Source organism: Gavia stellata, chromosome 20, assembly GCF_030936135.1.
Source record: "Gavia stellata isolate bGavSte3 chromosome 20, bGavSte3.hap2, whole genome shotgun sequence".
In the NCBI taxonomy this organism is placed as follows: domain Eukaryota; kingdom Metazoa; phylum Chordata; class Aves; order Gaviiformes; family Gaviidae; genus Gavia; species Gavia stellata.
In genome coordinates, this window is record NC_082613.1 from 8,613,543 (window position 1) to 8,735,438 (window position 121,896).

General features: G+C 42.9%; 2 protein-coding genes across 2 annotated transcripts; both read left to right on the plus strand.

Moving 5' to 3' along the window:
• The first annotated feature begins 33,787 nt into the window (after window positions 1-33,787).
• Window positions 33,788-47,088, plus strand: SALL4 (spalt like transcription factor 4). The gene is made up of 4 exons (XM_059827251.1): window positions 33,788-33,857; window positions 42,069-44,603; window positions 45,261-45,568; window positions 46,666-47,088. Exons 1-4 carry the CDS (start codon window positions 33,788-33,790, stop codon window positions 47,086-47,088), a joined length of 3,336 nt encoding a protein of 1,111 aa, XP_059683234.1.
• Window positions 47,089-60,953: 13,865 nt separating this feature from the next.
• On the plus strand, window positions 60,954-120,903 carry ATP9A (ATPase phospholipid transporting 9A (putative)). Its single transcript, XM_059827115.1, has 28 exons — window positions 60,954-61,021; window positions 72,182-72,326; window positions 72,661-72,774; window positions 76,274-76,382; window positions 83,250-83,308; window positions 83,919-83,970; window positions 84,546-84,640; window positions 85,662-85,742; window positions 87,096-87,171; window positions 90,343-90,419; window positions 91,023-91,183; window positions 91,935-92,077; window positions 92,864-92,976; window positions 95,744-95,956; window positions 101,319-101,480; window positions 107,496-107,588; window positions 108,430-108,513; window positions 109,383-109,553; window positions 111,444-111,542; window positions 111,817-111,906; window positions 112,031-112,175; window positions 112,681-112,745; window positions 113,528-113,683; window positions 115,083-115,147; window positions 115,974-116,082; window positions 117,372-117,429; window positions 119,367-119,570; window positions 120,705-120,903. Exons 1-28 carry the CDS (start codon window positions 60,954-60,956, stop codon window positions 120,839-120,841), a joined length of 3,144 nt encoding a protein of 1,047 aa, XP_059683098.1. The 3' UTR covers window positions 120,842-120,903.
• The last annotated feature ends 993 nt before the right edge of the window (window positions 120,904-121,896 follow it).

Below are 121,896 nucleotides of genomic sequence, written 5' to 3' on the forward strand. Positions count from 1 at the left end.
CAGAACTGTTTACACTCTGTGTTCCCCTTAAAAGCAGCAATGTCATGCCTGCGCTGCATGCTCATTCCAATCTCCAGCACTAGAGAATAGGAAGATGACTCAAGGAAAATTCCCCATTCATTCCCGGGATTGAACAAATAGCACCAAATTCCAAGCGGACACTAATCAATTTACAAAACTCTGGGGTTTTTTTCTTTTTTCCAAGCAGCGCTCATGCTTAATATCTGGAGGCAGTGGTCCCTTTGTCAGCACTAGGCGCATTAGCCTGGTCCACACAGATCTGGAAAGTGTAAAGGAACTCAAATTCACTGACATATGGGACAAGAGGGTTATTCAGCACAGTGGGGAAAAAAATGAAACAAAGAGTTTCACAAGCTTCTGCAGCAGAGAGGGATGTGTGGTTCTTGGCATTGTTTTCGCTTTGCAAATGGGCAGCAGCCAGTAAATGTCAGAGGTGTTTGTTAGTGACTGAGGGTGCTGAAGAGACAATCAAATATTTGTGACAAAGGCAAAGACCTTGGGTGTTATCGTTGACACCCAGACGTCTCAAGAAAAGAGCAAATATTGTATTCATTGTATTGTCTCTTACTGTAAATGACAAAATGACATCTTTTACCAGACACATGTGTATTGATCGGCTTCAACCCTTACTAACTTAAGTACTGTAAAGGGATGAGGGATAGGTTTGTCTGTTTGACAGTAATTAAGTGATACTCTCACGGTCTGAACAAAGAGATGACCCAATGAGGCCTCACACTAGTGCGATTTTTCCTATTTTGAGAGAGCTATAATCACTTCTACTATTAATAAAAACAAGGAAGGCATTAAAATAGTGCAAGATTAAAAACTCTCTTTAAGAAGTCAGGTTTTATTTGGGACATATTATCTTTTAATAAAAGCAAACAGTATTCTCTATTGTGATATTTCCATTGCATGACTTGGTATATAAATCTCAGCATGAATCAGGTGTACAATGAACATCCCATACAGTCACCCAACACCTGGAATGACATTCATGACATTCAAGGGGAGGGAAAAGTCATTAAAATGGTTAATTAAAGCACCTGGGCAGCTTGATATAGTGACTGGCCAAAAAAAACCCCACAACCCAACCACCAAATGGCTCCAAATGCTGTTGTGCCTCTGATAAGAAACTCTCTGCTACGATCCATCATTCCAGGATACCCGCATGTCACCCCAAAGATGCTGAGTGGGCGCCAGTTAAAAAGAGCAGAAGAAACCCAAAGCTGCTACAAAAGCGGATTTGCAGCCAGCTCCAAGCCCCCTCATCTGAACAGGAGGTGGCTCATGGCCTGATTTTGGTGTGTGGCTCTGCACTCACTGGGACAATTATATAGGGAGGATGATGGGAACAGTCTCGGTGAGTGGAAGCCCTGTGGGGTGCATCACCGCACCCCGACCCGGCAGTGGGGAGACCCTTCCCTTCCTTTGGTCCTTCGAGGGTGGTAGAAACCTCCAAGGGGGGATGGAGGGAACAATCGCTGATTTGGGGTACCACCAAATTAAGGCACAAATAGGCCCAGGCAGTGAGGATTCAGGCCATAGTTACATTCGGCTTTTCATCTGGTTTCAAAGGGCACACCATGTGCTTTATTTGAATGTAGATGTATAATTCCAAAGCTATTTTTCACTAAATATTCAAATATATGTGATTTGATTGCCTTCCTTTTATTAGTACATGAAATAGTCACTTATGTTCTACTGTAACAGAATAAAGTGTCAAAAAATAAGCAACTTGGTCTACTAAAAATGCCAGCACAGGTTCTACTTTTCAGCCCTATCCCTAGGAAGCATGATAAAGTATCAGATCCTGCAGTGATTTTTCCAGATCAAATTTCCATCGATTCTAGCCTGCGCCTGATCTCTGATTTTTTCAGGCACAATCATATTTTTCTGCTTGAGTTTGATTTTTGAAATCCCCTGAAACGTCAGGGTCTGACTCTGACCTTGCATCCTGAAATGAGTAGAGCAACTTTAAGACTTACTCCTTCTTCCATTAATAGCAATATAACCGCTGCATAATTTTGTCTTCCATCGGGGAAATATTGCCTTGCTGTTTTGTTCAAGCCTGAGTCCTTTGTCTGAAATGTAATCATCAGCAATTACCCATGTGCAGAGCATTTTGTCACAGTTACTTACTGCTCACAAGCCAGCCATACATAGTAAACAGTCAGATGTGGGGCCAGCCTCTCGCTGGTGTAAGCGACTGTGAGAAGTGTGACAATAAAGCGACGCAAATCCACAACAGCTGGATTCTTGGCTCCTCACTTGGCTTCTGATGATTTAAAAATGTTCTTTCCTTCTGTAATTTTATTTGCGTAAAAACACAACACAATAATTTGACGACTGCTCACCCTCACGCTGTGCATAGAAGCAAAACAGCTTAATACTGAACTGAGCAATCAATTTATATTTTTTTTCTGAAATCACACATCTTTTTCTTTCTTTCCTATGCTGTGACTTACAAAAGTGATTTACAGTGCAGCTGGGTTACGTGGTAAAATGAGTAATGCGTAGCTGTTAAAAGAAAAGGATTATTCTTCTGTTAACTCAGGGAACAAAGCTTCCCAATAAATGTTGTATTCTGCTATGCACTGAGTGCTTTTGTCCAGTTCATAGCACAAATCGTACTGTTCCCCAGTGCTCATCCACAGCAGTATTCTTTAATGCTTAACTCAATGACCTCACAAAAATAATTGGTGTGAAGCAAATTTACTTAGCCCTCCGCCTTTATTTGCAGACTGAATGGCTCAGAGAATTGTGCATATTGTTTATGGAAATGAAGAGGGAGAGAAGAAAACAGAACGTTACTCTCCAGATAAAGATGGGCCCATGCACAGAAGAAACACAGGGGCTTAGCATGGTGTCCCTGCCTGCATTATAGACACCTAATGAAAGATGCTGATCGACCAATACAACTGCAAATCAGTTCACTGACTGTGAAAATCCATTCCAGCTGCTGCGCTTTAAAACAGTTAGCATTTTTTGCATTATTCTTAAGTTAAAATTTCAGGTTGAACTGTGAGCTTTGACTAATAATCATCCCCCAGATGTGAACAGTGATGATTTATGAGCAGATTTCTGTTGATTTACACGTGAAAGAACAAGGCCGATTCTCATTGCTCTGTATAAATCCGTATAAAAAGCCCTATTCGAAACTCTGGGGGTTTGCAGCATAAAGTGGGTTCCAAGCCCAGGTGGTCGCTTCCAACTCTGCCTTCGCCCTGTGCTGCGAGCGCGGGTACAGGCAGCAGCCCCACGTCTGGCAGCGCCTTTCCCACCGGGAGCCTTGGGAGGAAGGCAGAGCGGGGGGTGGGAAGGGTGCTGATCAAAACACTGGTTATTTGTGCGCCTATATATTTGTATGTATATATATGTAAATCTTCCCCATGGAAAAAAAAAAAACAAACCACAATCCCGGAGTTTAAAACCCGGTGATAGACATAACAGAATAGTTTTGCTTGATGTGCATGTGATATGACCATACCACAAAAGCAGCTTACCAAACAGCTTGCAGAGATTAGCTAACAAGAACTAAGCTATTCTTTTCAGAAGGTGTTATTAGCATATTTTTCATCAATACTATACTTAACAGCTACTACATAGCAGGAAGTAGTATTTAACCTCTTGTTACAATGTAACGAGATTACTTTGTATGGTTATGTTACATTCCATTCATAAAGGCCCTCCTGTGTCCAGTTAATTAGATTCACTGTTTGGCAGCATTAGCTGGAAGAAAATGCAACAAAATGTATTTGGAATATTGAAAATTTAAGCTTGGTTTGGTTTGTCTTTCTTTAAGGCTGTATTGAGAGCTATGTAAAACTTGATGCTGAGAGAGAAATGGCATTCGTTAGAATATTCTGCTAGGTTCTGATGAACATGGGGGTTTAACCACTTAAATCCCCAAAATTTAAAGGGAAGCTAATTCTCAGTTATGTTATCTGAAATAGATGAACATCACCTGATTTTTGAGGCAAAACCAGGTGAAACTATTTTTCCTTGATCTGGCTATAAAACTCTGAGCTAGAGGGGACTGTCTTGCTAGAAGACTTTTGCTTTTCAGTGAATTCTGGCTTGGTTTGGAAAAGGACAGGAGCATTTTGAAGAAATTGATCTGAGTTTAGAGTTTGGGCTAAAACTATAAAGCAGGTGAGTTATATGGGATGTTGTATTTCTGTTTTGAACAACTTCCATGTTCCTAATAATTTGCCTTTTTTTTTTTTCCTAAAGACTTTCTGGGTTGCAAGATGGGTGCTAGGAGTGGTGTTTGTTATTTGAAAGATCTGATGTTAATTAACAAAAATTAATATGAAAGAAAAATAAACTTGCAACAGCTGCATCTAATTTGGCAGAGTTACAGCAGCATCTCCCTCTTGTAGAAGCTGTTCTGTGCTTGTAGAAAAAAAATCTTGAAAAATAGCTAAACGAGCCTGCTTTTCCATCTTCTGTAAAAACGTGGGTTTACCTCTGTGTAAAAGAAAAGGGAGGAAAAAAGAAACTAATGAAATTCAGCAATCTAGCTTAACAATGCTACTATTTTGCTGTTTGGCTGTACAAGGAGTATGCCTGGCTGTAGTATTACAGGCAGCAGTTTCTGCGCAGCAGCACAAAAGACACATCAGATCTCTCTATCTTTTTTCTTTTTTCTTTTTTTTGCCTTCCACCCACCTTCCTAAGACTCATCAGCACAGCCCTTACCCTCTGTATTTTTTTTTAAGCCAAAGAAAAATCTACAAGTGAACAGGGAAAATGTGTTTTCATGCCCAAGATTAAAATTAAAAAACAAATTAGGAAAAAATTGTGCTGGGATTTTTTTTTTTTCCTGCGTGAAAACCTGAAAAATGGATTTAAATGTTATTGAACTGCCTTTTAAAAATATTCTGGAAGTGCTAACATGCCATCATGAATTTTACAGGGTGCCTAGTTAGGTGGGGGAGTTAGATGGGCTAAAATCCTGAGGACAGCCAGAGAACAAAGTGTTTTAGGAGCACGTCGATGTGGATTAAATCCGCAAGCGAAATCATACCCTCAAAAAGGAGGGGGATGAGTGGCGATCTGGCTGCACCCCCGAGCCCTTCCTTGCTTTTCCAGGCCGCGGGCTGGTGTTGGTGGGGAGGCGTTATCCAGCTCCCTGCTGAGAGCTCCTCCCAGGCAGCCCCCACCCGAGGGGACAGCCCCCTCCTGTGCACGCTCCTCATCCTTTCCAGTGCGAAGGCAGCTTTCCCTGGCATCGGTAGCAATTTTCTGGGCTGCCGGAGGGATGCCTTAGAGCTGTGAGAGGGATCGCGTGGCCGGCTGAGCTGCAGCACCCCTCCAGCCTGCCCCGCCGGGGGACCCCCCTCAGCCAGCGCGGCCAAATGAGCCTCCCGCTTTTGTGCTTCACACGCTGCTACTGCTGGCAAATGTCTTAAAGCAAATCAGCTTCCATCCCAGCTTCCCAGCCAGGCCTCTTCTGCCCTCCTTCCCCGGGCCAGGGGTGCAAAGGGAGCACCCGGGAAGGCCACCCCCAGCGCGGCGGGTGCGCTGAGCCCTCCAGGATTTCACGCTCCAGACCTGGCACAGACAAGCAGTGCAGCAAACCTCAGCTTTGCCACTGCTGCTTCTTCAGATAAATTCGTTAAAACATCTTGTTTGTGTGTTTCCAGGCTGCAAAGTTAATTTAAAGGGACACTGTCAAGGTTAGCGAGCTCAGAATTGGATTTGACTGGCTGTGTGTGTTTCCTAATAACTGTTTGAAAAGTCTGTATAGTTCTACATTTTATTTTATTTTCTCAAGACAAAGATATTTCTCCAGGGAAAATATATCAAAGCTGCAGGTCTGACTTGATGGGCAACCCTGCTAAATCTGCCCGGTGTTCATACATAATAGAGGAAAAGCAAATTAGAACGAAAGCAAGCTTCCTTTTCAAGCTTTCCAATGCAATGAGTTTATTTAATAAAAAAAAAAGCTGAACCAAGAGGAGGATTTTATAAATGGTGTACAAGTCTTTAAGCAAAACTCTTTGAAATTTAAAAACCAAGCAAACATAGCAAGTATTTGTCAGTGGATTAGGCGGCACTTACTGACTCCTACAGTGGTTCCCACACTTTCCAGAGTCACACTTACATAGTCTCTCCTCACATCTGCTCCAGCCCCTCCAGATATAACTGACAAATCCTGACATCCAGAATTTTCCACTGTAATTACTGTGCGCTGGATTTACAGGTTATTGATTGAATAATTGATAAGATGCATAACTTCCTGTATCTATTTGCAGAATCTTCCTTTTCCCTCCGTACTGTGACCTCGCTCAATGAAACAGAACATGGTGAAGCTTTCGGGTTCTCTGCTTCTAGTTTTTTTTCAGGAATGAAATGAGGACACCTGCCTGTGTTTCAAGGGCAGCTAAGCCTTTTACTTGCTTATGTTCTTAAATTGCAGAGAGAAATTATGTAAATATGAGCCCTGAAACTTGCTCCTAATTTCAACAGGACTGCGCTTTTTTTTTTTGGCAACTATTCTCAGGAAAGCGAAGGAAGCTGTAACACAGGCACTCAGAAATCTTCACAACACTAGGGTCACCACCAACAGATGAATGAATAACTGAGGCATCCACCGAGGCGTTTGGAGTCCTTGGCATCTGAACATCAAACTTACATGGTCCCTCTGCAAGTGCAATAGAACTGGTCACCTTATCATACGGATGAGAGACTAGCTATTTATTTTAAGATGCTGTGGAGTATGGATATCACTAACAAATTAAATGCCTTGCAGTACTTCATATAAACCTCATAGCGCTCAAAAGAGAAATTCCCAAGTTTCAGCGTATTTCTCATGACTTTGCATACAACCTGTGACTCTTAAAAATATCACTTGCATTGCTCCTGCTGGTCAGGATGGCAAGCATGTTTTAGACAGTGTTTATCAGGATCAGACCCACAGTATTTTCTCTTACATTGAGATAAAATATTTTACCTCCACAGATACAAAGCAGTAGTGCAGAACTGTTAGAAACACTGTGAATTTAGTTGAAAAGTTCCATTTCAACTAATATGTTCTTTTTCCACTTTCGAGGATAACCAAACCAGATTTGATTGTAGTTTTTCCCCTCTCTTTTTGGTACGTTTTTGAGGTTTTTCCTCATTCCCCCTTCCACCGCCACAATAGGGAAATGAGAGAAAAAAAAATTAAAAAAAACCCAACACTTTTTTTTCTTTAAAGAAGAATTACTATTCAAATAACTTCTGAAAAGCAGCTTCCAGTTGACTTTCTTCACTTTGCTTTTGAGATCTCGCACATTTACTCATTGACTTAGAATTACAGCCAAATCCCCCGGACTTAGTCCCGCAAACCAAAGGAAGCGGAGCGCCCAGCTGAATTTTCTGCACGTGTCTTACAGCCGCCCCCGGCCGTCTGTCTGCGACTGCACTGCCTGAGGAGCCGGGCTCGCCCCGCAGCACCCGCCGCGCCGCTTCTCCCCGGGTGCGGGTGCAGTGAGCGGGGCTGCGGCCGCGGCCCCGCACCGGCGGCGGGAGCTGTCCAGCAAGGGCCGAGGCGCGGGCGGCTTCTCCGCCGGTGGGAAGGGCCAGGGATGCCCCGAAAGCCAGCAAGATGCTGCTTTGCTGCTTTGTACCATGTGAAAATCGGGGACTGTTTGTTTTCACCTCCTGTAAATGTTCTAGAGTGGCATCAGCCTCCCAAAGCAGGGAGCTGTGTAAGGGGAGCGATGCGTGGTGAGTCACCCTCCGCTTTATGAGCGTAAACACGCACGCAGACACGTACATTTACAGCCTCGGTGTTTGTGCTGCAGCCCATGATACCCTTGCCTCAGCTGCAGAGTGGGTGCCTCTCGCACCTTAAATCGTTCCTGAAAAGGAAGGGTTCACCTGCACAGGCCACCACGGGAAATAGGTTCTGTTTATCTTTCTGTCAAACTCTGTAATTATATCACACGTCTTTAAAGGCTCCGCTGCCTCACACATGTTAAATGACTAGCTGAAGAAACTATATCAATCTCTTTCTGCAGGCTTTTCTCAAGCATCTTCCCCACCCCACCCCCCCTCGAAGCTGTCCCAGGTTTTAGGACCGTTTCCATCTCACCTCCCCCTGGGAAGCCATTAAGTTGAAGACCAAAACGCAACACATCTGTGCCACTCATTGTGTAAAAAGATAAGGGATAACTATATATGAGGGATCAATTATTTGGCTGTATTTCAGCAAAGTACTGCGTCATGCACCAAAATTTAAATGTACACGTTCTCTTGGGATTACTTATATGCTTAAAGTTGGGCACACACGTAAGCAGTTCGTTGAATCAGGGCCTAAAATGGCATGCTATTGCTCAGTATAAATTACACTTTAAAGCTCATTCTAGAGCACCACGGTAAAATAAATCTTTATCTTCGCTACTTAGTACTAATGAAAAACAATATTATCGGTACTTTCCCTATAGCAATTCACTTAAAGAGAAATGTTGTACAATTACAGAGAATGGCTAACCATGCTTCTTGATCAACCTGATAATTAATAGGACTAGAGAAAAAGCCCTGTATTTCTGAGTGCTGATCAGGCAGCAAAGGCACTCCAAACATCTGAAGAAAAAACAGTTTGTTAATTGCTGTCTAGACAGTTTATTGCTGCAATAAGATCAAAACACAGAATACTGAGGTTTGTGGTATGAATCATGCAGACTAAACAATTGTTTTATTGCATTTACAGAGCACTTGATTTATAACGTAGTCAGCTTGGTAATAAAATTCCTCCATTGTATATCTTGAATAATTTCACCTCTTTTCACATCTCTCTGTTTTAATTCTATATCAAGATGTTTTAAAAATGTCGGGATGGAGGGGGGATTACTGTCATGTGTATATAAAGTTACTTATCTCGGGTCTCTGTTGTACCGTCACTAAACATACAGCATTCAGCTGAGCCTTGATCAGCTGATGGTATTGTGGATACGCTGAAGAGCAGATTTATTGGGCTGCAGCCTCAGTGAGTGCACTGGAGGAAAAGTAAGGTTGTCCCGTTGCAAGAGATTTCATTCCACTTCACATTCAGCCAAAAGGGATCAATCAGGCAAGTGACTTTTTTTTTTTAACTTTATTACTCTACAAAGCATTTTTTTTACTGAGAAGGAAGATACATCTGTCCGCTTCTGTGGGTTTCTCTGAGGTTTAAGAGGAGTTTTTCTGGAAACCAAGAAACTTTTGGGATGATGGAAATTCCTCATGTCTTTGTTGAGCACTGAGCTGGGCTAGGGCAATAGTTGCATGAAATCTGAGGCTGTGCAAAGTGCTGAATTTCCCAGGGAGCATAAAGTGATGTTGCCTGTGTCTTTCTATAAGACAGCTTTGTATGATTTTCATTTCCTAGTTTCAACCAATTATGATCATGCCAATATCCATGAAGAGCAAAGAAATAATAGATCAGATTGTAGTTCTGGAGCAAAATCAAACCAGAGACCTAAAGCTTGAGAATCCTAATTTCACAAATTACAGACTGCAATCCTGGTACTGTTCAATACAGTGGAAGTGTTGTCATTGACTTCATTGGGTCACTGTTGCACCTACAAATTTAGTGAACTGTTTCTTGATAAATCTGACAGTGCTGGTGTAAAGCAGGATGATATTTCTTACTTTATAAATACCTGTTTACATAAGATTTTGAAGTAAAAGTTGTTTGGGTAAGTCTAGATAAGTATCTTTGACTCAATATTGGGGAAAAAATATCCTTCTGCAGAGTAATCCCCCGATTAAGAAGATCTATGCTGTCTCATCATAATATCTTAACGTGAATACCATCACTGTAGTCATATTTCAAGTTAAGCTCTTTAAAAGGGCAGGCCTACCAGGCCTGACTGGTAAAATATGTCCAAAGTGGAGGTATCTTTGCATATAGCCACACTTGGCTTCACCAGTAAAAGTCAGTATCCCCGATGGTCAAATGAAATTATTCTCAAAATAGCACTAGGTCTGTATCAAGACTGTTCCACCCACAAAGCTGCAGGATAGAGTCTTCATTATCTCCTGGTACAAACTGCACTCCAGAGAAATGACAGAAAATACTCAGATGCAAATTTTTACTCCTGCTGCCCACCTTCATGGTGTGTGGAAATCAGTCCTGGCTTTCTAAAATCTCTGAGTATTACATTGCCTGGCTGCTTTGAAATTCTTCTTGCAGCTCTGCAGGAAGACCACAGTGGCTCCATCTCAAGCTGCAGCTGGACCTCCAGCTTCCACCTAGGGCAGAACTAACCTTCCTGAATGGCCACAGCACATGAAGAGCAGAATTTGCAGAGGACAGATGATCCCCAAGAAGTGCAGAGGCAGGAGCGCATTGCAGAGGAAGAGCACTGAAGGAAGGAGCCAACGTGAGCAAAGGTAGGACTCTGGATACCAACCTGAACGGTGTCTGTATTGTGACTGATCCTACGGGCTTTGCGTTTCTGGAAAGCAGGACTCTCTCCAATGAGGAGCCTGTTGAAGGCTGGAGCTTCAGCTGATGCACTTTCAAAAGAGACATACAGGTTCTTGGAGACCCAGACAAACTCAGACACAGGGAAGAAGGGAAAGACATTCAGGTAGATACTATGTTCCCCAGAATACCACCTTCACAGTCCTTTATTCTTTCTTCTCTAAATGACAGAGAAACAAATACAAGCAGAGAACAAGAAAGTGCCTTTTTAAACAGCTGGCTTATTTAAAAAATAAGTAGCGATAGTCTTAGACAAAAGCAAATACTAAAAGCCACCATGACAGGGCAGGGCAAGACAGGCAAACGGGCTTCTAGCAGCATAAATCAATGCTTTGTGAACAGAGAGATGCTGAAAAGAATACCTGAGATGTAAACAGAATTCAGCAATCTTGCAAGCAATCTGGGAACTGATCATTTAGACTTAGAGATTCTCATGAATAAAATTGTAAAGTAAATCTATAACATTGATTTCAATAATGCAGAACTATAGTTTTCCAGTTTTGAGAGTCCAGATAAATTATTTGGTTACTTTCTATCAAAAGAGAGACTCTGTTGCTGCCTGAGAGGATTTGGCATTAAATTAGCTGGTGGAAGCTAAGGAAATATTTCTAGAAAGAGTGCCTTGTTTCCTTGTGGTAGCATACTGGTCCACACCACTAAAGTGATATAACTACCAGAGCTTTTTGATACCAATTCAGGCAGTTTTCTCCTCTGGATCTCTAATGCTTCACGTGTAACACGATGTCAGTCACCAGCACATTAAGCAAAATTTGTGGTACCATTGCTGCATGTGTTACCCAAGACAGTCTAGAGTCGATCCCCGAGTGCAGAGGACCTACCAGACAGGTCTTACCCACCCCACTATGAATGGGCAAAATGCACTGACAAGAATCAAGGTATTCTTATGAAGAACTTGAAGAGAAAATGATGGGAATTTGTTTTGCCCACTTTTCAGTCTGATTTTGGTTTACTGATCCCAATGGCCTGGAGTGTGTTATTCTGGAGAACAACTTCCCCCACCTGCTCACAGTGTGAATGAACCCAGACAGGAGGGCGGCACAGATGATGTGTCCTCTGGTCCAAAACTGTCCTCAGGACAAAAGAGTAGAGAAATTTATGGTGAGGAAAGGCAGAGTGAGAGAAGGATTATGTCTAGGGAAAGGCACCAAAATGTTGCAGATACTGTGAGCAACAAATGTAGGTGCTGAAAGGCGTTATGGACCAAAGACCCAGGGAGTTCTAGCACGACAGCCAGTGTGTGACAGCCGGCGCTCCTCTGGCAAAGCACCTTCTCTCCCATCCATGCAACAAAAGCTGTTACAAGCACACGTACTCGGGGGCAGTCAGCCCTTCATGCTTTCTTTTACACGGCTTTAAATGCTGTTAGAAGTATTTCTGTCATTTATTGCTACTCAATAAAGTTTTATCTTGTGAAAGTCATGATTTATTTACTCCATCTCGCAGAACAGACATATGCGCTCTCCCACACCAGCACCCCTTTACCAGATTCATAAAATGTGTTAACAATTCATTTAAAATTCATATACAAGCCAAGTACAGTTCCTTCACAAAGCTGCACCAAGTAATATAAAGCAGCACGTGCCCTGACATATGGCACACTGTCAACGTATGCTCTTAAGGTCTCCCTCAGCTGTAAGTACTTCAGTGTGCTTTTGTAGTTGCTCTTGTGTCCAGCCATCAAACAGCATCTTTCCATTTTCCAGCTACTGCTGAGCTTTTGCTAATTTTCCCTCTCAACTGCCAGGAAAACACAGATTGTGAGAATAGTTGGTTTAGAGAGGGACTGGTTGAGAGTTTATCTCCAGCCTTTCAGTTTATCAACTGCCTGTTTAAAAGGCAGCTTTCACCTGGTCAGACAAAATGCGGCTTTTTGCTGGTCTCTGCATGAGTTACACGAGCAAAAAGGTAAGGTGAGAATGAAAATAAGGGTTTCTATCCCAGTGTGCCCCTCTGGGAAAATGATCTTTGCCTGTAGCTCTTCCAACAGTCCTCATTCTGAAAGGTGCAATCATCATGTGGCCTTAGTGACCTTTTACTAATGGCTGTGAAATATCCCTGGTTATTCCCTTCCCCAGTATATTCAGTTTTACTGCAGCGTACCTGCTCACAGCACAGATATTTTCATTTTCCAGCAGCAAAGGACCCTGCCTCTGAACCTGACCCAGGAACATCTTGCCTCCAGGCTCCTCGCAGCAAGACACTCCACTTTCAACCTTGTGCAGGCAAAGACAACTATGGGAACACAACCTCAGACTTCGTTATTCTCTGGTATCTCACAATATTTGTATAATTTCCAACCAAATGAGATGTGAGGCATCTGTGATATCTCTGCAACATGCTTTTTCCCTTTTATTCCTATTTTAATGGTGCTGTGCACTGGGAAAGACAGCCTGATGTTTGTGAATTCCAGAGAGAAAACTGTTGGCAATTTTGTGCTGACCTAAACAGTAACGATACGATTTTGGGGTGTGGGCAGGACCCAAGTGTGTGCTTCAGGCCCTAACTGTCCTTCAGAAGAGCACCCAGCTGGGTGGCTCTGCTCCGTGTGAAGTTCAGAAGAGTCCTTGCTGCATTCCTCACAACGTTGCTACACACATTTGTGCAATATTTGGCTTATTTGTGCAACATAATTAATGAAACATGTCTCATTGGCACCAGCGTCCCTAGGGACCCTAAAGCAAATGGGAGCCTTTGAAGCCTTAAAGGGTCTTAAAAGCAGAAAATATTTACCACAAGTTTATTAAACCAAGCTTTACTGGTAATAAATTAGCAGCCTGTAGACATGCCCTTTTCTTGAGGAGCTGACATTAATCTTTTAGAAAAATACAGTAATGATTTACAGTATTTGTAGCACCTTTCAATCTTTCCATTCACACGCTGCCGATGCACTTTGCTGCCAAAACCCCTAGGTTTGGCTAGGTGTCCCTTCCTAAGGCAGGTCCTCTGCAGAAAACAGCGCTGGGTCGAGGGACTCCTGTCCGTATGCAATTCTCGGACAGTTCATGAAAGACATCAAGCCTTATATAGCACTTATAGGCATGCGTGAGCAAAACCCCACACATAACCCCATCCCGTACCCACTGATCCATGACGCTGGAAGTATTTTAAAGACATTGACCCAGAGTCTCAGTAATTGAGCTGGGGGTGGCTGATGTGTCCGTTCTGTCCCTACATCTGCAGTTTAGGTTATGGATCTTACCGTGCTGTTTCAAAACCACAAAACACTGGGGCAGGGGGGGCGGGGGGGGCAGGGGCAGTGTTTACGGATTTGCACGTCCTTTACACTGCACCATTGTATGGTAAATTATATTGGAGCCTCTCCTGAGCTAATTAACAAAAGCCCATTGTTTGAGGGTGTTATATATCCCACGTGTTTAGCCTGGGAGTTGTACTTGTATCATGAAAGTGTTAGCGAGTTCGCATGAGAACTGCTTTCTGGTATTTCTGTTTGGATTTTTAATGACATTTGTGCAGGTGCACAACTTAAAAATGGGCTCTTTTCTCACTGTACAGCATTGTCCCAAAATTCAGCTGGAGCAACAGCCATTCCCAGCAATGCTTGATTTTTAGCAGCGATCTCAAAAATTTTTGTCACAACAACTAGTATTACTCAGTTTTATTTATTAAGGGTGTGTTTGAGTATCTTTCCATTAAATAGGGTATATGAGTGGGAGACAGCTTGTGCAGTTCAGTGAGGGCTAAATCAAGTCCAAGGCAATTGCACTTGAGGATGTGTGCAGATATTAATATGTTCATCTTTTCAGTGTAAATGCTGTCTTAAGTTAATAAATGATTAAGTTTTATTACAGGACCTAGCCTTATGTGCCAGGCAGTACATCCCTCACTGTGTTTGACATAACCTGCTAACTAACTACTCAACAGGTCCAAAACCTGTGGAGTGAACTGTGGCATCTGTGACCATCGCTTCATGGCAGAAAGGGCTTGGTGACAGAAGGGGCTTAGAGTATTCTTGCCCCATTACACCTTTCCCAGTTCCCATTCCAAGCTGGCTCTCTATCCTTTGGGGGTTTTTGTGTGTCTTTTTAAGCTGGATCAGTTCCCTGAACTGGATGACAGACTGATTTCACAACTAGATGGGCCAGCACAGGAAGAACTGTGGTGCACAGAAGAAGCAACGTGGAGGGAGTCCTGGATTATTGGAAATTACGATTGCCTCAAAACTCGCCGTAACATGAATCCACAGATAAGGTCAGTCACAGCCTGCAACGTGCAGCTGATGACTGACCCCATGGGAGAACAGCTTCCCAGCAGCATTGTGCAAGGGGCTGATACTCTGTCTTCCTAAATCCTGGAGGGCTGAAGCTTATTTGTACAACAAACAAGGGCCGGTTGGAGTTTACCATGCAGAATTGTTCCTCCCTAATATAATTCAGCTGTGTATGTATTTCATTGCAAAGAAAATATAGCTATGACTTCTACCAGGTTTCTTCATCAGTGGCCATTACATCGGTGCTAAATGTTCATTTGACTTATATGTGTTAAAAGAAGTGCATTGGGCAGGATTCTGAGTAAATGCAAATCAGAGGTGAATCATCTAAAATATTTGGAGCTACAAGCATAAGCAGGATTCGAGGCAAGCCACTTGTCCTAGTTTCTGTCACACAAACACTAACCCTTTATAAATCATTAATTTCCAGACTGTTTATTATCCGGGGGAAGTAACAAAACAGTAGTATCACATAACACATCCTAAGAATGCCTTGTTCATTTTAAGAGCAAATAAAACTAAATAGCACCAAGTTGTTAGTGATGCAGCCTACAAGACCAAGCAGAAACACAAAAAGGGGACCTTAATCAGGCCGAGGCCACAAAATAAACAGGGGAACGGGTAGAAAAAGAAAAAAAAAAAAAAGAGGTTGGAGAAGAGCGACTTCACATAGGCTATCTTCACATAGATATTCTTTGTTTACTACCACGTGGAAATTGTCTCCGCTCATTACATGGTGGGGCTTTCACCGCAGACGCCGCAGCAGTGCTATTAGAGTGCCAATGGTTTCCACAGCTGCTGCTGCTGTTACCCTTAGCCGCTTTTCTCACAGGAATAATTTAACACCTATCCACAGGCAGAGAACAGAGCAGAGCCACCGTTTCAAAAAATTAATTACTCCATCGAGAAAGCAAACTTTTTGTTGTTTTGTTAGCACGGCCCCTCCTCTAATGTGTTTGTCATATGTTGCCCAGAAGCTGCTTGTGATGAGGTAACAGCATTAATTCCCATCGGAAGATGAGGCAGAGAAAGAGTAAGAGCAATGCTTATCTTTGCTACAACTTCACTGAGGTTCACCTTTCCGTGCAGCACCGGCTCCAGGGGCGCAGAGCAGACCCTGCCGTGGGGAGAGGATGCTACAACCCACGGACGCTGCCAAGGCACAACAGTTCTGTCATGCACCTCGTTCCAAAGTATCACGACAGAGTTACAAGTAGGAAGATGAGAGTTAGATAAAATAGGTGGAAATTTATTTTGTAAACTTTCAATGGACAGTGCTGACAGCTGAGAAATGCACAGTTATTTATTCCTTGCAGGTTTGCTAATACAGCAATGCCAGAAACCGGACTGCTTCCGTACTGTCAAACCTCACCAGCACAAAACGTATTGGCTTTTTGTCAATTTAGCTTAAATGACTTCCCACATTCCCTAGTAAAAAGTCCTTTTCTGGCCAATATTACTGAGTTTACATTGAGCTGGCTTTTTTGCTGGCCTTATTTGTCGGTAAAGTACTGTACTTCTGAAAGTGATGTTAGCAAAACCGTAATCCAGGCCTCACGCATTATTTTGGACCAGATGTTATTTATTTTAATTTCTTAAGGTTCCAAAATACTATATATTTACAGTTGCCTTTAAAGTTCTTGTTAGTTACAAAATATTAGAAACATAGTTTCATCTATAAAATGCATAATTAAATTAATCTTTACCATACTGTTTTACATCACACAGGAAACATTTTAGTCTGATGAATACCATGGACATATAATTAGTACTTTATACTATAAACTAGATTATAACCTACACTGTCCACCCTGGCTCCAAAAATCCTCGCAGATTTTAATTTAATTGCTGCACTTTATCTGGATGAAAGCATTTGAATTCAATTATTATTATTCAGTGTGGATTTGTGCCTTTATATAGGTTAGATGTGGTAGTAGTTTTAAAACAGAAGTTTAGTGGAAGTCTTAAATTAGCCATTTGCATCTATATTTAGGCATCTACCAGATTTTAAATGCTGAACATCTGATTTTTCTAGCTGAGGTTTGCTTGCATTAGGGTTTAGTAGGAATCAAGACTGGAAGATAAAAGTAAAGGGAAACTAATTTCGGGGTATTTCTGAATTTCAGTGGGAATTGGGCACCTGACCTGCTCAGACTCTTTTGAAAGCCCTCCTACTTGCCTATCTGTACCTTTCAATGCCTAAATACCTTCCAAAACCTGGCAGGACACTTTGGATAGATGTTTAACAGTAAACCCAATAAAATCTCCTTGCTCTCTTTGATTTCTTCTTTCCACCGCCTGAGAAACTTTTAGTTATTTTTGGCATCAAGACATCCCTTGAGGTAGATCTGCCCTTTTTAATTTTAGCTGAAGATAAGTTAGACGTGGTTGCAATTTAAAGACATTTTAAAAATGGGATCCTGGAATTAGCCATGCACTTCTATATTTAGGCATCTCCCAGATTTAAACACCGAACGCCTGGTCGGAGGGATTGATCATCTGCGGTTCCTCACTCCAGCCGAGGGCTCCGCCGGGCGCGCAGCCTCCGCAGGGGCTGCTGCAGGAAGCAAAGCAGGCCATTTATTCTCCTATTACAGGCCATTCCTGTGTTTATACCATCTTGTTTAGCTTACGCCTAATGCACATCCTAAGACGTACCTCTAATACACATCCTAAGACATGTTTATGAAAATTCTTTATAAGCAAAATATTTTACTTCCATTGAGTAAGTTCAGATACAGAACAGCCTCAGCGCTACAGGCCGGTTCAACTGCACTCTTGCTCTCTCCCTGTGCATCTTTTATTTAAAAATTCGGCCTTCAGCCCACCCACATTACCACAGCAAGACCCAATAATTGTAACATATGGATTCTCGGCCAATCTTGTGCTGTTCTTGCTAATGTGTTTGCAAGCAATAATTATTCTTCAGAAGATTAAATACTACTTAGAGCTGCAGAAGGTAAGTTGTTAGCTGGAGAACCAGCAACTGGGGTTTGGGCTTATTTTGGGGTTTAATTCTTTAAATGCTTCTTCAGAGCAGATACTGCATCCCTTTATGAAGCACATATTCCCAAGGTGTGATCCTCCACTGTCTGCTAATTGGGAAATCGTTACATCAAATGGGCTCGAATCAATGGCATCATTGAACTGGCTAAGCATCAAAACCATGCCTTGATCTTAAAAAGATCTTGAACGTTTGCAGAACCCACTGACTCCGTTTGTGGGTGCTCAGCACTTCTGAAAATCAGGCAAGAAGCTTTTAAAGATTAAACAATAGCCCGACTCCAGCAGGAAGTAAAATCATTTAAAATTTGAAGACAGACACATAAAAAGGGGACATGACATTCAATAGATATTTTATTATATTAGACAGCAAATTCATAGGAAATGCTTTTTCAGTGAAGTGATTTACTGCACTGTGGGACTCATGGCCACTGAGGCAAGGATTTTAAAAGTTTTGTGCACAGACTGGATGACAGAACTATCTTTGTTTAACTGTTACTGCTAATGGCATTTCTGCAAGGATTGTTTAACCTCAGGCTTCAGGGTCTAATCTATACTCTGATTTTCGGGTCAAGATGACACCTAATGTGATAGCTGATTATCCTGCACAATCTTTTACACCATCTTCCCTGAGTATCAAATGATATCCAGCGTCAAAAGTGGTTATTGAATGAGACAGGTACCTTCCCATTCCCCTGGTTTAGTCCCACATAATGATTTCCGTTGTCCTAAAATCAAATTTTGGTGTTCGGACACTGCAGGAGAAGTACTGTGCAAATGCCCTGCAGAGGGATTCTGTCTCTAGAAGACAGAGATGATGAACCCTACAGGCACAGCAATAACCAGCCAGTTAGACAAAAGTTTTCTTCCCTGGATGCTGTGATTTGTCCCCAGAGTCTTACTCCATACGGGCCCGATCCCACACGCCCTAATCTCAGATTCATCAGGATTCAGGTGGGTGCCACTTGCCATACCGCTGAACTCAGCCTTCTCCTCCATTATTTATGCTTATTCTTTCATGGAGGGGAAAAAAAAAAAAAAAAAGTGAAAATATTTTACATGCTTTTTAAACTCATAAATATAATGAATCAAAGGCTATTTGGCAAATCTGTTTTATGGCTAGAGGCCCACCGTGGATCTGCCCACTTAGTTAAACTCAATCTTGCTGAGGCATCTTTCTACCTCCAAAGAATCTGTCACTTGGAGCCAATCGATCACGGTGACATCCCGTCCTTCCCCAGCACTAGAATGCGTGTTTCTTTTTATTTGCCCATTCCTTCACTTCCTGCCATCTATCTCCCTCGAGATTTCTTTTCCTTATTTTTAATACCTTTTCCAAGTTTTATCTCCACAATCTATTTACCCGCTGTAATCATCAGACTAAAACCAGAAAGAGACTGAAGCTCATATTCCCATCAGGCTGAAAGCTGATTTCCCGTGCCTGTTTTATTCACATATCGTTGATAGTATCTGGAAAACTGAATATACACTGAGTTTGGATGAAGAGATTTCTCGTAAGAGTGAGATAAACAGGGCTTTATGCCTCACAGGTATTTAGACGGGGAAAAAAAACCCACAAAAATGCAGATATTCACTTCAATTACCCTGAAAGCTCGGGAATTATGTTGAAGTTATCTGAGATTTTTATATCTATATAAAAATATAGATATACACACACACTGGATATATATAAATACTGGAGAGAGAGCTATATACTGGAAATATGTATATATACTGGACATAAATATATATACTGGAAATGTTCTCTTTACTTTTGTGGGGGTTGTGACCTTAGGGTGAACCCCACAGAGACCCCACATTTTCAAGCTTTTCTTTATTGTCACATGTTTTAAGATTACTTTACAGATCTGCAGAAGAAAGGCTTCTCTTACTACCCTTTGTTTCTCTAGGAACTTCAGTTCTAAATGAAACATCAAATATCGTGGGAGTTAGTAACCCGAAACCAAAGAGTTTGTATCAAGAAGCTGTTTGATATGAACATTGAGTGCTCTGAATAGTAGTCATTCATTTTCAGAAGTGCCATCAGCTGGCCATGTAATAGTAGGGTCCCAATATTATGTAAGTTTGCATAAATATCTCCTCAACAGGCACTAGTGACTTAAAACTTTTTTTCTCTTTTGCATATGCATGCATGGAAGTTCCATAATATTTCACGGATAACACATAATTACATGTAAGGCTTCATTAAATAAAATCTGGTTTTGTTGAATAAATGTTGAAAGTAGGGGGTAAGGTAGAAGAGAAGCTGTGGGGCACCAGGGACCAGAGCCTCAGCTGTTACCCATTACACCGCTGCTGTCGGAGCCCATTTATACCCACCCAGAGCTCCTGGCTGTGCCTGAGGAACAAGCCAAAGGCTTGGAGGATGCACATGGGAGAAGATGCTGTTCTCTGGCTATGGAGTAATGGCACAAAGGAAGAGCTGGACCTCCCGCTCCTTCAGGATTTATGAAGACTAAACAGGTGAATTTATGGATGACTTTGTCCTTCCCCTCTTGTGTTACAGTAGTGTGCTTTGGCTAGACTGTGCTCTAGTGAGCTGGTTAAATCAGCACCTTCAGGATTTTTCACTGGTGCAAATTTAATGTGGAGCTGTGGCAGGAATCGGAGGGGAGGCTGCAACACCCCCCTGGGACAAGCAAACCCAGTGTTTGTGCTGTGGTGTTATCAAGCCTTTCCTTGTTTCAAGAAATTTCAAGTCCTTCTTAAGTCTTATCTACATAAAGCCTTATTTTGGAGTCGCTGCTCCTGTTTAACTCTCTGTAGATACCTAAATATTTGAAAAAGTTGCTAAAACTTGGGGAACACCTCTGCAAAGAGGGGGAGCAGGGTAATCTAAGAAGAAAAAAGTTATGCCCCTACTATGCAACTCCATGACTTGAAGTAAATCCAGTCTAGCCCAGAAAACTGTATCCTGGGTTACTCATTCAGAGTATTTCTTCCAAGAGGCTGTTTGTTTGTGTATGGCTGCCCCAGGCTATTGCAGCAGAATTCCTTGTGCTGAAGCAACTCCATTCATACAGACAGGGCCTGAAATAACGCACAGTGAGGAAACACGCAGCTCATCAGTATCAGCCAGTAGCTGCAAATGTAAACCATAGCTGATCTGAGTTCAGCTCTCTTTACATACCACCTTATTAGTGGAACTTAAAATACAGAGAAGCAAAGCTGGAGGGTGAAATTCCCACTGTTTATATTTACCCCATGCATCCAACAGACCTCCCCCTTTTCTGGAAGAGTTACAGAATGCATTAATTGAGCTTCAGGGTGGCTGATAATTACATAATTGCAGACTAATTTCCCCTTTCCATTGGTGAAGTTCCATTGGTGGCAAAAAAACCTGCGCAGCCTTCTCAAAAGCAGAAATGCTCCTGCATACGTGAGACCTGATCCTGCTCTGTCCAGGGCTATGTTGGTGAGAACCTAATACAAGGGCGAGAACTGGGTGGTGCAGGTATTGTGGATGGCAGGAGGCTGCAGCCCGTGGCTGGCATGGTCCAGCCCCACGTGCCTCCCCTCCTTGCTGGATGGACCCACAAGCATTTTTTGTGGCTGTGGTCTGAGGAAATGATCCAGCTGAGTTAGCAACTTTTTTTTACTGGGTTATTTTTCAGCCAGTGCAGCATAAAAAGAACAAAAGAGAAGTGGAAGCACAGGCTGGTTTAGCCACGATGATGTTTAGTGCTGATACTCAAATGTCATTGAACTAAACTGGGAGGCTTTGGCTCTGTGAACATGAAAACCCTGTCTCAAGACTTGGTGCCACCATCCTTCCTCTTCCCATCCCTAGCTGGAACCAGGGATGGCAGCAAGTAGGTATTTTGGCTCATCCCAAACTGTAACTTCACCCGGAGAGAAAACACCAGGTCTCCTGATTGTAAACCACTTCAGCTTTGTCATCTTCTGTGTTTAAACAGTTCTGAGCATACTGACTGCCCAAAATAAATAGCAGGGGTGAACGAGGGTGATGGACCGCTCCCTGATTATTGTAGGTGGTGCTACCTTTTCTGAGCACTGCATTAGCATTCAAAATTCAAGCCTTGATTTTTACCATTACTCACACTGAGTTCAGACAGCCGCTCTCTTACAAAGCCTGTCGGGGAGCACTGGCATTCAGTATTTTGTATAAAGTGGATGAGGATGTGCCACCTTGGCACCGAGTTCTTCTTTCATTATGTTATAAGGAGGTAATGCCCGACATGATGACGCATGATCAGGTCTTTCAACCCGCAGGCAATAACTTTATACCTTCTATGACATGGCTGTAGGGATGATAAACATATGTGCATTTCTTAAGATTACTTCAGGTGGTCTCTGAAGGCCCAAGTTCTTCCTAATCTTTTGCTTTTCCCGAAATAATAAAAAAGATTTCTCAGCCATCTTAAAACCTATCGGGAGGCCTGTAGCTTCAGACTCAAATTGCAACTTGAAAAGGTTTATAGGAAAGCAGTCTGCAAATTTACTTAGTGTATGAAAAATTATTTTCTAAAAAACATAAAAGATGTTTTATTTCACCTACTTCTCTGTATTGATTTCCATGGCATCATCATCTTCCTTCTCTTGTTCTTTTTTTAATGCACTTCTACTTATTCTGAACACACAAAACCCTGTTTCTTTTACAAAACAGAACAAAGAAGTTTTCCTTCCCAATCAGTAATTTCGTTTTCTTTTGTAATTGTAAAAAGAAACTCCTGAAAAATCAATATATTGTTGCCAAGTCATACACAATCGGGAATGGAGCAAGCTTAGTAAATAAAGGAAATTGCAGTTTTTTCCTCTCTTTGGTCACCCTTTAGTACGCTCAAGGTGACTGCCAATCTCTCTGGTGCCTCTGGTTTGCTCCCCCACCCCATCTATCCTCCCCGAAAATTTAAAAGTTAATCTCGGAGATGAAAAGAGAAGTTTGAAAAGAATTGTTCTTGGAGTCAAAATGCCTGATGTCCTAAATTACAGCAACCCCCACCCCGAAGTGATTGGCTCCTTAAAGTAATCTGACCCCTCTCAATTAACTAGCACAGAGATAAAGATTGCTCATGCTAAAGTTGTCACATAACACCAGGCTTAGAAATTGGAAAATCTCAAGTGAAAGAAAAGATACCTGTTTGGCTGTATCAATAGTTTCAACATATATCAATATTTGGATATGGTTTACTCTCTTGATGTGCAAAACTGAGTGAATTTATGCACCTAACCTAACAAAAAGGGCTTCTTGCTGAATAACCACTTTAATTAAAACGTATAAGAGACCATTTACTAGCTGAAGCTTTGAGAGAGCTAGGATCTGCGTTCCTTTTTTCAAGGCACAACTGTCATCTGCAAAATATACACACGGAGTTTTGAAGCTCAGATATGAGCTGCTTGCAAATCCAAGGGGGCAGAAAAAGATGTTTTACCGACTTGATTTGCACCTGCAATTAAAGAGACACACAGGCTAGGCTAATTTACACTGAAACTTAATTGCAAGCATAAATCTTGTGTATACAAATGATATATAAATAAAACGTCTCCTAGGTATCCATGATCTGTTACACAAAGGAGCCAAGAGTCCCATATCTCCTTTTTTTTTTCCATGGTTATAGGTCTTTAATGCATTTGTCTTCTTCCCTGAAAATACCTAACTGTGGGATGTCAAAAAAATAAATCAGGATCCAATTTGTCCTGGAGTACCTTTAAACAGAGATGCTGTTAACAATTAATCAGCAAAAAGAGTGTGGGGAAACACAAGCATGAGCATTACAATTTATTAACTGTAATTCCAGCTGGTTTGAGTGTCCTGCAAAGGTGCTTTGCTGCTCTTGCATTTTTGTGGAGGGAGCCAGGATTGAGTGTTATAAGGAATGAGACAAGGGATTATAGATTTGCTAAGGCCATTTTAATCTTCTAAACAGTATTTCATGTGTGGAAGGCACTTCGAGACTCCAGGGGTGAGCAGTATACAACTGGACCCGCTTTCTTGACATGAGTGGCAAGTTTTAGATGAAGCCTAAAGGAGAAGCTAAAAGAGAGACCATCCAAAAATAAAAAAAAGCAACACAAGTTGGGTGTTTCTCCTGAAAATACCTCTCACATATAAACTTGAATGTTTAGGGGCTTTTGAGGTGCCTGGATAAGATCAAATGAGGCTAAGATGTAGAAGGCTCAAGAGACCTTGAGTCATTTCATGCCTGGACCAGAAATGGAGCACCCTCTCAATAATGTTGCTATCTTTATGGAGGCTTATACTGAAAATAGGACTAGATGTTTTGAGGGTTGAATTTTAATTTCATTTTGTCACATGGCTGATCAGTTAAGAGGCTGCTACAGTTGTTTTGTTTCTCTTCCACAAAATGGAATGATTTTTCCTACTTGAGTTATGAGCCTGCTGTTATTCTGATAAGCCTGTTCATGGTGTGACCTACTTAACCAGAGCTCTGGTGGCTGGAGGCTCACAGTAGTGCAAAGACTAAAGGCCACAAACAGGAAAAGATATCATATGAAAAAAAAAGTTTTCAGGGTTTTGTCCTTTACATGCTGCAAGGTGTCAAGCACTGAACCAGCACCAAGACCATTGTTCAACCGACTGCTCTTTTCAAATGGAAATGTCTGCAAAAGCCGTGTCAGCAAAAGGAATTCTTTGCTTAAACTGTGGCTCCTAGCTTATATCCTACAATAAAACCTGGGGTCTGTTAGTCCATACTTAGGACTTTTTACTAGGTTTTAAAGCTCCTTTCAGCACAGTTTTAGCTTAATCTGGCTGTATCGCTAACACGGGCAAGATTATGAAGCTGCAAGGTTATGTTGCCTTTGACTTGCGGATGTATGTCAAAAGTCTGGTTTATAGTTTCCACCAGTGCAATTGTCTTTTAAAAAATATCTTTCTGCAGAAGGCGCTGGAGCAACACAGGACTAGCTACGTCCACACAGGAAACAGGATCAAGGATTTCCAAAGGTCTGTTGATTTTTCAGCTTTCATGCTCTGAAGATGTATTTCCTTTGAAGTGTCTCAAATAGGGTAGTATCCAATTATATTTGTAATCCCAATCTAATTCAATCAGGGACTCCAATTATAGCTGATCTGTCTCTTAATCTAGTTAAAGTCTGTAGAGTAGACTGCACCTTAGCTAACATAACTAAATTAAAATCCAAGCTGTTGAACACTTGTAATCAGGGATAACCAAGTTACAGCCAGAACTAGCTGAAAAGTGGGAGGTTTGCAAGGGAAATGAGCTGATCTTCATCTCGTGTACAAACCCTGCATCAGTTCTCATCGCAGCTAGCTCTCTGCCAAGCTTCTAATTAAGGGGCCTTAAAAAGTACTTTTGGGCTGAGCCAAATACAACAATTATTTTAGCATTATCTAGTTGTTTTCTTCCTCTCGAATGTTTCATCCCTGCTCCCCCAGCAGTGAGCTCAGCAGCACTAATGCAGTGCCACTCGCAGAAGTGCATCACCTTGCAACTCTTTGGAGCACGTGCCCTAGCAGCTGCTTGGCATCTTACCTGCTTATTGTGCAGCCATGGCACATCTGGAGCAACGGGCAGATGCCCAGGCCTCACACAAATCCACCCTCACCTGCACACCTCCAAGAAAAAGCCTCATTCGAAGAGCCTCGTGCTCTTGAGCGGATAGTGCGCATAGGGGGACAGCAGGTAGATGACCTGACATATGTCAGTCGTACATTTACACTACTACAGGGAATAATCAGACAATGTTAAGGGTCTTGCAGGTATAAAAGCAGACAGATTTTAAAAGAGCTGTCAGGGGAACTTTACAGACAGCAATAGCTCTGCTGCATCATAGTGACTTTAGAAAACGCATCACTCTAGTTAACTACTCAATGTTAAAACCAGCCGGTCCTAAAACAGTTTGAACAGCCAGCGTGGATGGGGTTACAATGAACAACTGAGCTTCATAGGCAGGAATACTTTAGTGTTCTGTTTTTTTGTTTTGGTGGTTTGGGGTTTTTTTAATTTATACCAGAACTTGCTGGCTGAAGTGACCTTGGCCAACAGAACAGCAAAGATGTCCTATTGTGTTTAATCATACTTGGGGACAGCTATTAAATTTAATTAGTTCTGTCCCAACTGCCAGTTGCTCAGTTTCAATGTATTTACCCACCAATTCCAGGCTCCTTCAGTTGTAAAGGCTGTACTTAAGCTGCCTTGATGAAGACTAAAGTCTGTTTCAACCGTTTTGGGAAACAATGTATGAACTAACACCCAACAATCATTTCCTTTGTTTGAAGAGAAAATTGAGTAGCAATACCATCTTTTGCTGAAAGTCGTGTCTGACAGCAGGGACACCTTGCAGAAAATGTCAGTCTACCCCAGTTTGGCCTGAACTTTCTGGTCTGACTTAAGACTTGTTTAGAAAGGCATATGCATTCTCTTAAATACAGTAATATAGCTACATGGCTATACAGCACCCAGACTGAATAAACACTCTGGGATTTATAGCATTATACCTGTAGTTTGAATTTTTGGTGATGAATCTTCCTGTGTAAAGAAATTCAAATGTAATTTTTTAGTTGTCTTATCTAAGTAGAGATACTGAATAATATCAAAAGTGTAGCCTTAACTTCGGTGGACTCATTCTGCTGTGGCACTTCAGCATCTGTATGAAAAGCCAGACAAAATCATTCATTTAAAAGAATGCTATTGGAGATTCCGTCAAAACTGGAGAGATGCATTTAAGTTGATTTCTTGAAATAATGATATTTACGGTAGACAGAACATACTACCATCTTCGAGTCTTGGTCAAGAATTGATCTGAAGGAAAGTTGAAACTAGGAGAAGGAAGGGATGACTTTCTTCCATACTTTACTCTCAGTACAAGATCCATAAATTGTGAAAATACGATACCACTCACAGTAAATTGTTTGGATGTTCAAGAGCAATCATACTATTATATCCCCTCCATTTCTCCCCTCATTCCTGGCATAAAGAGTAGAGTACTAAGCTTCATCATTTTAGATATTTAATTCATCGTTCTGCAACTAAGCTAACACTTCACAAAAAAAAATTGCAATTCATAGATTTTTGTCTTTTTTTTTCTTTCAGGCTGTCATTGGGATAATTTTGTGTTGACTTCAATCTATTCATGGTTTTAAGTGTTAATGTTTTGGTTTGTTTTTTTCCTATTGCCTTCCAACCATAACAGATGAAGACAGGAGGCTTGGGGATTTTTCAGTTGTTAATTTCTGTTATTTTTTTAACTAAAAGCTGAGCTATCAAAGACCAGATGGCACCTCCAAAACCTGCTAAAGCTCAGAATCTCCACTAACAATTGGTTGCCAGTCCTTCATTAGGTATGGCATGAACCAAATTCACCCAGACGGAAACTAGGCAAATTTAGGACTGGGATATAACTGATAAAAGTAATTGGAAAAACTGCTGTAGCAAAAGAAATTGAATTAGGTCTACAATGTAAAAAAAAAAAAATCTTACTAATCATAGTCATAAAAGCAGAAAATGAGAGCTAATTTTACTAAGTAAAAGACCTCTGCTAAGTGGTATTTTGACATCTGAAAATAATTCTGTTTCGATCTTGGTGCTTCACTGACATGAACAAGCAAATTCATAATTCCCTCTCTGAGCTGTTTCAAGCTGTCTCCGCGCAGGCGATGGCAGAGCGCTTGGGCGCAGCTAGCAGATTTTCTTTGCAACCACTGGGAACACGGACCCGGGAAGAGACTTTTTGCAACCAAGCTCAGCCCTTTGCTAGGACAGGCAACGTGTTCCACGTGCCTTTCATGAGCTGCTTTTTTAGGATAACATAACGGCACAATGTATTGACAAATTGATTATGAAGCAATACTACACGCAATTCAATCATGGTTATCTGAGGTGACAAGGATACAGGGGGAGGTTGTCCTAATTTCTTACCGACTAAGTTGTAGTTAGTATTGACATCCAATTAAATATTTCACTGTCATGTTCAGATATGGTTTGGGATTCACTGAAAAAATTATACCTCGTAATCAAAACCCATTAGCCTAGTCCCCAATTATGAAGGGGATTTACCATAGGCAAATGGCAGCCCTGATGCACTGGAGGCCGGGGCTGCCGGCTCACAGCAGTTACTCCGAGACCCTAAACCACTGCTGGCCCTACATCCCCCCTGTAAAAAGCGATAATAATTAGACATCTCCAAAGGCTCCATTACAGCTTAGTGCTAAAAAAAGGTTTGTGTACCTTGTCTGGAAGGAAACGATCTCACAGGATTCCTGTGACTATCTGTGATGTATCATTGGGTCATGAAATTCAGTGAAGACAGCAACGCAATGACAAGTTACACTTACCTCTGATCTTACGTTTATTCAGAAGCAAGTAAGTGTTTGAAGATGAGCAAATATCGCAGAGTAAGGGGAATGCTATTCACTTAACACAGAGTTAATCCATTCCTTAAAATACTTGGTTTGTATTCTTGGGCAAAGCTGGATCTCTCACTCTCCAGATTGCATCTGCCATCTAATACACGATATTACACGAGGACACTTTTCACGCTGTGAGAAATAGAGCTGATAATGTTTACTCTTGCCTAGATGAAATGCTTGGGCATTTTAACAAACATCCAGAGATTTGTTTGTTTACCTGCCTAGCCCACATGCCTCTCATTCCTCCTGGCTGGGGAGCCAGTTGGTGGTTCCTTCAAAAAGTTACAATTCCTATGTTATCCCTTCCCTTGCCTGGGAGAGCTAAGGTTTGAAATTAAGTTGCTTCCTGCATCTTTGGTAAACTGCATTTCAGCTCTAACAGCCTAGAACCCACAGGAACCAGCAGTCCATTAGTTGCATTGGGAATGCCATTATGGAGGTGGTATTTCTATAGTGTTTATAAAATCTTAGAATTGGCAGCGTTGTCAGTACAAGAGACCGTGTTTACAAGAGGGAGGGGAGCTATGATTTTTTTACTTGTTACACCCCCATGTTGTTTCTTTCTCCTTCGCCCTCCCATTCTGTAATGGAGGTGTGAAGAGCTTGCTACCTCAGAGCTCCTCCTCCCCTCTTCAATCTCATCCTCAGCGTCTAAATATTATTCCTAAAACATAATAATGCAAAATAGTGTAATCTCTTCACAGTAATCCCAGCTAACAGAGCTGGAGTGAACAGTGGGCATGGGGCAATCAGATGACTAAGCAGTCACAGCCACGAAAGCAGGAGGGCTTGCTCCTATCAGAAAGTGTCAAAACAATATAAACGGCTGCTCAAACTTAACAACTAGTTATTAATTAATAACAGTTCTGTGGTGCTGTTACATGGACACTGTGTTTATTTAGTGATGGGAGGAAAATATGAAGCTCTATTAATACTTCTGTTGCAGCTCTTCACTACTGTTTTACTTAATATTTTGGCTCTTGAGGACTGAGCGTCCAAGTGAATTCAGTGCCTAAATCCCTTCAGGACGTTCAAAAGCATTAGCTTCAAAGATTTTAGCACAGTGATAAAGAAACTGGAAGCAAATTCCGGAGTCTCTACATTTAACTTAAAGCTTATTCATGAACAGGTGTGCCACTTAATTATGTTGGCCTCTAAATACATATAAAGTAGGGCCATTGCTCTGGTGAGGGTAGTTGTATTTGTATTAACAATTCCCCCACGGAAGGTACGTAAGCTATACTGTGGCTATATTAACTGCAGCTGTACTAAAAGCATCCCCAGGTCAAGAAGGACATTGTTCCCTGAGTAGTGGGCTAAGGAAGCCTCTTTCTAAAGGTTTGTGCTCCATCATTCTCCCACTCCTCTGTGTTTTCCTTGCTCAGTCCAATATCCGTAGCTGGTGTGGGTGGCTGGTGCCAGCATGTGCATGCAGATCTGGAGCAACAATTTGGCTGATGGGCCAGCAGTGCATATGTGCTGTCTGGCTTGCCGGCTGCCATGTGGGTGAGGTTTGAACCACGATTCTTTCATATGAGGACATTAATTTGGATCTTCCTTCCCCATCCAGATGCAGATTGTCTCACAGCTTGCAAGAACTCATGTCTTTGAAACTGCTACTGTACTACCAGTTTTGACTGAAGTGAGCAGCAGGTTCAAAAGTCATTTGGAAGATGGATGGACGGACCATGGAAAAACATAACCTTTATTATCTTATAAAGTAGGAAAAAATACGACAATTACCATAGTTATAATGGTATAAAAAACTGTTTAAAGAGAGTGTCTCCTGGTTCTGGATTCAGTTAGTCTAGTCTGGAGGAGTCATAAGTACTTACCAACATGCAATTTAACATACTTAACCACTTCTGAATTTGAATGTCTAGGTCTGTACATTCAATCTTGATTAACTGGCCCAACAATGAACGTTAATTACCCTGATTTACATTGCCTACAGAGCTATGGTCAACTTCATATCAGCAAACTTGAGGCTTCCTAAACATGTTCCAACAGGGTAACATTCAAGTCGTCTCCCATGTAGCGGAGATAAGCCCTGAGAGCCTACACTGAGAGATCTGTCTCGCAACGAGCCGCAGTAAGGAACAGGGGGAAGAATACAGGAGGAAAGTGAACTGGTGTGCCTCAAAGTATATTAAGACTTTTTTTTTTCCTCCTCTTCAAGCTATAAAGATGTAGGTAATACATAGGTGCAACTTAGGAAAAGGCATTTTTATTTACATTTAAATTCTGAATTTAGAAAAAACAGATGAACTGAGTTTTTAATTTGTGCATTCTTCCCAACAATAAACTGAGCTGATCAGAGTAGAACAGTACAGGATTTAAGACTGTTACAGAACATCAATGTTCTTTACCTTGGTGGGAGTTAGTAAGTACGCATATGGAGATATATATATACACGCATATACAAGCGTGTGTGTATATATATATTTCCCAAAAAACATACTTATCAGATTTTCCATAGTCCTAATCATTTTGCAGTGACATTCCTGAAGACAGGAATTTCCCGGGCTGGGCAGAGCTGTGGTTCCTGCCGCTGGCAACAGTTTCTTGTGGCAATGAGTTCCACGTGCTCCTAAGGCACAGCGTTGGAAAAGCCGCCTTTTATCAGCGTGGAGGGTGGGGCTGGGCTGCTGTTGGAAGTACGCCTATCAAGAATGATGCCTCAGCTCTGTTGGTGGTAGAAGATTGTTCCTCTGGACTTTTCTTAAAAAAATAAATAAATGTCAAGCCAGAAAAGGAAGCCTGCTATTTTTCAAATCCAGAAGCTGTAATCATGCTAATCCATATGATCGTGCTAAAGCCAAGCAACATGCCTTTTGCATATGATGTAATCATTCAGCATAGTCTATTTATAATCACCACTGGCTGGGAACACCTTCCCAGAAAAATATTATCAGGAGAGCTTTTCCTTGGTCACATTTCTCCCCTTCCTCCCTCTATTTTCAGTCAGTTTTGCTCTTTTTCCTACTTGTGCTGTCTTCCCAGCCTTAAATACAGCAATGTCCCTTGCTTTTTATTTTTCATTTTAAACTCACACTTTCCATCTCTTCTATTCTTACAGTGTGTTAGAGCCATACTGAGTGAAATCCCAGTCCTCTGAAATCAATACCAAAACTTCCATTGATTTCATATAATATATTCTTTTAAATTCAGTACAAATGCTCCACATGAGTCGTCTATTTTAAATATGGATCTACTGTACCGGGCTGTCTGTCTCTCAGCTTGATACATAAAAGAGTGTGTTTAATAAATTCGCTGGTGTGGGTTGGTAGCATTATGTGTAATAAATGAAAATCTGTTGGTTATACAGAGCATATCAAGTGTAAAAGGAGAAAATTCATCAATGTAAATATCTATCTGTGGATCAATTGGTATCAATCTTGTCTAACAGTCTATTTCCTCAGGACACTTTGGAAACAAAGAGCATTTCAAACTGCTGGTTAAACAAACAAATACATAGAAGCTCTTTGGGCAACAAGGGGGTGGAGTAATCGCCAGATAAAAATGGTCAGCGTGATTTTAAATACCAGTTAATCTCTTCTATTTCATGTTAGCAAATACAGAGTTTCTCTTGATGTAACATGTCCGTTAAAGTGCATCATGTATAGGGGTTTGTAAAACCATTATTTGCTTGCAGAGGAAAGGGCAAGGAAAGTGGCCTGAAAAACAAAATTCGTCCCCGACCTCCACATTCAATAATTGTCCAAGGAGGAGGGTGGTACCTTCTGCTCTGCAAGATTTTTTCTAAGGCTTGTATTATCCTTAGCTAAATAAAACCTCTTACGAGACACTATAAAAACAAAAGCCCAAGAGGATATATAACTAATTAGATCATGATGCGCTGTTTACCTTGGTCTACAAATGTTAAGATCTTTTCATGGCTGTCCCATGTGAACTACAGCTCCCCCCTTCTCAAGCATCACAAAAAAAGAGAATCCTCAGCAGTATCACAGACACTTGGCATGACGGTATGCACAGGCACAAACTTTAGAATATAATAAATGTTGTACAAACCCCAGGGGTTTCACAAGGTAAAAATACCAGTGAAGTAACTGGCAAAATGAGGCTGTGGTGTTGTGTAATGTTCTGTGGCAACTGTGTGGCCTCATTAGGTACCACCGCTTCCTCCCTCCACCTTCCTGCTGTCTGGTTAGATTTGGGTTTTCCACTCTACATCACTCCCCTGAACCCCGCATAGTCTTGGATGGGTATTTATCCTCGCAACAGCTTTGCAGCTAGGGAAATGTCACCCGCAGTTCACAAGTGGGAAACTGAGGCACGGACCCTGGTAAATTGTTTGCTGATGAATGCAACGGCAAGTGCGTATTGAGTCCGGCTTTGACTGAACCTAGATCTTCTGAACCCTCACCAGTGCCCTGCTCCTCCAAATCAACAAAGTCATCTCCTCACCAGATCAATCTCTCTCTCCAATGTCTTCCAGCAACCCGTTTCCTTTTTCACAGACAGACCTGGGAGGAGAGGTGTTCTACATCAAAACAAAAAGAAACCATGTCTCCCACAAAGATTTTGCAATCCACATCTCCCCATATTCGAGGATCCTCACATTTTTGCTTATGCCAGGTCCAGCTGGCTTCAGTGGGGATGGGAGGGGTAGAGGTGACCCTGCCCTGTAACACCCGGGGGCTTCACAGCCGAGTGAAGCCCAGCCTCAGCGGAGCTGGGTCCCCGCTCCCCCCGTCTGCCACCGCATGCCGGGGCCACCCGGCCGGGGCTCGGGGGGGCGGGGGGGATTCAAACGCCGTGCGTTTGCACGTGGAAGCCGACAGCCGAAGAGGGGGGTAAAAATGAAAATGATTCCACCACGGACTTAGTACGGGCAAACACTTTCAAAGTGGTGGTTTTTCACTTGCTCCAAAGTTTTTCACATGAACCTTTTACACGTCTAACGTTTTTATTTGCTGTTAAAAGCACTGTTGGCTCAATTTTGTCAGCTTCCCAGAAAGTGAGACTTAAAAGAAGTCTTTAAACAAACGAACCAACGCCAAGCGTAATTACGCGCCGTCTGGATCCGCTTTTAAAGCCCCTTAACTTGCCCACAACACCGGGAGACCCCGGGCTCGTCCGTTCGGACAATCAGTGCTCTTTCCTTTTCCACCTTATCTAACGACAAAGGGGAGAATTAGCGTTGTCCCGGGCTTCTGCTTGCTTTAGGGAGGGGGAAAAAAAAAAAAAAAAGAAGAAGAAAAAAAGTCTTGAAAGCACAATATAAAAAGCGCAGGTGAGATAACAAAGGTATTGTCCCTCGGCAGCCTGGAAAGTCGGGCTGCCGGCTTGTTTGTTTACTCTCAGAGCTGGATCCTGCCCCCCCCGCGGCCCGGGGAGCGCTGCCCGGGGGCGGCCCCGGCCCCCGGCGGGGCGCACGCCTTTGTCGCCCGCACGGGCGGGCCGGGCCGGGCCGGGACTACATCGCCCAGCGTGCCCCGCTGCGCCCTGATCAATGGACCTTATTTGAATAATCTGTGAGCCCTTGGACTCAGGCCAATCAGCTGTCAGGGACCCATGATAAATCGCAATGCATTATTGATAATCATAATTACTCTGACATGCGCATTCCGCCCAATGGGGGTAATTTCCCAACTCTAGGAATTTGTTGTGAAGAGGAAAATAATTGCTACTATTTTGCTCCCGATGCTGGTGCACCATGTCGCGACGGAAGCAGGCGAAGCCCCAGCACATCAACTCCGAGGAGCAGCCCCCAGATGCTGCAAGTGGTAAGCGCAAAGGAGGGCGCGGAGCCGCCGCGGGTCCCAACTTTCCTGATGCGCGGAGGAGGCGGCCGGGGCGGCGCGGGGCGCTTGGGGGGCTTCTTCCACCCGCGTGCTTCACCCCCCGCGCCTTTCCCCCCACGGGCGCTGCCGGGAGCCCGACCCCCAGCTCTCCGCAGGCTTTTTGGGGCATTTAAATCCCCGCGCCCCTGCGGAGCCCCAGCGCGGTGTTGTTCCGCGGGGGCTGAGCGGGGCACCGGTCCCTCGGTGTTCCCCGGGGCGAGGGTGGGGGCTCGGCTTTGGGCTGCTCCGCGGCGCAGCCCTGCGCGGAGCGCGGTGCTGCCCGAGGGGTCCCTCGCCCTGCCCGGCTGGCGGCCCCCCAAATGCCCCGCGCACCTCCGCCCCGCTCCCGCGGAGCCTGCGCCGGCCCCCGCGTGGGGGGCGCGGGGCTGCGCCGGCCCTGCTGCCGTTGCGCTCGGGGTGTAGCCTCATGGGAGGTGAACCCCAAAGCCTCCCTGAGGCGGAGGGGATGGGGGGGGGGTCAGATGGGGGGGGAAGAGGACGGAATTGCGAACAATCTTCTCAGGGGTAGGAAGTTGCTCGAGTTCGTTTTCCCCGATGTATTTACCACTTTCTCGGTAGTTACGAGGATTTCTGTGGGCCTTTATTTAAAAAAAAAAAAAAAGCGTTCGGACTATTTTTGTTGGAGATCCCAATCGCCCTGGACCTTTTGTAGCTTGACCTCCAGCCATCTTTGATTTCCGACTTCCTAAAATAACTCCGGTGAGCTAATGCGGGGTGTGCGTGAGCGCTTTGTATTTGGGCGGTGTGGGGGATTTCGCTACCGCAAATCGCTGTCCCTCCTTTTAGGGGAGCTCGCAGCCCTTTGCCTTGCTAAGGGGAGAGGAGAGTAGGAATTTGCGCTCAAATTGGCCCCGAGCTCCCGGTGGGGGTGGGCGTGCAGGGGAAGGGGTGGAGGGGGCACTCGCTTGCCGGTGTGCCCCGCGGGAGCGGGGAAGGCTCCGGAGCGTGCCCGGCTGTCCTCGACGGAGCAGCATCTTCCCGCAGGGGCTGCCCGCAGCCGGGCTGCGGGGGGGGGGGGGGGCTGGCGGCTCCCTGGGCTCCGGCACGGGCTCTCCCCCCGCTATTAACGCCCGTGGGGCCGCGGAGCCCGTCCTGCTCCGAAGCGAGAGCGAAGCGGGGAGGGCACGTCCCGGGTGGGGAAGGGAGGGAGGCCGGCAGTGGGCCGACCTGGGCTGTGTTCGGTAGGAGTTGCAGTGGTCGTTGTGCCCGAACACTTCTGTATGTCCCCCAAGAACTTTCTTTGGGTTCTCTGCCTTCCTAAGGGACGGGTTGGGGGGGGTCCATCCTTAGAACTGATCGATACCCATGCACGGTACAGGAGCTGCCTATTCCCAGCCCGCAGGAGGTTCGGGCTCTTAATTTTTTCCTCCTCCCCCCTCTCTTCTTTGAGTCGAAATGTGCAATTGTTGGGTCCGGTTAATGGTGACTTAAGAAACAGCAAGCTGGCCAGAAGGCAATAAATCCCATGTTTAATGCATGACTGTTTTCCTTTGTGCATATGGTTAGGTTGGGGGATGGAGGTGATGTTTCCACATGTAAATCTCTGCCCACTGCTGGAAAGCCACCTCCGGGGCTGCGCTGAAACAAAAGGGTTAATAACTCCTGATGCGGCCTGCTTGGGGCGGGGGAGGTGTGCAGGGAGGGGAGGATCGCTACACACCGTGCTCTCCGGGGCAATGGCCAGCTGCTTTTTTGTTGTTGTTGTTGGGGCTCCCCCCCCTTTAACAACAAAACCCTGGATGGAAATCCCTCCGGGAGCCGGGCAGCGGTGGCGCAGGCCGGGGGGACCCGGCGAGGCTCTCGCCCCGCCGGGGGGGCTTCTCCGGCCGCCTCGCATGGGGCCGTCTTTTGTGGGTCGTGGGGCTCCGGCGGGGCCGGCGGTGGCCGGAGCGGGCGGGGGGAGCGGGGGGGCCGGTGCTGCCGTGCGCCGCCCCGCGGCCGCGCTCCGCCGGGACCCTCCGCGGCGGCCCGGGGGCAACGGCGGGGTCCGCCCGGAGGCGGCGGCCGGTGCAGGTCCCCGCGCTGAAGCCGCGTCCTGCGTGACCTCCGTTCCTGCTTTCGGAAAGAAAAATGGGGGCTGCGATGCCTCTTCCCGCCCGCGAACCTCCAAAATAGTCTTGATATTCCCCGCTCCAGGTGTGCGCGGACATAGCAAGTGATGGAGCTGCATAACAAAGTCGAAATACCGCAGGGGTTTGTCTGGGACATTACCGAGTATATACATAATCGTAATAATAAAATCCAGCCCTTATCTCCTCTTTCGCAAGTGTTCCTTTTTTTGCAAAGCGATTTGGGACCTACCTCTGTGAACAATGCAGCGTGTTAAGAAACGGTTCTGCTAACCTGGGGATCAATTAACAGGTCAAAAAATCAGCAGGTGGTCACTGGAGAATACTGCTACATACTGAAAATTAGCATTTTCACAAAGGGCTTGAAAATGCCCATTGTGCTGGGTTGCTGCCATTAAAAATCTGATCCATTCTTCAAAATACAGTATCAAACTGCAACTTTTTCTCAGGGTCAAATTGGAGTTTTCCTTTTTTTAAATCGCCGGTTCGTGCTTTGAGCTCTGCTCAAGTGGGGGGGGGGGGGGTGGTGGTGTTTAACGACGAAAGCCAAGTGTTGTGGTGGTTTTCTTTTATTTACTTTTTATTGTAGGCTGCCCGAAGCTCCCGTCGGGGGGAAGGCTGGCCTGGGCGGCCGGGAGCGGCGGGGCGGGCCAGCGTCCCCCGGCCGGCGTGTGGCAGCGGTGTGAAGGGTGAGGGGGCCTGGGAGGCGGGGGGGGCGGAGGGGGGGGCAACGCCCGGCTTGTTTTTCCTTTTACGTAAGTGAAACATTATATTGGTTGTAGTGATGAAGCCCTTTTGCTGGGCTCGGCGGCATGTGACGTTTTGACAGAGCTGCTGCTCTAACCTTTGCCTCCTCCTGCTTGCTGTGGGTGGTAAGTTGATGTCAGGCTTACAATTAGGACTCTCATGCAATTGACCTTGGCAGCGGGGTTTGTGCCGTTTAGCTCGGTCTTAAACACTGTACTAGTGTTAAGTGCGGTCCGGGGCCGCCGCCTTCGCAGCTGCGGGAGGAGCGGCCGCCGCGGAGGCAGTGCCGCCGAGCAGGTAGGGCCGAGGGCGGGCGGCGGCTGCTGTGGGGAAAGCTCCGCTTGTTTCTCGGCAGTTCCTGAAGCAGGTTCGGGAATCGCCCGGTAAAAAAAGTCGTTATAATGGGTAGCGTCCGGGTTGCTCTTTAGCCCAGGTGGATGCTGGGGGGGGGCGCTGAGCCCCGCCGCGCTCCCCGGGGGGGCCCCGCCGGGCAGCACCGCCCGGGCCGGGCAGAGCCGCGGGGCCGGGGCGGGCAGCGCGGGGCGTGAGTGCCCTCCACCGACCGGCCCCGCGCTCGCCGGTGCCGAGCGGCGCCGGGACGTGCCCGCGCCGCGGGCTTGGGCTGCGCGCCGCGCAGGTAGCGCGCAGACGTTCTGTAGAGGGGGGGCTGTCACGGCGTCCTCGGGCGCGGGGGGCTCGGAAGCCCGTGGGAAGGGCCTCGGGAGGCCGGTGGTGCGGGGAGCGGGGCCTGCTGCTTGCGCCCTGCCCTCCGTCTGAAGCCGGTGCCTCTGCTCTTAACTTCCCCTGCCCGGCTTAACGCTTCTTTCGCTCCTCAGAAGCGTTCGTGCACAATGCTTCTGTCCTCGGCCGGGTATTTCCATTTACTGGGTGGATAATCAAAAGGGTGCATCAGCAGGTAGATAATAAAAAAAATGAAAGCCTTGAGAGAGAAGCCTGAAAGCACGTGAAACCCTGATTGTTAGTTAGGTGTAGCACGTTTCTGGCTTCTTGGGTAGAAAAATGCTGCTGATAAACTCAGGGCAGAAAACATCAAGGCCTGTGGAATATTTCTGTAAGTAATCAGTCGTGTACTTCGCTTACTCAAGGAAGTGATTTTGTCATAGTTAAAACGCTTTAAATAGTGTTTTATAATGGGAGAAGAAGGGAAATTTTGGGCAGTTTAAAGTTCTTGGAAGTCCTAGCTTTTCAGCTGGGAACAGGGGAAAAAAAAATAGGGAAGCACAATGCCTGAGAGCAGCAGGGAGCTGATGGCAGAGGTTTTCACATCTAGGGCTGGAGTGGACACTTGCTAATCCTTCATGAGTTAATTTTAACCGTGGAAGTGCATGGCTATGTTAATGTTGAAGAAGTTGATCAAATGTAGTCTGTGGAAAAAGCAAGCTCACCAAAGGTGTTAATTTCTTGGAAAAAAAGAGTGGGGGGAAAGCTTGAGCTCTGACCATTTCCTCCCAGTTCAAATGGAATATAATTTTATCACAGTTGGAAAAAAAAAAAAAATAAACATGTTAAACAGGTCACTGATTGCTCAGATGAGTGGTAGACCAGCAGCACCCTTTCTGAAATCACATCAAACCAGACAAGATTTATTTCACTCCTCTCTACTAGTTGCCTCAAAAGAAAAATTAATTCGAGCTGTGTGGATTTTATCAGCCTTCCTTGTCGATGACCGCCTTGGCCTACACAATAGTGGATTTTTTTCCATCCATTTGCCAGTGATTCAATCTAACCCCCCTGCTGGGTTTACTGCATTCTTCTAACTTATTGGATAACTAGATGCTGAGAGATAACATTCCTGAAATTCGGGGGTGGGGAGATAAAAAAAACAGTAGAAGTCCTATCCCTGGGAAGCCTTTGGAGGGGGTTAAGTGAAGTGCACAAGCAATTGTTGTGGCAGGGCTCGCTGCTCCCCGGTAAGTCCTCGTACAGTACGGGGACAGAGCTGGCCGCGCAGGGATGCTTCTGTGCAGAGAAACCCCACGATTTCAGACCGTTAAGTTCATGGCAATGATAACTGCTGGGGGGAGGGCAGGGCAGGGCCGCACGGGGCTTTGGGGAAATGAGGTGCTCTGATTGCAGGTGCTTGGTGCTCCTTCGAGGCTGGGGAGAGGATGTAGCTAGAAATCAAGATGAAGAGTTTCACAGAAGCTGTTGGGTTTTTTTAAAGAAACAGTAAATTGCTCCTTTGTTATTCCAGCTACTACGCAGTAACGAAGCGTGGTGCTTCTACTGACTGTACCTTAAAAAAACCCCTTTTTTGAGATAGGGGAAGCTATTATACTCACTTTTGCTAAGCTGGAAGAGAAAATAAGGCATAACTCTTCCCTACTTGTCATGCAGCAAGTCGGTACAAGCTGGGAGTTGAATTTATTTGGAGTCCTGAGCTAGTGCCTTACTGTCAGGTGGGGAACTAGATACTCAACTGTGTGATGGGGGTGAGAGCGGGCAGGGGCAGGGCTGCTAACCTGCCAGCTGCCGCCCAACGCAGGTGCCTTCCGTTCACTGGAGTTTCTTCCTCTGAGGTGGCAGCTGGTGCTTAGGACCAGAAAAGTTACCCCTGGAGCTCCTCGGAATTGTGAAAATTAGCAGCATAGGCTGTGCTGGAGTTTGGAAAAGGAGACTGAATGTAGCGTGGCCTTACCAATGGAAAAAAAATGGAAGGAACTATCAATGGAAGGGAGATAAATGATCAGATGCTTTGAAGCAGTTGAAGTTTGAGGACTTGTCTAGACATAGTTATCCTGGAATATCTCCTTGAGGGTGAGCAACAGTCTTTCAAGCTGACTTGAAACATGTTGCATGGCCACTGCAGAGGTACAAACTGCAGCATGAAATGCATGTGCTCATGGAGGAGAGACTGTGGAAGGAAGAGCTTTGTGCTCTCTAAAGTAAAACCTAAGGTTATTTTGCAACACGGGGAAACTGTATAGTTGAGCCTGGGAGATTGGACTGTTACAGCCCTAAATGCTAAAAGATTTGGAAAAGAGGTTTTGATGTTTTAGCCTAATCTGTGAAATACCTGTTGGATGGATGGAAATACTTAGGAAAGTAGTCAAGTAAAGATCTCTGGAGTCAGTGCACAGAGTAGTTATGGAAGCTTCTTGTCTTTTTTTAACACTAGTGCTTTCTTTCCCATTATATCTGCTCAGACTCTTACAAAGATGAGTTTAAAAACATCCATTCTTGACCTCAGTTGACCCTATTTATTGACCACGTTCTGAATCATGTACTTCTTGTACTTGTCTGCAGACTGGATTTCTCTGTATATTTTTCCATAGAGTTAAATCAACTTTAGAGGCATCAATTTAATGATAATTGGGGTGGGAAATGTATGCTGAAACTATGCTTTTACTGTTGTTTCCTTCACTTGTAGAAGTTAGGCTTGAAGGAAGGGGGGAAAAATGTATTTAATTCTCCCTGTTTAGATACGAGGGATCCAAACAGTTTTGATCATAGCTGTGCTGAGAACACCTTTCCTCCCTGTTCAAGGACTTGTAACTCTGAAGTGTATGTGATTAACAGAATTGCATACATATAGATTTGGATTTATTGCTCTGCAGACCATAGCATAACAGGCCTCTGATGTTTGCATTTTTCAATTGAGCAAGTTGTTTGGTTGGGGTTTTTTTTAAGAAAAATTTCACATGCACTTTCCATCACTCAACATTAAACAGTTATAGTCTGATTTGTTGAATATACATATAGTGCCCTTGTTAACCTAACAAATGTGAAGGTTTGCAATATCCTCCTTTTCAGAGCTTTTACACTACCCTGAAACAGTAAGTCAACGTGCTTGAGTTGTTGCTTGGACATGCTTCCCCTCCACCCTGCCATGTACAGGATATACACATGTATCAGATGTGTGGTTCAGTTACACCTTTAAAATGAAAGCCGCAAATAGCTCCTATGCTTGCAGAGTCTTCGGTTCCCCTTGTGAAACAGCGTGGGCTAGTAACGTGGAACCAGAGCCGAGCCCCAAGATGAATTACTGGAGATGCAAGACCTGAATAGAAGAGATCTCGTCATACAAATTCCGAATTGTGGTTGAGGTCTGCAGCGTGCCCCGCTGGGTGCATGGGATGCAAAATACTTGGTTACTGCACCCTTGGCACCCATCAAAACTGGGCCAATTAATGTGAATTACAGGACTTTTCACCTGCTGGGGGCTGTGATACATCTGCAGTCCTTACTGCTTCCCCCTCAGGTCTATGAGCCTCAAGTTTTACCCCCAGAACACTCCTGCCTCCCATCCCCTGAATGCTTGCCCGCCTTGAGCTGGGTGTGAGTTTGTTGTTTGAAGGATGGCTTGACTGAGCAAAAACATCCTGTTTTGGTTTAGAATTTCTCTTAACCTCTCTTCCCGTTCTGATATTTCCCTGAATGATAATTTTTTTTGTCAGCATGCAAATTATGCTCAGTCTAATCTGTGCGGCACTGGTGGAAGAAGGGCAGGAGTGGACTTGCAGACCAGCTTTGCTTTCATTCCCCCTCCCTAAAAGCGGGTGAGTTGCAGATGCAGCTAAACAGGGTGTCCTGAGCGGGTCTGGAACAACTTCGTGTGTTTTGCAAGCAAGGCTTGTTGCTTCACTGTCTTAATAATCATCAGCATCAACGTAGGCTCAAGCTTATGTGTGGGGTTCTGTAAGTTAACCATCTTTTCTTTACTACTGTGGCTTTTTAGAGGTTTTTCACATGAGTGTGCTTTTGAAGTATTTAAGAGCGAATATTGGACCTACTTTTGCTTTTGTCAGCCTTCTTCGGTAGTAATTACTTCAATAATGGCGGAGTGAAAGTCGTTTAATGGATCAGTGTACAATTAAGAACTGCTCTGAAGTTCCCATGTTAACAATCTTTTATGAATTTCTGAGAGACGGTTAACAAAGAATTACAAATGCAAAATAAGCTTATGTGATGTTTTGCTCAGTGTTCCGATGCTTTCTCTGTCTTCCTTGGGTCGAGTTTCTTTTAAGCTGTTCACAGGTGCTTGCTGCTGTGCTGCACTCTTGCCTTTTTATCTGTATAAAGGGATTTGCGATAAATCTCTTTCCATTGAGCCTTATGAGATTCCTTTTATATTATTGTTTTTATTGAAAACAGAACTGAGATGCAGATTTCTTTGGGGCTGCAAATGAATTAGCAGCAAACCAAACCAAAGAGCAGGACTTAAGATCGATCTGCAAACTTGTTTCCAGTGTCTTGTATCTTTAACTTGCAATTCAGGTGAAGTCAGTGATATTAAGAATAGGAAATACTCAGTCTTAATCCAGCTATTAATAATGTGACTTTCTTTTATTTTAAGGGAGTCCACAAGACGTCCCAGGTGACGGAGATGGTGAAATGAGTTCCAAAAGGTGCCGCACAGAGGAAACTAAAGTCTGTGAGAAATGCTGTGCAGAATTCTTTGATCTTTCTGAATTCCTTGAGCATAAGAAAAATTGCACTAAAAATCCACCTGTTCTAATAATGAATGACAGTGAGGGAACAGTACCCTCTGAAAGCTTCTCTGAAGCTTCTCTAGGGAGCTTTCCAAGTGACCGAATGGATAGCAGGACACGCAAGGACATTCAGGCAAAGGGCTGCACTGGTTCGATGGAAAAGAGAGAAGGAAAAATGGATGCTGAATCGGTAGGAGGAATGTACCTTAAAATAGAACCCCCCGTCACGCCTGTGGCTCCTGGGCTAAGCTATCTACCAAAATCCAAAGTACCAAACACTAATGTGACTTTGCAGACGATACGTGGCACTAAAGTGGCTGTGAACCAGCGGACCTCCGATGCCATCTCTTCTTCAGCAGCCAGTTTTAATGCTATCCCCATGATCCTGGAGCAGCTCGTGTGTTTGCAGCAGCAGCAACTCCAGCAAATTCAGTTGACGGAGCAAATTCGCATTCAGATTGCCATGATGGCTCCCCATGCCCTGCATCCTTCTATAGCAGCTGCTACTGATCCACTAAAAGCTCTGGGCGCACACATGTCTCAGCAGCTCTCGGCTGCTGTTGCTTTAATCGGACAAAAAGCTGGAAGCCAGAGCCTATCACTGGAATCCTTGAAGCAAGGAAAACTACCTCATTCTAACACTGGTGTTGCGGCCGCCAGCTCGCTGGCTGCTGGGCTCTCCTCCTCCTTCCCCTTGAAGCCAGAGGCAAGCAGAAGCCTCCCCGGCTCCATTTCTCGGTTCCCGAATCCTTTGCTACCTCAGTCCTCCAACTCCGTCATCTTCCAAAATCCGCTTTCGGCCGTTTCTTCTGTAATAGATTCCTCAAAGAAGGGGAAGGGAAAACCTCCCAACATTAGCGTGTCTGAAAGCAAACCGAATGCAGAAGAGCCGTTCTTCAAACACAAGTGTAAATTCTGCGGCAAGGTCTTTGGCAATGACAGTGCCCTGCAGATTCACCTCCGTTCCCACACCGGTGAAAGACCCTACAAGTGTAACATTTGTGGTAACCGCTTTACAACCAAAGGAAACCTTAAAGTGCATTTTCAGCGTCACAAAGACAAATACCCCCACATAAAGATGAATCCTTACCCGGTTCCTGAGCACCTGGACAATGTTCCCACTAGCACTGGAATCCCGTACGGGATGTCTGTGCCACTGGATGAGTCTAACCTAATTGTGGATAGCAAACCTCTGCTAACAACTCTGCCTACCTCTGCGGCCACCAGCGCACCTCAGACCGTCTCCAACCTAGCAGGCGTTAAGGAGTCTCTGCCTGGTACGTTCACAAGTGACCTGCAGTCAAGGCCTTCTCCAGAAAGTGAGGGTGGCTCTTCCTCATCAGGGGCGGTCGGTCATGAATCGGGAACAGAGCAGAGCTTGAGTTCACCACAAGCTACCTGCAGCGTGAGCATCTTCCATGTAAGTGGGTCAAACGAGCAAGGCTCAGAAACGTCAAAGCTTCAGCAACTGGTTGAAAATATTGACAAATCCACTGCTGACCCCAATGAATGCCTGATCTGTCACAGAGTGCTGAGCTGCCAGAGTTCACTCAAAATGCATTATCGTACTCACACTGGAGAGAGGCCATTCAAGTGTAAAATCTGTGGCCGTGCCTTCTCCACTAAAGGGAACCTTAAAACTCATTATGGTGTCCACCGGGCCAGTACTCCTTTGAAGATGCAACATTCGTGTCCTATTTGCCAGAAGAAGTTTACAAATGCAGTTGTGTTGCAGCAGCACATCCGCATGCATATGGGGGGACAAATACCCAATACACCAATGCCGGAAAACACCTGTGACAGTCCTGATGTGGATCCTACTGTGACTGAGAAGAACGGAGACATCAGTCGCCCAGATGAGACCGTGGAAAGCATAGAGATGGAAGAGGACCTGGACTCTCAGGATGACCCGAGGAGTTCTTCAAAACCTCCTACTCCTTACGATGCACAATCAGAATCACCAGCCACGACAGCCACCTTCTCTGGTATTGCAGCACTGGAGAATCAAATGAAGATCGTCAATTCTGCTTTGAACTTGCAGCGGCAAAGCAGCTTGAAGTCTAGTGACAATGGCTCAGCAGAAAGTGATGGCATGACAAATGATTCATCTTCTGTGGCAGGAGATCCAGATTATCAGAACGGCCGGAGTCCTGCTGCCTCCGAGTCTGCATCGCTCCAGGCTCTGTCCCCAGCCAACAGCCAAGCTGAGAGCGTAAGGTCAAAGTCACCTAGCTTCAACAGTCAAGAAGATGCAGGCACGGGAAATAAATCAGAGGGTCCTGAGAACGCTTCTGCAGAAATGGAAGGGGTCGTCGGTGCTTTGGATTTAACTTACGGCAATATTGGTCGAAAGGTCATTAAAGAAGAACCTGGGTTACACTTTGCAAATGGAGAATATGGTGAGTAATATGAAATGCTAGCAATAACTTGGGGTGGGGTAGTAGGACTGGAGGAAACGCATCTCTAAAAGGACCAACAGGAGCCAAAACCTCTTCAGCTTTCCCCTCTTCCTTCTCCTCTATTAGGATAAGGGCGTATGCCCTGTAAAGTTTTCCTGACCCAGTCGCACTCAAAATTGAACAAAATTCAAAGACTTAAGTGCTGTCATCTCCTGCAAGGGGTAGCATAGAGGTCCTTAAAATAGAGGCTGTGCACTTACTATCTTTCATGGGCTTACCTGATACCTCCCTATAGCTCTCTAAAGATACACAGTTGTGTTTCATGGAAAAGTGCTTAACCCAAGAAGGTGACGTTAAAAGTCTGGAGTTTTTGTGGGGTTCTCAAGCTCTTTAGCATTGAGGCTAATGTTGATCCAAATTTGGCCTGAAAGTGAGGCTTTCTAACTCCTAAGCTCACCAAGAAAAACAGGGAACTGATTTCTTTCAGAGCATCCTAGCAAGTGTAAAAACAGCCCTACCGTGTGTCTTTGGAGGGCTTTGCAGGCATGCTTTTCGGGGACGTGCTGCTCCAAAGGCAGGGCCTCTGGTGTCTTAGTCAGATTTACGCTTGGAAGCAGAAGAAGGTTGGGATAAACGTGATCTTTGCTTTCTTTGCAGGTCGAAGTAGTATTCCAGCGGCTTTTGTTAGAGCCCCACCAGCCCTCATAAAAATGGAGATGCCCAGCGAGCGTCCCATTAGCACTAGCCATTTCATTGGCCCACCAGCTCTCTCCCCTGGTGTTGCCCCTCTCCTCGTGCCACGACCGAAATTCTGCCGTCCCGCCAAACAGCACATCTGCACTACATGTGGGAAGAACTTCTCCTCGGCCAGCGCCCTTCAGATTCATGAACGGACCCATACTGGTGAAAAGCCATTTGCCTGCACCATCTGTGGGAGAGCTTTTACAACAAAAGGAAACCTGAAGGTAAGTAGTCTCCTACATTGTGATCTCCTTTGTCGGGGAAAGTCATACCGGAGAGGGAAAGACTATTGCTAATATTTGTGCTGCCTTTATGGACAACTTTGATTTTCTTTTAATTCCTCAAATGGTTATCTTTGACTTTTTTTCTCTCCTTCCTGAGTTTCTTCACACAGCTTGCTAAACAGTGTGCTGAGATCACCCGCAGAAGTCTTTGCTACTGTTCTCGCTCTCCTTTCTGGATAGTAGGGAAGGCTTAGCCCTTACTAAGCAGATTGCTTTATGTTCATTTGTATTGGATGTGTCAAGACATAAACATTTCATAGACTGAGTGCTACAAAATGATGCTTACAGAATACGTGCATTACACGGCACTGCTTGAAACATCATGCAGGATGAGGAGGGATGAAACGGAGAGGATAATCCTGAGATGGCACAAAATACTTGGGGATTGTATCAGCACTTGTTGAAGAAGTGCTGCAAGTCTGTCCTTACTGTCAGGTTTTAATCCATTTGCCCTGTAAGGGACTCGCAGCTCCCTCACTGGCACAGAGGCTTCTTGCTTCCCATGAGAACCTCTTTGAGCTCTTCAGTCCTCTTGCATAAATGCTGATGGGGAGGGAAAATACTCTGCAGTTTGTGAACAGTCACTTGTTGGAAGCACTAGCAGTATGTTTGTGGTGTGGATGATTTTAGCTTAGGTGTAACCTCTCTTCCAAATTCCTCGGTGAGGTTTTTTTGCATTAACTAGTATTTTTTTCAATGTAGTCTGTTCACAGCAAATAATGTGGCTTTTATTTTTTGGGGGGGAGAGGGGCATCTTTGCCAACACCTCTTACAGTAAGTCTGAAAACACAGTCCTACAAGCGCTTCGGCAGTAAACTCTAGAGAGCCATGGTGATGTCAGGCAGTAGAATGTCTATCTTAAGCGTTCCAGGAAGAGAACAAAGACAAGAGCTAGCCAGCTTAAAAACTTACCTGAATGCAAATGGAGCATATGTGACTTCTTTTGAGCAACTTGGCTGTAAGCAAAGTAGGACTAGGGTATGCCATAAAAGAACTGCAGTATTAACGATTCTCTTTGCTTTTTTCCCCTCTGGAAGGTCCATGTAGGAACTCACATGTGGAATAATTCTGCCAGGCGGGGAAGAAGGCTTTCGATTGATAACCCCATGGCCCTGCTGGGGAATGATCCCAAGAAGGTATCTGAAATGTTTCCAAAGGATATAATGCCTCCTTCAGTGAGCATTGACCCCACAGTATGGAATCAGTATGCAGCGGTACTCAGCAATGGCATAGCAATGAAGACTAACGAGATCTCAGTGATCCAGAGCGGTGGCTTACCTACCCTTCCAGTCACCATTGGGGGTGGTTCGGCAATAAATACTGCTACGGTCTCCAAAATAGATGGGACCCAGTCTGGGACTGGTTCTGATACAGAGAAGGCAGGCGGTGCTGCTGCAGACAATGTGCCAAAACACCAGTTCCCTCACTTCATGGAGGAGAACAAAATTGCTGTTAGTTAAAAACTCTAGTGAATTTGACGTACAGAAAGAACAAATATATATACACAAACATATATTTTTAAGAGATTCCACTTCAGCCTCCTATTTTCCTATTGACGTGCAAATGATTTTATGGTTGTCTTTGTAAGAGTTGCCCAGAGTACAATCATGATATTGCTTTGCAAATAGTAAATAATAAAGAATAGGATTTCCTTCTATTTGGAAAGATGCGGGTCTTGCAAAGTAGTTCTTACGTGTGACTTTAATGTGTACAGCCTTACAGAAGTTTCTACAACTTGAAATTCCAAAGGTTAGAATATTCACCTCTTTGTTTAGAGTGAAATACTTGGGGGTTTTGAATAGAGTGGAAACAACCTACTGTTGATGGAAAAGCTTCTATTTACTGATGAGAAATGAAAACTATTAATGCGGGTAAATATTCTAGAATGTCTGCCACCCTCTTAGAAATAGTTTTTCTGTTTGGATTTTTGGCTCTGTGTTGTTTCTGAATGTACTTCTTACTATAATGGCTATAAAAACTACAAAAAAAATTTTTTTTTAAATTCCTTTTTTGCCTCAGAAGCTCTATGAAGAGAAAGTTGCTGTTTTTCTTTAATCACTGCTCCTAAGGAATTAATTCTCTGTATTGTTGACTGCTGCTTATTTAATACTACTACTAGGACAGTCATTCAAGTATAGTGCCAAAACTCCTACTTCCAAAGATGTGCAGTTTTTCCTAGATGTTTTATTTCAATACCGAGAACCCCAAACAAGCATGGGTGGGTATGTATATACTTTTTTTTTTCCTCTCTTGAAAGGGAAGACTTGCCTTGGGAAGTCAGGTCTAAAAGCTCTGCAAGGAATCTCAGGTGACTGTTGCAATTAGGCATGGGAACTGGTTTCCTTAGCAAGAGACTCTTTTATTTTTATTTTTTTTTTTCATTTGGGTAATTTAGAAGATCAATCTGTGTAAACCTGTATTTAAATATGAAGTATTCATGCTTAGGTTAAATGTTTTGTGGGTTTTTGGATGGCATTCCTACTCTGGTCATTAAGTTTCTTGGTGGTCTGTGAACTTGCATTCTACCAAAATGGTAATTAATGATCCATGTGTATTGTATGAAGGTTGCTGGGATAGTCATCTGGATTCTAAGTTATCTACCTCATTTTTTCCTTTTGTAGTTGTAGTGTCTATTTTTCTATTAATGACCACTGTATTGAACTGAGATTCAAGCAGATGCTTCCATGCACTATCTGAAACCAAAACCTGATGTATTAGTGGAAGCACCTGAAGACTTACTGGACTGACCTTTCACTATTCCTCTAACGTCTGCTGGAACTGTATGTGTAATGGGATCTAAGCCAGACTGGAAAGTGAGCATTTGGTATGGAAGGACTGAACGATGGAAAGAAGTCTAGTAGTTGACTGCAGGAAATCTTCAAGTCCGGTCTCCGTTGTGAAAGGCCCCAAAATGCAGATTACCAAAAGTTTGTGTAATGTTGTTGCACCTGATTCTTGCTTATGATCTCTGTATGCCGAGTTGTGCCTTTCCTGCTGGACTTGTAAGTAAGAACATACCAGTACCTGTTTACACTGTAAAATGGATATTGTTACGTAGACCATGCAAAAGGCATCCCAATTGTCAAGTTTCTGCATTGTGAATGTATGACTTTTAAGAACTCTGTAGTTTTGAGTATCTACTGATGCGTTTCTGTTGACATTTTGAGAATAAATTTTGGGATGACTTTTTCACACTTAGTGCTTAAATTTTTCTAGCAAAGCATTTGTCTCCTGAAGAGCAAGTTCAGTAGGCAGCATGCTGTCTCACTCCAGTGACTTTTTAAATCCATCATCTAGGGTTATGCTTTAGTTCATTACTTAAAACAACAGAAACTAGGTAGCAGTGGAGGAGTCTCTAGATCAGTTTCTTGGGAAGAGTTGGGGTTTGATACGGGGATTGGTACTTGCCAGGGATGTTGATTCCCACACTAAAATGAATGACAGTAATATATGCAGTAATTCCTGTACTGTGATCACCCTAGAAAGGGAAGGGAATACTAAATTATAAAATTGCCAGTGCCTGAAGATGCTGGCTGCATAGATAAATGATAAGTAACTTCCCCTAAAGAGCAAAGGAAAACAGAGTTCTGAAAACAGCCCTGATAGAATGGAAAAGCATCGTGATTCTGATACTCACAACCTAAACTAGCAAGTGTATTTTGTGCTTGGGAGGTAACAGTGGAGGAAGATGGTGCAGAACCAGTGTAGCCCAGTGTAGCCTTAAGGTGCACACTCCCAACATTTGGTGCTGCCCGATCATGGTGCCCCTTGCACAACAAGGCTCGTACCTGGGAGTGGGGAAAAAAGGCAGAAAGGAAACACTTGCTCTCTAGGCTCTACTACAAGCTCCGGAGGAATGAAAAAAATCAGTGGGGAGGGCAGGACCAGGTGTGAGGTAGTCCAGGAAGGTGGACAAAATAAAGATAGGAGCAGAAGGAAAGGTAACAGCACATGGTGGATGTGCGGGAAGGTAGAAAGCAAACACCACTTAACTAGTCTACACAGAGCACGCAGTTGTTTAAAAGCAGCACTGTAGTTCCAGGAGGCAAAATATTTGGTGCAAGAGAAGACATGACCCTTCTCTGCTCAGGGAAACCAAAGGATTATAATCTGAAACACAATGGATGAGGAGCATAGCAAGAGGTCTTTCGGTGGTGATAAGTGAAAATAAACTGCACTTATGCTAGCGTGAGTACTGTTCTCAACCAGTGAGCTTATAACCTGCTTTGAGAGCAGTGTTGCTCTGGGTGCCTGGATGGATGGCCTTGCTGCCAGAGCTGCTGCTCTGTCCCTTCAAACTTTGGGCTGGATTTCTGGCTGGTTCCTGACACTGGTGGTGCTGGGCACCCCACGCAGGACGTGCTGCCTGTGCAGGACTAACTGCAGCAGCACTAGGAGCAATGTGTGAAAGATGAGGTGTTGCTTTTACAGGAGAGGTGGATCACATCTAAAGACCTGCCCAAACTGGGAAATCTGCTCTCCAGCATGGGCCGACTGTGGGTATTGTGAAAAAGTGGCCTGGCTTCAAAAGACCCTCTGATAACAATCGTGCTCTTCACTGAGAGCTTGATACCGAGTGGTATCATGATGCCATGAAAATACGTCAGCAGCAGGAGGAAATGAGCAGTTTTGCTAGCAGGAAGCCAACCAAACCTGCTGTCCTGGGGCTTTGCATCTTGGTAGTATCTGTTGATGTCTTCTCATCCAAAAGGCTCCTGAGGTTTGGGGTCTCTTTCTCTCTTAACTGTAGACTCAGCCTGTCCCATGAGGGCTGAGCTCACATTACAGCTTTACCTCAAAAGGAGCCAAGCTGTGGGGCTCTTGACTGCGTTTTCATGACCATCTATAAGAATGTAATTATGTATTTAGACCTCTGCCGCCTTTAACTGTATTGGTCAACAGGTTGGAAATTAAGGGGACATGAGGAGAGAGGAGGAGTTTATTAAAGCATGAGCTCTGGTCTAGAAATAAAATGTCAGGAACCTGCCGGGAAACCAGAACAAGGGGTTTTGACAAATAGTTGTACGATATCCTGCAGCACAGGGTTGCTCAGGGGAATCAGGTAGATGCAGCTAGGGCCTGCCTTGGCCGGGCAGACAGCAGTGAAAATGAAAAGATGTGACTTGGCACAGAATCACTGCAAGGCTTTACTCTCCAGGCCACGGTGTCAAGCTCTCGCCATGCCCAAAGCTGTATCTCACAGCTCAGTGGCAAGGCAGCTCCAGGCTGGAGCGTAGCAGCGTCCCTAGCTAAGCCGCTGTCGGCAAGTCATGGATCTCATCACACAACTTGAAGAATGGGTAGGACCTATCTGACCACTTTCCCCACAGCAGAAAGCAGGCTGTGCCGTAGGGGTATTTCTGCTGGAGGTAGCTGGTGGGAGAGACTGTGTTTCCAAAGCACGTGGGACTGGGAATTAGCTGCTCTCCCGAGTACAAGAGCTGAACCACCACCTTCTGAAACTCGGTGTGGTGGAACTCACTGCACTGGCAAGTGTCTACAGTTTACAGTAATGTTGCATCTTAACAATTAAAAAAGACAGCTGCTTCTCTTCTCCCCTATGCTGATGTAAATTAGGAACAAGCTTACCAAAGCTAATATAGCTACATCGGTGTGAGAGCAGAAGTGAGCATGGTATGTGCGCTGTCTCTGCTCATTAGCCTCTCTTCTTGCCTAAAGGACTCTCCTGTTCCTATTTGTTATTGCTTACTTTGCTCATCGCATAGAGGATTTGCCCAGGCTGTTGCTTTTGTGTAAGCAGCATATTTACCTGCATGAGCTAAGGTAAAGGCTGGCTTACTTAAAATGTTAAATTTGAAGTTAAAAGTGGCCTTGCTTTGAAAAAAAAAATAAAAAAGTGCTTTAGGTTTACCTTAATGTATTAGCTCTATTCCTCTAAAGAAACATTTCTCTTGACCTACCCTTTCTGTTCAAAACTTTCCCAAAGGTCAATGGGAACTTTGAGGAGTGAGTTTGTCTGAAAATCGTGTAGACACTCAGCTCTCTGGGCTGAGCTCAGTGAGGCTGACTGCCTTTCCAGCAGCTGGCAGCAAGGGGGTGGGAGCCTTCCCAGGGCTGCTGGTAAATACAACCTGGAGCAAAGTGTAAATGACCATTGAGCTTGGATCTGCAGAGGGGAAAGGGCCTGGCTGAGGTGCTTGAGCTGATGGGATGGCAGAGAGACGCTGAAACAAAGGAAAGGGGATGAGTATTGCATTAATTTTTTATTTTTCCTGTTGAAAGCCATTGTGCTTACTGCAGGGTTTGCAGTACATTCTCAATCAGGAAAGATGATGGCTTCTGTTCACAAAATAACAGCTTAGGCAGAAAGCCTTCTTGGGATCTGTGTGATCCCACGAGGTTACTGCTATGGTGCTGAGGCTTCGTGGGTCTCTGTGGTGTGTGCTCAGATGAGAGGGCTCTTCTCTCGTGCAATTCCCATAGCCTCCCTGCTCACGCTCACCGGTGAGTGCTCTACATTAGTGTTGTGTGGGTGAGCACTGGACTCGAGTGTGTTTGACTTCAGTTCACGTTCATCACTGACCTAGAAAAGCGCCTGTCATTGCACAGCCACAGTAGGACAGGAAACATAACTCAGAAGCAGAGAAAAGAATCGGCAGTTATGCACTCCTGCCTATTATATTATCTATTTCATTATCATACCTTCTATTTTCTGCACTTTGAGTTAATTGCTTATAAAGGGCAGTGTTTTTTGTGACATTCTGATTGCTGTTAATAGCACTGATACTCGAAGCTGTCTGATTTATTGGAAAGCATGGTTTTTAATGCCTATGATAACTGAATCATGTGCTGGACATTCCAGCCAATCTAAAGCAGCATCACTCCCCTTTCAAACTTCTTTATTAGCCTCTCTGGTTGTCACATCTTGCAGTCCAAAGATTAACTTCTCTGATTCAATTACTTCATGCAGAAAATGTCTTGATTTAGAATGAGAACAGGAGGATCTCATCATGTGCCTTATTTGCCAATACTTGGTTTAGGCAAAATCCAGACATTACTAAAGGTTTGTGTAAAAGTGTCTCTAAAGAAAACTAAAAAAACAAATCAAGTAAAATTCACAGTACCTAGCGCTACTTTAGATACCCATTTTTTTTAGTCAAACATAGAATCTAACTATATGGAGGAAAAGCAGAGGTACTGTCCATAATGTCAACACAACGCCTACAACTACAAGAGCAAAAGCGAAGAACAGGGTGAAATGTAAAGACCACAACCTTGAGCAGCAATGGGCATCGGTGCAGGGTCAGGAATACAAACCCACTCTTGCAGTGTTTGAGTGTCTTTAACAGTGGAGTGCAGTCACAGTTTCTGTAGGCTTGGAAGCATGAAAGCCATCTCTGCTGAAAATCTGCTGTCAAACTGATGGTCGCTAAGGGAGTGCCGGAGCGGGAGGGAAAGCTGAAGAAGCTGAAGCCTGTCTGCCTGTGGGGAGGTGTTCCCCCGCTCCTCTCAGGTGCCAGGGGCTGGCTTTGGTGGGTAGATGCTGCACCTGAGCACTCATGGTAGGTCAGGACCCCTCTGTGGCCCTTCTCAGCCTGGTTAAGCAGGACACATTGAACCACACGAACAAAGCTTTTTTTAAAAACAGTTTGATAATTGTGTAGAGATGTTCCTATGCTTTTGCTTACATAAGTTTAGGGGCAAATATGATTCAAAGTGTAAGTAAGATACTATTTTTTAATAAAAATTATCTTGTCTAGACATCGATCAGCTCATGTAAGTTTTCAAAAAAAAAAAAAAAAAAAAAGAAATCCAACAAAAACCCAAACAAAAAAAGCCCAAAACAAACTGAGCTGACCAAAACTCAAAGCATCTGGTTTATGAAACCATGAGAATGTGAGGGCCAGATGTACAAAACGTGGTATGTTGTGAACAGAAAGGTGATGCAGGAGGAATATATGGAGTAAATAACCACCTGATAAATAATCTGTATTCTTAGTGTAGTAATACAGAATCTGTCCTGAAACCTTTTATTGTATTATCTTCTGAGATCCTCAATGGCTTGCAGTCCTATGTACATGATGGCAGAGGATGCTTTTAAATCAAGTTAACTGAATTGGCTTAACAGCCCTTTATGGTCCTGTAGATCCACTTTGCGAAGTTTGTTTTAGAAAGATTTGTCTCCATGCAGTCTATATGTTCAAACCAAACATTTTTTTTTTTTTTTTTTTTTTAACACACTGGTTGTTTCTGTGAAACCAGTTTGATTACTTAGGTCCTTAAAGTTCAGCACATGTTCAGGTGATTTGCTGATTTGGGGTACCTAAACCTCTGTATGTATTAAAAGTACTCCACCCCTCCCAGCTCATGATGTCCAGATGTGGAAAAAATCAAATTTCCTCATTATCTGTTCTGTTCCCCCATCAATTATTTCAGTCTTAACTGACAAAACAACCACTTTATGTAGGTTTTTTTTTTTTTTGGTAAAATTTGCAAATATAAAATGCGCAAAAAATACCAATTCATTCTCAGTTTATAGCTTTAAATTTTTTATCACACCCACAAGATGTGTAACACAGAAACAAAAATCAGTATGGTGAGAATTTACAAAACAGTTACAGCTGATAGCAAAATAATTTCAAGAGCTCGCAAAATAAAAATGTGAGTTTATTTTTCTAGAAAGCTGCACCTTTTTCTTTCTTCATTTGTTGTGTTTGACAGCTGTTCTAGATGAATGACAGCTTGACTATTATTGTTTTGAAAATTAGGGACTGAAGGGTTATTTTCTTCTTGATCCGCAACATATAATTGTGCAAGGAAGAAAAAGATCCTATACAAATACTGCACTTCCTCAGATCAACATGAGAAGTATCTGCTCTGAAACTTCATTATGAGAATGCCAAATGTTCTCTCGATAACAGAGCCTATGGCAGTACGAGCTTTATTGTAGTTTCCCTCAGCAAGTGTTGATGGATTTATGGAGGGCTTCATTAAATATAGGCTTAAAGGATATCCGCTATCGCCCACTTGTCAAAAGAAAAAATAATATCAAAGCCATCCGTGCAGATCAGAGATGCAGGTGTTAACAGTGCATTATAATCTGGTAGTGTTTAACTTGCCAATTAATCGCAGTAGTCTTGTCTGAGTTCAGACGTTTAAAAGATAAATTTAAAAGATGAATGCATCTTGTGTAGGCTTAGGGCACATGTACAATGATACCGTATTGCTAATGATTCTTGCTTCAGCAACCCAGTTCACGTTTGCATTTCTCTTACTAAAATGCTCCTTCCTAGCAATGACTCTGTGCGTGTGGCCGCTAAACCCCGGGAATTGGAAGCTTTTGAATGTTTGCTCTTATTTTGAGGGACTGGATGTCATAGTCCGAGCCTATTTCAGTACTGCGTTGAGAAAGAGTGATGTTTCACCGCACCAAACCCACCTCTTTCCTTGTCATTTGTGGGAGTGAGTCAGTAGCATGGGGAAATAACACAGCGTACGAGGCTGCCTGCTGCACAGTTACTGCATGACGGCAAGTTTTCAAGCCCTTAGCAACCAAATCCCTACTCCTGCATGCTCGTCTTCCTCACAAATGGTGCAGCTGCAAACACAGCTCTGAAACAAAGCTCAAAATACCATGTGCAATGGGCTACATTTTCAGACAAAGAAGGTGCACCCTGGTATTTGTAAAACATGCACTTACGAAATAAGATAATAACAGGTACAAAGAATAATGTCACAACTTGAATTGCCTGTGGAATCATAAACATTTTGTGCAACCAGTTATACCTCTGTAGTCTGAGCCATCTCCTTAGATGTCAGAATTACCTAGAATTTGATACTCATGTTTAGGGGAAAAAATAAATAAAAAAAGTAAGCTAAAGCAAACGTAGTTCCAAAATTGAATTAATCTTCCAGCATATAAAAAGCCAAACAGAGTATTATTATTATGACCTTCTACAGTGTTCATCAGGCAAAAACACTGGAGTCCTATGCATAAAAAATTCATTTATTTAGTAGCAGAACTGAAATGGAAGAAAATTTATAGCATATTGTGCTAAATAGGTAATGATTACAATTTGCAAGTGCATTGTCAAAACCACCATCCATTGTTTGAGTGGGAAACTGGCCCTAGGACTTGCTCCTTGGAGGAACAGAGACACACCCTCAAAATACAGTTTATTTACATGTTCTTTAATCAGTGGAGCTTAAAGACCTGGGTGCATTTGAGGATCGGTGAAACACATTGGAAGGCATCACCTGTGGGTGAGAAGCTGGTGTCACAGGCAGAGAGGAGGAGGCAAAGCCGTGGGGACGAGGGGGTGGCAGTGCTCTGTAACACAGAGGTGCAATGGAGAAGTTGGGGAGAAAGGCAAAAAAGGCAGGAAGGCTCGCTTCCAAAACATGGAACCACTACAGTAAAGGCTCATGGACATAGAAATTTCTGGTGTGATTTAGGCACACCCTGCCAGCCAGTCGTGTCCATAGGCTGTGCTTTGCCAGATTGAACTTTCACTTGTCTTTGCACACTTGAATGGCAGACCACAAGAGACTCAGGATTATTCAGTGCATAAAGCATAATCCTACTTGCAAAACAAGTGTGCTTACACTGCCTGCTCTGGGAAAAGATATTAAATCATGCCAGTCAACAACCTGGTAGTTTTGTACAACCCTTTGCATTAAGAATGGGGGCTCAACCCTGGACTTGCCAATAAACACTTTCTGGTTTTGAAATGGGATCTATAATGTGCAGTGATGAAAATACTGACAGCATCTGATAAACTCTCCCTACAGGACAGCCTCAGGGGAGGCCAAGTGGTCCAGAATTGGTTCTATGACAAATCATTGCGGGGGGGGGGGGGGGGGGGGCCTGGAGATAAAACACTCTTTACAGTTGTGTTAATTTAATCATCTGGGCAAAAAAAGTCCTGGGGAAAAAACATAGATAATGATTTAAAATTATGAAAAATAAATTGTCTCCTTTTAATTAGCGGTTGTATGGTATGAATTCTGCAGCTTGTAGGACTCCTTTGTAAGCCTCAAGTTCTGTGCTTACAAAAATTGAGCATCAGAACAAGCCACTGGCATCAGAAAAACCAAAACAGGTTTTACTTCACTTGATTTAACAAATCTAACTTCACAGTCTGAGGCTGGAGGTTTTCCTTTGGGCATTCCTTCTCAACAGGCAAATGAAAATCAAAGTCTTGGAAATCAGAGGAGCACATACCTGCTGTGAACGGTGAGATCGCATGTAAAATCTTTATAGCAAAGCTAATGCTATGCAAGATGTATGTCAAGGAGTGGGTTTAGCTCACTGGGCTACAGCCTAGTCTAGATCTTTAATAGTGATTTTCTAACTAAAAATCAAAAGGATTACAATACAAGGCAGAAAATCAGAGTGCCCGTAAGGGAGGCTTTGAAAGTTTGTTTGAATCCTGGGATGCTGCAGGAGTAAGTCTGCAGGCTGCAGTATTGCTGCCGCTTGATTCCTATCACCATTTGCCAAATTCATTATCCCTGATTATGCAGATACACGTAAACCTGGCTGTGCATCCCTTTGCTCCTCTTTCAGGATTACTGGAATTGAGAGTCACTGTACGACAGTCAATTGTTTCTCCTCCCATGTTCTTGGATGGCGGAATTGGGTAATGTGCAGAAATGAGATGAAGGAAGTTTAGCGGCTCCATATAAAGGAGGGATGTCATTCATTTCTGTCTGAAACACAAAGATACCAAGGGCCAAAATGTGGTTCTTAAAAGAACATTAGCTGTGTTAAAATTCAGTGCCACTTCCACCTCAAAGCAAATAACAGTGACATTTTATAAGTTTTATTTTAGTTACAGGTAGAGCCTCGAGCCTGGAGGCTAGGATTATCATTTCAGCCAGTTACAGCATTAAGGCTGGTGGTTTTGTGGCAATGGTGTTATAACTTGTGACAGTTTTGGTCAAGTACAACATCCTGTTCAGGTTCTTCAGTTGCTCCTTTTATTAAATTATCATTTGAAGTGAATTCTATCATCATATCTTTTTCTCTCATTTAAAAAAACTTATTTCTGCAGTTGAATATGAGAAAAAATGGAGAAAATATGTTTCATGAGCTGAAATATTTGTGGGAGGAGGAGGGATTTCTATTTCTACTTCAATTGTCCCCATGAGTGGGTAAGAACAGTAGATTGAGAAGTAAGAAATTAAAACATGGTATTGCTATATTGAAATACAGTCTAAAAGTCAATTCTACAAACTTCACAAAGGTGAAGTAGTAAGACTGTCCTAGTTAGCATGGCATTGAAAATATTTGCCTAAACAGTACTGGTGCCTGAAACTGGTGTAACTATTAATTATGTTGCTGAAATGTCCTCATTACAAAATGTCAGGATGACTCTGCTTCAACTGTAAAGAAAAAAATTAAATGACAATTGCAGTTTTTGTGCTGATGTAATCCATAGTGTAACCTGAGCTAGAATGCAGTGAGGGCAGGGAAGAAAAGAGAGCTACCCAGAAACTCTGATGCAACTCGCTCTTCTTTCTTTGCTCTTCTTTGCTCTTTTTTTTTCACATACATTCTTTGTTTTTCTTTTTTTAATAGTCTTCATTTTTCACTGGGAAAGTACTGACTGTTATTTAAGATCACCTTGAGCTCATTTGAAGATATTTGCAAATATCTCTTATCTAAAAAAAACAGACGGTGAATTTGGCACATGCTACTTTTCACTATGTTAAAACAGTGATTTTGAACTTCCACTTGGGCTTACCCACTCATTCTCTGCTCTTGGACATTGCGATTGTGGTCTTTTAGCTCTGCAGAAACATGAGCAGCTTAGATTGACTGTGCAGGCAGACGAGGTCTGGCAGCCTGGCGATTGCAGGCAGCTGTAGGGAGTAGCTACAACAACTAAATGAGCCACACATTGTAAGTGGTCTAAATACAGCTGCATGTGTAAGTAGGCACAGTGAATCTTTGCTTAGTGAACATTTCCAAGCAGGTTATTTGTTAAATGAAGGATTTTGCAGACTATTTGCAAAGGGATGAGAAATAAGCCGGCCGTGCACTAGAAAGAGGTTCAGATTTTGTGGTGACCGGGACTGTAGTGTAAGATGCTGAGATGGATGTGTAGATCTGAGTATTTCATATGATCCTTATCTGCACTGGGCATTTCCTCCATCTGTATAGGTGCACGGGTGTAAATCTTGGTGGTTTCAAACAGGAAGAAGCTAAGCTGACACGAATGACAGCCTACAGCGGGTTTGCTGCCCTCCCTGGTGTGGCTACGCAGGTGGCAGGACCAAACCTAGATGGGCAATGCCCGTGGCGGCTGGAGCACTCTTACCAAAGCAGTAACCTTGTCAGCTGGATACTATCAGCACGTGTGGGCACCTGTCTGCAACAGCCACGGGCGCAGCTTAGTGCTCGGTGCAGGCAAGGCTTCAGTTACAGAAAATGTCTAACACCCACATTATGATTCCCCTCGAGGAGAATCCAGCTGACAAGCTCCTGGTCCAAGCCCGTGCCCTCCCAAGGCTGTGGCACTCTCGCTGGTGCTGCTTGGCTGTTCGCGGGCTGTGCTCAGCATCCAGCCCCTAATGGGATTTGATTGGAATAAATAAATAAAGGAACTCCCCCAGACAGATGGGTTTTGTAAAACCAGTCTCTTTGCAGAGCTGATGTAGAGCACAGCCACACAGAGAGGAAAGTGTTACAGGGGACCAGCAAAGCGGGAGGAAGTGATTTGTAAGGGGTGGGGGCTGGATCCCCACCGACCAGCTGTGACACTGTGACACCAGCCCATCGCCTAACTAGTTACACAGTCTGAAGCAATTTTTTCTTTGTTACTATTACTGACATTTTCTCAATCGCTTGTTGGTTTTTTCCACTGGCTTTAACCAAGCTCCCACCAGGCTATTAGCAGTTTCTGGTGGCTGACCAGATACCTTTAACCCTGTTAGACTTCTCTATTTGTGTTTTTCTCAATGTAATTTAACATTCCACATTTTAAGAAGGATGTGTTATATGAGTATTCGTCTTGACAATTTTTTTCATGATAATATCACTAGGAGAGTGTACTTCATTTGAATAGGACCATTGCAGTACCAGTTTTTAATCCTCCTTATGAAATATATCTTTGCCACTGGGAATTTTGTTTTTTATGTTTGAATAAGGAATAAAGTCAACAGCATGAAAGGTACATGGGCTGGAGGTGAGCAGGGTGTGTGGTTCTTAAAGGATTCCCTTGCTTTCTTGTTTATGGCAAAGAAGAACATGGAGATGGCAGGAAGAAAATGTGGTGGAGATAGAAGAGTTGGAGCGAAGCAAGACAAGTGGATGGAGAAGACAGAATAGGTGTCAAAGACACACTGGGCAGAGTTTAGCTGGGACAGGAATATGAAGCAACTGGTGGGAAAGACTAAGGTGGCATCCAGGAACACTGACAAAATACAAAGTTTATCATCAGGCCAAGCACGTATCTCAGCTTCTGTAGCCTAGTGCTTTATTGGAATCTGATTTGTATACTTAAGTTTAATGAAGATTTAGTCACCGTGATTGCGAAGAAAAGCTTGAAGTCATAAACAGAACAAAAATGCTGGAGTAATTTGTGCAGAGAAAATCTGAATCAGCATCCAGAAAGCAGCAATGCCAGGAGTAGGTGAAGATCACCAAGCAAGAAGGGTGCGAGCAGCAGCGCTGTAAAGCACAGCCCTGTAACATGGGTGGTGGGATGGTATAAAGAAGGGGAGATATAACTGGCATCTCTGCACTGGCTGCAAAAGGCTGAGGACACACGGGATGTGGTGTGGGCCTTTTGCCTGAGGTGAAACACAGGGTGCCACGGGTGTGGAGGCAGTGGCTGTACAAGGCCAACGGTGCCGCTATGGCAGTGCGAAGCCCCCAAGAGTGACCTGGGTGGGAAATGGAGACGGTGTGCCTGGGGCACCGAGGGGAAGGGGCAGGCGGGAGTGCGGGGAGGGCAGCGGGCGCTGGCGGCCCGGCAGGACTCGGCCCGGCGCCCCGGGTGCGGGGTTAAAGGCAGAGCAGGTGCCGGCCGGGCGGGGGGCAAACGGCAGGGCAGGGCAGGGCAGGGCAGGGCTGGGCTGCCCTGCCCTGCCCTGCCCGCGGTGGGCCGGGCGCTCCGGCGCAGGCAGGCAGGCAGGCGGAGCGGAGCGGAGCGGAGAGGTGCGCACCGGGGCAGGAGGCGAGCAGCGGACCGGGCCGGGAGGGCGGAGCGCGGCGGGGCGGGCGCGGCACCTGCGTGCTGCGAGCCCGGCGGCGCCGAGCCCGGCCCCCTCGGCGGCGCCGCCAGACGGCGGCGGGCCGGGCCGAGGCGCTGCTGGGAAGCGCATCCCGCCCCGCTCCGCCCCGGCAGCCGCGGCCATGACCGACAACATCCCGCTGCAGCCGGTCCGGCAGAAGAAGCGGATGGACAGCAAGCACCGCAGCGGGTGAGCTGCTCCGCGGGGCGGCAGCTCCCGCGGGCCGCCGCCCCGCTCTTCGCCCGGCCGCCGCCTGTGTTGCGGGAGAGGGGCGGGCAGCGCGACCCCCAGTCCCCTCGCCTCGGGGCGGCGGCGGGGACCCCGCTCGGGGGTCCTTGAGGGATGCCCGGGGCAGGCGGGGCGCGGAAACGCAGCGGAGGGCAGGCGGGAGCGGCGTCGCCCTGCGCTGCGCGGCCGCGGTCCGAGCCCGAGAGGAGGAGGAGGAGGAGGAGGAGGAGGAGGGAGGGGGAGGCAGGCCGGCAGGCGCTGACAGGTTGTTCCTGACGCCATTGCCGTGGCACGCCCGGGCGGAGGGCAGGATCCTGCCGGGCGGTGCTGCGCTGCGGCCGGGGGCGCCGGGGCTGGGGCGAGCGGGGCCAGCCCGTCAGCCGCCGGTTGGCAGCCCCTTGCGGGGGGAGAAATCAGCCCGGCCGGCCCTTATCCTCATCGCCTTCTCCATTAGAGCCCTCCAGACAAAGCGGTGCCTGGGCAGCAGCGAGCGCGGCTGATGGACGCCGAGCCCGGCCCGGAGAAGTGGGGCAGCAAACGCCCGCGGGCGCGGCTGGAATGGCCCGGGCTGGCCCGGGCGAGAGGCGGTGGTTTCACCGGCTGCCTGCCACCAGCCCTGCTGTCGCTCCTGTTTGCCATCCCCGCTGTTGCGCTTGGCGCCGGGCTGGAGAATTACAGGCTGGTGCTTGGGCGAGCGCTCGGCCTCTGCTGAGGAATAGCGTTGGCCCAGAAATGGTGTTTGTAGATCTGTAACAAAGGTCTCTGTCGAAACGCAGAAGGCTCTGTTTAACTGTATCAGTTAAAGCAATACAATATCCTTGGTGTGGGACGTTGCGACATCCTGAGTGTGGGATGTGTTCCTAAAAGAGATGTATGTATATATTTATCCTGATATTCCCATGCAGGAAGTTAAATAAGAAAAATGATCCTTTAATACTGTTCTGGTAGGAAATTGCACCACTATCCAGACAGGTTGGTTTGTACACAGTGGGGTGCACAGGGTATCCAAGTTACCTGGCTGTCAGTTATTGCAGTGCTTCTTTTGTCCCTGGATAATTAATTTTTTAAAATGTGGTGAGTGATACTAGCAAAATAAACCAAAATATCAAAGGAAATCCCGACTGTTAGAATAAGGGGAAATTGATACTTTTCCCCTCGTTTGTTATGTTTTTGGTTGATAGTTTTGATTCAGAGTCCTCTAACTGAAATTGTTCTACATAACTTATTCATTATTAGAATTATTCCTTACTATCAACATTGTTTCTAACATCTGTGCCAGTTGATACTGAGCTGGGAGGTGTGTGTGATGCAGCAAGTAATTCCCCAGTGCCTGTGTCACATGCATCACCGGGCAAGTTCCACAAGGTGCAGTCACTATGGCAGTAAATTTGGTGATGTGATTGAAAGGGATCAGGGAGAGGTGGAGGCCTGAGAAATTTCTCAAAGCTTCTTGAATGATTTCTTTTCCTAAAGTTCTCTAATCTCCACCAAGAGCCTCTTGGGTATTACGATGTGGTTAGTAGCGTCTAACAGAAATTGCCCTCATCTAACCTAAACTGTGGTTCGTTGGTTGTGGACTTTACCTGATTAGCAGTCACAGAGATGATGTTTCCTGTGTTAGCAAGAAATTTTGGCAGCAAGAAGTTGTGAAGGAAGATTGCTTAGGATTTTTCTCAATAGCATTCTGAATAACTTGGATTTGGGGTTTCTATTTTGAGCGGTAACTCTGGGGATGGGACTTATCAGTGAAACAAGAGTTCCTAATACACGATAAGTAGCCTGTGATATGTTAGTAATTTGATCAAATGATAGTGTGGATAACACTGAAGTCCAGCAAATCCAAAACAGCATTATAAACCAAAGGAGAAATCAGTCAGCAAGTCAGGGAGGGTCCCTGGTGTCACGTCCAGAATGGAGTCCCGGGAATCCTAAGCCATAATCAAGACCTTGTTTCTTCTGTTCCCTCTGAGAAAAAACCAAACAAAAGCACTTCCAAGTCATCTTCCTTGATACATATGAAAACCCAGACTGCACCTCAGCATAGCCCTGACTGCGATTTCTACTGTGGGAGTTTCCCCCCACCAGTGGGGGCAAGTTCTCCAACACAGGTTTTTGTCAGTGTGGTCTTCTGGAGTGGGGAACTGATTTCTGTTCACGTACTGAATGCCTTCATAGAAATCTTCATGTATGTTAACAAAAAAGTAAGAAATGCCTAATTCTCATGTAGGCAGCGAAGGGCAGGTGTCATCCAAGCAAGGCTTTCATTCCAGCCTCAGCCTCTAGCATACTTTGAAGAGAAGCGAGGGAGGAACTCGCACAGTAGCCTTGCAGAGATGAATGATGGTACAGACAGCTGAGCTCTGTGTTGAAGAGAAACCATGTGCTTAATAAACCCGTAGGAGAAGTGGTTATCTGTTCCTGAGTGTAACTTTAATGTGGATCTTCCTTGCTGCAATCAAAGGCTAAGCTCTGAATTCTGCAGCTGTATGCCTTGAATTCAGCCATATTCTTCCAAATGCTTTGCAGCACTCTGAAAACCATGATGAGATACGTGCCAATTAGGAGGGAAGGATAGCATTAGCTGCAGCCGGACTGTTGGTGGGATGGCAAGTGAGTCTGAGCTTCCCAGGGGCTGAGCTCTGCCGGGAAGGGAGCTGCAAGTTCCGGAAGCACCCCAGATGCTCCATTCAGTGCATGACACAAGTTTTTCCCTAAATAGCTTATGGTCTCAGTCCACAATCCTGCAAGGCATTTTTTTGAAACTGGCAAACTGCTGTGTTCATGCTGCCTCTGCAGTGTAGAAAGGCCTTGATCCAGAAATGTGGGGAATGAGGCGGGCAAGGAGGAGTTTTACAGTAACGTTTCATGCGGCCATTCCATTGTACGTGTGTGTGTACTCTTCAGCTCCATTTAAAATGGCAAATTCCATTTCAAAGTCAACAGAGAGAGATGGGAGTTCCTGCCCTCCGTCTGCCTGCGTGTGGGTGTGCCTTGGCGCGTGCAGAACTGGGCTGGTTTCCCACAGACGAGCTGTTTCGCACCGCGGCACTTGGCGGATGGGCAGGGGTGGGCTGCAGCAATAGTGGTGCTCCTGGCCCCTTCCTGAGCCACCCCAGCTGTGCCATCGCATGGTCTGAAACAGGGGAATGTTTGATCATGTGGAGGTGCATAAAAACACTAGGTTGTTGTGCGTGGCTCTGGTTTTTTTTTTTATTGATGGAAAATTCTTTATACGCTTTTAAAATAATGAAATGTGGAAGGTTGGTTTGTATATTAAAGGTGCAAAGGACTTAACAGCACAACCTGTGAGAAACGTAGAAACATCCTCTGAGAAATGTGCTTGTGTAGAAGTGATTAAATATGTTGATCAACACTAATCTGACAAATACTACCCCAGTATTAGACAAATGTGACACTTTTTTTCCATTAGGTTTGTTTTACATGAAGAATGCTTTACATGAAAAAGCATTTTTCTTTTGCTCTCTCAAGTACTTCTTCATCAAACATGCTGCATTTATAAATAAAAACTGCTTCTTGGTAATGGCTGTTCATCTGGCATCTGTCAGTCTGTCATATTACTGCTTCTTACATCATCACTAGGAATGCATTTTTGTAAACAAATATCATCTCAAGTGAAGTACACGGTAGACCTTTGTTCTCTTCACCACCTCCCCATTCATGTAGATGCCTGTGCAGATTAAGGGTCACGTCACTTACAGGACTCAAAGTTTCAGATACAGTTCACATTGAAAGAGATGCTTTTGAGTGGTTGTGATTTTATTTGGGGATTTGTGAGTTTGTTTTATATTATTATTTTTGCCAAGTTATGATTTAAACCATGAATAACACAGTCCTATATAAGCTTTCCCATATAAGCTGTTTTCACATATTTTTCATGTTCTTTCTGTAAGATAATTTTTACAAGTTCATGGTTGTACAGTGACTTGCTAGTTTACTTTAGAGGCTATTGCAATACTGTTCTTCAATGCTTCAGTTGCAAAACAGAGAAGGAGAAATGTTTAGGAATATGTATGCCTAAACTTTTATAGAAAACTGCACACATTTCTGTAACTTTGTGATTCCCATTCCTGGAAAGTGCATGCTAATTTTATCAGCATCTCCAGGCAGCAATGTAAACTTTCAGCTGTTTTTCTAGACAGTCTTTCTTTCCCTTTCAAGGACGTAGTCTTCTGATTTCCTGATGGAAAGTATTTTATTACTCCTAATAATGCCAATAGTTCTCTCCTGCTAGAAACAGCCAACTTCCTCCAGTGACACTGACCTTGCCCTGAGCGGAAAACTTTGGAGTAATGTGATGGCCTGAGCAGCCCCTTCCCTCATCATCCAGGTCTTTAAGCTTGATACCCAAAAATAGGGATGGTATCGAAAGAAAGAGTAGATCACAGAACTATGCAATGCCTATAAAGTTCTTTCAGGGAGGAACAAGTAAGTTAACTGGAAAAAGCTGATAGCCCCAGTCAAAAGGACTTTTTATTTAACGAACACCAGGATAATGTGAAAACACGTTTGTGTACTTATTTGTGTGTGCTCAGAACACTTTGTTGCTGGTATCCAACTGAATGGAATTGTCAGAATGTTTTTTTCGAGGTTAAGATTATTCAGTTTCTAGAGGAGAAAGGGAAAAGGAGACTATCTGAAATGTTCCTTGTTAGGTTCACCACCCATCTTTTTCCCTTTTCTTTCCCTTTTGCTCTCAGTATGAGTTACGGGCATCCCAAGTCGGGTATTTAGCGGCGCAGCCATCTCTCCTCGCAGTAGAAGTTCTTAGCAGCTTTGGGGGCTTTTGCTTTAGCTCCTGTGAGCGCGCAGGACCTGTGCGGTGCTGCCAAGCGCCGGGCTCTCACTGGTGTCGTGCTGTGTGTTGTGCCAACGCAACTTGGTGCAGTAATAAAAGCAGCTGGGGAGATCAGTGTTTACTCACATTGCAACATCGGCACATGTGAGACAGAAAGGGTTGAGGTAGTGAAACCGTCCTGTCTGCATGTGACCCTGGGTAGGTTAATGAAACCTGCCATTAGTCTCTTAAAACACAGTCTGCCATTGCAGCCGCTCCTGTTCGTGTAAAGTGCTTTGTAAGGATCACAGATGTCATATAGAGGATTTTAAAGCAGAACTAATGAGCTTAGTAATGTATTCTGCCCTAATGAAGTTTAAGACATCATTGAAAAGTTTAAAAAAGGATAAAAATTATGGCAATGAAATACCTTTGAGGGGGGTGATAAACACCTGCCTGTAAGAATGAGCACATAGTTCTGTGCTTGGGAAATGTCTGTGTTCTTACCAAAAGCTCCTTTTCTAACTTATTTCAACAAGACACGGGCTGGCACTTGCACAATTAGTGTACAGAGATAACTGTCGCTGCGTAACATTTGTGCTATCCTGGGGTTTGGATTGTGGGCTTCTGCTCTGTGCCCGCCCGGCAAAGCACAGGCAGGTGCTGGGTGGTTTGTGGGGCAAGAGGAAAAAACAAGGTCACAGAATAGGTCAGAGTTAAATGCTAGCACTGCTAGGTGCCTTCATAACCAAAACTCTTTGGGGATCTTTGAATGTATATGAGATAAAGATCAGCATTTGCTGATTTTTCAGGATTTTCAGCCACAGGTGTGGGTGCGTGAGTTCCTTGCCTCAGCACTGCCCGATCTGGAGGAGGCTTCCAGACAATGACGTAATGGGATTTCAGAGCGCTGATAAACCTCCCCAGTTAAAGTGTTGCAATGTGTGACTCTGCTATCGCTGGTTGTAGTATTGTGTTCATTGGTTGGACTGGGTTGGTTTGTTTTTTGTTTGTTTTTTTTTTTTTACAAATTCCTTTATGTTGCATAAAACCCTTGTGCTAAAAGGCTATGTAGGAGACTTCTTAGTAGAAATGCTGTATATTCTTTACTTGAGCATTGATACTACCGATAATCGCCTTCAAAAACTTGCTAGGCAGGAAGTTTTTCTTTTGTTTGTCTAATTAGGTTTTCAGTTTGCTTTTGCTGTAACTCAGGGGGTTGCAAAAACTGTGGCTCTAGCCAGGCAGGAATTTCACAAAACTGTTATTTTTACACAGCATAGTCTGCTCTTTCTTGCTTATACTTGGAACTGCATTATTTTTAGATTGATTCTCAAACCTTGTAATAACACAGCATTTGTAAATTAAAATTCTTACAACGACAGGTATCTTTGTGGTGGGAACACTACGAGAGGTCATGGCTTTGATTGCAGAACGTATGCTAAATTTTGGGTAATTTCACTTTTGTGCAATTCCCTTCCACTTCCCTGCCTTTGTAGGTGCTGTCACTATTAGGGGCTGCTGTCTCATTTAGAACCACACAAGTGTAAGCAATTTTGCAGTGCTAGGTGTTAGCATTCACAGACTAGTGAATTCATAGTAATTTGGAAAAGAAAAGACTAAAACCAATATAGTTGCATGTAAACAGTTGAGCAGAGCACGCTTTTCTTAAGGTAAAATGTTCTGATTAGTTTGTGGGGTTCATTTGCCATTTTCTTATACATTAATGAAGAAAAAATGTTGATAAGTCATTGAACTTACCAAAATGTCTTGAAGTCTGCTTTGGCGATTTAGGTATTGGTTTGAAGATCTGCCCAGATATCTGGAAAGTTCTTTGGAGCATATTGGTGAATTTTACTTTGTAAAAAAGAATAAAAATCCCAGCACAAGTAAAAAATATATTATATTATAGTCCTACCCTCTCTGAGCCTTATCCTATTGTAAATATTGTGTTATAGGTGCATAGGTATTTTTTGCTGTTGAGTACAATGCCTGTAAGAGGCCCAACCTAAAAAAATAAACAAAGGTAACTGGTTTCAGATGTCTGATTACAAGGATCGACTGACTCTCTCTGTAGCTGGGAAGCATGCTGTGATGAAATGGTGTGTGTGGACACCAGGTTTGTTCCCTTGGGCAAAGCCTTTTATTTGGAGCCTTATCATAGAGGTCATTCTGAATTCACAGTTATTAAAACATGGAATCAAGGCTAATCTTGTGTGGGTTTCTCCATTGCGAAAGGAGGAAAACCACTTTTTTCTTTATTTCCTTTTTTTTTTTTGTTATCATAGAGCATATCTATTTTCTGTTGCGATCCAAATACCACCACTTTCACTATTTTCCGTTAAAATATATTTGGGATACAAGTGACTATTTGTCTTAGGTCTTCATCTGCAAACACAAAAGAAAACTGCAATTAAAAGGTATCAAGCTAATAAAATATACTTCTGAAGTAGAGTTTATGAATTTGAGTGTCTGACACCAACTTTATGGTTTGTCTCAATGTTGGTAACTGCCTTTCAGATGTAGGTATTATGCGCAACCGTGTGGGGAAGAAAGATAGTTTTTCTTAACAAGAAAAAAATGGTTTGTAGATTTGACAAAAATTGATAGTTTCAGGGGCAAATGTAACTTTTTGAAGTGGGTTACATTTAGGGTATTTATGTTAATTATGGTTTTATGGTACCGCCTAGGGAATAGTCAAAGGTGGAAGTCCATTGTCTTAGAAATGTTGCAAACGCAGAATAACAGGCAATGTCCCAATCTAAAGGTAAACAGAGATGGCAGTAGTGGTGCTGCAAGTCTGTAGGAAGTCCGATGCCTCTTGTATATGCTTGAACAGTAAAGCATCTCCAATTATTTTATTCCAGTAATTTGCTCTAGGTGTGCATTGCTATCAGGGTTTTGAACTATTCGCATCACCCACTGTGTTTCTTTCTGTCAGATTTTCCTGCATTCTCCTCACTTTCTCTTCTTCAGCAAATGAACAGTTTGCAAGTCCAAGTTGCCAACTGCAGAGGCTTTGATAAGGCTGATATCTACATGGTCAGTGATAAACCTGTGTGGGTGAAAGCAGTGGGATTGTTATTGAAATTGGGGGACCTTACAAGTACTCTGGGTCTGGAATGGAGAGTTTGACTTGCATGGAGCTGGTAAGAGACTATTTGGCACCATCCAAAACTTGTGATTTCATGTTCCTTCAGTACCGATGCGTGGGTGCTATGTAGTGCTCTGCTAGCTTGTCAGCGTTTCAGTCTGAAAGCTGCTTTGAGTGAGAAAACCTTCTCTCCTGCGTTTGGGTGGCACCTGTACGCTTACGGCTTTGGTTGTTCTTGAGCACAGACTAGAGAAAAATCCTCCTTTTCTGGGCTCATCTGCCACTCTTCATGAAATATAATGATGTCAAAGTAATTTGATTATGCAAAAATCCTTTTGTCTAGTTTTAAGAGAAAATTATCTCACAAGTCAGCCTTGTGAAGTTAATGTCTGTGCCTGCTCATGGAGCACTGAATCACATGGTGACACCTTTTCTTCACTTCTGGAAGCAAAGTTGATTTTTATTCCTCTTATCTACCCAAGGAACTGACTTAACTGATAACACTTCTTTCTGTTTATTTATATCCAGCAGGGCATAAAACAAAAAAAAAAAAGGTATCTTTGTAGGAAACCACCTTCTGTGTGGTGAGTTGTAATCTCTGTTCATCGTACTGCATATATCTTCTGTCAAGAAAGTGACTTCAAGAGCCTAATGCTTTGTGTACTTCCTTAAATAGTTATTTCTCTCGGTTAGGTGTGTATTTAACTGAACTTTTGTGGCGGAATGCTGTGATTCAAGAAGAGATCTCAGCAGTGTTTTCTGGAAAGATGTTTGTAAGGGCTCTGAAGCTTTTGGTTATCAATCCGGCTGATACTGGCTTTCCCAACTGTCAATGAAATTCAATAGGTCTGTTTTTAAAGGTACAAGGGGGATTGGGAAGAGATTGGCTTTCAGTAAGAAGCAGTGACAACAAAAAAATAACCCTTTGGGGGTTTGGGAGGGTACAATGCTGCAATTTTGAACAGAGAGGCTTTTTCAGGGTACAAGAGGGATCGCTGGCAAGTCCTTGCATCTCCCACGAAGTAACTGACTCTCTGATTCATTGCCTCAAGTAAGGATTTCTTACATTGAGCAGTACACAGTTTTATTCGCTAAAATTCTTGTGAGAGCTGAGTTTTTGCTGGCCTCGGCAGCCAGGGTGAGGCCCCGCGAGCCGGCGGTGGGTGGGCCGGGGCGGCCTGGGGGCCGCGGCAGGCAGGCTCCGGCCTGTGGAAAGAAAGTGGCAGTTCTCTGGTGTTACTATTGCTTAATGAATTACGTGTTAATCCTCCGTCTTTTTCTAGAGAATAAGTGTTTCCTGTCACCTCATCCCAAGGTCTCTTAGTTGAGAAAAGCAGCATCTAGCCTGAGGTTTGTAGGCAGCGGAGTGGTTTCCAAAACGGGGAATACAGTTTTGTTATGTATGACACCCAGCTGTGTGCCGGAGGAGATTGTAACTTGGATGATTTCAAACGTAGGCACCACGTGCCATCGCTGGGATTTATGTATTGACTCTGGGGAGTCCAGAGCTCCCTGAGAGCAGCGGGGAGAGGTCGGGGCGCTGAGGGGCTGCTGAGGGGACCCTGGGTGAGGTGGTGTGTACTGGTGGTTCGTAGAGGCGCTCAGAGGGCCCGCTTGGCTCAGATCTCATAGCCTGGATTTTAAGTATCTCCTCCAGGGAGAAGAGGGAACCCTTTAGTAACCGTATCAGTGTTAGCGAAGTTGATGTGGCTTTCCTGAATTCCCATGTAAATTTTAGCAAAGGCCAGAAATGATGTTAAATAAATGGCTTTAATATAAGCCTGAGTTGAAAAAGTAAAAAAATCAGCATGCCAGTGCGTTCGTATTTTATTTATTTTGAACAACTTTTGGAAAACTGGCATTGCAAGATATAAAATGTAATTGTTGTGCTGGGTAATTAAAACGTGGCAATATTTAATGGAACGAGAACAGATACTGCTGACAAAGTAGACAAAAATGCAGGAAAAAAAAATTAGATCAGAGGTTATATTGGACTGGCGTGATTGAAAATAGGATGAAACCCTGCAGCCGTTCCTCTGGCAGCTCGGATTTGTGGCACTGGGTCCAGGCGTTGGTCCGGGCTGCCTGAACTTGCAGCCTCCACCATGGTGCTGCAGTGGGACTGTGACCTGAAGAGCTGAAAATACAAATTACTACAGCTAAACTAATAAACTGAGACTGTATAGCTGGATCTACAGTGCATGTTCTCAGTCGATGAGACTATTCATTAGTAGTTAACATACAATTTGCCATTAACATAAATAGAGCTAATGATTGTAATGTTGTATAAAAATAAAATCAGTAATCATTTAGTATCTACTTTCAGCTTCCTCTTAAGGTTTTATTTTTAGAGGATTATACGTTATTATTCCTTGGCAAGACTGTTTTAAAGTGCAAAAATTCAAATATGCAAATATTAAACCCTTCTGTTAAAAAGGTATAAATTTCTATGAAGCAGGGGTTGCAAGGAAGGAGGAGAATCTCTGTCTGTCTCCATCTCTTCCATAGGACATATAAGATCACTTTACATATATGCACTCCTGTTTATATGTTCAGTTCGTAAATGGGAAAGCCCCCTTTTGTAGGAAGAAGTTTCCATACACCAACAAGGAAACAGAAGCAATAATATAAGGTATCTGTTACTATTTTATTCATGGGAGCTTTCTGGCATAAAACCTGCAATCCAGGACCGATGCCAGGGGACCTTTCTGCCTGTACCCCACACCTCCTTCCTTCCTGAAGCCCTTGCATTCACAGGAGGCGGAAGCTCTCCCAGCAGCTGGCACTGACTCAGTGTAGTGATGAGCTTGGTCCACGCTTCTCCTTGCATCGGTTTCTTGAAAGCAAAATGAGGAGCCTCCCCACCCCTTATTGCTGCAGGCACACTTCTAGCACTGCCGCAGGCCTGCCCAGCTTTGAACGCATGGTTGTGTGATGTTTCAGTAACAGCTCCAACACCATACGAGATGTTTGCTCACAGCTTGGCGGCCTGCAAGGCAGGTCTGCAGTGGCTGTAGCAGGTGGGGTGTCTGTATTTGGTAGAAGATCAAGCACTGAGTTTTAAGATGCTCATAATACAGTGGATAATTGACAGATGAGAGGTGGTGAGTGACAGATGAAGAAGTGATGCTCAGCTGCTCTGCCTGGCTGGCAGAGAGGGTCTGGGGTGTGCATGTGAGTCGTAGAAACATGTTAAAAATTAACCATTAATTAATTAATATTCCTTTTGTAGGTGTTGTGAGTGCTTAAGATGCTGTGGGAGGAGAGACCCAAGGCCTCGTACTGTTTGGCTTGGCCATCCAGAGAAGAGAGACCAGAGATACCCTCGCAATGTGATCAACAATCAGAAATACAACTTTTTTACATTTCTCCCTGGGGTAAGTGTGAAGAAAGACACTTTTCATCATCCCACCCCAATGCTTTCCCCCATTTCAGTGGTTTTACAGTAGACAGGTGCAGAACCTGGAGCTGGAGGAAGTAATTAATATTTGGGTTGTGTTTGGTGGGCCTCCTGCAAAGGCTGCCTTAGGGCAGCAGCAAACCGGGCACGGATTTGTCCGCAGTGTCCAGGACTACTTTATGACTGCCCTAAGGTAGCATTTAGACATTAGAGGAGCATGCAAAAATGTTTCTGGTGGTTAGATCAATATGCATAACTTCTGAACTCTGTTAATCTCCTCCATCTTCTTTTTTTCTTTTTTTTTTTTTTAGGTGTTGTTTAACCAGTTCAAATACTTTTTCAACCTTTATTTCTTGCTTTTGGCCTGCTCTCAATTTGTCGTTGAAATGAGGCTTGGAGCACTTTACACGTACTGGGTTCCTCTGGTAGGTCGTTTAAAGCTTATTTATTCAAGACAGTTTCAGTGTTTGACAAAATTCCTTGTGCTGCCTTTTCTCTAGGATGTAAATTTGCACCTTAAATCATTTTGTTAGCTTACTTCTTCAGGCCTGCTTCATACATGTTGTAGAGTAGATGCCTGTTCTGGCCTTAAGCTTTATTTTGTAGAAGTTTGACAGGGATGTGAGAGGACTCTGCCCCCAACTTGTTCATCATAACAGACACAGAGCTCTCACCACTGGCTGCAGTGACTTCAAGGGCAACGGGGCTTTGTGAATAACATGAGAAAACGAATGGAGACCGGAGCAAATACATTTCTCTAGCAATGTGTGTGTTGTTCACAGCTGCATCTGAACGTAGGGTGTGCTCATGGAGAGTCCACATGGGGTGTTGCGCCCTCCCGGGGTCATCATGCAAGGGCCAGCACTTGTGGGAGCCCAGGCCAGCCTGGCAACTGCAGTGAAGGACCGAAGGGCACCTTTCAAAAGTGACCTTAATGAGCAGCCATATGCGCAATGACGGCAAATTATGCTCCCCTGCCAAACAGTTTGACCTGTGGCCTTGGGATAGGTCAACAGGCTGCTTCATAGTTTAACCACATTGTAAAAAACAAACGAAAAAATAGAGAGACACCCCTCAACAAATCTCCCATATATAAAAATAGATACATAGAGACGTATTCACACACACTCATTCACACTCACTCAAGGTGCAGATGCTCTTTCCTTCCTGTAAATTATTTGCCCTTTTCTTTTCATAGCCATATGTTTCACCTGTGATCAAAGGAAATCGATAATAATCAGTTTTGAAGCAGAAACTCCAGTGCTGTCAAAGGACAGAAAGAGGAATAGTTGCATAGGATGGGCTTCTTAAATCTCTAAAATGCACTGCATGAGCCAGTTACAACTGCTTAAATGCTTAAATATAGGTACCTATCTATTTTTTTCTTTTATCCCAGGAAAACTATTATTTATCTTTCTGTTTGAATAACTTCTCTGCTGCATTTCAGCTCATAGTATAGTAGAATAATTTTGGTTCAGAAGGACATCTGGTCCAGCTGCTCAAAGCAGGACTGTCTTTAAACTTAGGTTGGTTTAACTCATCTCCCTGAGTTTTGAAAATCTCCAAGGATAGAAATCCTTTTTACTTTAAAGAAATGACACAAAACCAACTGAAAATTGATTAAAAAAGCACAGGGCTTTTTCTAAGACACTACTTGTGCACTGATTTGAGAAATGGTAGTGGTAAAAATTTGTGGCTCTATTGAGGGAGCTGTGGGGCCAAGGGAATTTTTCCTGCCTTTTAGACTTTCAGTACAGTGAAATCCCTGGTGAAAGCCAGAAAGAAGTGAAGGGGGCAGTTTTGGGACATTGCTGCTAACATTCTGGTTGTATTAAAACCTGGATCTCACTGAATTCTCTCTTGAGGGTGTGCTGTATTGCATTTGCTGTATGAATCTAATGCTAGTTTTGAAAGATCCTGTCCTATAAATAAAGTATACATGCACACAGAGGATCTCTCTTTCTGGGTATTGTATAGGCAGTTGTGACTTGTCTGTGCCAGGTGAGCAATTAGAATTTGGCATATGAACTGCCAGAAAGCAGGATAAGAAAGGTCTTTGTTCGTTAGTGGCTGCTAATACGAGTGTTGGGGATGGAATGACACATGAGATGACGCAGTGAGTCGGCACATGTGGGAATATTTTGGGGCAATTATTTGAAGACTCTTCAAACAGCTGAAACTTAAGTTGAAAATAACTGATGCTTTTTGATTTATTTTGGAAAGCAGATAGGAATTTCTAGCTAAATGCACAAATGCCATTTTTAAATAGAAATGTTCATTCTTTTCTTGATTTGTTGGTTATGGGAATGAGAGATCTTCCATGGTGGTGCAAAACAGACAGTGGTGGTTCTGAACCCTGGGGGGTGAAACGCTTCTCTGAAAATACTGTATTAATGGCTTCTTACTTTCAATATTTGTAAATACAGGGTTGAATACAGGCATTTTTTAAAAAAAGTAAATGCCCATTCTTGGGTCTCTTCATGTGTCTGCATTTTTAAATACTGCAGAAACATACTACAAGGCATTTCAAGACTGATATAATCTAGATCATGCATTTAGACGCACATGTATGTACTAGAATTAGGGACTATTTAGTTTTACTGTAGGATTGTGAGAGCTGGCAGGTGAAGCGTACCTCAGTATTTTAATAATTAAAGAAACTGCTCTCCTTCTAGCTTAGTAGCTCTTAGATCATTCTTCATCATTTTTCTTTCTTTAAAAAGAAAAAAGGTGAGAATTTGAATTGTTACTGTGTTGGGTAGTGTTAGCAATGCTCCACAGCAAGACTTTCCCGAGGTGGTTGTAGAGTTCAGGTTCACAAGTTCTTTGTGTCCAGCTTAACTCCTACACACAGTTTTTGGAGGTGTGTGCATAGCCGTTCTTTCTAAGAATAAAGTTACTTAAAGTTGGAAATTGCAACCCATTGACAACATCTCCTGTTTGGGTAGGTGGGTATTTACAGATATTTTAATGTGTTTTTTATGTAACCCTCAGTTTCTGACATCACCCTGCCCCCTTCTTAAAATAAAAAAGTTTCTTATTGACAGAGATAATGAGTACGTGGTTGCAATTTTCAAGAATACAGGTTGTAAAATTAATTTTTCTTTTGCAACGAATGAGGAGTGTTTTAACTGTTTAGTGACTCTGAGCTGAATAACAAAAAATGACTTTGTGGTACTAGCCCCATAAAGAATTGTTTTGCATTAATTTAGTTGGTTTTTATATATTAAAAGATGTGATGTGGGTATTTTCCTCATGACAAGAGGAAATTAAATGACTACTCATATCCAGAAAAGTAGGACTGAAACCCTAATCAGACAAATGTGTAATTATGCTATGAGTAGTTCACATTAATGTTTAGAGTGCTTATTTGTGTAGGCTGAGTGTGTATACATACACATAAATACACACGCATTATGTAAGTATATATATCTGTATATATAAAAAAGGGGTTATATAAATTTCTATATAGATTTCTATATAAATAAATCTCCCAGATTAGGTGAGCTAACTTTTATGGCTCTGTGATGGAGGGAGTACTGAGATTTGAGGGATCCTGTCTTACACTGGACTTCTGTGTAACCCCTCTCAGTCTTGGTTACTCACCTGTGAGGTGAGATGAAATATGTTATTTACACTCTTCAGATAAACTTTACAAAGATTTGTTTATGAGGGACTGGCAGAGCATCATGGTAAAGCTGAGAAACAACCATATTTTTTTAAGCAACAAGTCTGTTGTCAGTTTGCTATTGGGAGTTCTGCACAGCAGTGCATAGTGTCACCATAATGATTTAGTGAGAGAAGATAGAATAAGGAAATGCAGATTGTTGGCACTGGTACTGATAAATATTGCTCTTATTAGAGGCAGATGTGATTTTTCCTGACCTCTTCATCCATTCTGTTTTCCCCCCGTGCTCCTTTTAGGGATTTGTGCTTGCTGTTACCGTCATCCGAGAGGCCGCGGAGGAGATCAGATGTTACATGCGTGACAAGGAAGTGAACTCGCAGATCTACAGCAAGCTCACAGCGAGAGGTCGGCTCGGCGGCTCCAGCGCGCCCGCTGCATCCTGGCACGGCTGCAGCAGCGCCGGGGGTTGCAACTCAATCAAACGCTGCTGACAGTTGGAGAAGCAGAGTTCAAGGAATGGGGAGGGGGTTATGGGTTCGCAGGCACGTGGCTTCGTGGCCACGCCGCCGCTCCTGCCGCTGCAGAGGCCTCAGGGGTCCGGGTGGCTTCTCGTGGATGGCTCCTCGCCAGGCTGCGGTGGATGCTGGGCTTTGCTGAGGGTTTCCTAGGGAGATGCACAGCTAATGCAAGGGGGGTGTGTGTTAGTTGCTTCAGATAACTTCAGAGTGTCATCTTGGCAACTCGAGGCATGGGCAGCGGGCAGCCAGTGTGTTCACATGCGCAGGAGCCTGCTTGGTGGGCTGGGAGTTTGCTGCAGCCAGCACCAGGCAGGGGTGAACTTCCAAGCAGCGGATGTGATATTTTTAAACCCTGCTTGCTCCTAGCTCCAGTGTAGACCAAAACTTCTTTCCCAATTATTGTCCCTTCTTGGTGGATTGGAGTCGCCAAAGAAAATGAACCTGGATCTGAATGCTCTAGGTTGTGGAGCTGGATGTTTACAGAAGGGAAATGTGTTTTCCTTCCTGCAGAGCTGTGATGTCAGAGAAGCACTCTGTAATGTTGCATGCATGAAGGGAGGGAGAGGCAAATGCAGCAAACAGCACAGTAGGAAGAAAACAAGAATGGAGCTATGGTAGATATGATGTATTGTTTGGGGTTTTTTGTTTGGTTGGTTTTCTTCCAATTTTGGTAATAGTGCATCTGTCTTCCCCTTGCATGTGTGTTTTGCTTTTTCACCCTGCCAGTAAGAGAGGCGGATGTAAGAAGGAAAGCTAAGGTAGCTATAAGCTATCAATTCATATTCTTTAATGGAAACAAATGCGTGCTTAAAAAAGGGAGGAGGATCCACATAGGCAGATAATTTGCAAAAGTACTTCACTAGAAGAATTAAACCTAGGTCTGTGAAATTTTCGGGAGGTGGTTATGCAGAGGTAGATTCAACTAATGAGGGTGAAGGTAGGCTGTGTTCTAGTGTCTAGGACTGGGCACCCTTTCAGCACAGGTACTGCAAATCATAGTTAAGTACAAGTACTCTGTACTACCTTGTGAGTACATGTGTTAAATTTAAGGTGACTTGCTTGACATACTGACATGTTCCATCACTTATTGAACATGCAATACTGATTCAGTTTCATAGTTTTTTCTGGGTTGTACCAGACAGGTACGTGTATCATGCAAGTCCTTTGCTAAAGGAGACTGTGTGATATGTTATCACATCTTTCGTGTGTTTCTGTTAGCAACGACTGATGTAGTTCCTCAATATTGGCAATATCTTCTCTTATATATTTTTGTATACATCATCTTTAGCATGTTCCTCCAACTGTGAGGAGTTTGGAAAGCTTGTTTGTAAGTGAGCCCAGGCTGCAGCTCAGCTGTGTCTGATCCCTGGCTCTGGCTATTGTTTATAGCTGTGCCATACCTAACAAAGACATTTAAATTCTCGTTTGAAAAATTGAATGCTGCCTCACTATGGAGTTACTCCTAATACCATGACAATGATGGTGAGGCCAGGGTTTTGTTTTTAGAAAGGGAATGAACTGAATTTAAGCATCTTCTTTTTTTCATTTCCAGTTTCTTTGTTATAAAAGTTTATACCCCTGAATTAAGATGCAGTGTACTAGGTGTAGTAAAAATATGCTGCTTTCAACATTTGCACTTTTAAGAATAAGGCTGCTTTTTAAATGTAGTTGCTTAAGGCTGTGTATATTTCACATGCCAGGAATTATGAGGCAACTCCAAACTAGGGAGTTTGAGTTTCTGAATATTAAATCCCCTTTTAATAACGTGTTCTTACTACAACACTTAAAATGCTTGGCAACCAACAAAAGCCTCATCCAAGAGGGGTGTACTACATCTATTTAGAGATATAAAAGAGTTGCCTTCTGGATTCTATTCAATGATCTATAAGGGGCCTGACCTCTCCTTTAGTTCTTTTCATATTGCTATTACGTTTCCCATGAATGATTTCCCTCCCCCCAGTCCTTTACCTTTTCTAATTTTGTGAAAGAAACCAAGGAGGATTGGCAGCTGGGCACTAGCTGAAAATCTTAAGCCACTTTATTTAACACAAATTTGGTGCAGAAACAGGAATGAGACTCTCTAGCAGTACAGTTTAGAGTAGGAAAACCACAGAAAACTATTTATGATTGTCTTGAGGTTTGGGGAGAAAAGTCATTTTCTGTCTCTCACTGAATCTCAGTACTCAAGCTTTTCAGGAGACCTGAACATCTACTTTTCCACTGATTAAAATGTTAGCACCTCTGAGAATCACCTAGGAGCAGGGAAGTACCTTGTGAGGCCACCATGGCTGGGGGATGGAAGAGTGTTGCGTTTGTTTTATTGTATCTATTACTACAGTTAGAAAAAGTAGGCAAGCTTTCAAGGAAGCCCTTCATCAGGTCAGAAGTAGAAGCAGCAAATATCAAAATAAGTTGAGAACAGCTGATCTTAACCATTGATTTTCAGCGTAGATGACAGAACTCCAGGTAGGACTTGTCTTGGACTGTTTACAGGCTGGTTTTTTTGTTGTTGTTGAATAGCATGGTTCATGCTTCAGGATATTGGCACAACCCTGTGCTGAAAAGGGACAGTGCAGAAGGGTACTGATGCACAAAAGCCCTCTGAAATGTTGCTATATAATTTTTTTAAAACTTCACAGTAGTTTCACCTCTAAAGCCAGTGTTTTGAGGGAGGGGGATTAGGTGAGGCTCGACACTGAGCACTGCTGTCTTGAAGATTGGCTGTAATGGATGTAATGGAGCACTGTAGCTTTCTCCAAGCTATTTTTATTTCTCCTGAGTATTTGCACTAAGCTGCAGTTAAGATGGCTGGAGAATAGTTTTTCCCATCTCCAACCTCAGCCTCCCAGTGCAACCCCATGGATATAAATAGATACTTAGGTCTGAATGAAGTCAGGGAGACTTAAGCACATCCTTATGTGCAGTTTTGAATAAGGATAGAAGTAAGCACAGATTTAAGTGCTTTCCCGCATCAGGATCCTCTTGTCCTCTTTGTGTGCAGTTCTATGGCTGCAGCAGAGCTGGGCACAGTTCCTGCCACCAGCCGGGAGCTCTCCAGCTCCAGCACACCCGCCAGCCTGGTCCCCCACCCCTGGGGGGGTATTTTGGATTTGTAGCTTTGCTCCTGTACGTGAAATTCTTTTCATGCGCTCTTCTTGTTAAGCTTTTTAACATTCACTAAGCTGCTTGCTTTGTGGAGGAAAGGGAAGAATCCTCTTTGGATCACATTTTATTTTGAATATAGTTGCTGAATTCCAGGGACTAATCTGTTTGGAGGGCAGCGTGAGGCAGAGCTGACAGTAGTGTATTTTCTGTGTTCCTTTATTTTACATAACATCAAAAAAACTCCACCCTGAACCTCTTTTCTCTTTCTACTGATATGATCCAATTATGCTCCAAAATGATGAAACCAGCAGACTTCTGGAAGGCATTTTTTTTAATAGAAAGCTCTCCATTTAAAGGACAGTTGTTTGGATTGTAATAAAAAAAATAATCAAATTTCAATCCCCTATTCATAAACCTACAAGCCTCCTTGTGTTCAGAAGTCTGTGTGCTGACTTTCTGCTTGATAGAAAGCTAGAACTGTGCTTGCAAATTCTTGGTTTGTTTTTCTTCTCTTGCACCCCCCCTCCCTGGGTAACACTGCATAATAGAGAGAAACTCCACAGAAAGAAATGGGAAGAGACCTCCTACTGAGGGGTGCTACTTCAGATACAGATCATTGGCATTTACCAGCCATATAAAAACAATATTTTCCCAAACCCTCTGAGTCCTGTTCCGCAGTTTATACAGCATAAGGCTGCATAAGCCAAAAGTTTGATGCAGTACTTCAGAACAACCCTTTTCTTTTTTCCAGATGTATTTAACTTGTTTTAATAAAACTCTGGCTTCATCTTTAACTCCAAATTAAGTGTTTTGATCTCTACCTTAGTGAAGCTCTGCAGATCTATTGTGAAATTTTGACTTAAGTGCTCGCATGATAGAAAAAGGCATCTCTTCTGGCTAATATATTTAATGCTTTAAATAATCTGCTTTATGGTACATCCATCATGCTGCAGATTTGGTGATCATTTCAAAGACCATAGCTTAAGTTGGAACAAACTGATTGCATTTCATTATGTTTACTTTTTTGTCTTTAAAAAAATAAAGCAGGACACAGCAAAGAAGAAACAAATACCAATCAAATTTTAAGAACAGATTTTTTTTTTTAATAAGAGATCAAGACTTAGTGGCTTTTTAAAACTGTGTTAATCACTGACTTGTATTCTGATTAACTTCAGAAAATACAAACTGGAAGCATAGTAAATGCTAAATAAACCTATGTGTATTTAGAGGAAGCGCTTCTAGATGCATTTATAAAAGCACTGATTTATTATTACAAAAATACTTCAATAGCAGAGCAATACTGGGAAATGAAGCAGTTGTGTTATTAGCTAGTTTCTTAAACATGCGTGAGAAAACATCTAATGTTTAGGAGGTAGTTTCCCCACAGAAAGAAAAAGGAATTACAGAATTCCCAAGATCAAAATAAAACTAATTCAAGTAAGTTGCTTTATGGGAGTCCTGAGTCAAAGGAAACATCTGGTCCCGCGCCTTCTTAGCAGGACATATGGTACATACTGCAGAGATGTCATCCATGAGAGGCCAGGAGTATGGCTGGAAAAGCAGAATTAGCTTTGCTACCTAAAAAGGGCATCTCATTTATACAGGAGTTATAAAAATGTGTATTGGTTAGAAAGGTCCTCTCTTTCTTTTGCCTTAAAACAGCTGAGGTTGGAAGGGTTATTGAACAGGACAAATCTGCTCCAGCTGCTTTGACTTTTCTCATATTGGAAAAATTTTAAAGCAGATGATATTGGTTTCAGAATAAAGATCCAAAAAGCCTTTTATGTGCATAATGATAGGAAATCATCATGTTGTAGCTTTGTCCAGGTGTTAATTTTTCTTTTCCAACATGAATTTACATCATTAAGGGAAACACTACAAAAATAAGCTTCCATTCATGAACGCTGCAGGTAGTGCTTCCTATACTGACAGTCACCAAATAAATCCTTGTGATCTTTAAGAGAAATACATAAAATATGGTTAAACAAATCCACCTCTCCTTCCAAGAGCTTTTTTGCACAGTGGTTTAGGAATTGCTATGCCTGTGTGGGGAGAGCACGCAGGGTTTTTTTTTTTCCCTCCTTTGCACAGGAGAATATTCAAAAGCACTTTTTGTTGTTTTGTGAATAACCGTATTAAAAGGGGAGGAAGAGATGTTATCTGTCAGACCCTTTTAGTGTCATAGTACCTAACTTTGTATAGCCCATACAGAAGACTGCCAGGGATGCTTTTTTTGGATCCTCTTGGAGTGCGGCTTTTCTTTTCAAGCCTCTGCGTAATGGACTCTTAATCCCTGGTATGCTTCCTGCCCCGGCAGAGATGTCTTTAGCCCAGCATTCATTTTGTTTACCCCTTTTTTTTTTTTTTTAAACTAAAAATCTCGCAAGGCAAAACCCAGAATCCATGAAAGACCTGCGAGATATTTGTGAAATGGGCCATGACTGCTTATAATTTGTAGGAATAATTACAGCATGTAAGGAAGTCTGCATTTATTAGCAGCAGTGATGAAGCATGTTGTTAAGCACACAGTGTGTCACCAAAGCAGCAGGCTGCCGGGAGCCCAGAATGGCTTTCATTGTTAATTTGGAGCAGAAACACTGAAGCATATCCTGAGAAGGATGCTAATGAAGGGACTGCCAGTAGTAAAATCCTAGTGACCTTTGTGCTTTGTGCTAATTTCTATTCCCCCTCCCTTCCCCCTTCTCCTTTCTCCCTGAGCTGCTATCTGGCCAGTTAGCCCATGAATTTCGAGGTACAGTAGGAGTGTTGTCCGTGCCGGAGTGAGCTCCACGTGCCTCCCCCACTTCCACTCAAATCACAGCAGATTAAAGAGGCTTTTGTTGAAATATAACAGACAGACACATAGAGGCAGGGTTCAAATTAACTGATTATAAATCACTAGTTAGTCTGAGAAGCCAAATCTTGAGTTGGCTAATGATTTGAAATTACTAGCCAATTGTTAAATTAATCCCCTGTTTTAAGGCAACTGGGAAATGTTTGACAGCTGCAAAGAAATAAATATTTACATGTTTTCTGTAGAACTCGTACTCTGCAGGGCTTGTTCAGGCTGCGTTCACCGAGAGGCAAAGGAGAGATGGTAGAGCTAAGCCAGATACAAGAGCTGCAGCACAGAAGGAAATGAGCCTGGGTTTTAAGATGGGCCCATTTTACTTATGGCTTCCAGCTCTTGGCTTGAGAGTTGAGCTTTAAATTTTCAACCACCTAGGGAAAAGCACTCAGGAGTTGATGGTTGCCTATTGTAATTTTTCTGCTCTTGCTCTGTTGTCTGCCTGATGCCAAAAGTATTTCACATTCCTGGGTTAAGCAGTATGCAAAAAAGTTTAAAAGCTTGTTTCAGAGTTGTCAGTAGAGAGTGACCAGGGGTTTTCTGCATCCAGGGCTGAGGTCTGGAGATGTTAGACGAGAGGCTTTCAGCCCTTTTTGCAGATTGAAACCTACTGCTTTACCCAGTAGGAGCAGTAGGCTTGGTAAGTCTTTACAGGGCAGCGTTGCGTAATTCTTGTGATAGAAATGTTACCCGTTTTCTCCAGAATAGTGAAGTGGAAGGAAGGGAGGTAAGGAGCATCACACAGCACCCACAAATCCTGAATTGCTGCTTCTTTAATGTACTGATATCTTTCTTTTGCAGGGACTGTGAAGGTGAAGAGCTCTAATATACAAGTAGGCGACCTCATCATTGTTGAAAAGGTTAGCCTTTATGTGCATCTTTTCTTTGTAAAGTACTTTTTTTGCAAGACCATAGAAGGTGAGATATTTTGAAGTCACATTTATTTTATAATAGGCTCAGAATATCAACTAGTGTTGAACACTAGTTATAATATTTAATCACTTTTCAGGGTTTCTCCCTCTGCCCCCGCCCCCTTTTTCACACACTCTCTGTGCAAGCAGCTATGTCCTCTAAAACTGTTAGTCTGAAAATATTCAGTACAAAAAAAAAGAAAAATGGTAGCTGGAGATTCCAGATACGTGCTTTCTTCTAGCATGGGACTTCTTGAAAGGAAACCAGCATTGGTTTAAAATTTCTTCATACTTCTAGAGTTACTCACTAGCTCTTTTGTAAACCTAGCTGTTGGTCAGTCTGGTCAGTGGGAGCTGGCACCAGTTATTATTCTGCACTTGGAATTCTGCAGGGAAGGGAGGTTAGGATTCAAAGCAAAATGAATACCAAGCTTCAGTTTGACAAAGAAATCCTCTTTCTCCTCCATACCCCCTTTGCTTGTCACGGTGGGGCTGTGGAAGGCGGCTGCACACGCGTGCAGGGGTGTATGCACAATAATGGCCTTTCTTCTCCTAACAGAACCAGCGGGTCCCTGCTGACATGATCTTCCTGAGGACGTCGGAGAAGAATGGTAAACATCTGGAACCAATTGTCAAAATAGCCATTAACCTTTCACTGGTTGTTTAGAGAAAATTATCTTTTGGAAATGTGAAAGAAATAGATAATAGTAAAATTTTAGAGAGGCAGAGAATTCAAATGCTTTAATGGACCATGACTTCTCAGGATGTTATACTTGGTTTTTGTGTGCTAATCAAAGAACGTAGGTAGTGAATCCAGGGTAAATGAATCAGGTTGCACAATGGTTTGCATTATACATGTAAATCATTTTACTTGCCATTCAGGTTTGTTTTGTTAAGTGTGGGATAAGGAAATGTTTGATCAGAAGCATTAAAAAACATAAAGACTAATGAGAACATTTCAAATGTCTTAAAGATGCAGTGCAGACTCACTGTATTCTGGACTAGTAGAAGGAAGTGAATGTGTGATGCAAGAATACCATTCTTACGTTATTAACAAATGTTACGTGAAATTAGATACTGTTTCCAAAGAAAGAAAGGTGTCCTAGATATATAGCTCATTTAATGAGCTATAGGTGTACCTGAGACAGATCTGGAAAGAGTGCTGACTGGTATTGAAAATCCACAGGGTCTTGCTTCCTTCGCACTGACCAGCTGGATGGTGAGACAGACTGGAAATTGCGGCTGCCTGTTACCTGTACTCAAAGACTGCCAACTGCTTCTGTAAGCTGCCTTCATATAAAATATTCTACGTGGTAAACACATGTTATCTGTTTTACCTGAAAAATGTTCAGGTGCTTCAGTTAATGGGCTGTTTTGAGAAACAGGTTAATGCAGCATAGTTCTGCACAGGGCTCAGTGCCTGTTACAGATTAACTTTGGCAACAAAGAATGTAAGGGTAAGCCAGCTCTTCCCAAGCTCCCAGCAAAATTTCAGGTAAGGTGAATCTTGATGTCTCTGTGCCACATGGCTGTCACTGCAAAGCTGTGCGGATGGGCACTGGGGTTGGCAGCTGGAGAATGACCTTGCAGCAGGAGGTGGGTGGCTAATAGTAGGATGCTCCTATTTTCTTTTTCCTCTCCAGAGAGCATTGCAGTAACTTACTGCAGGATAGGTCTTGTTGCAGGATAGGTACCCTTGTTGGTGGTACTTCTCAAATGCTCCCTTTCATTCCTTGCACTGCAGTACCTTCAGAGGTACCTGCTTTATTGATGTTCTATCTGTAAAAAGCACAAGAAGTTTATTTTATACAAAGGCTTTGAAGCAAGGCATTCTCTCCATGGAGTGAATAGTTCATGCATGTGTAGGTGTCAGCAGTGAAAACACTGCAGAATTGGCGTTGTCTTCGTGTCACCACAGAACTGTTCCTAGTGACACTGGGATCTTGAACTATTGAGTGATAGGGTGTTCCTTGGTTGCCTTGGAAGACTAGTCCAAACCTTTGCTACAAAGTAATAAGTGTCGTAGGCTGTCTTGATTATTCAGGCTGAAATTTCTTTTACGGGGCACCGACATCTAAGTAACTCCCAGGAGTTTCTCAGGTATCAGTTCAAGAAATACTCTTCAGCGAAGCCGGTAAACAGTTGTATTTTCTGTCAGACAGTTGGGCTCCAGTGAGTAATATACTGTAGTAATTATCTTAACTTGATAAGTAACTCTTGCTCAAAGTATTTTGGTAGAAACATTTGTACATTATTAAAATGTCGTTGTCTAACTGTCTGCCAAAACATGTCTGTTTCATAGGACCTACTGCAAATCCGATCCTATGTATATGCAGAAGAACCCAATATTGATATACATAATTTTGTGGGGACCTTCACAAGGGTGAGTCTTGCTGACATATGCTTGGAAACATACACATAGTGCTTGCTGTGCAAACCTGCTGAATGCTACCAGGATGCCAGAGTTTTTCAGGAGAAATAGTGAAGTCTCTCTTGCCATTCCTTGTCTCTTCTTTCTTTTTTTTTCTTCATAAAATCCATGAAATAAATCTGAAACAAAAGTACGGTTATTGAAGCTTTGACTTGGAGACAATGTCATAGGATGTTTGGGATTAAGGACTTTACTCTGAAGGTTTTAGACCTGAATATTTGGACAGAGATTGGTAGTTACGTATTCAAGGTGCCTGTTCAGAAGGAAATTTGGACCACCATGGACTCTGTAGGATTAAAATCCTTTAATTGTGAAAAGATAGGGGATCTTCGTTAGATCAGGCAATAGCAGTCTTAATTCCGAGTCAGTTGGTTTTTTGCTTTCAATTGCATGCAACCTATGTGAACTCAGTTATATCTGCCCCCTATTTCAGAGGGCAGCAGCTCAGAGCCACTGTGAAATATCACCATTAAAAAATACATATCTTTTGACCTGTTGAGAAGATGGATTACTTACTTGAGGCAAAAGGTTGTTTTTTTTCCTTTCAGTGGGATTATGAGAATTTTGAGAGATTCATCTAATACTCTTGGGGACCTTTCAGAGGACAAATGATTTTGTAACCAATAGGAGACCATTACAGCTTTCTGGAAGTTGTTTGCTGGTATTTTAGTTCAACATTGTAGGTTTTGCCCTTTTATCTTTATGTGGCATGGTTTAATCTGGTTTAATAGCGCTGGCACGGAAGAGGAGTTTGAGTAGCTTGGGGAGGCAGTTTCTGTAAAAAAACTGCACAGACCTGAATTTACTTTCTCATGCAAAGGTACAATTGTGCAGAATTAATCTGTTGGTGCCTAAGAGGAATCGTGCTTTCTTGTAACTGTTCTCTGGTGCGTATCAGGCATCACTGAGCAGTCCAAACAGGTTCTCAGTGAGATCTTACAGTAGCAGGAGAAATGCTATTAATCTGCATGAGGCAAGTGAGGGAACATTTTCCTGTGGTCCCAGGAGAGGTGCTGACAAATCCCTTTCTCATTTATGATTCCCAGGAGCCTTCAACAGGCAGAGGTATCTTAATAGATTCCACCCCGCCCCCCCCAGTCCTTCTGTCCCCGTCCTTCCCCCCCAGTCCCCCCAGACTGAAACAAAGTGCTCATGTTTTTAACCCAGCCAGAGATTTACCTATCAAGAAGCCCTCTACCAACTCTCCTAGCATCCCTCTCCAAACACCTCTGTGTGACTCTTGTCATCGACTGGTCTTTTGCATTACTGACAAGTTTGTTTATTTTTCTTTTTATTCTGTTGTAGGAGGACAGTGACCCTCCAGTAAATGAAAGTTTAAGCATAGAAAACACCCTATGGGCCAGCACAGTGATTGCATCAGGTAAGACAGAGGCATGTGTAAATTTTTTTTTAAGGGAATATGTTAACAATTTTTAAAGGTCTTTTTGTAATGGAATAATAATCTCTGTCAGTTGGAGAAATTAGCAGTTGGAATGAGGTTTCCCACTTGTCCTAACACCTCTGGGGAGCTGAGCTGACATCTAATTGCCTCTTGGACATTCCTAGATGAGAAAGAATTGGAGTGGCCTTTGGGCACTTCTTTAGCATCTAGGACCAGAATAGCACTTAATTGCTCTCCACATTGACATCCTAATCTGTAACAGAAATGGTGTCAAATAGATTCTGGTAACAGAAGCTAAGATGAAAGATTTCCAGGTAAGTGCTTCCATTGAGTTCGTCTCATATACTTTTAAAAAGGAAAAAAAAATAAATTCTTTGGCAGATTTTGGCTTATATATACGATAAGCTCCCAAGGCCTAAGATTAATCAATGCCCTCTTGTAGAGGCTTGTCAAAGTAAAAGGCTTGTGCCTCTCCTGTCCAGCATTCTTGCAAAGTTTGCAGGGCGATAGCTGGAGGAGAGTGAAATTCTGTAGTACAGTTCTGGAATTAAAGTTGTGGAATGGAGAGACTTGACAGTGCACTACCAAGGTGTATATGCAATTAATAATAATAGGAAGGAACATAAACTTCAGAAGATTTTTTGAAGCACTAAAAAGATTTTGATTTGCTCTTAAAAGAGAAAACAGTGAATAAATTTTATTCCTGTATGTTTCTATTTAATCCTGCTCTGACTCTTCTTTGAAATGTATTACAGTGTTGTCCCAGTGCTGTGACCAAGGGATTGTAAAAAAACCAGTTGTCCAAATACAATTTAATCAAGGTCCAAATAAAATTTAATCAAATAAATTATGTTTGTAGATTAGTAATTGCCATGCAGTAGGTAACCTACCTTCATCACCTTTGAGTGTAGACACATGTAGTCAGCCTGGCAGCTTCAAATACCTGTCAGTCCTCTTAACGTATGAGTCTCAGCTCATCCTGCTTCTGAACAAAATAGATGGAGAAATGGAAAGTAATTTTTCTTGCGAGTCTGTCCTGTATGGCTCCTCTCCCCGCAGTACTCTTTCCCGGGGTGGGGGGAGGGGGGGGAGCTCTTTTTTTGCCTCTTGTATCGAAGCTGTAATCTGTACCAGCTCTTGAACCATTGCAGATCTCACACTGCTGTGGCTGAGCCTGACATGGAGGGGCGTACAGTGAATAGTCCTACTGAAGTCAGAGGGGAATGCTTTCCTGCCCTCAGCATGCTCACAGCAAGTGCCTGCTGAGCGTAAAAGCTCTTCCTCTGCTGTACACTCAGCTGCGTGTAGTATACACGTGGGTGCAGACATTTTTCCCCAAAGGAGGGCACAGCGCACACTCTGCTTCACCTGGTTGCTACTTCAGTGCTGTTTCGAAGTCCCGGGTGGTCTTGGCGTCTGTATCAAGGCATGTGATGACCTCCTCTCTGCCGAAATGAACTCACTGTTTGAATCTAATCCTTCTTTCTGAGCAAGTTATTTGTAGATAGTCATCTTTGTGAGTTCAGTTAATAGGAATAACATTTGCAAATATTTTCATCATTTCAAATGGTTTACGCAGTTGAGTCTGTTTTGAATGGCCATAAAACAACTAGAAACACTCTTTTTATACATACCAGTGTGCCTTCAAGCTGTTTTCTAGTCGTGGCAGGTTTTTCCTCTCATTTTGACTGACGATCAATATAATACTCAGTTTTGTTTCTCCTATGGTAATAATAAATAGTATGTTATAGGTTGTTTCTGTTAGGAAAAAATGTGGATATTATTTTTCTTCTTCTGTAAGTGAAAGCTGTCAAGTTGTGGTGATGCCATCTCACTGGGGCAGCCTTTGCTTGTAAGATGAAGCAGAGCTATGTGACTTTCTCCATCTGCTGTAGTAGGAATGGGTCCGACTCTGACTGTTTGCGGTTGATTTGGAGTAGCTGTGCCATCTGCTGATTTGAATTGTGATGATCTTACCACCACCTGCCATCTGGCTCTAGTGATTTGTTGTTGTTTTTGGGGTTTTTTTTAAAGGAATGTTTCCCAGCATTTTTTTAGAAACCACCTCTTTTGAATCAGTCTTATTTAAAAATAATTCACTTAGAGCTTGTTAAAACTTTGATCATTAATGGGAGCAGGGGAATAGCAGAGTATAAAATGGCAATGTATTTGCCAAAAAAAGCAGTGCTTTTTTTTCAGTGTTGTTTTTCTCCATTTTTACAGACCCCTAAAATTTTCTAGTAAAAAAATTAGACTTTAGAAATAGCAGCTTTTAAACTCTTGAAGGTAGATAGCTTTTTCTTTATGGTTTTTGCAAAGTCTTTAAGAGAAATCTGTAGAAACCTGGTAATTTATGGTGCTAAACTGTATTATGTTTCTGCAAGAAGAAAAGGGAGAACTTTGTTGCTCTCAGCTCTTTAGCAACTGTGGGACATAGCATTAAAATCCACTGATAGGCTCCCAGCAGCTCCATCTGTTACAGTACGGTAGCAGTTGGCATGATTCGCCTTTTGGTGGGAACAGCAATTAGACAAATACTTAAAGTAAATTGTAGAGTTTAAAATAAGGTAATTCTGTCTCTGAAAGCTGTTGGAATTCATTGGCTTTACTCTGATTGTGGCAACCTTCACCAATAATGAAGAACCGTAGCTCAAAGAACTGATTTAATTTTGACACATTATGAACGACCACTTTCTGCTGTAAGGCAAACTTACCCACACCTAAGTGGGATTCAAAGTGGTGGGAGGAAAACCAAGAAATCCTCCGTCCTTAGCAACTTTTATTTATAGTGGGGAGAGACAACTAACATCAAAAGGGGATCAGGGAAAGTTGAGAGAGCAAAGCAGGTGACTTGTCTTTCCATGCACATTAGCTGATGCAGTCTGTGGTGCTGCATCAAGTCCAACTATATGGGCATTGTGGTTGAAGACTTACTGACTTTTTGTAGGATGCCTTCTGTCAAAGTCTGTGTTTTCATAGGTTTTATATTTCAAGTACCAGCTTTTTTAATTTCTGGTTGCTATTGCTTCTGAAATGAACCTGCTAAAATTCCTTTCCAACTGCCAAGCCTTTGGATCCAACAAGTATTTTTATAGAGAAAACAAACAGAGGTTGTTTTTCTTTGGCTGATGCATGCTCTGTTTTGTTTAGGTACTGTTGTGGGAGTTGTCCTTTACACTGGAAGGGAACTGCGCAGTGTGATGAATACTTCAAACCCAAGAAGTAAGGTATGGTAAGGAACTAGTCTTATAATAAATAAAAAGGGGCAGAAATTTCCATTTTTTTAAAGAAAATCCTTCCAAATGCTATACATACACACTATAAGGACAACCCGATAGGAATAATGATTCATGTTTTCCAGCCTATGATTTAAGATAGCTACCACAGAAGAACCTATTTCTCCTTAATTTTTTTGATCCTATTAAAAAAAGTGAGAAGACACATGTATAAGACTGGTAAAACCATTGTTTTATATGGTTATAATGAGATCGTCCCAGTTAAAATAGGAAAGCTTATTTTGCTGCATTCTTCTATTATAGCAAAGCTAAGACAAGGTGCAGGGATGTTTATATAGTCTGCAGCTTTTGGCAGCATGAGTCCTCTCACACCTCTTCATGCATTGCTTAGCTTCCAAAGGATGGAAGTCTTATTTAGTAAGCTGGCAACAATATTGCTTATAAATTTAAATATGCTTGTAGTGTCTTAAAAGAGAAGTTGTTGGCTAGTGGAGAAGAGCTCTTTGGATATGGCAGTTCGTTCGCTGTGTGAATATTACATTGAGCTAATGACTTCTCTTGTGTGTTTGAAATGTTTTCATTTTATTTCTTCAGATTGGTCTTTTTGATTTGGAAGTGAACTGTCTTACCAAGATCCTGTTTGGGGCTCTTGTGGTGGTCTCGCTTGTCATGGTGGCCCTTCAGCACTTTGCTGGCCGTTGGTATCTTCAGATCATAAGATTTCTCCTTCTGTTCTCAAACATAATTCCCATTAGGTAAGACAACAGCAAAACACTGTTTCCTTTGCATCCTCCTCTGTGCTTCTAGTATGAACAAGCATGTAAACTCTTACATCAATTCCTCATTTGACAAGTAAGCAAATCTAGGAATAGAAATCAAATTACTGTTGAAACATAAGAATTGCTTTGTTGTTTCTGCTGAATTTGTTTAGCATATTCACCCGTTCACTGACTCTAACTGAGGCTGTGGCTTAGTCATTTAAGGCCCCTTCTCTGTGTTCAGGCTGCGTGATTACTTTGATAAGAGCAGAGCAAAAAATGGAAAAGGAGAGATATTTATACAGCATGTAGTGTAATAGGACCCAATTGCCTTTTAGAGGGGGGACTGAAATGTTAATTTTTAATTGCACTATATTAATAAGTAGATCGTTACTTTCGATGTAGGTCTGGGATTCATTTCGGTTCCATTTTTAACCTGCTGTCTGCGTATCAATCACGCTGTCCTTACTTGTCTGTGTCCATCTTCCCCTCAAATTGTATCTGTTCTTCTCAACATAATTTTACCATCTATCTTTGAATTACAGTACCACTGCAGCAATGCATGGTCCTTCTCCCCATTTGCCATGCGACCACCAACTTTGAATATACTTCTCCCAAAACACCCTCTTTGGCAGCTCAAATTCAGCATGGAAGATGTGTCCTATTATTGCACTGTGGCAGTTCACAATTATTTCTTCCAAAATTTAACTGGAGATATGTTTTTCTTTTTCCCCTTTCTCCTGCATAGTTTACGTGTGAATCTGGACATGGGGAAAATTGTTTACAGCTGGGTGATCCGCAGAGATTCCAAAATCCCTGGAACTGTGGTTCGGTCCAGTACTATTCCTGAGCAGCTGGGGAGGATATCGTATTTGCTTACAGACAAAACAGGTATCTATGTAGAAAATACAGTTTTGAGTCATGGTATGTTGTTGTTCGGATTTTGTTACATTTTTGGCCAGCCAGAGAGTATAATGTAAGATTTCTTTGGACTAGAAGAAATATGCATTTCCTGTCACTTTGACAATATGATTTAATCAGTTTTTGAAAAAAAAAAATATTGCATTTTATTATTCTGAACACACTATGAGTAAGATAGGACAGGAATATTATGCTACTTCAAAGAATACTTAAAGTGTGCTATTAAGCCAAAAGCTGAGGGTAAAACCAAAATTAAAAGCAACTTTTTAGAGTTAGTTTTCAAAGCCAGATGAAGGTCACTTACACATGTAGGCAGAAACATACCATCAGTCTGTCTGCTGTTGTCCTTACACTTTTAAAGTTGAGCTTGAATTCAGAAGACCTAAGCTCTAATGAAAAGCTTGGTCTGACATAAAATCCTGGTCCCATTGAAGTTGTTTCCAGAAGTTTTCTTTGGTTCCAACAGCACCAGAATTATGCCTGCAGCTCTTGCTGGCATTGTGACTTTGGGGTAAATCTCATTCTTATTTACTGGCACAGTGATGTGCACCACTAATTCCTGGGAGAATCAGCCCTCAGGCTTATTAATATTGTCTTTTTTGCTGGCCTCAGCCTGTGCTGAGAGCCTGCTGCAGTGACTGATTCAGCTTCTGGCCCAGTTTCTCTTGAATTTGGCGAGACAGCAAGGATGAGAACGTGTGCTGTGGAATAGGCGTGTTGGTTCCCACTCCCTATCTGTTGCTGCTTCTGTTACAGGAACCCTTACACAGAATGAGATGGTCTTCAAGCGACTTCATCTGGGAACGGTAGCTTATGGCCTGGACTCCATGGATGAAGTGCAGAGCCACATATTCAGTATATACACTCAGGTAGAATTAAATTGCATTACTTAACTCTTTGTTCATGAAACAGTTTTCTGGGTCACTGGGCTAATGTTGAATTAATATGGCAGGGATCTGCCCATTAACTATTACATTTTGGAAAAGTCTGAAGGTCATTGGATACTTAATAAATAAATATTATCATGATTGCTTATTACATTCATAGATTGTTACACATTCACATCCAGCATGTGCACAGATCTGTAAGTATATGTGAGTGTATGGGCCTGTGTCTTGCTACTGAGGTCTGTTTGTAAAATAGCATGCTTTTATTTAGACATTCACCACTTACAGCAATCAGAGCGTTTGCTTCATTGAAAAATTGGCTCTGGGTAATATTTACTGGCTTAAGTTGCTGTTTGAAAGGCTGTGTACTGGGGCAATAATAAAGGAAGAGGAACCATAGGTACTTAGTAAGCAGTAACAGACAACAGTGTGCCAGTATCACTGCTTTAGGCCTGATGGTTAAAAAAGAAAATGGTAAAAGTGGGACTCTTGCACTAACGCACCAATGATCTTATATGATGCATAACTGACATCTGCTTTGAGAAATATCTACAGCTAAAGAAGGCAGCAAAGTCACCATGTAAAGCATAGAACAGGAAAATCCTGTTTTGGGAAGTCTCTCCCTTGCATTCCTCTTTCAGTATCACTGGGTGAGCCAGCATCTGAAAAGCCTTCATCTCTATTCTTAGTCATTTATTTCGGTTTTGTATGATAACCAGGCAATGCCATGTGACTTGCCTGGGTCAGCAGACTGGATTCCTTAGCACGTTACGGCAGACAAGATGCTTATCAATTGAAACTTCATATAGATACATGCACTTCCTTCTCAAAACAAGGGATGAGGTTTTACTTAAGAATATTACTAACTTAAAAAAAAAATAAAAAATCAGCTGTCAGTGGCTGATGTTCCAGCCACTGGTACTTATAAAAGATGTAAGAATTGTCACTAATTATGTAATCATGGAAGCATTATTTTTAATTTTCTGTTAATAACCATTCTTTTAACTGCAGCTAGAAATAACTTTTTTTTGTGACTTACTGACAGTTAAGTTTTCTCTTTTGTAAAATGTGATTCCACAGACACAATCTGCAGATGTTAGTGATGAGCTCCTACTCCTGTGTAATTATATCAAGCTTTTTTATTTCTCAATAGTTGTGGAATTGCTTTCTTCCAACAGAAACCGCAGAAGTAGTTTTCGAAGTGCCTGTGCTTTTCCTTGGGCATGCACACCCAATGCAGTGAACTGAGTTTTTCATGTCACATTGTTTTTGCTTTGCTCAGAGATTTTTAGACTGAAGTGCAATTTCTATACCTCTTCCAAAGTGAAACATGAAGCCAGCATTCTTGCCTGGAAAAAGGCACTATGGACTTACTGTAAATAGGGTTTTTATGTTTGGATTTTATTCACGGTGGTAAAGATGTGCAGCAAGTTTAATTGACCGCAGTGATCTGTTTGGTGGCATAGCTTTTCCCTAGGCAGACTGTCAGGCTACAATGTGCTTTTAACTAAGCATATGATAGTTGATAAATACCTGGTATTTTGAGTAATTATCTTTTTCACTGGCATGTGTCTCAGGTAACTTGTAACTCTCAGCTACCTCTCTTTCCCTCCTCTGCTTTCACAGCCTTCTTGGCATCTGGTTCTTCTCTTAGTGTTGAGAGCCTTAAATGACTGAACTGTACTTAAAAAAAAAACCAAAACCAAACCAAACCCCAAAACAAAAAAAACAACCAATCCCAAAAAAACAGACTTCAGATCTCTTTGCCCTCATTTTGTACTCAATCTCCAGAGAAAACGTGACTACTGGTTAATTATTTGCCAAAGTATTCAATATTTCTGAAGAATCTTTTGGTGACTGTGACTAGTTCAGTATTTGACTAGTGCTATATGTCAATCTAAATGCACTTCAGCTGAGGGTTTGCTGCTGTTTGAATTGGTTAAAGCCTGTTGCCACAATGCTGATGAGCAGCAATATTAAATTTGAAGATCCCGTGTCCTAATCACTAGAGTGTGGAAAATAGCATGTGGAATTACACTCGTAAAGGATATGCTTCATAAAATGTTCATCATTACCAAGTGAGGCTCTTTATAATGAGAAGCATTTGCTGGCAATGATTCATTTTGAACTGTAGTTCTTATTCTTTGCTCTTATTTTTACCATGTTGTGGCCTTTGACCTGGAAGTGAAACTTTTGTCCTCTTGACACTAAAGGTTAACAGAGCAGGAAACTAGATCACTGTGTGTCCCTTCTTCAACCAGGATAATTTAGTAATTGTGCAATTATCTGAAGACTCCCATTCTGATACTAAAAATAGTATTAAAAATTAAGTGAATGTAATTAAGATTTTCTTGCACATGAAACCCAATTGACTCTAAATTTTCAGAGCCACTGGTCTTTTGCGGAGCAAAAAGTGGTTTCACTGAGTCTTCTGGCTTTGGTCTTTCACTGGTCAGGGTTTGGTGGATCTGCAACAAAGGGTCTTTATCTCAGTGTACTGTCCCAAAAACTTAGGTAAATCTTTGGGGCACTTCACTCCACCAGTAATAATGATAAAGAAGTTGGATACACTGGGCTATGTTCCCAGTGATGGTCTGAGTTAAGGTGTATGAAGAGTGCGTCTCATTCCTGGGGACGTAAGAGCCTGCACAACTGCTACATAGATGGTCTTCACTGGAGTAAAAACTTAATTTAAATCTTTATTTTCTTCTGCAGTAAGACTTTATTCTGCTTTCCGTTTTTTTATAAGCAATCTCAGGACCCACCTGCTGTGAAGGGCCTTACCTTAGCCACCAAGGTGCGTAAAACCATGAGCAGCCGAGTGCACGAGGCGGTGAAGGCGATCGCGCTGTGCCACAACGTGACACCGGTGTACGAGTCCAATGGGGTGACGGACCAGGCTGAAGCCGAGAGACACTATGAGGACTCCTGCAGGGTGTACCAGGCCTCCAGTCCTGATGAGGTCGGTATCCATTTGGGTGTATAAAAAAAATACAAATGTGGCCTTGCTTGTTGCTGGGAAAAAAAAATATTTGGTCAAAGTACGCCCATCTAGTGAAAGGGATAATATTTGAATGCATTTATTGCACTGATAACCCATGAATAGTCCATAAGTGCCCTCTCAGCTGATATACTTCAAACAAATCTGCTTCTCTGCTTGAAGCTACAGAGCTACATGGTGACTAGTATCTGGCTGTTGCATCAGCCTCTGCATTGAAGAGTTTTGCTCATGTTTCTGCACCTTTTGTGCAGGGTCTATTTTGCAGTTCAACACCGTAAGTCCCTTTGACCACATTTGGTAAATTATAGGCAATCTTGTCTTGTTTGGGGGAGGAATGACTCCCACAAATCAGCTTGTCCCTGATCTGCAAAGTGTTCAAACTTCCAGACCAAGTGAAAAGTTGTAAATCACGTTGGGTAGCATGGCTAACCCAGGACACATCGCTTCGCATGCTGATGGGACAGACCTGGAGCCCGGATTAATTCTGCAGAGTAATTGAAGCACATGACAGTTTGTCTCTGAGCAGAGCTGTGCCCTGCTAGTTCTGTGCCGACACCCAGTCCAGTCAGGGCTGCGCAGGGTGGTACAGCAGAGAGAAACTTTACAGCTCTCCAGAGACTCGCTGGAGACTTACTGAACACTTGAGAGATCAGGTGCAATACAGGTCTTACGATTAAAGTGCTGTTTGCCACCCTCTGCAAAATTTGGAAAATCTAGTTAGAGTGTTGTTTCCTTCTGTGTTGAAGAAAGGAGGAATAAAATATGGTTTCATCTATTGGTTGTGCTTCTTGGATACATCTTTAGTGCAACCAAGGTAAAACAACTTGTTTTCTATTAATTTCTACAATCACATTTGCTCTATGCCATTGAAAGAAACTGAAGTTTGAAACTTCCCATAAGAATCCTGCTGATGGTATGAGATCATATTGCCCATTTGACTACACTTGAAGGGTTCTTCCATGTATTGCCCCAAATAAAACAGATTTGCCTCTGATTAATAACATTTTCACCTTTGACATCAAAAGAGAAGCTGGCTTTCCTCATTGTTAGAGGTGAGAAATTGTTTGCATAGAAAAAAATTTGTTAGTCCAGCTATGTGAGGATTTTGAAATTGTTGCATGTGTTAATGAAAGACTGGCACGCAGAGTTAGTTTCCACATTTTGTGTACATTCAAAATATTCCCTATAGTGTTTTTCTTCCCAATCAGGCAGTTCATTCATTTCATATAATTTGTCCTTGTCTGTATTACACAAAAGCTGCATCTTTGCTTTTTTTCCCCTTCCTCCATTGATGTGCCTAGAGTGACAACAAGCACTTAGTCCTCCCAGGCTTTGGAGCTGGTGAGCAGTGTGCATGTGTGTGTGTATATGTGTGTGTGTCCTCCCACCCCATAATCTAGGTTGGTGTTTTGCTTACCTGCTTTTCTCCTCTAATGTGTTGCTCTGCCCTGTAAAGACAGCTTACAGAAATCAACTGCCTTTGGATTGAAACAAGTTCTGAATGATTTCCAGATGGTAATTTTTGTGATCTGCATTTAAGGTTTTTTTCCTAAAGCATTTACTGGCTATTTTTGCACAGAACCTCTGTTTATTTACATATATACTGTGGTATATAGTGAAGTCAGTGATTTTTCTTTTCCTTTTTCACTTTATACAGTTCTGTCTTTAAAATATTTATGCAGCAATTTGTCTCAAATACCCAGGGGATTATTGTTTGTTTGTTTTACTGTAGCATGATAACTAATCCTTCCAAGATTATTCTTTAAATTCTTTTTTCCTTTCTTGTGGTGTCTTAAGTAGAGAATTACAGTCGGTTTAGAAATCAGATACGCTTTGCTGCACTGAGGAAATCTTGTCTGTAGGTCTTAGATACACAGAGCATGTCTAAACAATATTTGTGTATGTCATACTAGATGGTACAAAATGCAGGATCAGCACAAGTCGAGTCCTTGAGAAGAGAGCGATGCTGTTAAATAACATTCCCTGTAGGGGAATGGCTTTGGACTCCTGTTAAAGCCAGCCTTTGAAATCCTATATCGATAAAATATTGCCATGGCAGGGAAGGTCAGTTTATGAAATGAGTACAAAAACTTGTATTCTCTTTACTTTAACAGCAAGAGTAATTTCTACCAGTTGGCATAGGATTCATTTCCTGTAACAGAAAGCAGGATTTCCTAAATTTGTTTCCTGTGCACGCTGCCATTTAGAAGTCTTGAAGTATCTTTATTCAGATATCAGTTACAGCCTTGGGGCTCTGCAAGCATGTCAGTTGTAGCCATACAGTAACTAACAGGGGAAATGAAATAGATATAATCTGATCAGAGATAAGAGTGCCTGGGATTCCTGGGCAAACAGTCTTTAACCCTGACAACCCGCCACAGCTGCCAGGACATGAAAGGGTGCACCAATCAATTGGTTTCTGCCTGTTGTCTGTCTGCCTAGGCAACGCTAAATGGGACGTTTGTAGAGCAACTCATGGCACAGAAGGATCAATTTGTCTCTTTAGAATGAAATTTATTAGTCGATATCCACTTCGGTGGTGGCTTGGGTAATTTAATTGTTGGAAAGAGCAAAGTTTGGGGGATAGTGTGCCAAGCTGCTGTAGTTGCTGTGCTTTGTAATGCTCAGATCTGTATCTGACTTGACCTGGACAGAGCTGCAAACTCCTGGAGTGCAGTCATGGACTTTATTGATTTCCCCTCATCAGTGAACATGGGCTCTTTTGAAGGTGTTTGAGGGATTTCAAGCTTGCTTTTAAATCTCCTTGGTTTAAGCTGTAAACATATTTTTGCACCTTGCATGTTTCTCATCTTTTCACTGTGACTGAGAGCACCTCTAGTTATCTGTTTGCACGGCGCAGAGTAAACCTCTCCTGTCTCGTTCCGAGTTGGGAACATGCTCCCTGTCCCGGGGTGCCCAGACCCTGCCAGAAGAGCCATCGGCGCTTTTGTTGCTGTCTGTGTTGTCCGCCGGTGCCATGGCACTTTCCAGAGGCCGGGCCCATTGTGTTGCCTGTTGAGTGGAGGCGGTAATGTCAATGCTTTTAGTACATCTGATAGGAACACTTCAAAATTTTATCACTTTCAGTAATTATTCATTAAGTACTATAGAGGCTGGGAAGTGGCATGTTCAAAGGGGTCAGCCCCACTTCCCCTCTGGTGCTGAATGCAGTTCACCTGGAGGGCCATTAATGGCTGACAGGACCCATGCCTGCTCGGGAGCAGCATGGAAAAGGGGAATTGCCTTCATTGTTCTTCCCCTTCCATTGACATACCTTTTTGTGGTCTCAGGGCCATCTGAAATGACTGGCATTGCACAATGCAATGCAGTTAGTTTGAAGCATGTCATGTGCGTGACGTAGCATCTCTGACATGCTGCTTATCCATTTGTTCCTCTGCACAAGGCTTTTCTTTCGGGAGGTTTAAATGCTTCCTAACGTAGGATTTAAATGAGGAGGAGGGGGGAGGTATCTGTGAAAGAAAGTTGCAAAGGAGATGCTTTAACGGACTGAGCTGGGAGCAGAGATTTGTTTCTCCAGTCATTAGCAGCTTGCCAACATGGGCAAATGAACAGCCAGAGCTGCGCCCACTGAACATCACGTAACATCATGCTGTGAAAAATTCTCAATAATTACTTATTAACCAGAGTGTTAGAAACCCAAGCTCCATCTCTGCTCTGGGAGACTGTTAGGAGAATTATCTAACTGCACACTTTAATGCCCTAAGGATGGCTTGAAGAAACTTTTGAAAAAGATAAGCTTGAAAGAGCCTTTGATTTGTTGTAATCTTTGTGAATAAGCCTGCAAAAACTTACTAATATTAAAACAAATATTGATTCAAATTGATTTAAAGGTCTTTCAAGGCAAAGCGAACTTAACTTATTTTTTTTGATCTGGTGATTTAAGACTACTTTATGAAAGGAAAAGTTTATTTTAGGCTGTCTTTTAAGCCTAATTGTGGATGAAAGGGAGCTGAGTTCACAAAAGATTCTCCAATTAGATCCAACTGTATCAATTCATCTAGTAAAATCTTAACTTGATGCAAGTATTTATAGATTCCATTTTTATCTGTATCTCGTGTATGTGATTTCCCAAAATAAATTCCATTTTTGTCTAAGGTATTTGTGGTCACTTAAGGCAGTAAAGGCAGAACATGAAAGGCACAAGGGATAGTTAACCTTCAAGTCAGTAGCAACCATGTGCCCAGCACTGTCATGCCTTTGAAAATGTCACTGTAAAATACTTCCAGTATTTTGTGTCTGTTTGGAGAAAGTATCCCTTGATCCTTTCTGGAGGCCAGTGATATATGGGCTCGCATCAGCTGCTGCTCCCATCTGTTACTGCCAAGACAGCTTCTAGAGTTTAACCCCGTATCTCAGCAGGCTCAATCTTAGATGGATGTGTCAGCTGAGGTGGGGATGCTGGGGCGATCGTCAGGGAAGCAAAATAAAGGCTTTGCTCTTCTGTCATGACTCTGGCTGTAGTCTTGTGAAAGCTTGTAGAGAATTCAGTGTTGTAGGTCCTTAAATATTAGAAGCTGCAATGAGAATGTTACCCACATAACTTCAATTAAATGAGTTTTGGTGTGTGCCTTGAAAAATCTGGGGCTTGTGTTGGGTTTTATGTTTTGTTTTGTTTGTTGTTGTTTTTTAATGTTTGGGGAGAAGGGGGTGTCTGCAAAGAAGTGTCTGTGAGCCAGCCTTCAGCTGTCGTGCTGATCAGTACAGAGATTGAAAATTGTTACTACCAAACACATAGAGTATAACACAGAGCTCATTTTGTTTGTTTGCTTTTTTAATATGAATTTTTAATGTGCTCTGCATTAGTGTTTCTGGCGTTGATATTGTAAATCCAGGGTGAACGCATCGTTTTGAATTCTTGATTTCGTAAACAGCAAGCTGGGAAATAGCACATTCAAAAAGTAAGTGTTTGTAAAGAGATTTACCTGATGTGCCCAAGCAGAGGTTTGGGCACCTCGGGCCTGGGTGGAGGGTACCTGTGCCTGCCCTTGCTGAAAGGTTGTCCTTCAGGATGTGGCAGTCGAAGGCAGGGAGCCCACCACCTCCTGCTGAGAGTCCAGGGCAGCCTGGCAGCTGAATCAGACAGGAGGTGGGCTGCCCAAGCCCCGAAAATACTGTTAGTAAGCTTCTAACTTCAGGAAGAGCCCACTAGAAAGAACCATATAGGAGCACCTGTGTATATGAATGGATCTGCTGTATAGCACCATTAATGACTAATGAATTTCTTTGCAGCCCCGACCCGCTGTCCCCTCAGGGGAGGTGTGGCAGTGGGTTGACCGCCCTCACCGTGGCCTTCTCCTCTCAGGTGGCCCTGGTACAGTGGACCGAGAGTGTGGGGTTAACGCTGGTGGGCAGAGACCAGTCCTCCGTGCAGCTGAGGACACCGGGTGGCCACATCCTGAACTTCACCATCCTCCAGATCTTCCCCTTCACTTACGAGAGCAAGCGCATGGGGATAATTGTTCGGGTAAGTGGCTTCGAGTAAGCTCTCATGTCTTTGTCAATCTCCTGCTAACACAACGTGAAGCATATAAAACGTTTGCTCTCAGCTGTGCTGTTCTTCTTGGCTGAGTTTTGCAGTCTTTCCTACCTCAGGGTGTAAGCTGGTTCTCTGTTTTGAGCTAATAGCACCTCATTGCTGGGTTTGTTTAGTGATACGTCCTTTTCCTTGGCCATATTTGGTGGTAAGTGCCGTAGTGCCCTGAGACATCTTTAGTTTATTGCTCTTTGGTCCCTTGTTCAAAATAACAAGGACCCTAAGCTTCCAGCTTCCTCCAGCTACTCCTTCCCACTCACATTTTTAATTCATGTACTCTGGGGTGGGTTTCAGCCATAGAGCTCCTCTGTTTGCACACATCAGTGCCTGTCGGGTGCCACTGGGTGCAGTGTCAGGCTGGGGATGGGTGTCTGGCCAGTCTGTCAGCCAGCACTGCCACCAACCGTGAAAGCATGTCTTTGGCAGTGCGATGGAGCCTCCAGGATGGTGCTGGGAAGGAAGAGGGAGCTCGAGCATTTCCCTCCGACTGTGAAACCAAGGGCCCTGGGGATGCTGGAAAATGTTGGGAGAGGATTTTTGCTACAAGTGGAAGGCGGAAGGAGACGTAGGAGGGGCTGGTGGGGCAGAAGAGCTGAAACCTGAATGTTTTGGCTGTCTGTGTGCTGAACCAAGGCTCTCAAGAGCTTTGATAATCAGCAGAGATGCCATGTTATCTCTCAGGTAAGGCTGTTATTTCAGGAAAGCTTGAAGCCAGCACTGCCAGCAAAAGAAATAGTCACAGTTACCCTGTCTCCTGGGACCTGAATTCTGTGTCCCCTCCCACAGTGGCTGACGCAGCGAGGAGGAAGAGGAGCCCGGTAGAGGCAGGACTGCGGTCTCCAGGGGAGCAGGCACCAGCAGTGTCTTGGGAAAGCTTGAGCTGACTTTGAACCCTTGCTCTGCATTCCTGCGCTTGTCTTTTCATCTGTCCAAAAGCTCCTGCCCTTCCTGTCGTGTCCATGCCATGGTCGTGCTGGCAGAGCTGGGCAGTGTATTATACGGTGGACTGGGGCTGTGAGTCAACCCAGGTCACAAGTGCTTTCCCCCCTCAGGGTCAGCCAGGAGCAGGAACCCGGGCAGGTTCACGGGTCCAGCTTATGCTCTGTCTCCAAAGTAGTTGTGGTGGTACAACAGGAGGTGGTGGAGATGGCAGCAAGTGGGAAGGAGGGAAGGGATCCTGGACCGATGCCACAACAAATAACTTTAGAGTATTGTTAGAGGTATTGTGGAAGTGCTTCCCAGATCTCTGTCAGGCATTGAAACTCCTGTTAGACCCCGCTGAAGTACAGCACTGCAGGAGGAGGCACTTTCAGCTGCAGGGAACTGTGGAGATTTTTTTTGAGCTGTTTAACAGAGCTCGCAACTGTGCTGAGAACACGGTGTCATAAACAGGGTTTGAAAATAGCTGATTTAAGGTAAAAGGGTGCATTTGTGCAAGTACTTTTATCGTCATCATCAGGCACTGCGCACGCAAAATACGTGCCCAGCTGAAATGGTACGCATAACTTTGTGGTTTTATATACAAATAAAATATAAGATTGGACTTTTAGAAAAAGATTACCTTAAAAAGAAAGAAGAAGAAGAAAGTGTGGGTGTTTAAAAACAGTTGAGATCAGTTGTCACCATTATCATCATTAGTTTTCAAGATAGTGCTAGAGAATCAATGTTAGTAAGATAAGCAAACCCAGCTATGGTAAGGCACTTCCATTTTCCTTCGAAGCAAACAAGGTGAAGCAGTTTGAATATTTCTTTTGGAGATAATTAAAACATCCTTGTTATTTTTTCCTGAGAGTACAGACAGATAATTGGTACCAGGAATCTAGAACATGACTATGAAACCTATAATCCAGGGCAAGATATGATTTGTTGTATCATTTCATGGGATCTTCAGCTTAGTTATTTAGGGTGAGGAGAATAGGTAGAATTGTTGGGGTTTGGTTTTTTTCTTGGTTTCCCCCTCCCCTTCTCCCCCTCTCCCCCCCCCCCCCCCCCATTTACTTTGTGCTAAAACTGGGTTGCTGCATGTTTATTTTGGGGTATCTGGAAATAGGGTGTAAAAATATCTTCTGCCTCATGTATTTTAAGTTACAATAGTAGGAGGAGTAGCCTTTGTTTTTAGTTAGAAACAGGACCAGTATTGCACACATGGGACTCATCGATAGCAGATTAATTTGGTCTGCTTTATTGGCTTATGTTTGGTAGCTTCACAAATCTCAGCTTCTCTGGACCCCTGGAAGAGCGCAGCCCCTGTCAGAAACAGCACCATGAAGGGATGATGTAAAATGGAGCAATGCAGTGGCTGTATTCAACAACAAATATTACAGAGAACTTCAGTATTCCTGTTACCAAGAGATTTGGTGATAAAGATGGAACTGTGATATGTGCATATAACTATTTTCACAAACCCACGAAGGACAAGCTGTGTTTAGTGCAGATTGAAAATCATTAAAGCTCATGCAAATGGCTGTATTTGTGTTATCCTACCTGAGTATTTTGGACCTGGATCTCCTGTTGCTCAAGGAACTGCTTTTAAGTTCTGGATCACACACCACCGTACGGTGTAGGGGGGACAAATTTGTATTTCAAGTTGTTCCAGGCTTTGGAATATTAAAACATGCCCAAGGGCAGGAATGTTAGTTAAAGTGGGCTGATAGGCTGAGCTTGTACAAAGTAATCAGTGTGTTAAATCTGTGAATCTAGAGATCCGACTGAATGCGTTCGAACATACACAGTCATCAGTGTTCCCACGAATGTCTCATGCTCTGTGGGATAGCTGCAACAAGTCTAGTGCATATCTGTTAAAATACAGCAAGTGTAAATTCTTCAGATTGATTATTTTTATAGTGAAAATGATGTGGAGACTTCAGGCAACCTTCTCAAGACCTAGTATAAAAATATTACCAATAAAAAGGGGAGGACTAAACAATCTCCCTCCCCATTGCTTACTGTAAGTGTAAATTTTTGATGAGGTGCTTTTATCCAAGGTGTAAGAAGTGGGCTAACTGTTGAAGCCAGGGTGTGCTTCATTAAATTGTGTTTATATGTTCAGCAGAGAAGTGGATGCTCTTAAATTTTCTCATCAAAGTGGAAAGGAGTTATCTTCCCCCCCCCCCCCCCCTTTGATTTGAGGCTTATTCCTTTTAATTTATCTATGATCTATATTCTCCCCCTTTAGGAAGGAAAAGGTTTCTATTTTGCATTTCTGTATTTAGAATATTACTGCTGCCAAAACCAGCAAAACTCCCACTTGTGGTCAGTGGGAGCAAGAGCAGGCCCAGATCCTGACTGTAAATACTGTTAATATAAGCACTTGCCCTTGTCTGTTGTGCTTAATTGTCTTCATTTTGCAGCCATTGTGCTGCTGCTAAGCCACTAAAATCAGCTCCCTTGTATACCCTATGCAGAAGCAGGTTTTGAGTAGCAGATGCTGGGTGCTCCAAAATAGTCTCTTCAAGCAGGGTTTTCATTTTCATGTTAAAAAAAAAAAAAAGAAAAAAAGAAGAGTTTATAAATAGGTAGTTGTCAAGTAAAATTTTCTTTTATTAAACATGTATGTATGCATGTGTAGGCACTCCATTTGATTTTGATCCATACCTTGCAAGGTGTTTACCTCTTCAGTGTATCTTCGAAAACTGTGCTGCTTGCTTAAAAAACAGAAATAAGGGGAGAGAAAGTAGCATGAAGTATCCAGAAGACAGCAGATGTAGCGCACAGCCAGGGAGTGGAGGGAGGCAGAAGCTGCAGAATGAAACTGCACTCAGGATTGTAGTGAGTAGAATTCAAATGGTAATATTTTCTGCTCAACTATGCAGATATTGTCCATTCTTACAAAATGCAATGTTTTTGGCTAGCGGGAGCCATTGCAATCGTCTTGCCAGGCTTCCTGTACAATCTGGGTATAGGGTTTCAGCAAGTGATTCATGCGTCCAGCCCAGTAATGCTGTTACTGAAGTCCTTGGCAGAGGCGCCCATCTCCCCTGCTGGTCCTGACCACTCTGGCTCCTATAAAAAGATCTCCTTCAACACATAACTTTTAGTAAATAAAGTAGTAGTTAATATTGAAAACAAGTAGCAGATGTTGCCTCGTTAGGGATATTTTTGCAACATCTGCTTGTTTACTTGTGAACAACTGTCATTTCCTTAGTTGATTATTTCAGTTCTAAGAAGTCTTGTTCTACCAAAGCAGCCGCTCTTCGCCATACTGTTTACTGACTTACCTTCTTCTTGAAAGAAGGTCTGTTTGTTTGACCACAATATTTTCCATTCTTCTTTTTCTTTGCGTTATTTTTCCCCTTACCCATGTGGAATGATCTTTGCTGTAAAGCAAAGATAGTGCTATTGTCATATCTGGAATTGAAAGAAGCCTTTGAACCGTGGCCAGAGTCAGACCACGGTGGAAAAAGATGCCTCTCCAAAACAATATAACTGGCAAATCTCTGTGTAGATTTATAGTGTGATCTTACCATAATATGAGAACGCACTAACCTCCTATTGAACTCGGTGAGAGGAAATGACTAATGCAAGGAGATAGCTGATACAGTATTTATATTGGACAAAAAATCTAAACTATCTTAAGCCAGTTCTGCAGCACGGGAAGTGGAGTCTTTATTCAGTTTCCTACAGAGATGTTGTTAGACACTTTTTAATCAAATAGTTTAATAGATAAACCTTTACCTTTGACTACTGCCAGAAGTGTTGTGTTTTATTTAAGCAGTTTCTAGTTGTTTTGGTAGAGTGACATGCATTTTGCTTGGGGGATGTGGGATGTGTGGGTATATGAAGGCTGGATGTTTCAGGATATTGAAAACCATGCTTAAGCTTAATTATAAGAATCTTCTTTGTGCATATCTCAATGAGCTTGGCAAAAATGCTCAGTAAAGGAGCTTCATTATCCTTGGCTACTTCTTAATTTCCCTAGCAAAGACACTTAGCTCTCTTCATTGCAATTTTAGTATCCACATCAGGTCCTGCTTTTTTTTTTTTTTTTTTGCTATGGATGTAAATTCTGTTCTGCCAGTGCCACAAGACATTAGGCGTTTACCTACAGACTCCAACTCTTCATGTGTGAGAACCTTCACCGCTAGTTTCTATAATGGCAGAACAGATTGACACGTGTATATTAAACAGTGTGAGAATAAAAAAGTGCCCACTGTGCTTTTCTTTCATTTCTTTTTTTCCTGAAGTATTTTTCCCCCTTCATTCACAGCTGTCTATTTCCAGACCTTCCTGGGCTTTTTGGTTTTGCGTGTTAAGTTTATTTTCTTCCTATCCCTGGTGGCTATCTTGGTTTACAGAGTAGTTTGTTCCTTACTCATTGTTTTGTCTCCTTTGAGGAAATTGCCAGGGTTTCCATTAGCTTGTAATACTAATAGCTGTGACCTCCTTGGGTATCTGCCTGGTTAGAAGGGATTTTTTAATTTGTGGTAATGTAAATATGCTTTGCTTGCAGCCTACAAATTACTTGGATCAGATAAGGCAGGCAGCAATCTAACCTTTCTGTGGCAGCCATAAACTTTAATTATGCTTATGCCATATAATGTAACAGAGGGGCTAAATTAGAGTGATTTTTACTCTGTTAAGCTTTGTGCATCTGTTTTATTTTTTCAGGTAAGTATGAAATAAATTTTCAGGGTGAGGGCTAGAAGTTATTCCAAAGGCACATGCAGTCAGGATTGAGAGGTGTCTGCATGGAAATCACGTTGCTGATTAAAAAGCTGATCATCCTTGTCTAAAGCATTAATTCCTGCTGCGAGTAACCAAGTCGCAGTTGAAGACGCATCTTCTTCTGGCCCCGAGACAAGATGCTGAGCCAGATGGACCTTCAGCCTGACCCAGTGCAGACATTTTTGTGACTGATGAGCAGAAAACTCATTGCTTAGCTTGCTGAGGCCATTCCAAATATGCTGATATTGGCCCAACTTAGACTCTTCTGTTTCTTATCTGCAGGATGAATCAACAGGAGAGATCACCTTCTACATGAAGGGGGCTGACGTGGTGATGGCTGGGATTGTGCAGTACAACGACTGGCTGGAAGAGGAGGTATGGGGCCGTCTCTCCTATATATGGAGGGTTTCTCATACGAGTGCTTTTCTCCTACCAGGGCAACGCATGACAAAGCTTGTCAATGTGGCAGAGTGGACATAACTGTTAAAACATCTGTAAGCCAGAAGGTCACTGATCCTGGCAATTCATTGGATTAGTCTTCAGCCAAATATATACGCAGTAACAAGGAAGTCAGATGGCAAGTTCAACATATTTAGTGCAGAATAAGCCTTGTAAATAAAATGGATATTGCTCAAAACTGATTGCCACTCAAGATGACCACATTTGTCCTGGGCTTTATCCTGTGTTTGGATTTATTTTAGACTGAAGGGTCTAATTTCAAAACTACATTTGGCAGCTTTGTACTGGGATATGTTTGTCAGGTTAGTAATAACGTTGACACAGAGTTCATAGCAGTAGTTTCAGTTACTGATTCTCCCCACCCCCAAACCCTGGTGTTCAAAGAAATACTACTGCTTTGGTCTTATTTTAAAGAGTTTATGGCCAAAGAGGTGAAGTCTACAAATGAAAGGCTTGTGTCCTTTTACTTAGAGACAGAGAAAATGAAATCAATGGAGTTGGTTTTGCCACACTGGTATAGCAGAGAGGACATTTTTGTTTCTGATCACTGGGATAGATTACAAACCATTGCAGATCTCCTTCTTTCCTCTCGGGTTTATCATGCGCTTTATCAGATGTTACAGACTCGCTGGGGTTGCTCAAATGGGACGGTTATTTTCTTAACCTGCTATCTTACATTACCATCTCTGCAATGCTGTGCATAAATCATCTTACTTGAGATGCAGTTTATGGTTTACAATGTGATACTTCTCTCCAGTGTGGTAACATGGCTCGGGAAGGCCTGAGGGTTCTTGTCGTAGCCAAGAAGTCTCTGACGGAAGAGCAGTATCAAGACTTTGAAGTGAGTTTTTATTTGTTTTTTTTCCCTTTGTTTTTAAACAAACAATCACTGAAGTGATTCTTGCAGACCTCTCATGATAATGCCGCCTCTCATCTCCCTACTCCTTCTGCTAGAATTGTCATTCTTCAATGTCTTGCTGTTCTTTTAATCAAAGTGTCTTTTTAAGTGATATGTATGAAACTGGATCCCAGCCAGGACCCTCCAAAACAGTTCCTGAACCTTGCCTTACAATCTTTTGTGGTTATAAATTCTGCAAATATTAATCATTTTTTAGACAAGTTGTGTTTGTATGGGGAAATATGTTGGCTTTTAATTTTCATTGTTGCATTCCGACATCCAGGGAAACTACAACCATCCAGAATATAACCCGTCCAGACTTCATGGAAACACAGGCTTCATGCCTGGGGTTTGTTAGATGGGTCTCTACATGCAGCACTAATTTGCTTACACCAGGCAGGCAAAACGTGAAGGAGAACTGTTCAGTTAAACGCAGAGATGAGGCGGTGGAAATGTTTAGGATTCTCTCTTGCCCCTTGTATGTTTGTCACAGAAGTCGTGGTTAGACCTGTGGTGCGAGGACATCGCTTCCAGGCTTTCTGCAGGCGTCACTTCAGCAGCTGCTGTGCGTTTGTGTGCCCAAGGACGCGCTGTGCAGCATGCTGCCTGGCTGGCACAGGGCAGGGACAAAACAACAAAAGCTTCCTGAAATATTATCCACCTTATTCTGTAACATGCACCTCGTGTTCGCAAGCCATTACAAGTGGCATCCCTGAATGACAGTTAACAGAGGGAGGTTAACTGGTTAACCCTGTATTCCACACAAATGCAGTCTGGCTGTGTGACTGTGGCTGTGTCTGCTCTGTCCTCAGGCACGCTATGTCCAGGCAAAGCTAAGTGTGCATGACCGCTCCCTGAAGGTAGCCACAGTCATTGAGAGCCTGGAAATGGAGATGGAGCTGCTGTGTCTCACTGGCGTGGAGGATCAGCTGCAGACGGACGTCAGACCCACTCTGGAGACCCTGAGAAATGCTGGCATTAAGGTCTGCCTAACCTAATGTTACTCCTAGCAGGAACACTTAGACCTTCTGGAGTATGTGGCACTCTCCTACAGACAGTAAATTAAGACAGTTTGGGGGCCCTGTCAAGGTAAACTTTTCACCAGGCGCCCTTTGCAAGTGGGAACAGTGGGGCTGGCCGATGCATTTTAAACATCATTTTGGGAACAGAATATGCTGGAAATAGTAAATGTTAACTAAGCACGTGAAAACATGTCACCTTTAGTGCTTTTCTTCCCCTAACATGCTCTGGCTCCTTCTGCAGAGAAACCGAGTGCGTAGGCAGGAGAGTAGCTACAGGAGACTTGGGCAATTGTTTCTTTCAGATGGTTGCATGAAACAAGACCGGTTTGGATGCGTTTGGGCTCCAAACTCCCGTGCTGGGGTTGAAGCGCTGGGCTGTGGATACTCATCTTTTCAGTAGCCACTAGAGGGGGTCTGAGCCAAGAGAATCGGGGACTGGGCGCTTTTTTTTTCCAGCTTTCTGGGCTCCAGCATCTGCGACTCAGACACCTACAGCCTGAGCTGTGCTCGGCGGTGACGGAACCAGCATGATGCCTGCATAGTTTCTCTCTCTGAAAACTTGTCAGTCAGGTCCCAGACTTGCAAAAGGAAAAACAAATGGACTAAACTTCCAGATTTGGGCAAGAAAAGTAGGTAAAAGGTTCTGGTTGTGCTTTGAGTAACAAAGTAAGCAAAAATCTTGAGCCATGCTGTGAATCCAAAGCAGGGCTGGATGTTTGGGATTTAGGTACGAAGTGGAATTTAAGGCTTGGGACAGGCTTCCAAAAGTGCTTTCTGTTTGGAGCCATCCCTGTAAACAACAGGGACTTCAGCAGCGAGATGAGCGGAATCAGACAGAGCTCCTTAGCAGCATTGTGGCTTTCTCCCCCTGCAGCGTGGTCCAGGCCAGTTATTCTAAAGCAGTTTCATTTTTTTTCACTTCACCTTGGCTGAGTCGGTGTCGGGGTCTGGAGCGTGAGGTCGTGTAGTGAGTGCAGCACTTCTGAGCACTCCTTGCAAGGGTATGTTCGTTAGAGTATTGTATGCAAGGAGTAAATCAAGAGTGAAAGCAGTCTTGTAATTCATTACAGGGACCATCTTGTTAAGATCAAATCTTTTTCCAACCTCAGATTATTAAACAAATAAGTGAGTCTTTGTTTTTTGTTTTTTTGTTTTTGTTAAGTTTTGTTAAATATTCTTGGGCGGTGTCTTGAGAGAACAAAAACACCAGTAGAAAAAACAAAACAAACTCTGATATATTTACACTGTTGACGGAATTCCCTGCCGGATTATGACAGGGTATTGCTGCTGAGTATTGCTACTAACATTGCTTTCTAATGCCCCCCCTCACCAGCACAAAATAAAAGGAGCTGTGTATATTTAAAAAAAAAATTCTAAAAAAAAAAACCAACAACCAACTTAGTCTGTTCCAGACGCACACATCAGCAGTGAGCTAACCCCAGTTGCATCATCCACATTTCAGGCAGGGCCATGAGGGATTTTTCTGCAAGCAAGGCCTGCTTATTTCAGCGTACGAGAAATAGCTGGGGTGGGACACATTAACACACGCATACACATTCTTTAGCTTGCGTTTTGTGGGTTTATCAGCAGAATCTTGAAATATTGCAGGTGGGAAAAATGTTATACATGGTTTGTAACTTCTTTTGCATTTCAGCTTCTTTCAAAGCTTTGCTTTCTTTCATCTGTGAGAATTTTCTTGTATGTTTTAAAATAAGGCTTTTCTAGAAAATAATTTGTATGTAGACTCTAACAGTCCTTTTATATGCCTGAACTGGCAGGTGGTACTTCTAGATGTCCTGCAGATGTGGTTGTTAAGCTTTGTATTTAATACGTTAAATATTTGGATTTTAGGTGTGGATGCTGACAGGGGATAAGTTAGAGACAGCCACGTGTACAGCCAAGAACGCACATTTGGTGACACGGACACAGGACATCCATATATTCAGGCTAGTGAGTAACACCCACCTTCCCCTCTGGCCAGACTTGTTCAGGACTCTAAATTCTGGAACAGGAGGGCTGCTGAGATCACAACTGTTTTCCACCAGTAGACCCAGAATATTTTTATTCTTTTGACCCAGTTTTCTATCTCCTGAGCTTTTATTTATCTGTCTGTGTGCTCTGAATAATTCTGTGTGCTGCCTCTGTATTACTTTTGCTCCCTCTGAGACTTGTTTTTTCACCCCAATGAAGCAAACCCTTCCTCAGTTGCCATCTTTTTCCCCAGGTGACTAACCGTGGAGAAGCCCATCTAGAGCTGAATGCCTTTCGCCGGAAACACGACTGTGCTCTTGTTATTTCTGGCGACTCTCTGGAGGTAGGCTCCAAACGTCTCAGGCTGTTCAGGAACAGCCCCAAAGCACTGTGGCTGGATTCAGATTTTCTTAAAAGAAACTTGCATAGCACAAACATCGGTGACGCTTCTGATCTCTGTAAATTAGGTGTGTCTGAAATACTATGAGTATGAGTTCATGGAGCTGGCTTGCCAGTGTCCTGCCGTTGTGTGCTGCAGATGCGCTCCGACACAGAAGGCCCAGATCGTGCGATTGCTCCAGGAAAGGACTGGCAAACTCACCTGTGCAGTAGGTAAGGGACTAGTTAGGAAAGAGTGACCATGTAGGACGGTGTCTTTTTTTTTTTTCTTCTTTTGAGCGAATGGTTCCGTGTCACTCATAACACCTGGAAATGCTGAGTTAGGGAACAGTGTTTTTGTGGGATGATTGACAAGATGAAATTTTGCATATGGAAACTTCAATGACATAAATATTTGGGGTGGTATCTTTGCAAAACAGAGCTTGAACACAATCAGGTAAAGTGTCATTATTAACCTGTGAGCTTTATTTCAGCATTGTAGGTATAATGGTACACCTACAAGTCAGATAAAGTGATCAGTGGCCTGGAATTCCTGTGTGTCTGTAAAAAAACTTCTTAAAGAATTTAAATTCCCAATTTCTATTTAAAATCCTACTTTTGTTGATAGGGTTCAGTGTTTCTTCTAGCATTACAGTCTGGTGCAGATGCCTTTGGTGGGGTTGCAAGTTGCCTCTGTTGCTTAACTACCAATGTCATTTGTCTGTTCTCTGACCTGCAGGTGATGGAGGGAATGATGTTAGCATGATTCAGGAGGCTGACTGTGGTGTTGGAGTTGAAGGAAAGGTGAGATGACCTCATGTTTAATAAGACTTCCTATGGCAATTCAGAAGCTGGTTTGCAACTGAGTCTTAAATGAATCCTCAGAAATTTGTGCAAGAAAGTGAGAAGCTTCCTAAAGAATAATCATCAGACCAATAGCCTTATCATGAAAAATAATTTGGCTGGAAAGGAGACTGCTGTTTAACAGAGTTCAAGTTCATCATTTGGTTCTCGGCAGATTCCCTGAATTTGGACCATAGTGGTTAGTTTTGGGGTCTTTAATCATGCGTAGATGCTCCAAATGCTGGAGTTGTAATCACTCTGATAACATACGCCCTACATGTACAATTAAAAACTGGTTATGTTAGTTTAGAAAGCAAACTCTGGGTTAGAGCTCTGGTTCCTGCATATGGAGCTGCTTAGAGCGACAAGACAGGATTTGGTGGCAGTGGAAAGACTCTACTTGCAGTGAGCCAAAACATTAAAATTGAGTGAACTTTTGAGACTGAAAATTTGTGTTCAAAACTGCCTTGATGTGAGTGTCACGTTAACATGCATGTTGCGAATCATAATCCAGAGGGTTGCTTAGAATTGGAGGCCAGGGTTCAAATGGGAATTCTCATATTTTTGCTCTTTGCTTAAAAGCCACGGTGGAAGGCAGAAGTGCTGAGGTAATACTCTCCCCCACCTAATGTATTGCAAATTTTCTTGGAAATTCTGTCAGTGATAACTAAATAATAATATGATATTTCTTGTTTCCAATAATGAAATGATCTCACTATGCTTTTACTTGTTGTTGTACACAGGAAGGAAAACAGGCATCACTTGCAGCTGATTTCTCTATCACTCAGTTTAAACATCTGGGTCGTTTACTAATGGTGCATGGAAGGAACAGTTACAAACGGTCTGCAGCTCTCAGTCAGTTTGTAATCCACAGAAGCTTGTGCATCAGTACAATGCAGGTAAATGGACTGTCATAGGGGCTTTTCCAATGGAGAGGTGAAAAAGCAAAATCAAAGAGTAAAGGTTCTGCATTTCATTTTGGATGCAACTATTTCTTCCTCTGAAAATTTTCATGGGTTGGAAATTGAGGTTGTTACTTGGATATGAAAACACATAAGAAAGTTCCTGGTATTGGACAAACATCAGCAACTTCTCCAAAATTGGACAAACAATATTTTACCTTAGAAAACACTGCCGTGATGCAGCATGTCTTTGCTGTCATTTAGTAATGGTAGGAAATACTGAAAATCTGAAGCAGGCCACTGCTTTTAAGGAAGGTCTCTGCTGAGTAAGTGCACTTCTTTTCAGGTGTGTTTTAAGTAAGGCTTCAAATAGTGAGACCAAAGTTAAGCAACTGAGGAGGACCTGGCTCAGACCCTGATGGTTACCGAAAGCTTCGTCTGGTGTGCTGTGGAGTGTTCACAGGAGCCGTGCCGCAAAGGCTGCTGAAGCACGTATTAACCTTCCCAAGTGCTCGGCAGCTTGCTGCAGCAACGTGGAGGCGGTCTGTTCCTCTCCATTTCAAAGGCAACCTGAGAAACAGATTGGGTATTCACAAATTTACATTGTTCATGTGTGCTGAGCCTCTGTGTAACAAAAATGCAGTTGGCAGTTGGCAGGGAGAGTTGAAAGAGATTTTAAGAGTTCATGAGCCAAATGCCGTTCTTAGCTGTAGTGACTTGACTGAAAGTTACAGTTAATGACAGAGGTTACTCTTTGGGAGCTGCATTTCCACACCGTAGTGTACTGATCTGTTCCTTAAAAATACTAAGTTTTTTTAAAATAAAGTACTTGATATTTTTGAGAAGGCTGGTTCTGCCCTCTCCCCTTTTTAGAATAAACACATTGGAGAGGGATCCATAGAGAAAAAAGGTTCAAACTCAGGGGACTATCTAGCTTGCTCTGCAGCTAAAAACAAGAACAGAAAACAAACCCATAATTTCTGACAAAAAAAGAGGAAATATTAATCTTGAACTCTTTGGAATTTGTATTAGTGAGTGTTAAGTCTTTATGTTGTGAAGGCATCATTCAGGCATAAATAGGTACACGCCTGTCCTTCACAACATCTGGATGGCTTTGATCAAACCAGTGGGCTTGGAGGAAACTCTTAATGTTCTTTTCCGTGGACCTACATTACAAAAAGTTTTCCAAGTCCAGGTCTACAGTGTTTGCTGTTAAACATAGCTTTCATCCAAGGTTTGCATAGGAATAAAAAGGGTTGATAATACATTCTTCTGTCTTCATTTCAGAAATTTGGAGAGCCCACTGCAAGTACGTTCCAGTTTGAAGTGTATTTTTAAGCTGTTACTTTTACTGCAGTATCTAACGCCTGAAAAGCTTATTTCTTTCCTTTTCTAGGCTGTTTTCTCATCAGTATTTTACTTTGCTTCAGTTCCTCTCTACCAAGGCTTTCTCATCATTGGGTAAGAGCTCACTTTTTACTAATAGTGTGGAAAACCTGTGCATAATGAATAGATGTGGGCTAATTAACATGCAAGGCATGCACATCTCCACTCTGCATGTTTCACAACACTGCTTCAGAAGATGGATGTGATCATTGTCCCCTTTCTGCTCCTCTGCGCTGAGCAAAGCCACTGAGGCAGCACAAGTACTTCTAGAAGCCTTTCCAAAAGGACAGTTTGTCACATTCAGACCATGAGAAGCAAGCCATCCTCCAGGAAGCACTCCTTCGATCCTAGTAAAAAGCAGAGGCATGGTCATTATGCTCTGGTGCCTGCGCAGCAGTGAGAGCCAGTGTCCAGCTCCTGACAGTGTCAGAACGGGGGGACAACCCAACCTCTTCAACAGGAGGAATCAGTTCTGTCTAGAATATACTGGGATTACACTTGTAATCCCATGACTTTATAGACTTCTGAGTACATAATTAAAAAACAAACAGCAAATTCATCTCCATTGCCTTCTGATGCAAACAGAATCAAGCCTGAACTGTAGAGCAAACTTTGGGGTGGGGACAGGTCTGTCCTTTGCTCCATTAATAACCCTAGAACACCAGTTGCAATGCTTGAAACAATCATCTGTGTATAAGTGTTGCTAATCAAAAGCCATTCAAAAAGCAAATCCTGCAGGTTTTTCCTAAATGCAAAACTCTGGTGTGTACCATTTGCAAGTTTTTATAATATGTATGTCATTTGGCACTTCAAGAATACTGTATTTCCTTTCTGAAGACTAGCATTTCTGTTTGTTTATCTACATCTTAAATAATTTACTGGTCTTCTACCTTCTTCCCAGGTACTCCACAATTTACACAATGTTTCCAGTGTTTTCTCTAGTCCTGGACAAGGACGTTAAATCTGAAGTTGCAATGTTGTACCCAGAGCTCTACAAAGATCTTCTTAAGGTGAGGGAGGCTCTTGTTTGTCTGTTTTGGTTTAAGGCAACATCCCTGTCTTGATTTGAAACTCTCTAAATGTGTAAAGTCAGCTATATTATCAGTAGATACAGAACTTTGTCATGCGTTTTCAAGCAAAATTGTTTTAAAGGCAAATTTGAATTAACAGATATAACCAGAGTTCCTGGCAGTTTGTTATTGAATGCTACATAAAATGCAATTTATTAAAAACGGCTGGGGAAACAGAAGTTCCATTCTGTGGGAAATTCTAAGGATTTAATATTACCGATTTGTTCCAAAATAAAGGGGAAAGAGAAATTGTTGGGGATTTGGCACTATCCTGAAGCCAGAAAAGGGGATGGGGGGAAGGGATGTGCTCATTTGATGGAGGGAGGAGGTTATCACATAGTTTCTTGAATAGAAATTTGCTTTGAGGATGATCTAAAGGGACCTAAAGGTTTGGTTGCTGTGCCATTTTTGTAGCTTTAGCATGAAAGTCAGGTCCTTCTCCTTAAACTAAGAAAACTTTGTTTGATGTTTACCATAGAAATATCAGGAAGGTAAATCTTGTCTTAGGTTCCTTTTTTTCTTTTTTTTTCCTTGAAAATTTTTTGAATAACTGGGGTATGCAGGCTGGGAACATCTTTCTTAATTGAAGGAAAGGGTGGACTGAGTCTTCAACAGATCCTTTCCCTCAAGGATTTCTGTTAAACAGATACTCTCGGAAGCAAAGCCTCTTTTTCCAACAGCCTGAATAAGTCTCCATCTGGTTTCACTTGTATGTTGTCTCTTATGTCATAAACCACTAATTCTCCAACCATCCTTAGGCTTGGTCTAAACATAGGGGGGGTTTTGTACTGGTATAGCTGTGTTGGCTGGAGATGCTTTTTTAAAAACCTATCTGCCTTCAATATGATGGTGATTTGTGTGTGTGTCTAGAAATATAATATTAATATATTCATATATATGTGTATACACACATCTTCTATTTCACAGTACAATGACTGAACTCATGAGACATCTTTGCATTGAATTAATCATGTGTGCAGTAAGGAAGAGGTTGTGCTGTACTGTGCAAGCAGTGAGCTTCCACAGTCCCAGGCCTCCTTCGTGCATCATGAAAAATGAGAATAAAGAGACAATACCTCAGGGTTGGTTGATTTGTTTTGTTTTCTTTCCAAATAATTTTCAAATTCTCTTTTATTAATTGCTGGGTTGATCTGTAAATGAATGTTCATTTAGGAAAAAAAATCCAATGGAGCTTTGTCTTTTTTTTTTTTTCTCTTTCCCTCCCCTAGGGCCGACCATTGTCATACAAAACGTTTTTAATATGGGTCTTAATAAGCATTTATCAAGGTAAGAAATCAACTTCTGCTTGTGCCTTTAGATATTTTAATGAGTACAGAAGATCTAATTTTTTGTATTGCAGGAAGTTAAGTAAGGCATGAAGTGAATTTAGCAATGCAACCTTGGGATAATGAGTAAATATTTCTTTTTGTCTCGGAAAATGTTGGCAGCATTACCAAAGGAAGAAATTATCTAAAACTAAGTATTGGCAGCAACTAGTCAACCCTGTTGTAGGCAATGATGTAGAAGTTCAAAGCCTTGTGCCTCTTCCCATTGGGACCATCCTTTGTAATTTTGTGCAAGTTCCTTTCAGTGCTTTAATTGCTCCATCTGTAAAGTAGAGTTTGTGACTCTTCCCTTCTTTTGAAAAAGGTTTTCAAACCTATGGATTGTACAGGTTATTAAGTCAGCATGCAAAAACCAGAATCTGTAGCTTTGTGTATTTTACCTAAACCCTGTTTGTTAGAAGTGGCAATAGTTCTGGTTACTTCATAGCCATCTGTAATGAAGGACTAGCGTAGAGCTTAGGTTCTTGATCATGTACCATACACTCTAATCAGGCTGCTAAAACAGTTAAGTAAATGCCTTAATTACAATGCATCTATTTTCCAAAAGTGGATGTGGTAATTGGGGTATATGTCTAAGAAGGTCTTTTCTTTCAGTTTGTCTTTTTTTGTCAAGTAACCTCAAACTCAAATACTTTCTGTAAGTGTTAATTAGGGAATCATGGAAAACATGTAAATAACGTGGAGCTATAAAGCTAAAATGGCAAAATGATTCTGTGACAAAATTTCTTGTTTTCCAAAACTCCTTTATCAACAAGAGTCAGAATAAATGTGCCAAAATAAGCAGCTGGTTCTTACTGATTTAATTGATGTTACCATCCTCAGGAGGGAGTGAAACCAAGAATGTAAAAGCTCTCTTGGCATTATCTTCTGAAATCTAAAATGGTAAAACCCTGCAACAGGGGTAACGGTCTTCTGATGCTGTACAAATATGATGGCAAAGCCAAGGCATTTATAGAAAACTTGCAAGTGGTGGAAAGCTAAAGCCAGAGGGTGATGCATTGAGGGAAAGATTTCTTCTTGAGCTAAGACCACTATCTGGTTACAATATTTGGTTAAAGTGACTTCACTTCTGATGTGCTAAATAACTAGAAAACAGCAGGGCAAACAATTGGGCTAGTTGCTAGCAGAGATTAGCCTGACTGAAAACTTGAGCAGTCCTAAAGTTTGGAAAGTTCACAGCTGGATTTGAACTTTGTGGCTCGAGCTCTAGTCACTTGCAGGTTTTCCCTTCCGAAACTAGCCTAGTGTGATGGATGTTGGTGCGGATTACTCATGCTGCTAACATGAGTTATTTGTGCAGGTGGCCGTGCAGGGCGTTGTGAGCATTCCCTGGCTAGCCAGAATAGGAGCGCAAAACAATGCATCAACAACAGTGCTTTAATGTGTGCTCCTTTTGGGGAGAAGTGTAAAGGGGAGAGAACTTGGCTAAGGTAGTGCAAAGAGAGGCTAACTTGTATCCGCTGAGCTTTTCAACACCTTGCTTCCATCTGGGCACTGAGGCAATGCAGTAGGTTTTAGAAGTATTTGATATCTTTTAGCTTCTGAGTAGTGACCAACTGCTTTCTGGGAGGATAGAGTTTTGTGATGTTAGAAATCTCCAGTTGCCAAAATAGCATGTATTCATTTCCTATCACCATGTGTCTGTGCATATGATAGACTGTTATAAAAGTCTGGGCACCTCTGCTGTAACTTTTCCTTGTCTTGTCATCAGTTCTGTCTCCTAAATAGTAACGGATTCATTGTCATTACATTCATCAGGTTTCATGAAATACAGTCTCAAGACATGACTATGTTTCAGCCTTTCCAAGACCTAGCAGTGGGTTTTAGAGCTTAGACTGATGTTTGAATAAAATACCCAAATGTTCCATTCCCTTGCAGGTAGCATCATCATGTATGGAGCACTCCTCCTCTTTGAATCTGAATTTGTCCACATTGTTGCCATTTCCTTCACGTCCTTGATTCTCACCGAGTTACTGATGGTGGCATTGACGATCCAGACGTGGCACTGGCTCATGATAGTGGCTGAGCTGCTTAGTCTCTCCTGCTACATAGCTTCTCTGGTTTTCTTACATGAGTTTATTGGTAAGGTTAAATGCCTTTTCTCCAATCAATCAGTTTATGACCTGAATAGTAGCAGGTCTGTAAAGAGCTCAACTGAGCTTAAAGGCTGTTGATGAAGCCAACAATAATTACAAAGGCAGTAGTTCTGACCTGAATAAGCTCTATTTGATTTGAAGGCACTTGAAAGATATTCTATGGTTCCTTCTCATAGCAAAACACTAGAGGAGGGAAAGGTGGTCAGCAGACTGTATGCTTCCCAGTGAATCTCATCCGTACTTTCAGAGCTCCACCATGTATCAGCTGTCGTATATAACAGTGGTCTGTATTTCCATATGGGAACTGAACTTGAGACTACAGATTGAAACCTCTGTGTTGGTTTGAAAGATTTCATCTTTTAACTGGGTGAAGGAGCTGCCTCCTAAAACTTACCTTATTTTATCTGCTTCATTGGGGCCCTTCTCTAGTGGGTTTGGTTGTTGGGGTTTCTTAATTTGCCTGAAACAGAGCTAATCCTTTTCCCTGGCTAAAGGAAAAAGGGTGAGGAATTCCAGATTCCCCCAGTAGCTGTCTAGTTGCAAATATCAGATCTGTAGGGTTTGATCCAGTGTTCATTCGGGAACCACAAGATGTCACTACTTCTTCCATAAAGCTCTTTGCTAACTCTGAAGACAATGAAGATAACTTCCCAATGGGCTAGATCTGTATCTCTTGCAAGTGGGTATACCAGCTCCATTTTGAATTATGTTTCAACTATTTTTGCAACGATTCTGAAGTATTATAACTAAGTCAAAAGATGCGTTTGCTGGACTGCCAGCAAAGTAGCAGAGGACAACTCCCAGAGTCAGAAGGCAAGTAGTCCGTTTAAAGGAAGCATAGTATCGCCAGGAGATGGATACCCCTGTTTCAGATGGGATATGTATGGGCACTTGCCTGTGAGGAGTTGCATGCCTTACTGAAATGTGCTGTGCAGAAAACTGTATCTTTTGTGGAAGAGAAGGGCAGAGAGCGAGGAGCCAGGGGTCATATGAGCTTTGAACTTGCATGTGGAGAAGGTGAGGCTATTTAAGAAGCGTTGGTAGACTGAATGGTTTTTCTGCACCTCTTCCCAGAACGTACTTCTCGTCTTCATTTACTCTGTGCTCTTTTCTTTTACAGATGTTTACTTCATTGCAACTTTGTCGTTCTTGTGGAAAGTCACTGTCATCACGCTGGTGAGCTGCCTTCCCCTCTACGTCCTGAAGTACCTGAGACGAAGGTTTTCTCCCCCAAGCTATTCGAAGCTCACGTCCTAGGGCTGCTCTCCTTGCACACCAGAGACAAATATTGCACATGGCTGAGAGACAAAATCATGTAGTTGTTACTATAACAAATACGTCCGATATTTGCATAAGGATCATGTGGTAATCTCTATTACATGCTGCTTTATTGAAAAAGACTTCACAACTGCCGTGAACGGAAACCTAACGATAAAAGGGAGTTATTTTGAGGGCAGAGGCACTTGTTAGTTCATCCAGTTTTTGTCCCTTTTGTTCAACTTAACCGGGGTCAACTGCGCCTAACTGTGATGACGATAGGTTTCTCATGCGTGGTTAAAAGTATCTGAAAGCTGCTAACTGACCTTTGAATTTACGTTTGACACATTCAAGTTACTTTTTTTTAAATATCTGTGCTGTTCCTTGCATTGTGTTATGTTGGTTTATATTATTTATCTTTTTGATTCACGTAGTTACATTCTTTTTTACATCTTGGAAATCCCTTAATGTAGGTGATGCACTATACTGCTGACAGCTGATTCCTGATTTACGGCATGCTGTTTCCATAATGGGGCTCCAGCATGTCGGATCTACACACACTTGAGAATCTGAGTGTGTTTGAGATTTTCCTTCAGTTGAAATGTGGTCACCCTCGTGATTTTGGAGGTATCCAGCCATTGATAAATATGGAGAAATGTAGTCCAAAATGAAGAAATTCAGTTTTGTTTAGCTTTTGTGCTTCCTGTTAGAAGGAGCTGGTGCCATAATAGCTTTACTCTGTATTTATTTGTATAGGAGAAAATTATCTAAACTAAAGCAAATCCTCTTTGGAAAAGAAATTTGCAGTTGATCAGACTTGAAATGTGTCGACAACGTGAGAAGAGACTCGTACTGTTCTGCAGACAATGTGGCAGACGTGTCTTGAATCCTTGGAGACTGAAAGGAAAGGTCACAGAGCTGCTACTCCTCACAGCTACACGAAATCTGTTTCCTGTTAGGGTGAAACTGCGAAGATGAGCTGCAAATAAGCTGAGGCACTCCTAGGTGGATGTTGTTCATGACACGCTCCCTGCAGAGAAGCAGTTTTTGAGAAC

Coding starts and splice junctions, on each gene's coding strand:
- SALL4 (XM_059827251.1), top strand. CDS start 33,788: ATGTCGCGACGGAAGCAGGCGAAGCCCCAGCACATCAACTCCGAGGAG. Junction 33,858..42,068: donor GCCCCCAGATGCTGCAAGTG/GTAAGCGCAAAG, acceptor TTTTATTTTAAG/GGAGTCCACAAGACGTCCCA. Junction 44,604..45,260: donor CTTTGCAAATGGAGAATATG/GTGAGTAATATG, acceptor CTTTCTTTGCAG/GTCGAAGTAGTATTCCAGCG.
- ATP9A (XM_059827115.1), top strand. CDS start 60,954: ATGACCGACAACATCCCGCTGCAGCCGGTCCGGCAGAAGAAGCGGATG. Junction 111,907..112,030: donor TTTCTGGCGACTCTCTGGAG/GTAGGCTCCAAA, acceptor TCTGTAAATTAG/GTGTGTCTGAAATACTATGA. Junction 116,083..117,371: donor TCTACAAAGATCTTCTTAAG/GTGAGGGAGGCT, acceptor TCCCTCCCCTAG/GGCCGACCATTGTCATACAA.